This window comes from Xenopus laevis, chromosome 8L, assembly GCF_017654675.1.
Source record: "Xenopus laevis strain J_2021 chromosome 8L, Xenopus_laevis_v10.1, whole genome shotgun sequence".
NCBI classification, from domain to species: domain Eukaryota; kingdom Metazoa; phylum Chordata; class Amphibia; order Anura; family Pipidae; genus Xenopus; species Xenopus laevis.
Genome location: NC_054385.1, coordinates 1,305,394 through 1,438,188, shown reverse-complemented (window position 1 = coordinate 1,438,188; position 132,795 = coordinate 1,305,394). Strand labels below are relative to the sequence as shown.

At 44.4% G+C, this 132,795-nt stretch overlaps 4 protein-coding genes, 3 long non-coding RNA genes and 1 pseudogene across 14 annotated transcripts; 2 read left to right on the top strand and 6 right to left on the bottom strand.

Moving 5' to 3' along the window:
• Positions 1 to 13,908: 13,908 nt before the first annotated feature.
• glipr2.L (GLI pathogenesis-related 2 L homeolog) lies at positions 13,909 to 24,814 on the bottom strand. 5 transcript variants are annotated; one of them, XM_018229003.2, is made up of 14 exons: positions 24,659 to 24,769; positions 22,253 to 22,405; positions 20,006 to 20,224; positions 19,828 to 19,905; positions 19,433 to 19,714; positions 18,999 to 19,214; positions 18,722 to 18,799; positions 17,952 to 18,206; positions 17,629 to 17,844; positions 17,323 to 17,400; positions 16,999 to 17,232; positions 16,145 to 16,363; positions 15,509 to 15,586; positions 13,909 to 15,162 (listed from the first exon to the last, which is right to left on the bottom strand). In XM_018229003.2, exons 2-14 carry the CDS (start codon positions 22,284 to 22,286, stop codon positions 15,002 to 15,004), a joined length of 2,148 nt encoding a protein of 715 aa, XP_018084492.1. In that variant the 5' UTR covers positions 22,287 to 22,405; positions 24,659 to 24,769; the 3' UTR covers positions 13,909 to 15,001.
• An 18,207-nt stretch (positions 24,815 to 43,021) lies between these two features.
• On the top strand, positions 43,022 to 54,887 carry LOC121396849. Its single transcript, XR_005963182.1, has 4 exons — positions 43,022 to 43,542; positions 45,721 to 45,881; positions 51,833 to 51,906; positions 53,413 to 54,887. It is a non-coding gene; the product is annotated as an uncharacterized LOC121396849 (long non-coding RNA).
• Positions 54,888 to 60,744: 5,857 nt separating this feature from the next.
• On the bottom strand, positions 60,745 to 83,458 carry LOC121397050 (annotated as a pseudogene).
• LOC108706009 lies at positions 65,400 to 70,120 on the bottom strand. The gene is made up of 6 exons (XR_005963183.1): positions 69,985 to 70,120; positions 67,621 to 67,802; positions 66,384 to 66,422; positions 65,979 to 66,045; positions 65,664 to 65,833; positions 65,400 to 65,577 (listed from the first exon to the last, which is right to left on the bottom strand). It is a non-coding gene; the product is annotated as an uncharacterized LOC108706009 (long non-coding RNA).
• Positions 66,293 to 71,493, top strand: LOC121396848. Its single transcript, XR_005963181.1, has 3 exons — positions 66,293 to 67,028; positions 67,343 to 67,416; positions 70,019 to 71,493. It is a non-coding gene; the product is annotated as an uncharacterized LOC121396848 (long non-coding RNA).
• A 3,176-nt stretch (positions 83,459 to 86,634) lies between the features above and the next one.
• ier3.L (immediate early response 3 L homeolog) lies at positions 86,635 to 88,016 on the bottom strand. Its single transcript, XM_018230690.2, has one exon. The coding sequence runs from the start codon at positions 87,499 to 87,501 to the stop codon at positions 86,635 to 86,637; it is 867 nt and encodes a 288-aa protein (XP_018086179.2). The 5' UTR covers positions 87,502 to 88,016.
• Positions 88,017 to 98,959: 10,943 nt separating this feature from the next.
• tor4a.L (torsin family 4, member A L homeolog) lies at positions 98,960 to 115,645 on the bottom strand. Of its 4 annotated transcripts, none has more exons than XM_018229215.2 (3): positions 115,536 to 115,645; positions 107,033 to 107,136; positions 98,960 to 100,345 (listed from the first exon to the last, which is right to left on the bottom strand). In XM_018229215.2, exon 3 carries the CDS (start codon positions 100,288 to 100,290, stop codon positions 99,034 to 99,036), a length of 1,257 nt encoding a protein of 418 aa, XP_018084704.1. In that variant the 5' UTR covers positions 100,291 to 100,345; positions 107,033 to 107,136; positions 115,536 to 115,645; the 3' UTR covers positions 98,960 to 99,033.
• Positions 115,646 to 123,299: 7,654 nt separating this feature from the next.
• On the bottom strand, positions 123,300 to 128,098 carry LOC108698118 (cysteine-rich tail protein 1). Its single transcript, XM_018229374.2, has 2 exons — positions 127,947 to 128,098; positions 123,300 to 124,685 (listed from the first exon to the last, which is right to left on the bottom strand). Exon 2 carries the CDS (start codon positions 124,617 to 124,619, stop codon positions 124,194 to 124,196), a length of 426 nt encoding a protein of 141 aa, XP_018084863.1. The 5' UTR covers positions 124,620 to 124,685; positions 127,947 to 128,098; the 3' UTR covers positions 123,300 to 124,193.
• Positions 128,099 to 132,795: the final 4,697 nt, after the last annotated feature.

The window sequence follows — 132,795 nt, the reverse complement described above, 5'->3', positions numbered from 1 at the left end:
TTTTGGTGGGCATATCAGGGGAAGATCCTCTCATTTGGCGACCTTACTAAATGAACGGATCTTATCGTGTATAGCCAGCTTTAAGTAGTCTGAGTCATGCGTGCCCCATGTAAGGCCCCAAATTCCAAACTAAACCCTGGATTTGGTGCATGCTGGCATGTCCTGTCTTCACCCCCTTCTATGGCATTAGTGTGGCATTACTGTTTAGTGATGGGCACCATCTATTCTTGGGATAGTCTTCACTTCTCTGCACATTTTACTCATTCCATGGAGATTTTTGCATCGGGACTCGTTCCACTGAGACCCCATTTACAATCGCAAGTAGCCAAATATTAGGCTTGTACGGTGCCAAATGACTATTTTCCCATCAGAATAATCTTCCTTCTAAGTATTTTTTTCCCCCTAAGTAGTTCATTATTGAGCTTTGATAAAGTGATGCTGTTATATAGGGGGGTATTTATTAAAATTCCAAATTTTCTCATTATCTTAAAAATAAAAATTCAATGAACTCCCAACCACGATTTGGCTTAATTTTCTAAAAAAATCCAAACCAAAATTGGATGTGCGGGAAATCATGTGACTTTTTCGAATTGTGGCCAGAAAACCACACATTTTTCAGATTTTTGAACAAAAACCAGCAACAAAATGTCCGAAACCTACAAAGATCACAAGGCAAGAAACATCTTCCAATTGTAAAAGAGACATCTACCGTTGGAGTATTTTCGCATTTGGATTTTTAGCAGCATAATAAAGCTTGACAAATTCTAGGTTTCTTTTTTTACTTTTTTCCCTTAAAAACTCAACTGGAAAAATTTGAGGCGTAATAAATAGGCCCCTTCATGTTACAACTTTAAATACACTTATATGATGTTTGCCTTTTCCCGAAATGTAAGAGAGGTTTATGTAGTGAGCTGGAATAGGCTGGAGTTGAAATCCTAGGGGAATAATCAACTGACAGACGGACCACACACACAATCTAAGTGCTTCTTGATTTCCAGGCTTCCTCGCTCGTGTCAACATCTCTCTTCAGTGTGCTCTATGCTGAACCAATTTTTTGAGACCCGTCATCACAGCGGCACGGACTGCAACCCGCATAGGATCAGCTACCCGACCCACAACTGCCTTATCTGTAGAGGGTTGAGTTTTGGATAAAACTGTGTTGGGTCAAGTACCATTAAATATGGGTTATTGGGTGTGGGCCAACCCGGTTACATCTGCAGAGGTGTCCAGCTCTTTATGTTGTTTTTAAACGTTTTAAAAGTTGGGAGATGGTTACAGTGAGCAGGGTGTGTGTGTGTGTTAAGTAAAATCTACTTTAATAAGTTGTGTTCAGGTTGCCAGAGTTGTGTATTTGTTGGCAGGCAGGAGAACATATCTTCTGTACAACAAGAACGCCTAATATTGTGGTACCAGCTCCAGGACAGAACACTCTTTCTCCCCAACAAATAAATAGCCGCACGATAGCATTTTTATTTATTTTTTTCCTGTCTGAAGTGGAAACATTTGAACATTTTTGATTCATAAATAAGAAACGTGTGAGTTTCCTGTCTCCGACGGGCAGTGCGATAAACATCCATGAGCCGGAAAGGCCCCATTCTGCCAATGTCCAACTGCCGACGCACTTGCTGCTGGGATTCGGCACGGCCAACTCCAGTCTGTTGACTACACAATGGTGCTGAGGGGGGGAAAGAATACACTTCCTTCAATACACTTCGCTAACCACAATCATTAGTCTCTGGAGAACAAGAAAGGTTGCCAAGTGTTGACTGAAGGAAAATAATGTTTTTTTCAGGACCAAGTTTTTCTGGCCTGATTATTCTCAAGGAGAAGGATATGTGCTGTCCTGTTGTACAAGATGACCTTTTCCTATAAACAATGTTACAACAAAAGCAACTCAGGCGACATCCCATGAGCCACATTCAAATGTAAAAAGCTTAAAAAAAGTCCCTGGGGTGCCAAATAAAGGCTGTGATTGGCTATTGGTAGCCCCTATATGGCAGCTACAGGAGGCTCTGTTTGGCAGGACACCTGGTTTTTATACAACCAACACTTGCCTCCAAGCCTGGAATTCAAAAATAAGCTCCTGCTTTGAGGCCACTGGGAGCAACATCCAAGGGGTTGGGGAGGAACATGTTACTCACGAGGCACTGATTGAGGATCAATGACTTAGCGATTGACTGAGACCACCGTCTACACACAGGACATTTTTTAGGGACAGATTAGCCCTTCGGAGGGAAGGTCACACTGCATCAATCTATTACCCAAATGAGTTGATCCCCATTCGAACTCAATAAGGTTTACAACAAGGAATCCATCTATGCCTGCACTAAGGACGCTGGGAAACCAGAACGTTAAAAAGACAATTTATTACACTTCAACAATTCCAGGAAACTTTTGATAAACAGAGAAAACATCCAGTTGTTTGGAACCCCCATTTTGATTGATAAATATTCCCCATCATCATCGAGCTTTAGATCTGATGTCATAGGTAGAGCATAGGTGGGGGCCTATTTATTAAACCTAGAGTTTTTAGAGGAGATATATTATACCCCAAAGCTGCTAAAAAAATCCGAATTTAAAAATACTCCAGCTAAAACCAGTCGAGGTCAAGTAGAATCAATGGTAGATGTTTCTGAAGATGTTTCCTGACATTGTGAGCCACAATGGTTTTCGTACGATAATCCAATTCATTTGAGTTGTCGATTTGGTAGTCGAGATTACAGAGCAGCAATTGGAAAAAGTCACATGATTCGAATTGACGCACGATTTTGTTGCAACATTTTTTTCTAACCAGTGAATGAGAAAAATTCAAGTTTTAGTAAATACCCCCTAACGTCTAAGCCACAATCTCCTACCTCACAGTTAGTTGGCACAGAGGTCTTTCGACTAATTGTTTTGCTTGTCGCGTAGCAAGAGAGTGCGCACATGGACCATTTATGTTTCTTATGTGGCTGACTATTAGGGACGCACTGAATCCTAAATGCGCTACAATATTTACTCTTTCAACTTCTACGATTCATCGTTTCAACCGTGTCCTGTTACTTCATTGGAAAAGACTCTGAGCAATGGACAGAAAAAACATGGCGGCAGTCCTGTGCGCCCTTCTGGTTTATTAAACTGCTAATCAGAATATATATATATATATATATATATATATTTATACAGAATCTGTACTAGATTTGTGAAAACCCTGGTACATTTTGGAACTATTAAGTAATTGTCAAAAGCACAATAAATTCAGATAAAAGTCCCCCTTTGGCCGCCTCTGATAACCCAGACTTGCTCTGCTCGGCATATTCAGCTTGTTCTGTCCTTCAGTTTCCCTGAAAATAAGCACATCTACAGATCCCCTCATTCTGCCCAAATCCCAGATTTTTTTCTTTTATTCTTTCGACAAATCATGATAAAAAATAAAATAATTTAAAACACGCTTCTCTGAAAGGGGAGAGCATTGCATGTTTTTATGTTTCTGAAAACTAGAAAGTGTAAACATATACGTATAGGACTGCTTTCGGCATATGAAAAACGCCACAATGGGAGAGTGTTTTTTATTTCACGTTGATGCTTTTCAAAACTTGAAACATTTTTAGATTTATAGGACTTTATGAAAAATATTTCCTGGCACACGCATACAGATAGACAGATATATAAATATATGTAAGGCTATGGTAAAATGAGCTGCACCGTTACTCTCACTATGAGCTTTACCCCAGTAATTGCTCCGGGTGACACCTCTAATCCTCAGGGGGTGAGCCCTCGCAACGGCGTTGAGGCAGGGTTCAACACATTGTAATCAGAGGGGCACCAGTAGATCTTTGAACAAGAAATGAACTGATTTATTAAAACAGATCCACATGGGAAAATAAAGTAACGATACAGAGAATAGTCATAGAGCAGTCAGTACATACTCACAATAAAGACTATTGGCAGAATAATCCCTCCAGATGGGAATCAATCTAGTGCCTATCACTTGGCTCTGGTTCCCTGACTAGTCAACAATGCCCTTGGGATCTTATCCTTTGTAAGACCTCTAGGGGGAGACAAAGGCTCATCTAGGAAGTCCTGTCTCTCTCTCTCCTAGAGAAACTTGTAACTGGATCTAATCCCTTCTAATATGCCTAGGTGGAGCCAAGAGCTGCTCATATAGGAAGGCCTGGCTTTCTCTCCTTGAGAGACTTGTAACTGTATCTAGCTACCCCTTACTAGCCCTCCACAGGAGTCTCAGGGAGAGTCTCCTAAGAAGTACATGGCTTTCCCTTTTATAATCAGGCATACTGCCACCTAGTGGTCAAACCTGGGACAGCTAGGGGTCATGCTGCGACCTAGGAAGTGGGGAATTACCCCCCTTTGCTCCCAATCCTTAGTATAAATGGGGGTACGGAGACAGGTTATTATTTTCATCAGCCAGTTATATACTACTATACTACTCTTTTACATGGCAAGGAATGACATATGCCAAAACATTACACAACATCAAAGCCATTGTAAAAGAAATAACCACAGCAAAGGTGCAGTTGTCTTGTGATTTCACCTGCATTAGAATATCTAATATTGTAGTTCCTCGGGATAAGAACACAAGGCAGAGTCACCTAAATAACGTCACCTTCGTTACAGAGGCCATCGCATGGGAAACAATACTTTCACAGTCTTTTAATTTCTTCCACATGAGGCCTAGGGCATCAAAACAATATTTGTGGTCATTAAGGGAACCCCCTTCCTTTATTCGATGCTGGACAAACTATATTCATCATCATCATCAGCAGCAGCAGTCGGCTCCAGGAAAATCACTCGCGAACCAAAACAAAGCCAGACTCAACGAGCCAAAAACTATAATGACAATGGAGGCTGTATTAGTCACAGACATGGAATTCAAGAAGGGTGTTTAAATGTCCCAAAACTTCCTCACTTACAGGTATCAGTCCCCCTGTAACGTGTGTCAATAATTTGCAATGGAAGGGGCCTTTCTGACTTGCTACTGGAATAAGGCTTTGGAAAATAAACTGTGGTGACGGATACAAGGCAAACAAACAATGGAAATAAGAATGGAATGAATACAAATATGACAAAGGAATGGCAAGAATTCACTCTAGACCTGGGAGCCATATAAATGTGGTGGCCAAAATTCCGTTCCGTGGAATCATCCGTTCCTATTAAAAAAAATAATAATAATAATAGTTTTCAATCCCTATAAAAATTCCATTTCTGTTTGAAATGTGTCGATCTCTGCTCTGAGAATAATAAAACAATATCTGTATTTGAGCAGTGCCATAATTCCAGGTACAAAGTTCCCTACGTCATCGGAGGTGCCCAAATGCTGGGAGATGCTGGATACAACCTTTTTTTGGCAGATCCGGCAGACTTTGTATAGAAAGCAGATGATTTGTGGTTAGGGCTTTTCCCTCTGGTACCACTCGGGCTGCAGGTATAAATCTTTAAAATGTCATCATTTTTTGGATTGGGTTCAGTTTATGTTGTTGCAGGTTAGGATTAGGCAGAGGTTCTTTTTTGATCCATCGCCATCATTGGACTGGGGGGGCCTCGCCAGTAAGTACCATTTTAATTCTTCATACTCCTGGGATTTGGGCAGAGAGAAGGTCAGGAAGCGGCTGTGGGGAATGGGTCTTGGCTAGCCCACGCGGTAGAGTCCTGCACCGGGTCTGGTACCAGCGGAATACCCACAAAGTGGTCAGGTTTTGGGTAGGAAATCCCTAATTCCCTGACCATGTGGTTGCTGGGTTTGCTGGGTACCCAGCAAAGGTTAGGGGTCGGTGGGTCTGGGTCAGGTCCTTCCAATTGGACCTGTGCATAGGGTTGCCACCTTTTCTGGAAAAAAATACTGGCCTTCCTATATATTTCTCTTTTTCCCCCCTATTAATAGCATTGGGATCAACATACCAGCCAGGGGTAAAATACCAGCCAGGTGGCAACCCTACCTGTGCAGGACTCTACCACAGGGCTGGGGCCTACTGGGTTTTGTCCCGGTGTCCCACCAGCCCAGTTTGACCCTGCCTATAGGTACACTGTATGACTGTATGGGCCAAAATGTATCTGAATATAACACATAGTATATACATGTCTTAAATATCCTGACTCCATCCAGTTGGACTTAGGATGGCCAATGATGTTTAGTACGCGCATGTATCCAGATGATCCCGGCTGATATCTATCAACTACAGTTACCAGTTGGTTAATCTATGAAGCAGGTTTGAAAAATACTCTTTTTCCGACCATTATGGCTGTGGACTTGATGAATGGGAAGGAGACCATACCTTGTACTGTCTCTGTTACTGTATCCGTCTATTTGACCCAAAAGTTAGCCATATAATGACTTTTATCATAGTAGACTTATTTTAAGCACATTCATCAAAACTGGATCAAATTAAATAAAGAACATTTGGAACATTCTAGCAACAGTTCCCATATCTTATACTTTAGTCCTGACTACTGATATGGCTTCTGTTTTTATCAAGTACCCGACTGGGTTTCCTTCACAGAACTTCATTGCTAAACACAGAAAATGCCTTAGTTCTCTAATTGGATCAGAATGGCTATTTACTATGTATGTGAAGAAGAAGAAGAAGAAGAAGAAGAAGAAGAAGAAGAAGAAGAAGAAGAAGAAGAAGAAGAAGAGAAAAAGGGGCTTTAACAAGTGTGAAGTGATGTCATAAAAGATTTCAGGTCTATTCTGGCAACTGGGAACCTCTGGGTAGATCCGAGCAGCCAACCGGGCAGAGAGACATTTATGGGGGAATGGATCGCTTTAAAGCTTTAGGAAGGTGGAATGAGTGTGTTACTTTTGTGTAACAAATTCCCTGATGGGAGAAGAGCTGATAATACCCAGAACGACTGTGATAAAATTAAATTGTTGCTTAAGCAACTTCTCCCCATTCCAATATGTATAAGAAATACTTTGATTAACTGCTCACTACAGCTCTTAACCAGATAGCCGGGAATTGAGACAAATTTTGCTTCCAGTGAAGTGGATACACAATTGCACCATAGAACCTCAGAGGGATGAAGACTTCTTCTACAGGCCCTATCAAATAGGGATGCACCGAATCCAGGGTTCTGTTCCAGATTCGGCCAGGATTCGGCCTTTTTCAGCAGGATTCAGATTTGGCTGATCTGAATCCTAATTTGCATATCCAAATTAGGGACGGGGATGGAAACCGCGTGACTTTTTGGAAGTAAAAAATGGGTTCGGATTCGGTTCGGTATACGCCGAATCTTTCGCAAAGGATTCGGGGTTTCGGCCGAATCCAAAATAGTGGGACCGGTGCATCCCTAATATCAAATAAGGCTGCTCTCTTTCCCGTGCCCAGGCAGGAACCTCACTTTTGTGAATCTAGACTTCCGCAAGAACTTCCCCAAATACGGATCTAGAATTGTCTGTACTCCCTGCTGCTGAGCTGCTCCTTTTCCCAAAGTGGAGAAGGGCCGGAGCTTGGTCTATACTTTATCTAATTGCATCAATCCCTAAGGGCAATGTATAGCGGTAATGAGAGCTCTGGCCTCATGTTAAATTGAACATCTATACAATGTGACACACAGGGTTAAAAAACAAACCCTTTAATTATAGATAATTTCTCTTGAACTTCAGCCGATTCCGTAAAAAAGCAGGAAAGCTTCCAAGAAGAGGAGCAACTCCCTGTAACTGTTGTGACTTCACCTTTCATCACTGCCATATTTGCATTAACACTGCCCTCCCAGTAAGCGTCTTGTCACTGTTAGACCTACAGGACTGCTCCCACCTGCACAGAAACCGCCAGCCAATGGAGGCCCTACGTGTGAATCACAGTGACTCAATGGAGGAAACGATGGGGCGCCAAGAATCGAGCCGCCTCCTTTCTATGAATGTGTCTTCCCTAAAGCAGAATGTCGGCTGCCTGCAGGAGGGCCTCATCCCTGAGCTCCAGCTGAAGCAAACCCAACTGCTGCAGGAGATAGTGAGGCTGGAGACAAGCTACGGGGCCCTGCGGGAAACCTACATCCGGCTGAAAGGGAGTTACTACTTTATTCATTCAGTAACTGAGTGGCGCTTGTGTATAGTGAGGCGACACTTGGTGGCCTCCCATGTTTGAAGCTGCCTTGTGAGTGCCCAGAGCTGTGCCCAGAGCTGTGCCCAGAGCATTCCATGCTGCAGTGTGGGCTCTGTGTGACCTCAGCACGGCTTAAGCGCCACTTACTGGAACGTTCAGCAGTAGGAGAAGCTTCACACTGTAGCACTTTCATCTCAACCCCTTTTTTTGGCAACTGATTAAGGGTCTGTAAATCTTCCTGAAATTCAGAAGATTTCCAGGCAGTTGAGTGGCATGGGTTTAACCGCAGGGAGTTTACTGTACACATCTCCCTCTCCTTTCAAAGGGGGCGACATAGAAGTTCCTAAAAGATGGACTTTGCCCAAAATAACACCCACGGGGGGTTCCAATTCATCTCCTGTTCAGGGGCGGATATTTTACGCTTCAGCCCCTCACTTATTTCTCTTTGCACAGATATAAAAACGCGGACGTGCCCTGTAGTAAATCAGAAAAAGAATATTTACTGCCTATTTGTTGTGCAGTGTTTTGACATGTTGGAAATAAATTCCCAGCCACAGTTATACACAGAATTCCTGACTATAAAAAGGCCGCTTATAAATAAATCAGATTTCCACTGGTGTAAATTGTATCGGGGCTGATGGAGTCCGTTGAATGTTGAGATGCCCGTGTATACAGGGGGCAACATTATCACACACACACACACACACACACACACACACACACACACACACATATATATATATATATATATATATATATATATATATATATATATATATATATATATAGACACTGGAACACTACTTCAGCTTGGTGATACGTTTGCTTAAGATTAAACTAAAACTCATGTTGATTATTAGCCTCCCTGAAAACTGATATACTGTATATAAATATATATACACTTGGGTCCAGTGCTTTGATTCCCTGTACTTCCTGGGCTGCTCTCTTTCCCATGGTCAGATGTTGGAATTCATTTTATCCAGTTACAAAGCTCTTATTTTCTGTTCTCCTACTCCCGGGTTCCATTGCTTCCCCTGCTTAAAGGAGTGGTCTAAGTTAAGTTTAGTTTTTTTAATTATTTGCCTTCTTCTTCTGAATCTTTCCAGCTATCAAATGGGGGTCACTGACCCCATTTAAAAAAACAACTGCTCTGTAAGGCTACGAATGTATTGTTATTGTTACTTTTTATTCCTCATCTTTCTATTCAGGCCTCTCCTATTCATATTCCAGTCTCTTATTCAAATCAATGCATGGTTGCTAGGGGAATTTGGACCCTAGCAACCAGACTTCTGAAATTGTAATCTGGAGAGCTGCTGAATAAAAAGCTAAATAAGTCAAAAGCACAAATAATACCAATTGCAAATTTTCCCAGAATTTCAGTCTCTACATGATACTAATAGAAACAACTCCCTGTGTAAGTGAATACAAACTTATTCAGTAACAAAGCTTTGATTGTCTGCACTTAAGTGATGTGCTGGACACCCCAAAACCCGCTCGTTGGGACCAACTTTCACATGATGTTCTTGGCCGAACTTTAGCCTCCTCCCATCCTGCCCGCGACCTTCTACTGCTTCACTACCGCCTCCATGCTTGCCATTTTATATACCCCCGCCCTTTGCAGTGATGTCACAGCGGGGGTATATAAAGAGGGAAGCACACTAGGTAAGGGTCAGGTGCAGGTTCTTTCCAATCGGGTTACAGTCAGGTGCAGGTTCTGTCCAATCGGGTTACAGTATGAATTTTAGTCAACCCACACATCACTCCTGTACTTCCTGCTCCTGGGCTGTTCTCTTTCCCATGGTCAGACAGGAACCTCCCCCTGGGTAAGTGAATCCAATCTCCCCCAGTACTTACCCAGGTACAGAGCTCTGATTCTCTGTACTTCCTGCTCCTGGGCTGTTCTCTTTCCCATGGTCAGACAGGAACCCCCCCCCCCCTGGGTAAGTGAATCCAATCTCCCCCAGTACTTACCCAGGTACAGAGAGCTCTGATTCTCTGTACTTCCTGCTCCTGGGCTGTTCTCTTTCCCATGGTCAGACAGGAACCTCCTCCTGGGTAAGTGAATCCAATCTCCCCCAGTACTTACCCAGGTACAGAGCTCTGATTCTCTGTACTTCCTGCTCCTGGGCTGTTCTCTTTCCCATGGTCAGACAGGAACCTCCCCCTGGGTAAGTGAATCCAATCTCCCCCAGTACTTACCCAGGTACAGAGCTCTGATTCTCTGTACTTCCTGCTCCTGGGCTGCTCTCTTTCCCATGGTCAGACAGGAACCTCCCCCTGGGTAAGTGAATCCAATCTCCCACAGTACTTACCCAGGTACAGAGCTCTGATTCTCTGTACTTCCTGCTCCTGGGCTGCTCTCTTTCCCATGGTCAGACAGGAACCTCCCCTGGGTAAGTGAATCCAATCTCCCCCAGTACTTACCCAGGTACAGAGCTCTGATTCTCTGTACTTCCTGCTCCTGGGCTGTTCTCTTTCCCATGGTCAGACAGGAACCTCCCCCTGGGTAAGTGAATCCAATCTCCCACAGTACTTACCCAGGTACAGAGCTCTGATTCTCTGTATTTCCTGTTCCTGGGCTGTTCTCTTTCCCATGGTCAGACAGGGACCTCCCCCTGGGTAAGTGAATGTATATTTGGCATGACTTGTTAGTAGAGGTCAGTTAGATGTGTGGGGTGTATGTATGTAGTAGCAGGGTGAGATGAGTAGTAGTACAATGTAGTAGAGTACAATGCCAGGCTTGTGAGTAAAGACACATGTAGTTCTGTATAAAACACTGGTGGGGAGGGGGATTGATTTTTCCGTCTGACCCAGCGGCTCTTGGAATGTGACTTCAAATTGTCCTTATTTTTAGCTTGTGTGGCAGAATGTGATTTGTTGCTGGTAAATAAATACTGAGAGGACGGCCAGCTGGGCACGGCCTAGTTATGTGCCTGGGACCATGTTTTGCTCAAATCATCCTCCTCTTTTTTCTCATCTATTTCTCAGGGAAAGGAGAGTCTGTTGCTTCTGAGTCCAGCGAGAGGCTTTATGGCTTTATGTCTCAGTGCAGAATAATATGGGGGTTATAGTTGCCCAGTCTGGCAATAAGGCACCCCAGACTTTTCAGCAATGTATGCACCCCATTAGAATGATACAACCCAAGCGCAGCAGCCCAGTCCTGCTTTATGGCACTGATTCAAGGCACCCTGTAAGGAAGGGACAGCTAATAAGTGTTACTGGATTCCTACAGCTGTACCTCCTGAGGATGTGGGAGTTGTAGTTTATCAGCAGGTGGCATATTATTGATACAACATCCCCGCGGTACTATGGCTTGGGCTGTGGGGCAGATCTTTACCTTGGCTGTGCCTATTATACAAAGCACAAATTCCTTCATTAGGCAACGTTTTATTTTGGACTTTTACATCAGCTTTAAACCACTGAATGCACTGGGGTTAATGATTCATTAAACTTCCCGTCCCAGCAAGGCCTGGTAACCTGGTTTCTAAAAGGAGTGCGCACGGCAACCAAAATAATTCTTTCCAGGGCTGGGATTGGTGTGCGAGTATTTTTAGTTCATGAAGCAGAGTATTTATACCCCGGGACACTAGCAACTGACTTGTTTATGTTTGGGTGTGTATATGTGTGTATATATGTGTGTATGTATGTGTGTATAAATGTATATTGTGTGTATATATGTGTATTGTGTGTGTATGTGTATGTATATGTGTATTGTGTGTGTATGTGTATGTATATGTGTATATGTGTGTATATATGTGTGTTTATATACAAAATCAGATTTATTCAGGGCTCTACCAGTTGAGCAGATGGGCAGAATATGGGAATATATTGGAGGGGCAGAATAATAAGGGAATATATTGGAGGGGCAGAATAATAAGGGAATAATTGGAGGAGCAGAATAATAAGGGAATAATTGAAGGGGCAGAATAATAAGGGAATATATTGGATGGGCAGAATAATAAGGGAATAATTGTAGGGGCAGAATAATAAGTGAATAATTGGAGGGGCAGAATAATAAGGGAATATATTGGAGGGGCAGAATAATAAGGGAATAATTGGAGGGGCAGAATAATAAGGGAATATATTGGAGGGGCAGAATAATAAGGGAATATATTGGAGGGGCAGAATAATAAGGGAATAATTGAAGGGGCAGAATAATAAGGGAATATATTGGATGGGCAGAATAATAAGGGAATAATTGTAGGGGCAGAATAATAAGTGAATAATTGGAGGGGCAGAATAATAAGGGAATATATTGGAGGGGCAGAATAATAAGGGAATAATTGGAGGGGCAGAATAATAAGGGAATATATTGGATGGGCAGAATAATAAGGGAATAATTGTAGGGGCAGAATAATAAGTGAATAATTGGAGGGGCAATAATAATAAGGGAATAATTGGAAGGGCAGAATAATAAGGGGCAATGTGCAAGGCCGGTACATAGGAGCTGACTATTTACTTTGGGTCGTCCCTTGGAATTTTATTGCCTTAGGGGGGTGCACTCTACAGTCCGATACCTCACGTTACCATGGTGGCCTGGCACGCTGTAGGCTGCACTGACTTTTGTGCATCTGAGTAGGGACTGGACCTCCCCAGCCTCCAGGTTTATTGAGCATCCGGCGTGAGCTCACCAGCCAAACACTCCTAAAAATCTCCCATGACATCGATCCCCCCAGGAATGCTGTCGGAAGTGCAATCTTATACCCCCCCCCGTGCCTTTAACTATAAATTCCCAGCATGCCCGGAATGCCAAATAAGCAGTTGCCCTTTGTTCATGGGATATTTCATGGAGAAGCAGAGGACATTTTGGTTCCTATTGGCTGTAAAGGGTTCTCTTGGGTTGCAGTTGCATCAGGGCTTTATCTGAAATAGTAATAATAAATGTGCACTTTAATTGCCCCGGCACCATCTGAGCAGGGGAATGTTTTGCATGAGCGACTGTGTATATTGTATGAGGGTTATTCTGCCCAACTGATCTAGTTACCCGTCTATTCCAGGCTCCTCAACTGCAATGGAAACCTCTCCAGCACGTCACAGCCATGGACTCCTGGAACCCTATCCTTCTGACGTGCGGCTTGTCTAAATATGGCACCCTACTGGCATGGCAGGTATTTATATTTGGGCTGTAGGTGGGATAGGAGATGCTCCTGAAGGGCAAGCAAGGGCATCAGAGGCAACATACAGTGTCACACAGGGGCTCCTAGGGCCCATCAGAGAACCTGACATTGAGGGGCCCACTCTGTAGACAATGAAATTGGTGGGGTGGGAATAAGAAAGGGCTGCCGGGCACTGTCCTTGGCTGGGGACTCAGATATTCTCTGTTATCCCAACAGTCCACTTCCACCCTGAAATAATGGGGAGGGGAGCAAAACCTTGACCGCAGGCTTGGACTGGCAATCTGTGGGTTCTGGCAAATGCCAGAGGGGCTGCTATAAGGTGTCATAGAAAGTCAGTATTTAGTGGGCTGGTGGAGGCTGTTTGGGCCTCTATGTGGCCTGATTGGGCCTCTGTGTACCTGAAATGCCAGGGCCTATTCTAATTCTCAGTCCGGACCTGCTTGACCGTAATAAACTACCTGGCCCAACCTTCATAGTACTTTAAAGGGTATTGGGGCTGTGCCAGTTACAGTGAGGGGCATAATCAGCTAAGTTAAAAAAGAAGGACCTTAGGTCTGTAGGAACCAATGTGAGTGTCAGACGAAGTGAAGTATCAGCTCTTCACACCGGACCCATATCACATGGACCTGCTGCCCTCTAGGGGCAATATTCATTAGTGCACATGGTATTGCTCTGCTGGTGAGCCCAAAAAGAGGGCATTAACATTAACGTCACCAACCATTGAAATAATATACCAAATATCAGGGCAAAAGTAAGGGGAAAATGTGCTTTAATAGAAAATAAAATCTCTACAAGACAAGTCTATACCATTCAACAGTCGGAACTTTGGCGTGAGCTGAAGAATTTGTAGTATTAGTGGTTTTATTCCATTCAGCAGCAGTGCCCCCAAAATAAAACCACAGTACCTCATAAACAGGGCTACCGGGGTGCAGAGAAACCATAAAAAACACACACAATGGATACTGCCGTCAGTGGGAAGGTGCCGGAATAATTATATGAAGAATTTTCCCATTTCACTAGTACAATATGTGTTTGTCTTTACACCCAAAAACCCACCTGTCCTTAAAGTGAACCAAACAAGCAGGGGAACCAAATAATCTACCAGCGGTGGGTGTGGCCTGTAGAGATGTCAGAACAAACATGGCTGCTTCCAGTTATGGGGGATAAACTTATATACGAGCATAATTATTTATCACCTGGTGGAAGAGTGATTTTCTTTCATCTTTTGGAAACAATAAAGGGAATATAAACCCATTTTATAATGAGCTTCATGACTTGTAGGCAGGAGTTATTTATGAATGTTTGCTTGGGTTTACATGCCCTTTAATCTTTTTTTATATACACTGCCCTGGGTCCAAATGGGCTTGGGGCTGAATACAAGTGGACTGATATAAGTCCTTTATACGGTGGCATAACTATGGGAGGGCAGTGGGATATTGGTAGGGGAAAGGTGGGCAATGTAAGTCTGGCAGTTGGTACATTGTGAGGTGCTTGTTTAGTTCTGCCTCTGGTTCCTACTCCTGGGTAAGGATACCATGAGGGATACACCTAACCCAAACAACAGCCTATTAAAAGGGATACCCGCTCATGATAGCCCTTTAAACCAGATCATTGCACCATAACGGCAGATTTTTGTAGGAAATCAAAAGGGTCGAAGAGAAGGTGGCACTGGCCAGGCACCATACAAGGTTGAAGGAAACCTCTGTTATCTTATCCAATCTCAGATTCCCACTTGATCCTTGCATAGAATTCCAAGACAAAACAAAATAAACCATTCACATTCCCTGAGTCCAGCAAACTAGGAACATGTCTTGGGTAGAGGGTTCGTCATCCTGATTGGTGCCCTCACTTCTTCCTGGGCAGAACATTATCCTGGAAGTAGCTCTTGTTGGAGATGTTTCCTGCTGGGTCGTAAAAGCCCACGACAATGTACATTCCCCTGCTGTCCGTACTGAGGCCGAAGCCCACCTGCGAGGAAGACTTCCAGATCATCTGCGTGAAGTTCCCTAGAAGGAGACAATTAACATGAAGCTGAATTGTACGTCATTATTCTCAATGGTCTGCAAAATAATACAGGAAATAACAATAATTGACATGATTGAGCTGCAGTTAACATATTTGACCAGAAGAGGGATATCTACAATTTCTCCAAGGCTCAATACAGTGACATTAATGTTTGGAGTCTAGTTCCCTCTGCTGGCCTTCTTCCTAAACTGCAGCCTTACATGAGCAATCAGTATGGCAGCTCAATGGTATATTACCTTTACCTTTATGGAAATGGCAGCTAAATACGACTAATGAATTGGGGGCATATTAAAAAATGCACGCCTGTGTTTAAATTATCTCTCTCACCTGAACCACTCTGGAACCCAGGGGTGCTGAAACTGTATTTGGCATTTTCGTTGTACCAGGTCTCAGCCACTTCTTTCCCTGGGAGAGACAGAAATGAGACAGGTCTTTGTATCTGCAATTCAGTATTGTGTGTAAATGCATTATGGGTAGGGAGCAATCACCATAGCTACTAGCTGCAGTAAATAACTTGCAAAGAGACAACCCTGACCATCAAGGCCAAGTCCCTCCCCTTCTTAAAACTGGGAAAGAGAGCAGTCCAGGAGCAAGAAGTACAGACAGACTCCGTACCTGGGCAAGTACAGGCAAGAAATTGTATTCACTAACTCAGGAGGAGATTTCTGCATGACCATGGGAAAGAGAGCAGCCCAGGAGCAGGAAGTACTGAGGACCAAAGCATTATACCTGGTTGAGTACTAGAGCGAGACTGGATTCACATGAAAAAAGGAGAGTTTTCTCACGGACCATGGGAAAAACCACATCACAGGAAGCCCTGGGTATTAGAGCTCGGTGTCGGAGTTCTGGGGGAAGCTTGGCTCCACTTACCCAGGAGAAGTTCCTTCTTGACCACAGGAAAGAGAGCAGCACAGGAACAGGAAGTAAATAACAGAGCTCTGTTTATGGGTAAGTAGTTTATACCTGTTGGCAAGCTGGTGTCAGTGCCCCATTGGTACCACAGGTTTTGCCCATGCTGAGTGTCACTGTGCTGTAGGGCACGTTTCGGTACTAAGTGATCGGCCCACTTCTGGGCTTCCTGGGACAGGGCTGCGCTCAGTTTGAGGGCCCCGGAACCGTGGAGCTTACGGTACATATTGTGCTCACTGAGCAGATCCTTACGGAAAGCTTTCAGCTCCTTCTCTGTAAATATACAAAAGATAAATGAATTCCTTGTGCCTCTATGAACAGCGCCGCATTTATCCAGGGGCTTTGGCCACTTCCATGTACTCGTATAGAGTTGGGCTTAGAGGGCAGAATGGATCGGCCACCAATGGGACCAATGCTAATCTTGGAAATGAACTCTATCCAGCCTGTGGGACATTCCCTGCCGCTTCTGGGTGTTAAGAAGAAAGATTTGGGGCGCATTCCAGTGTGTACTCTCGGACAAAAGAATAGTGACTAATCACTTAATCATTTGCAGTTGGAAACTGCCTGACTCACAAGGCCCTGGAATTCCCTACGGAACGGCCTCTCTTTCTGTTTGGGATTCACCTTGGTAACAAGAATCTGTGCACGGATTACTTAGGCAAAGAGTGAAATGAATCCTCCTTTCGTAATATTTAGGGGCTAATTTCTCCCTTTGTTCTTACATTACTCATGGCCGACAGTATTTATTCTTTATCTAAGGAAACTCATGTTAAACAGGATGAAGCAGAAAACACAGCATACACACACTAAAGGGCATTTATAATAATAGGTCTTGTGGGGGTTCTCTGAGGGGGGAGGGCACAGTATGAGGCTTTATTTCCTCCTCTATTGGTACAAGCAGTGCCCACCTGGAATGGGGAGAACATCATTAGAACTTGTGTCCTTCACAAAGCCATCCTCATCAACGTCATCAGCCGTCACCTTTGAGCCTCGAGGGAGGACATTGCGGGAGTAGAACCCTGGGTTGGTGATATTCCCGCTTGGGTTATACCGGGCCACTACAATGATCATCCCCTTGCCACTGAAGGCTAGGCCAACTCCCACCTCCTTGGAGGCTTTCCACACCATCTGGGTGAAATGACCTGAAGGACAAGACAGAGAAACCATAGAGATATAAGGTTCCATGACTCAAGGAAAATGGAAGGCACCCATTGCTTAGGTACAGCACCCACCTGTGTCGGCCTGATATCCAGACTTGGAGAAGTTATAATTCTTTTCTTCTTTGTACCAGCTGTCGGCCACTTCTTGCCCTGGGTCAGAACAAAAGATAAATAATTAAAACACAACTTATCTTTTATAGAGACATAAAACAGACAGACTTATCCTTAGACCCTGTCGTTGGGCAAGGCCTCCAAACCTTCAGCCTGGAACCCCCATGCCACTGCTACAAGGGAGGGCAGCTCAAAGTTTAGCAACCACTGTTTTAGGCCCTAATTACACAGTACAGGACAAGCATTTAGGACAGATAAGCCTGGTACCAGTAGCAGTGATTGAGGGGCCTCCAGATTTAGCCCAGATGTTCTCTCCATGCGACGTGTCACTGGGCTTTAAAGTCTTCAGGGTGAGGAGATGCTCTGCCCACCTTTGGGCTTCCTGACTTATCTTGGAGCTGAGCTGAAGAGGTTTTGCCCCGTGGCGTGATCGATAAACGTTGTTTGCCTTCAGGAAATCAAGAGCAAACTCTCTGGCATCTGCTGGAAAAATGGAATGGGTAGATGAACATCACAAAAAACAACTAAATGTTGTGTATTTGACAGCCAAGTATTGGGGTAAATGTTATAGTTCTGCAATGGTCAATTACCTGTAGGTGATGAGGCCGAGTCTGTTCCACGTGTTCCTACATATGAGGTGTTGGAGGTACCTCTGTCCGTGGGGCTTGTTCCTGCATCAGATACAGGTGTACCCTTCGGCAGAATGTTCTTCTGAAAGTAGCCAGGGTTGGTAATGTTGCCAGCTGGACTGTACTGTGCAACTGCTATAACCATTCCTTTGCCATCCACAGCTTTGGCAATGCCAACCTCTCTGGAATCTTTCCAGACAACCTGTGTAAAGTGACCTGGAAGAGAAGCCAACGTGCTTCAGGCTGGTTGCACATAATCCAGTTTTGGGCTTCCTACACACTAGACCACTGGCCAAAGGAGTTATAAGAGGGTCATGAAGCTCATTGCAGTGGTTAAGCTTCTTGTGATGCTCCACCAGACCCACTGCTGATAAATTTCCATTAGTGACTCCACTCAATTGTGCAAATAACTTATGACAGTAACACCAAGTGACCCTAGCTGCTGAAGTCACTGGGAGGTTTCACCCCACTCCTAAAACAGGTGTCTCCAGTATGAATGGCTTCTAATAAAATGCAGCTTCTACAACTATTTCATGACCATTGCAGGAGGAGTTGTTGGTTTGGAGATCTTCCAGCAAGTTCAGTGGCAGAATAGTTATGGGAACAAGTTGAAACAGGCTAAATCCGAGCCCAAAATATTGGCGCTCCATCATATTTAATTACAGGATAAATGAATATTTCAAGAAGGCACTGAGGAAGGGAAGGGGAGAGTTCTAGCATGAACCACTCACCTGTGTTAGACTGGAAACCAGGCCGGCCAAAGTTGTAATCCTTTATCTCGTTGTACCACGTGTCCACTACCTCCGAGCCTGAGTCACACAAGTTGGACACAAGTTAGAAGAATCCTTAACTGTTCTACCCTACATAATCCCACCATTGTAGATTGTGGGAATCATGTAGAGAAGAATCCAAAACATATTCACACTAGACAGCCTCCTATAAACTCTACCTTTTATGTATCCATTTTTCCCCTTACATAACCCAATTGGGAAGGGCAGAAAAACCTACCAGAAGCATCCCTCATGCTGGAGTTCCATTTGTACCACAGGTTCTCCCCGTTGGTGGTGTTGCTGTGCTGCAGAGCATTGATAGAGAGCAGGTAGTCGGCCCATTTCCGGCTGGAGTCGCACAGCTCTCGGGACAGTTGGAGAGGGGGTGCTCCATGCTGACGTCGATACCTATTGTGCACGTCCAGAGCTTCCTGCTCAAAACTCCCAGCTCCTGCTGAACAAGTAAATACAGTTGTTGTTGTTTGGCCAAGGTTCTGACTATCACAAACACCAGGAACATCATCCCAGTTTGGAGAGCCAGAGCTTTGGTGACAATTTGATTCTTTAGGGCCGACCAGTATTAGAATGGTGGGCCAGTCCTCTCCTCTGGTGTCAAGCTGACAGCTTTGGACTTCTGCACTAGAGAAAAGACTTAAATGCCAACTCACTTACCCTGTTTGGTTAATCCTGGTCCCGGTTTCCAGTTGGTAGATATCTTTTCAGGTTCTCTGAAGCCTCTGAGTGGTTCTGTAACACCTCCTCCTCCTGAGCCACCAGACTTATCTATACCAGGAGAAGACCCAGCGGCCAGGACGTTCTTCTCAAAGTATCCAGAGTTGGTGATGTTCCCCGCTGGGCTGTACTGTCCCACCACGAAGAAAAGCCCATTGCCGTCTGTAGCCACCCCAACTCCAACCTCCTTAGACTCCTTCCACACAACCTGAGTGAAGTGCCCTAATAAGAAGGAACCAATTAAAAGAGAATTAATGGGTCCAAAAGGCTTTCCAGTAAACAGCTCATATCGGGTGTAAAATAAACACCAGGAAGTGGATCCACCAAGATATTACCTGTGTTACTGCGGAACCCGGGTCTGCTGAAGTCATAGTCCTCGATCTCATCGTACCATTTGTCTACAGGTTCGTGGCCTGATGGGAGATAAAAGTGGATTCACTTGGTGACTGGGGTGGTGGCAAATGTGTGGTATGGAGTTGTGCCACAGGGTAAGGGTGAAGGTGAATAACAGACCTGGTAGTTCCCTGGCGTTGGAGCTGTATTTATAGTAGAGGTTCTCCCCTGTGTCTCCCCCACTGTGTTTCAGGGTCTGGATGGACAGGAGGTGGTTGGCCCATTGCTGTGCAGATCGGCAGAGGTCCCGGCTGAGTTGTAGTGGGGGGGCCCCGTGCTTCCTTCTGTATGAGTTATGGGCAGCCACAAAATCCTGCTCAAACTCACTCTCCTCAGCACCTAAACAAGAAACAGGGGCCAACGTTAGCTCCCCTAAATGCAAGTCCCTCTCCCTGAAAGAGCCACTGGAATAATATACAGGGAGCAATGCTCTAGGACTCCTGACAAAGAGAGAAAGGGATATGCTCTGGGGGAAGCCATTCTCCTGCGCACACCACACTTCCTGTTACTGGTTATTCCCAGTGTAAATGTTTATACAGTAGAAATGACAGGCTATGAAATCACTTAACCCCACTGATTGGGCCTACACCCCACACTGATATTCCATACACGTCCCTTCAGCCAACCCACGTCATTCCATTCAGCACAGTCACACAATATCCCGATACTTGGGATCCCCTCCCCATCACATTCCATTAATTAATGTTCTTACACCAATGAGGCTGAGCGAGAGGTTTCTATCCAGGAGAATGGGTTACAAGAAAGTGGTTTTGTTTGCAGTGCTTGGCTCACTTATCTCTCTCTATAATTAAACCCTCATACAATATGGCAGCTCCCAATATACAGAAATAAATGAGGCTGTAGGTGGTATTCTGTGCTAATCTGTGAATGTGTGACCTCCCTAGTTTATTTATTAGCGACACTCCCAGGAAGCTCTTTATCTCGTGCTCTCTTTTATAAGATGAGTGGGAGTTGCAGGGAGTTGGTGCCAAAAGACAGATGAGATAATAAGAAATATAAGAAGCTGTTCCTGTTCTTTTCAGGACTCCCTGCAGGGGTTACCTCTCCCCATTGTGATGTCACATGCAACTAAATATTCATGCTGTCTGTCAGAGAGGAGCAAGCTGCACCCTATATACTAATGACTAAGCAAACTTGTAGCTGACATTGACATAGTGACACCCGCACACTGGGGCAACTTTGCTGAAACTTTCCCACGAAGCACAATTCCATTCCCTTATCAGCAAAGGACACTTCTCTCCTCAGTGCCCACAACATCCTCTCTACTCAGTGCCCACAGCATTCCCTCTTGCCCCACAGCATCCCCTCTTGCCCCACAGCATCCCCTCTACTCAGTGCCCACAGCATCCCCTCTTGCCCCACAGCATCCCCTCTTGCCCCACAGCATCCCCTCTTGCCCCACAGCATCCCCTCTTGCCCCACAGCATCCCCTCTTGCCCCACAGCATCCCCTCTTGCCCCACAGCATCCCCTCTTGCCCCACAGCATCCCCTCTTGCCCCACAGCATCCCCTCTTGCCCCACAGCATCCCCTCTTGCCCCACAGCATCCTCTCTTGCCCCACAGCATTCCCTCTTGCCCCACAGCATTCCCTCTTGCCCCACAGCATCCTCTCTTGCCCCACAGCATCCCCTCTTGCCCCACAGCATCCCCTCTTGCCCCACAGCAGGTTACAACATGTCCCTTATCTCCGGGTCACACACCCATCCCCTTCCCTAACCCAATAGAGGCCTGAGAGCACAGGCAGCACAGACAGTCTTGGTGAGGTCTCTATATGGGAATCATTCGGGATGGGGCTGTCACTTAAGATGAATGGGGGGGATGTTGGGAAAATATTTCCCTGATTACCCAATATACAACCCCTGCCAGACATGGGCTGTCCCACATTGACTTTCTGGCAGTGCAAATTAAAGGCAAAGTTCACTCACACATACTCAATGTATCACAATGTTCTTCCTTTCTGCTGCTCAATCGAGGGGCCCCTGTGCTGTATCACTGGTGTGTGTGTATATATCACAGTGGGAGCTGCCATATGCTTGCTCGGCTACACTGAAACATCATTGCTTACAGTAACATTACCCAGCAGCCCCAGCAGAGATGGCACAATGCTTGCACTGACTGAGAGTAATAACTTTTTCACTATACAACTCTGAAGGGGTGGGAGTTGCCCCCCAATATCTATAGTACAATGTCCTGCAGGCTACTGCCCCTCTGGGAATTTGCCCCTGTCTCTCTCCTCCTGGCTCATTGCCTAAAACTGAAGCTTCATCTCCTAATCTGGCTAGTGAGCTTGTAGCACAGGTTGAGGACCCCATGATCACTCTATAGCCCCCCAGTTTTAGACTTACCCTTTGCTGAACGGTGTGAGATGCAGCCTCCCATCCCTAGGGTCCCTCTTTATCCCGGGCGTGTGCCCCCCAGCCTGGCCTCCTCCTGCAGGCGCTGAGCAAGACAAGGGCTGAGTCACATTACTTGGCCCCGCTGCTGAGATGTGACAGGGGCTTGTTTGGAAAGAAGAAGAAGAAGAAAGTGATGTTCAGACCTCCAGGAGGAGGAGGAGGAGGAGGAGATCCAATGACTTAGCCCAGCCAGAGACTCTCATTCCCCCCAACAGCTGTTTGTTCTCTGCCCCCCACCCCTGTACATCTGTCCAACCCCTTTGTGCCCCAGGACACACGGACACTAACTGCCTCTCAGCTCCATGTAACCAGGGAAGCTAAACAAGTGCCCACTCCATGTAAGGAAGGTTGAAACTGCAGGAAAAAGAGCTTACAATCTACACTACAACATAAAGCTGTCACAGAGTGAAAGTGAAAGTTACACTAATAATGGAGGAGCTGAAGTCCTGCCCACACGCTGTAAATATATTGGCTCCCCTGTACCTCTCCCCTTCCTGCCCAATTAATAACATTAGCATCAATAGGCACCAGGCGAGTGCCCACATCAGCTTGTAATTTGGGCATAAGGCGGGTATTCTTGGCACAGCGAGGGAAATACTGCTCTATAGGCAGCGAGAGGCTGGAGATGGACAAAGTCTTCTTTACTCCAAGGTGCAGTGTAGCCGAGACACTCTCCTGTGCCACATTCCTTTTCATACTCATCCAAACATTTCATTTTAGGAACTACAAGTCCCAGCATCCCTTGCTAATCCCTTGTAAGGGGTTCAGTAGTTGTTTTCGGTGCCCTGGCAGGGGTTAATGCCCACACCATCTATAATCATATTTTTTCATTAGCTACAAGCCTCCAACGCACACACAAATACATATTGGCTACAGAACCTGATGTTACATATATAATACAAAGTATAGCAAGATAGAGACCTCTAGTGACCAAAAAAGGGGTAAAACGTTAAACTCAAATAATTCTCTATATTCATGCTATTTAAAAAAGTGTGTTTATTATATCATTAAAATATACAACAATAACCTCACATGGAGCCCAACGCTTTTCATGCTTACCCAGCACTAAATCTTAGCCAATCCCAGCCTCCTTCTGTCAAACTACAACTCCCAGCATCCCCTCACAGCCATACAGTGTGACACATGGAAGACATTCATTATATCTAACCCTAATGCTCAACAGGCACTGACTAGATTGCAAGCTTATTGAGCCAAGCTGAAGCCTTAGGGCTCTTACAGACGAGCGTTTTTACCTGCGCTGCCCTGCGTTCCGTTTTTCTGCGTTCAGCCGCAGGGGAGCGCAGGAATAGACGCATTACATTTTTTTCCCAATGGGGCTGTACTCACACAGGCGCCGAACGCAGGAAAAATGCAGCATGTTGCGTCTCAACCTGCGTTCGGCGCCTACACGCTCCTGTGTGAGTACAGCCCCATGGGAAAAAATGTAATGCGTCTATTCCTGCGCTCCCCTGCGGCTGAACGCAGAAAAACGGAACGCAGGGGAGCGCAGGTAAAAACGCTTGTCTGTAGGAGCCCTTAGGGCTTACATTCAGCCGTAACAACACGCATGCTGCATGGCTCGTTAGCGGTTGATTATGATGCAGCCTGCAAAGGTTTTATCTGAAACAAAACAACAATAACCATCATATAGAACACTGACTGGATGCAGAACTATGGCACACATATTGCTGCAGGTCCAATATTCCATTAACATATATGTACACTGCTTGGCAGCATAAGAACCAGTGCAGTCTGCAGCTAAATGAGTTGTTAATTAGCTATGCAAGTGATAGGGGAATTCAGGGAGCCTGCTGCTGACAATTACTCCTGAGGCACAACCTGAGAGCCAAGGGGACAGAGGATTTGGCTGTGAGACACCTACTAATGTCCAGGAGAAAGATATGGGGTTAACCCCTTGGCCAACAAGATCCAAGGAAACATAAAACATTCCTTAAGGTAAAGACTCCACATCTGGGCAACAAGCCTCCCCTTACCCTCATATAGCTGGAACTACCGTTTGTAGCAGGGGCTGCTGGGAGCTGTAGTCTCACAACTGTTATAGTTAAACTTGCACTAGTGATTTATTTATATAAATGTAAAAAAGCCTAAATATATTGGTGTTTAAAGGTGTCCAGAAGTGACTAGTTGGGCAGCTTGGCTCTGTAGGTGCAGTCAGTAGGGGATGCTGGGAGTTGTAGTCTAAAACAGGTGGCATACTGAAGGTAGGCTTTTAGTCTTTAGTCACCCCACTTTACTGATGTGCCTCAATGTTGTGATACCCGTATGTCCATGTTTGTGAATGGCTGCAGACTGCGCTGGTTTCTATGCAGGCCTGAATCTCAATTTAGCACTTACCTGAGTACACAGAGCCCTTCCCACAGCAGCCCCACCAGTGTTTTGCACTAGTGTTAGAAATCTGCACACGGTGCAAGTAGCAAAGCTCCATCTCTCAGCCTGATCCCAATACCAAAGGCTGCTCAGGGGAGGGATGTGGGAGGGGCTTTACTGTTTACTAGGGGCGGGGCCTAGGTGAGAATAATGTGGGCAGGGCTTGTGATACGGGGGGTTAGTTTACTAACAGTGTGCAAAAGTGTACAAGTGCAGTAACCCATAGCAACCAGTGAGACCTCCCTTTCTCAAAGCCCATCACAGTTCAGCAGAGGAATGTGGGTTCAAGGGTGTGGCTATTGTTGCTATGGGAATATTATAATGATTTTCTTTTATTTATATATATATAAAAGTAGCGCCAGCATACGCTGCAGCGATGTACAAAGATTATAGATCATTCCCATGAGATGGTTGTACTGGGGATTAGGCAGATTGGGCACCTAATTGTGGAATTTTCATTAGTTGATCTGCTCCTGGGCCTCCCGCTGGCTCTTCTTCTGGCAGGTAGCCCCGCCCACTCTAGAATGAGTGACAGCTTCATATTTACACCTATTGGGTCATGATCCTGCCTAGAAAGCAAAGTAAGATCCATCTTGTGTCCCAACAACGTAGTCAGAAGGGTTCTATGGTTTGTTACCCAAAAAATCATTTAAAATGTCAGTTCTGTTTATTGGAGTTAATTGGATGCTGGATAAATAGGCACATTGTCACACACTGGGACTCAAGCCCAGTCATAGGGACTTTAGATTGTAAGCTCACTGGGGCAGGGACTGATGGGAATGTTATTGGAACCTTAGATTGTAAGATCACTGGGGCAGGGACTGATGGGAATGTGATAGGGACCTTACATTCTAAGATCACTGGGGCAGGGACTGATTAGATTGTAAGCTCACTGGGGCAGGGACTGATGGGAATGTGATAGGGACCTTAGATTGTAAACTCACTGGGGCAGAGACTGATGGGAATGTTATTGGAACCTTAGATTGTAAACTCACTGGGGCAGGGACTGATGGGAATGTGATAGGGACCTTACATTCTAAGATCACTGGGGCAGGGACTGATTAGATTGTAAGATCACTGGGGCAGGGACTGATGGGAATGTGATAGGGACCTTAGATTGTAAGCTCACTGGGGCAGAGACTGATGGAAATGTGTTAAGGACCTTAGATTGTAAGATCACTGGGGCAGGGACTGATGGGAATGTGCTAGGGACCTTACATTCTAAGATCACTGGAGCAGGGACTGATGGGAATGTTATTGGAACCTTAGATTGTAAACTCACTGGGGCAGAGACTGATGGGAATGTGATAGGGACCTTAGATTGTAAGCTCACTGGGGTAGGGAATGGTGTATAATCAGTACATTGCTATGGAAAATGTCAGTGATATATAATGGAGATTCTTTAGAACTCTTGCCCTTGGTTCATTTCATTTTATAAATAACCAATTCCTGTTCAACCTGAATTGAACCCTGCAGTCCTTCCCTCTCCTTCCCTGGGTCATGTTGCTGCCCTCCTGCTGTATGTATGTGCAACACATGGCACTGACTGGCAGACTTCATCACCAGGTACAATTATTAATTATTATTAATCACTTCATCACCAGGTACAATTATTAATTATTATTAATCACTTCATCACCAGGTACAATTATTAATTATTATTAATCACTTCATCACCAGGTACAATTATTAATTATTATTAATCACTTCATCACCAGGTACAATTATTAATTATTATTAATCACTTCATCACCAGGTACAATTATTAATTATTATTAATCACTTCATCACCAGCTACAATTATTAATTATTATTAATCACTTCATCACCCAGGGGTTCCTGGCAGAGGTTATATCTAGTTTGGGTGCAGGACATTCTCTTTAAACTGTCCAGTTACATTCCCTGCTGGGCTCTACTGCCCCACCCTATAGTAAGTACCTTTGTTGTCTGTGGCCACCCCAACTCCCAGCTCCTTAGTCTTCCTCCAGAATTGCCCTGGGGCTACAGACGAGAAAGGGGTTAAATGTGGCTTCATTCTGTCTCTTGCCACCTTTTCTGGAAAAAAATACCGGCCTTCCTATATATTTATCTTTATTCCCTATTAATAACATTGGGATCACTGGCCTTCCTATATATTTATCTTTATTCCCTATTAATAACATTGGGATCACTGACCTTCCTATATATTTATCTTTATTCCCTATTAATAACATTGGGATCACTGACCTTCCTATATATTTATCTTTATTCCCTATTAATAACATTGGGATCACTGGCCTTCCTATATATTTATCTTTATTCCCTATTAATAACATTGGGATCACTGACCTTCCTATATATTTATCTTTATTCCCTATTAATAACATTGGGATCACTGACCTTCCTATATATTTATCTATATTCCCTATTAATAACATTTGATCCCACATATATATATACACACAAGAACTTTGGGGGAGTCGGCACTCTCGTCGCTAGGTTTAACTTGCCTGGGTGCAGTGTCCAAAATTTTTGAAATAATTATTCAGTAAAGAAGGTCCGCACTCTCAGGACTTAAAAATTAGATCATGTTTTATTAACAAAAGACTAACGTTTCGGCCTCTCCGAGGCCTTTCTCAAAGTAACAACAGACAATGAAAAATGCATTAAATACCCATGATGGGGGGGAAAAGTTCATTGGCTGACATGTCATCCTTGTCATCATCACAATGCATCCAATAGCATAACTCAAAATACATCAATACTAAACATTAATACTAAGAAATACAGATAATCATATCACTGTTTAAACACCCCTTGTTTAAGAGAGGAGGATACTTAAAAACAAACTTTGTAACCGTTGTTAATCTCACTCCCAACTATTTAAATGTATCAAAATACTAGGAAATACCGGTAATGTTACAAAGTAACAAATATGAGTCTCGGTAGAAGGTCTGGTTTCATATTGTATTGCAGCGTGATCAGTGCAGAGCTCTAAATAGGACCACATAATCAAATAGCTATTGTTGCTAAGTACATCCCCCATAGCAACCTAACCATTAATGTCATTATTGACCAAAAAATAATGTGTGGTTATATTAACCGGTGCATCACCCCACACGGGGTTACAGAGACATCCCAAGATAAACATATAAGATATGTGGGTAAAGAAACATATTTCCCTCAAACTATTAACCCCAAATGTGTCAGTTGCTTCCTGTTCCTATATCATGTCATAGAGTCATGTGTATACTGTATAACGAACTTAGCATCAAACAATGCCCAGTGTATATAAAATTATCAAAACAATGTTACAAAAAATTATTACAAAAAATGTCAAAAATGAAGAAAAAGAAAACAACATAAAAGACGAATAAATTTATTATTAAGTCCTTTGAAGAAAATCACCAAGTATTAGAGTCGTCATGGGTTAAAGCCATGAAACAAAACAATTGGCTGGAAGCATCGGGCTCGGGGGTAAGGGTTACTTAACCTCTAAGTTGCAATGCAGGACACTTTGTAACACTTCATGAAGGGCTTAAATAATCGCAATCCATCCTTCATCTTCCGATACTTTAGAGTGTAAATCACCCGCAATGCAGGGACCACACTATCCCCCTCCCACCCGTCTAAGGAGTTTGTCATGTAATACTGTTAGGGTGTGAGAGTAGGGTATGCGGTGTGGGAGCCCAACGATGCTAAAAGTGTGTTAGTAAAATCAGCTCACCAATACCCGCTGTGCCCAAACCTCCCAAGCTCCAGCACAAGGTAAAGTGGTGCCGTGATCAACTTGCCGAGGCCCGCCGGCTTAAAGTTTCCAGCCCTGTATGTCAGAGGCATCTCGGATTCCGGCACGTCATGGGGAGGGTAGCACTGTAGAAGATAAAGAAGCAGGGCTGACCGGCACTCAAACGGATCCACAAGACCAGAGATATTCCGTTAAAAGATAAATTTATTAGTAGAAAAATTAAAAATGATAGCTTCATCTCCATCCACCCTACGCGTTTCACACTCTTCAGGGTGCTTAGTCATGGGCTAGCACTGTATCAGCTCGCTGAGGCCCACCGGGTTGGAATTACTAAGCATCTGCGGTAAAGCCATAGCGGGTTCTGGCGTAATCATGCTCAGGGGGCCCCACAGATGCAGGTCTCTGGGGAGACATTCCCAACTGTGAGCTCCTTGTCTGCCGCACTTAGCCACTCTCCACAGTGAAGTCCCAATCGCTAGCCACAGAAAATCTCTGTTTGTTTGGGGGGGGAGCATTGTAAGGGCCTGCAACCATAATGTTGTCCTGCTCGTCAGCCGTAGTCATCAGCTTCAGCTGGATCAGCCTATCATCAGACCATTAACGACCAGCCAACGACGCATGTATGCACCGAACGCAGGTGAAATGCAACAGGCTGCGTCCCAACCTGCGTTTGGCGCTTACATGTGTGAGTACAGCCCCCTTCAAAATAATTGAGTGCGTCTACTCTACCCCTTCGGCTGAAAGAAAGCACAACGCAGGGGAGCGCAGATAAACGCCCGTCTGTAAGAACCCTTAAACATCATTTGAGAAAGCAGCACAAGGGTGAATCATTCCCCAGTGATCTGTAAAGGAGTTTAACAAGAGGAGCAACAAGGGAGCCACAGCTAAGGGTCCGGTAGCCTTTGTGTTTAGTAGTCTAATTTTCAAGATCTGCTGGCAGAATGTCACTAGCCCCTGTGCCTCCAAAACAATTTTCTTCCTTTACCCTTCCAGCTGACTGCCGCCCACTCTATCATAATTAGCGATGAGCACATTTTTTTTCTCCAGCCATGAATTCACGGCGAAATTACTTATATCGCCATCTGCAAATTTTTTTCGTGAAACTGTGACATAAATTCACAGCGTAAAAATTTGCCGGGAAAAAAACGTCGAAGAGACAAAAAGTTGCCATAAGAAAAAAACACCCATTGACTTTAATACATTGAGACATAACGGGGTCCTCGATCTAAATGGCCGTATTCTTCTGGTTGTGATCGGATCGCTGGGCCCTCTCAGAATGACAATGCTACTGACGCGCTCTCTTCTTCTCTCATAGGATGGTCACTTCCTACATCTGGTCTGTACTAAAACCCTAAATCTTTCTGCATCAGAAGCAATGGTGTAACTATAGCGGAAGCAGATCCCGTGGTTGCGGTGAGGGTAACACAGGTTACACTGGTAAAAAGGGGGGGACTACAGGGTCTGTTTCCTCTATAGGAGGAGTCCCTATGACCTCCAGATAGTTTTCTGGTGGGGGGGCTGTGCTCTATTATTATGCCCCTGTTCAGCAGTGATCCTTTTCCTCTTTCAGATCAGCAATTTAATTCTTTTTCTATTTCACATACTCCCCCTCTGCTAATCCTCAGCCAAAATTTCTGGATAGTAACATCTTAATGTGGGGGTGCCTCAGGGTTCTGTACTTGCTCCTCTGTTGTTCTCCTTGTACACTCTCTCTTTAGAAGACTTATATCTTCATTTGGCCTTAACTATCACCTGTAAGCCGATGACATCCAGATATATTTAGACACCCCTCACTAATCGCTGACATTCACACCCAGATAACAAACTACCTACTAGCTATCTCCACCTGTTTGAACCAACTCCACCTGAAGCTCAACTTGGCTAAAACTAAGCTCATGGGCATCCTATCCAAACCGAGCCTTTCTCTACATTTCACCATTTCTATTGATGGCACAACCTTTAAACCTGTTAATTCAGCACACTGCTTGGGGGTCATCTTTGACCAGTCCCTCTCCTTCTCTAATCATATTAATAATACTGCCAAAACCTGCCATTCCTTCCTTCATAATATAGCCAAGACACGGCCCATCTTTCACAAACAATAGCCAAAACATTAATCCATGCCCTTATTCTATCCCGTTTAGACTATTGCAATCTCCTCCTAACTGGTCTTCCTGACTCCCATCTCTCTCCCCTCCAATCAATTTTAAACTCTGCTATTATTATCTTCCTGCTCTCTCCTAAAAGGGGAACCTGTCCAATCACAACGAAAATCCTTAGCATGGCTGCCTGTTAAGCAAAGGGAAGCAAATAAACTCCTTCTACTGACATTCATATCCCTCACTCCTCTGCTCCTCACTACATTTCTTCTCTTGTCTCACTGTACATTCCTGGCTCCTATAGTGTTGAGTCTGCATTACCTTGTCCTCTCCACGCCCCCCCCCCAATAACTGGACACCAGAGAGCATGATTTAACACAAATTAATATATTGTAAAAGAACCATAACTTATTGTGTCAGTTTGTACTACACACAGTAAAAGAAGATAAAACAATGGCACATATCTGTATCCCCCAAGAAGCAGCACCCTAACCCCTAACCCCTGTCTCCTATCCAAGTCCTCATCAAAGTCTGTCCAACTCCCCAGGAGCCCAGGTCAACCCAAATGAGTTGCAAGTGAGGGGAATCCCCTGCCCAGCTCCTGTGTATGTACTTATGTCAAATACAAGAGAAAATTGTTTCATACTTACCATCATTTTATTGTCCTGGTCATCCCTACGGCAGCATAATAATTACCTTTGGGTATTTTCTCTCCCTGTTGGTCCATGCAAAAGAAAACAAACACACCCCATATGCATAAGTACCTCCTTCACCAGGCCCTCTGTGTCTTAGTTCTTAGCCGAAAAACATACAATTCATTAGGGTGGGTATGCTGCCATAGGGATGACCAGGAAAAGAAAATTACGGTAAGTATGAAACAATATTCTCTGTCATCCCTGGCAGCATAATAATTACCTTTGGGTAATACCAAAGCAATAGAGAGGCTGAAAGTACAGAATGGCCAAAATGAACATCTGAAGAAAACAAAAAATCCAATTTATGGTGTCTGATGAAGGTATTAGGAGATGCCCAAGTAGCTGCTCTGCAGATTAAGTCAGAAGGAACCAAGAAGCCGCCACACTCCAGGTTGAATTGTTGCCAAATTCTCTGATATGTAGATAAAGTACCTACTTTCCTGGCGAGTAGTGTTTCCACTAATAGCTCAGAGCAACCCTGCTGCTTCAGTCGTAGCTTCTCAACCTCCAGGCCGCTAGACTGAGGACCGCCAGATTCGGGTATAAAAGGGGCCCCTGAATCAATAAATCCTTCACAGCTGGAAGCTTCAGCGGTAACTGGATCGTCAAACGTCTCAACATAGGCCTGCGGGGCCAGTCTCACAGGATTGCTATAACATCCATCTGAGACAACAGGATCTTCTTCAGGACCCTGAAGATCATTGGGAAGGGTGGAAAAACATATGCCCAAAAATCAGGCCTGGACTGAGAGTCAAAATAGGCCCTGCCATTCTAAGTACACAGAAGCCCAAACAGCCCCCTACCAGCCCACTATATGGTAACTTTCTATGGAACCATACAGTAGCCCCTCTGGCATTTGCCAGAATCCACAGATTGCCAGTCTGGGCCTGCCAAAGGTTCCTCCAGGCCTGAGACAAAGCATCTACTGCCTTCACAGATGTTAAAGGCACCCTGGTAAAGAAGGTCTTGATTTTGGCATTGTGATCCGAAGCCATGAGATCTATCTGAGGCAGACCCCAGTGAGCTATAATCCAATGAAACACTCTGGGATTCAACTCCCACTCCGGTTTGTTTATGAATTCTCGACTCCGCATGTTGATTCACGATTCCCGGAATGTAGATACCTGTTATGTCGAGCAGGAAGGTGTGTGCCCAACTCATGATCGGAACAGTCTTCCTCAGAAGCCTGTCCCTCCTTGCTTCCTTATTTATGGAACTGCGGAGGAGTTGTCCGACCTTATCTTTACAGACTGACCCATCAGGAGTGGCTTGAGGGCAAATAATGCTTCTTTGACAGCTTTCAACTCCAGGACATTCGAGGGAAGATGAGACAGATTCCTGCTCCAAATACCTTGAGGAGCTGAAGAAATCCTGATGAGGCCTTCGTAAGAACTCCAAACGATAACCTCTGATGATGAGACTTTGGGTCTTTTTGTCGCTTCAGGACTTCAATTTAGTCTATTTTCGTGACTTCTGGTCTTTTCACTGCTTCGGATGTTCGGCTTCGGCTGTTTTCGTGTCTTCAGATCTTTTCGCCGCTTGGGGAAACGTGACATTGTGACTTCGGAAATGGCCGTACGGCTTCTGCGCTGTCGAGGGGGTCCGTCTCTTTTGAAAGTGCAGCACTGCACCCCCCCTTCAGGCCCGAGACCCCTGTACCCCCTTCCCCCCCTGATGGTGGCCCTCCTGCCAATGGAAGACCGGGAAACAGTTATTGTGTCTATAATCTCAATGGGTTACAAGAAGTGCGGCTAAAGTGCAAAAGATATGGCAGTTTCAACTGCTGTTTGCACATTGCACCTACAGCTCCATCATCTTATTTATCTGATTCCAAAGTGAATCTCAATAAAGAAACATCACCCTGTGAGTTGTTCATTTATAGAGAAATAAAGTCCATTTATACCCTACCCTTAGATATGAATCATCCTATTCACATAAATATACATATAGAGGATGTGAGACCAGCAGTCAATAAGTAAAATCATTAATCAGTGTTTTACTGGAAAAATATATGTTTAAGAAAGTGTGATTGTTTTGGGCTGTCATGATGTAAATCCTGGCTTTTGCTGTAGGAGCAGACCCAGTGCTTCCAGATTTACACGTCCAGATCAGAGTTTATGGAGGCCCCATTAAAGTCATCTCAGTTTTATTCCCTCTGCAGAGACAACCCAGCCTAAACAACACTTGCCTCTAACAATCATTTGCCTCTCACTTGTTCTTTTTTTTTTTTCAATTATGTCTTTATTGATTTTACATCATTAACAGACCATTTAAATCAACAGTTTTGGCATCAGTTGCGTATACACAATGTCACATTTCTACACATAATACATGAAGTAGTTACATTAATAATGCTTAAGAACTGTGTTGCCAACAATGGTAAAGATAGGGTGAAGGGAACTGGGTGGGGACATAGGGAGTATCAAAGGTTAAACCAAGGTAGCATGCATTCCCATGTCTAACTCACACTGTTGCATTAAAGTATACAATTTTTATATTCCTGTTCCCCCTTAAACAATACCCATGAGGCCCATTGAGCTGTATAAGCAGTTGCGTGTTTTGCTGTGAAAGCTGAACGTTCTTCAAAATTTTGTATCTCATCTACTTTCAATAGCCAGTCCTTGACTGAGGGCACTTGTGGTGATTTCCAATACAAAGGGATCAGTAGTTTGGCAGAGTTTAGTAGATGTGGAAGAGCTGAGTTGTGAAAGTGAGATCTATCTTCTTGCGACATATGAAATAAAAGTGAATAGGCAGGGTCATCAAGGTTTCTCCCATTAGCAATATGGGAGCAGAGATGGAGGACTGAATTCCAATACGGTACAATCGCGGGGCAGGCCCAAAAAATATGGAGTAGGGTGCCCTCTCCCCCCTTGCATCTCCAGCAGGTGCGTGTTGTGTTTGGGAACATTTTATGAAGCCTGGAGGGTGTGTGATACCACTTAGTCAAGATTTTGTAATTCAGTTCCTGGATCCTGCTGCATCGGGAACTTCTCATCACTGAGCATATTATATCTTTAGCTTCATCTTCCGTGAGGTTGATGTTTAAGTCCCTGCTCCATGCTTTAAAGAAAGGTAGATCAAGTAGGCCTCCAGGATCTAAAAGGTTCTTATATATACTTGAGAGAGTGTGCTTGGGTGGGTCTCGAACATTACATAAAGCTTCAAATCTGGTAAGAGTCCTGCCAAAGATACAGTCTCCCCCTTGTTTGTTATAAAAAGTTTTGAGTTGATTATACTGTAGGTGCATAAGGGGTGTGAAAGGACGTTGCTGCTCTAGCTTATCCTTAGTCACCAGTTTACATTTGTCTTGCAGGTGAATTATTTGCAGCTGATCATCTATAAGCCAAGACTTATACTGTTCCCTGCGAAGTGCTGGCAGGAACTCAGGGTTGTTCGTAATTGGAAGCAGTGGTGAGGGGTATGTAGTCAAACTTGTTCGTTTGAGGCTGTCCCAAATTTCCAAAGTGTTATTTAGCAAAGGATGTGCTTTAGTTAGTATCCTTCTATGAATTTTATTGATCCAAGGGAGATGCAGAAGGTGCGTAGAAGTGCCTTGCTGTTCCACCTCTATCCATAGCTTGTTATCTAAGTGATGTGACCAATCCAGTATCCTGTTGAGGATGGTCGCCTTGTAGTATTTGCGGAGGTCAGGTAATGCAGTTCCTCCCAACACTTTGGGTCTGGTCAGAATGCGCTTACTAAGCCTGGGTTGTTTATCTAGCCATACGAATTTGGTAATCGCCGCTTGAAATTTGTCTATCCAGCTATTAGAGTGTTTGAGTGGGAGCGCCTGAAACAAGTACAATACTCTTGGAAGCACATTCATCTTGACTATGTTCATTCTACCGAACCAAGAAAATGTATAAGATCTCCATCTCTTTAAATCCGACTCTAGTTTCTTAATAAGATGTGTGTTGTTGAGTTCCACCCAGGTATTGTAGTTTTTCGTTAATTTTATGCCCAGATAAGTTATTTCAGTAGACGCCCATTTGTATGGAAAGTTTTGAGAGAGACCTTGTATGCTTCGTGCCGGCAAAGAGACATTGAGCGCGTAGGATTTGTTATGATTTATCCTGAAGTTGCTGACAGTCCCATAATCGGACAACAGATTGTTCAAGTTTGGTATTGAGATGATGGGGTTAGTTATGAAGAACAACAGGTCGTCCGCATATGCTGCAGTTTTATGATGTCTACTTCCAATTTCAAGCCCCCAAATATCCGGATTGTTGCGCACAGCAATTAAAAATGGCTCCAGCGTCAAAATAAATAGGGTAGGGGAGAGAGGGCAACCTTGGCGAGTACCGTTCTTTATGGAGATAGGGTTAGAGAGTAAGTTATTCACTTTAACCTTAGCAGTAGGGTTAGTATATAAAGCATGTATCCATTTACATAGCCTAGGTCCAAAACCATATTTTTCTAAGCATTCAAACATGAACCTCCATTTAACCCTGTCAAACGCTTTTTCCGCGTCTGTTGACAGTAGAAGCATTTGTTTAGATCGGGTTTGGGCATGAAACAGTAAATTTATTAATCGGTTCGTGTTGTCTCTCGCCTCCCTATTTGGGACAAAGCCAACCTGTTCTGGATCTACCAACTGTTCAAGTATACGTTGTATTCGTTTCATAATGATTTTGGCCAGTAACTTTACATCATTGTTAATTAATGAAATGGGTCTGTAACTCCCCGGGTCAGTAGGGTCTTTGTTGGGTTTCAGCAAGAGAGTTATTTGGGCTTCCAGGGATTGGATCCGTTTTAATTTTAGGAATGTAATTTTTGGCAAGTTTTTGTTTCAAGGCGCTGGCCAATAACCGACTACATTTGTTGCCATGTTCGTAAAATTTGTGTTTAATTAATGTGTGTATTCGGTTAGCGTATGTATTAAGTCTAACATTTAGTTCCTGTCTAGCCTCAGCGAGTGCCTGCGCATTCTGCTGAACTGAGGACTGCTTGTGCAGTAGTTCTAGAGATTTAATTTTTGCCAGTAGCGTTTCTACAAGTTGTTTGTGAGATTTTTTTCCTTCTGGCCCCTATTTCTATCAGCGTACCTCTAATTACACACTTATGAGCCTCCCAACAAATGACCGGTGAGATCTCAGGTGTCGAGTTTTCTTTAAAATAGTTCTGTAGGTTAATACCCAATTCTTTGACCAACTCTGGGTCTTTCAAAAAGGTCTCGTTAAACCTCCAGGATTTGTTGCGATTGCTCAAATTTGGAAGGCAGATTCTAACAGAAATAGCGGAATGGTCGGAAAATGTTCGTACGTGAATTTGTGAGTCCTGAACCTCAGCCAATGCATGTTGTGAAAGAAACAAGTAGTCAATACGTGTATAAATGTTATGTCTAGCCGAGTAGAATGTGAAATCTTTGTCTTTAGTGTGTTGGGTACGCCAGACATCAACCAATAGTAATTTGTGCAATAATTTTCTAATTTTAGTACTTGTTGTGGGTGGGGAGCTAGACTTCCCTGATGAGCAGTCCAGATGTGGTTCTAATGGTACGTTAAGATCCCCCCCTAAAATAAGAACTCCTGACATAAACTGTTCCAGCTTTTGAGTTATTCTGGAGAATTCTTTACCTTGATCCGTGTTGGGTAAGTATACGTTAGCGAACGTGTACGTTTGCTGTCCTATTCTACCTCTAATAAACACATATCGGCCTTTGTCGTCACTTTTAGTAGCATCAAGTGCAAAATTCAAATTCCTAGAGATGAGTATTGCCACTCCTCTTGTTTTTGTGTCCTGAGGGGAACTAGTATATATGTCCGGAAAAAATGGATTGTTCCACCTGGGCATGTGCCCCTTCTTAAAATGCGTTTCCTGAATAAAGGCTATTTGCGTTTTGTGCCTCTTTAGCTCAGCGGAAAGAAGGATCCGCTTTTGTGGGGAGTTTAGTCCGTTAGCGTTTATCGAAATTATATTAAATGTGCTGTGTGCGTCTGACGACTTAGATGATGCCATGCTACCAGCAGGTATCACAACAAGAGTACCTGGGAATAAGTAAGGATAGGGGTAACAGTGAAAGTTCGGTTAGTAACCAAAATAACTATTTACACTCTTTATTCTACCTTCAATGAAAGGGGTGATTTACTCAGCTACCTACTGGGTTAAACTAACTCCAGGGTAGTATTGGTTGTAGATATGAGTATTAAGGAGGGAAAGTGGTGTGTGGTGGATGTTTCGAGTGAGAGCCCCGCCCCCGGGGCCCGGTCACCGCTCCTATGATGGGCCATCACGTCAAACCAGTAAAGGGCACTGCATCAGTTTAGTTTACTGTACCCCCCTCCTTATCTCTCCTCCTCTTCTCAATCCCTCCTCCTCCCACTCATCTTTCTTACTATAAAAACATGCATTTCAAAAATGATATAACAAACAAATTAAAACATCTGCAATACGACTATTCCTGACATGTCCGAGTTTTCAGCATCGTCCCAATGTGACTGAGAGACGAGATTACCCTAAACTTTCACAATCATATACAGTTATTGAATTAAATTTTTCCTTTTTTTTTTTTTTCTTTTCTCTCCCTCCTTTCTTTTCCCCTTTTCCTCTTCTTCCCTTTTTTCTCCTTTTTTTCTTCTTCTCTTTCCCCCTTTTGTCACACTATTTCTAACCCCCGGACAATCAAGAGCCACGGACATACCAGCATAGTCACCACATTACCAAAACATTTATCATTGTGCTGATAAGCATTGTTTACAAAGCATAAGGTGGGTCCTAATAAGAACAGGATGCTTATAAAACATAGCACTGATATGTTGTTGAGTGTCTATCCCAGCTCCTTTGTTCTCTTTTCCATTACTTGCCTTTTCTCTTGCCCCTTCTATTGCCCCTTTATTTGTACTGTTCCCATGTCCCCGTTGTACCTTTGCCATCAACGTTATAGCTACTGGTACCCAGTGTTCATATGAACCAAGCTCGCAAGTTAATGTCTAACCTTAGACAGTAACAGCATCAAATAAAACCCTGAACTTAGCGCCAAAGGTGCATATGACTATTCAATGAAAGGATAGCGATAGACTGATCAACAACATAGTTTCGTGCCCTCACACATCAATCAGTGTTTATGAACATGCAGCAAGATAGGTCGTTCAAAAGTATGATAAGAGCATCTGTCGTGTTCCAGCAAAGAAAGGTATTGTACAGTCTGACTCACAATGTCATCAAGCATCATAAATAGATCCATGCATGATAGTCAGCTAGTGGTACGCCATCAAACAGTCTCGTGCTCCATTGTGCCATGACGTAAAGAAGAAAAAAAAACAAAAAAAAAAACACCAGTATGGATAATCGAATACAATGCTGACTTAAACATATGTTGCATGATATTTAAAGACTCCAACAAATCTTGTAGTGCCTCTCAGCAGAGCATGCAACGACAAAAAAAAAAAAAAAAAGGGGAAGAATAATATTTGGGGGGGAGGGAGAAGGGTAAGCCACCCATCCAGAGGGCAGAGAGACAGTAGATGATGAACTGGACATGCCGTGATAGAGGTGTACACAGTTTAAATGTAGGCCCGTAGCTGTTAATAGTTAGTACAATGAGGCTATGGCGGCAAAAGTAATTATAAACATAGGGCCTGTATGGCCACTTAAACAGAAAAAAAAAATTACCCAACGGTTGTTGCTTCATGTGGTACAGGTTATCTTTCCAACGTCAGTGGGGGCTATCCCTGTTGAATATGATCATGTTGCGGATCTTTTGGCGAGGGCCCATACACATACCTCGCCCAGTCGGATAGGTCTGGAGGTGGAACACCTAGATTGCGAAAAAATTGTTCTCCATCGTCTGGTTCCTTCAAGGTGAAATTCTTACCGTTGTGGCGGGCTATCAAAGCAAATGGGAAACCCCACTTGTATTGATAATTACGCTCCCGTAGTTTGCCTGTAGTCTCCCGTAGCAGTCGTCTCTGCGTGATGGTAGACAGAGCTAGGTCTTGGTATAATTCTATGCTGTCCTCTTCAATTCGCAGGTTTTTGATCTCCCTTGCTTTGGATAAGATCTGCTCCTTGGTGGTGAATTTGTGGATACAGCATAGAATATCACGAGGTTTATCTGGCCTCCCTCCAGCTACTCTATGGAACCGGTCAATAGGGATGCCTTGATCTTTGTCCCGTCCCAATAAATTGTTGAATAGCTCCAGGAGTAGTTGCTTAGCTTCAGCAATTTGTATGTCCTCCGGTATACCTCTTATCCGGATATTGTTCCGCCTGCTGCGGTTCTCAGCATCTTCTAAGCCCCTCCGAAGCAGATATATTTGCCTAGCATGGATCGAAATGGCCGACTCATGTCTGGTAAGATTAGATTCTATCTCCGTTTGGCGCGTTTCAATTGTGTGAAGACGTGTTGCAAGCGTGGAGATTTCCGTTTTAATGATCTCAGTTTCAGTGCGCTGAGAAGTTTTGATACTTGCCAGGAGCTGAATAAGATCCTCTTTCGTAGGTAATGCGGCTATTATCTCCGGCAGCCCACCCGCTGCTATGGCCGTTTTCTGTGGTGACGCACCTTGCGATGAGGCCTCGCTGTCTTCCGCCATATTGGTCTCATGTACGGAGGTATCAGGCTGTTTCTCAAAGAAATCTGCTATTCCCTTCGCCTTTTTAGGCGCCGGGGTCTTCTGGCTGAGAGGAGTATTAGTTATTTTGGAAGATTTGCCCATATTCCCAATTTGTGGAGGCAGTTAAGCAGGGTTCACGGGTCCCGGTGCGAGGAGCTACAGGTATGTGCGTCTGTTCAGCCAGCCATTCAGCCACGCCCCCTCTCTCACTTGTTCTTTGAGATTCTTTATATTCACGGTTGAATGGGCTTTGAATCCAGTCTAAGCAGCATCTGTGATGAGTCTTTTCTCTTAAAAGTGCTGAACAAACATGAGAACCCATGATAAATTTACCAAAAACAAGGAAGGGTCCTGTGGGGCCAGTCGTCTCATGAGGAATCTCTACTGAATTGTAGAACCTGAGGGCTGGAGTTTGAATCCAGACTAAGTAGCATATTAGATGTGTGTTTTCTCTTTAAAGTGCTGAACACACTTCATAATCCATGATAAATTTACCAAAAACAAGATGGGATCCTGTGTGGCCTGGTGGCTCATGGGATAGCACAGCCTGTGGGCCAGAGTCTGAATCCTCTGACCAAGGTTCAAAAACAGTCAAAGCAGCATTAAAAATGTATCTTTTCTCTTTAAAGTGCTGAACAAACATCATAATCCATGATAAATTTACCAAAAACAGGTGGCTCGTGGGGTAGCCGTGCTGGGTAGCAGAACCTGTCGGCCTGAGTTCAAATCCCATCAGAGCGTGAGTTCGACTCCCATCTGTGACTCTGCGGATCACAGGCAGGTGGGAGAGGAGGGTGTGAGTTGAAATCCTGTCTGAGTGAGATCCCTGTGGGTGCCGCCCACACTGCCAGATGGGTAAGGAAAGCCAGAATAAACATGGTTGGGACATGCGTCCTTGCAGCTCTGGGGCCCCTGCTGGGCAGGGCAGTCTCAGGGTGGAGTCCAAACTCCAGTCGAGGCCCTATCTGCAAGGTGTTGTGTCTCTCTCTGTGTGTGTGGGGGTATCCTTCAAATATGTACAGGCAGCTTAACAGCTCCTGACCAAGCTCCACTGGGGCACCACCAGGGGTGTCCCAGTGGAGTGACAACAGCACCAAATGGTTATGAAGAAATAGAATGGGAAAAAAGTGGCACTTAGAATTTAAATACTATAGTTTCTGTATTAAATTATGCTAAGTGCCACTTTTTCCCCATTAAATTTCTATTTTTTTACGAATATATAGATCTGCCACAAATATAACTAAAACAAGATCTTGATCTCTTGATACAATCTCCCCATTCTTAGTAAATATATAGTTGTAAAACATCAAGACAGCGCTAAGCCCAGGGCTGTGATGGGAATTGAACTCACGACCCTTACAACGATAAACAAAGCACTTACCACTGCTTTATAGCATCAGTCATGTTTGAATTCAAATTCTTTATAAATATATAGATCTGCCACAAATATAACTAAAACAAGATCTTGATCGCTTGATACAATCTCCTCATTCTTAGTAAATATATGTAAAACGCTTTAAAGGGATCACTAAGCCCAGGGCAGTGGTAAGAATTGAACGCACGACGCTTACAGCAAAAATCTCACGTCTTACTCCTGCGCTATTGGGTCATTTAAGACTTAAGTACAATTCTTTACGAATATATAGATCTGCCGCAAATATAACTAAAACAAGATCTTTATCGCTTGATACAATCTCCTCATTCTTAGTAACTATATCGTTCTAAAACGCTTTAAAGGAAACACGTAGCCCAGGGCTGTGGTAAGAATTGAACTCACGACCCTTAAAGCGCAAATCTCACGTCTTACTCCTGCGCTATTGGGTCATTCAAGACTCATCATCAATTCTTTCTGAATATATAGATGTGCCAGAAATATAACTAACAGTAATTTTGTCCAACCTCACTGTGACGTCTGATCTTCATCGCTTGATACAATCTCCCCGTTGTTAGTAAATATATAGATCAAACACAGTGAGACTGCACTTTAAAGGAATCATTTACTGCAGGGCTTTGGCTGGATTTGAACTCAAAACCTTAGTGTTGCCAGACGACTAAACAATGACTGAGCTAAAGCATCACTTGATATAAACTTCCCATTCTCTGTAAATATATAATGTTCACACAGTGAGACAGAACTTTTAATAAGGAATCTATTCCCAAGCTCTTGTGGGTCAGTCTCTGTCCCAGTGTATAGAGAATGTGCATGAACTGTCTTTTAGTTCCTGTAAAGGGTTAAAGACATACGTCTGGTTTTGTGGATTTTTATTTATATTTCGCCATTTACCAGGCAGAATATTTCATTGTTTGTATTTAGAAAGTTGAGGTTTGAGTCTAGTAGACTTTGAAGCTTACTTTCTGCAACCTCCGGTTCTGTTGTAAAGAGCTGCACTCTGATTGGATCTTATGCTTTCCTGACAGACAGTAGAATTAGCCAATCAAGTCACAGATATAGGCGGGTTGGGGAGAGATTAGGAACAGAAGCAACTGCACAAATAACTCTTTCCCCATGAAAAGCAAATTGTGATTTGAATGTTTTTGCACTTTGTCATAGTTTTATTCTATTACATACTGGCAGTTAAAGTAAATATGTGAATATGTGAATATCTAATGGAGAACCCATATAATATGAGCTTATTTGGGTCCCACAGAACCACTAGAGGTATTTGGGGGGATCATTTTCATTCCAGAGGCGCATCCACTAAGTCTCACATTAGCTTTAGGTCAGTCTATGAATGGCCCATCTTTAGCCTCCCCAAACAAAAAATTCACCCCCTGCCTATGAGGACACGGCTCAGGTATCAAGAGATGTCACAGCACCATCCGTAGAATCAATTTAAAAAGTCTTTATTGGTTTACATGGCTGGAATGTCCAACAAGCAACAACGTTTAGGCCCAAACACGGCCCTTTCTCAAGCGACTGATCACTTTGAGGTCATATAGTTTTATACTATTTTATACAATGTCCATCTACAGGCCAAAGGGGAAGAATACAATCTAACAAAAATCAGTGGGGCACAAGGGGTACAGTCGTACCAGGCCTGTGCCTAAAGGAAGGCCCGACTGTGTTGCACTTTTCAAATTAGCCGGGCCCCCCTTGATAGCGCCAAAGTGATGCGCAAAGTCCTGAGCCGCCAAAGAAAGGGTTGCCACCTCCTGTCCCGTGGAACTCTGGGATGTAATGGGGGTGGGTCTGTGATGCAGCAGGGGAGGGTCCATGATATCAGGGGTGGAGCTATGATGTGGCAATCAGTGATTGGGAGCCTGAGATGAATAAAATACAGGAGGAAATTGCTGGTGTTAAAGGAACAATACACAGACCAAGTCCTATTTGAAATATCGCTGAATAATGTTCATTATTCAATGGAAAAGTTAAAAATGAATATTTTTTTTGTGATGAAAACTCAATAAATTTGAGTGAGACACAAGGGATTACGCCGCTGGTAAAGTGTGTGCCTGGAAAGAAAGGTCCCTGAGGCAGCAACGCATTTAGAAGTTTGAACTACCGGGACACCATAGACCATGTGATGCACAGAGAGAGAAGCGCCATGCTGGGAGGTCACAATGGAGCTCCAGCCATTTAGAGGACTTCCCACACAGCGGCATGGAGGAGCGCAATCAGCATCAGCTGGGGGTGGGGGAGAGAGAGGTCACACGGTAGATCCCGGCATCATAGGGGCATCGGCACAAGTGGAGTCACACAGCGGAGATCCCAAAGGAAGCCTATAGCTCAGCAGTGTTTCTGTCCCTAGAGCAGACACAGCTCCAACATAAGGTAAATGACACCGGGGAATACACCGATTATGTGGAGAGAACTGATGGGCCCCAATTTTTTAACTGGAAATTTTATTTTAATTCATAAGGAGGTTAAAATTTAATTTTCCATTTTGAAAAGTTCTAATGAAACTAAAGGTGGCCATAGACATAGACATCGCCAAACTAGCGGATAAGTCATGTATTAACAGGATTTTGTGGCAGATGGAACTGATGATGCGCCATCATTACTTGAAGGGATTGTTGTGCATCAAACAGGGAAATGGTGGAACAAAAGGTCTGACAAAAAGTGGACGTCACTAGTGATGAGGGTAAAGCTCTGCGGAGTTTGGAGAGTAATGTTGCCATAGTGATTATATAGGCTAATAAAGGGAGAGGTGTTGTTATATTAAATAGGTGGGATCATATCAATGAAGCCATAAGACAACTAAGTAATACTGAGCATTATGACAAGTTACAATCACACCCCCCCACTTGGTGTATTAAGAAACAGGTGGAAGGTGGATGATGTCATACTAACGAGGGAATGTAATTAAAAGTCGTAAGCGTTATATAAAATGGCACCTCTGGGAATGTTTAGCGCTGCTCGTAATGTAAATTCAGTCGCCAGCGATTATTACATATGCGCATTTTGGTTAAGCGAAGGTTTAGCGTTAACACCTGCTCTGGAGTTTCATTAAATATTCTGCCGCAAAAAAAGGTTTCGCGTTTGCGAAATTTTATTACATCCACTGGGAACGTTCTCAAAAACTATTTGTTCACAAACTTACAGATGAATTCACTGACGTCTTTAATCCATCAAAAACGACGCAAACGTCGTCGCTAACGTTCACACTCGTCTTTGTGCAACTTAAACATATTACATTCCCCCTTAAGCACCTTCGATTCAGGTATGGATCGGTTATCCAGAAACCCGCTATCCAGAAAGCTCAGAATTATGAAAAGGCTTTTTTTATCAAAATCATTAAATTTTAAAAACTGATTTCCTTTTTCTGTGTAATAATAAAACAGTCGCTTGTACTTGATCCCAACTAAGATATAATTAATCCTTATTGGAGGCAAAACCAGCCTATTGGCTTTATTTAATGTTTATATGATTTTCTAGTAGACTTAAGGTATGAAGATCCAAATTATAGTAAGATCCATTCAGGGTCGGACTGGAGCCTTGGGGGTCCACTGGGGCTGTAAAACGAAGGGCCCTCCTGGCAGTCCCTTTAAATGTCGCACAAATGTGCAGTAAATATCTGTTATTCTATCACTAAGAATAACAGAGATTTTCTCACAACAACACATCCACGTGTACCTGTTTTATATTTGTTACCCGAAATTCATAAAAGCCTCATTAACCCCCCTGGGTAGTCCCATTGTATCAGGTATGGGCTCTATTTTGCAGCCATTGTCACAATTAGTGGATACAAACCTCCAGATATTGTGACAAATATACAGGAATGTCTTAAGGATACGACAGATTTCCTATGTAGATGAAAGGAATTTACACATGTTGGATGTGAGTGGATATTATGTCCTATGATCCAGGGTTGGACCGGTCCAGATCACCCTAGCAACCATGCATTGATTTGAATAAGGGACTGGAATATAAGTAGGAGAGGCCTGAATAGAAAGATGAGGAATAAAAAGAAGCAATAACAATAAAATTGTGGCCTTACAGAGCATTTGTTTTTTAGAAGGGGTCAGTGACCCCAATATGAAAGTTGCAAAGAGCCAGGAGAAGATAAATAATTCAGACACTATTAAAAAAGAAAGTGAAGGGCAATTGAAAAGTTGCTTAGAATTAGCCATTCTATTACATACTGGCAGTTAACATAAAGGTGAAGCAGCCCTTTAAGGTGTGTGGGAAACAAAGTCATGTTGTATTTGAGTGACAATGTTCCAGTGAGGGAGATGAATATGTGAATATCTAATGGAGAACCCATATAATATGAGCTTATTTGGGTCCCACAGAACCACTAGAGGTAGTTGGGGGATCATTTTCATTCCAGAGGCGCATCCACTAAGTCTCACACACAAGCACATTAAAGGCTCTACCTAAGGGACAATTCATTAAAATAAGGAAAATTGCCTGTTAATTGCTGTAAAGCCCTGGCCTATTGAATAAATGGAGTAACTATGAGCAACTGTAAATGGAGACTAATGGGGATGTGATTTTTATTATTTCTAGGGTGAAATGGTGGTGTCCATACTCAATGAGATACGAGTGACCCCACGGTGCTTAGAGAAAGTGGTTCCAGCACTTCAGTCCATGGCTGATTATTCCTCCGATCTCTGCCAACTTCTGCCTTTAATGCTACAGATGGAGCCTGAGAAGCGCTGTACTGTAAAGTAAGTATCTGTATATATCTATTTCACCTGTGTATATACAAAGGCCAATAAGAATTCATTCTATTTCATTATTCCTTTTTCCCAACACCTCTCCTAATTAGTAATAGCCCAATTGGCTAGGATCAATACATGTGTATAAGTGAATGAGGCAAAGTTGAAATAGAATGTGAGAAGTTGTGCTAAACACAGCAGAGCTGATTCTACTTTATGTTTCTTTCATATGTCAGTGAGTTAGTGGAAGTGGCCTGTGTGAAGCAGTGCTTGGCTCCGGCTGCTTCACCTTTGTCTGCCCTCAAAAATCCCTTGTTGCCTGGCACAATCCATCAACTGGCGGAGGCTCCAATAGACTTTAGCTGACACTCCTGTCTGACCACATCTTAACACATATACAGGTATGGGATCTGTTATCCAGAAACCTGGTATCCAGGAACAGTCCCATAGACTCCATTTTATCTAATAATACACATTTTTCTGTGTAATAATAAAACTTGTACTTGATCCCAACTGAGATATGATAAATCCTTATTGGAAGCAAAACCAGCCTATTGGCTTTATTTAATGTTTATATGATTTTCTAGTAGACTTAAGGTATGAAGATCCAAATTACAGAAAGATCCGTTATCCAGAAAGACCCAGGTCCCAAACATTCTGGATAACAGGTCCCATACCTGTACTTCATATTGAACGAGACTCCCTGTGAAACAAAACCATAAGGAAAAAGAAAGTAGAGCAGATCCCCTTTGTTTCAACATTTGTCCCTAAGAGCAAGTGAATCCACTTATACATCACTACTGGCCCACAGTTCATAAAGATCCCACATTGGGAAAATACTGTAAGAACTGCCCTTACTTCTTATAAAAGGGCTGGAAATGTTGCTGATAAATTGGTGACGGATAGAGAAAGACACGCGGTTCTTACATAAAGTAGGTACATTTCCATGTCTAAACTGCTGTAATTCAATCATAAAGGGGGAGTATGTGACTCGTCCATTAAAAGGTAACAAAATATGTGTGAAACAATATGGCGCATGTAATACTGATTATGTGATATACGGCATTGCCCATGTGGGAAGATGTATGTGGGTCAAACCTCCAGGAAAGTGACAGTAAGGATCAATGAACATAAAAGATCTGTCACTAATTTAATACAAAGGAGGCCAAGACACAGACACCTGTGGGGAAATCTTTTTTTGAACACAAACATATCAGTGCAAGTGTCAGGTGGTTAGTATTGAAGAGGTTAAATTATTGAATAGGGGTAGTCAGGGCCACCATCAGGGGGTACAGTCGTACCAGGCCCGGGCCCCCCTTGACAGCACCAAATATAAAGCAGTCCATGAATGATATTCCAGGTTTGGTACTAGGGTTGCCACCTGGCCAGTAAAAATGATGGTTGATCCCAATATAATTAATAGGGGAAAAAATATATAGGAAGGCTGGTATTTTTTTCCAGAAACGGTGGCAACCCTATTTGGTACAGACCACATGGGGTTACAGTGATGGTTCTATGTGATCATGTGACTGGCGTCTCACCGGAATCCTCCGCGTTCTGGGAAAGCTCGGGCAGTTTGCGCAGAGGTCCAGAGGGAAGATCCGCTCAGAGGTGGGATTGGATTGGTGGATCTGAGTCAGGTGACAGTTGCTGATGGTGCAGCTGTAGAACGAGAGGAGGACGGTGGCATCTTCTTCCAAGATTCTCCTAGGGGAGGCACATAACTAGTTTTGGGATTAAAGTGATGTTTAACTTTGTCCAATTGAATCCCTTAATGCTGGTGCCCAGGTACTGGTCAAGGAAAGGAGAACCACAGGGAATATGATACTGCTGAAAATGAAAGGAAGGATTTACAGCTCATGGAAGTTGATCTGCAGGAACTGAACGTCCTCGGGTTGGAGGAGACCCACTGGGCACCAGGCGCTAGAGCCTTCTTCACGCTGCAGCCTGTAATGGATAGAAGGAATCAGCCAATCTCTTGCTGCCATACACCTGTGACTCCCAGCTGTAAGCCCACACCAGGGTGCTGGGAGTTACCTATGGAAGCTCTTTGGAAGACAAGCTGGTACCTTGAGTACTGGGGGCCGATAGATTTGTACCACTGGCTGGACCCTGTAATATCCTCATCCCGTATGGTGCGGTCGTGCATGCCCAACGCATAGTGGCACAAGGCTTTGGGAAGGAACATACAGCTCATTTAACTAATTTTACAGATCTGGGGCGTGTGCCAACAGACTGGCATATACAACTCACCAGGGATCACTGAACACTTGGCACACCCACTAAGAAGAGCCAATAGGACGAAGCAACGGAACATCTTGTGGATCTGATAGGTGCACAGACAATGGGTGGTCGCCCAATCAGGTCCAGAGCTGCTGCCCACACTCACCTACATCTCTATTGAGAATAACAACAGGATCATTAGTCCCGCCTACCCCTGGGTGTGAGCCACTGGCAACTGTGCCCATATACAGCCTGGCATCTGCCCAGTGATCATGCACCAAAGGCACCCACCCCTCTCCATTGCACGGCTCCCTATAGGTTTCCAGTGGTGGGGACCCCATTTAGCCCCAGAGACCCACTACACACTATGAGGCTACAGCAGATTATTTTTTCATGCTGCACTATGTATCTGTGCCAGCAGGTGGGACCCTGCTACTTTATATGGTGAGAATTAGACGCCACAGGATAGCATCTGGCCTACAGAGTTACAATCTAAATTTGGTGCATGAGACGTAGCACGTTTATGACTGTATATAACATGTACATCCAGCATTGGTCCAATTGCACTCTAATTGTCCCCACCCCCTGCCCAATATTAATATAAAGTCTACAGCTTCTGTGCTTGGTTGGACTTTTAATTCAGTAGACAAGGGATGCTGGGAGTTGTAGTTAAGTAAAAAAATAGAAACAATATGAAGAAGAGATTGTTTGTTATAATAGATTTAACAAGGGGTTAATATAGCCAACAAGGGGTTAATATAGATTGGGGGGTCCAGTGAAATAATTTCATCCCCCCCAAATTTGTGATTGGGAAACATGTTTATCATCTACTTTCGATTCTATCGAAGGTTCTGATTCCTAGAAATGTTTTGCAAGTGCCCCCTAATTCCAACCACATGTTCCTGCGCCCCCAGGGGATGTGTGTGCTCCAAGCCTGCACCAAACGGTTGCTAGCAACAGTGTTCCCTAGCAACAGCGGCCCCCCAACACAATTCTTTGGGCCTTTGGCACATTATGGAAAGCCTGTCATTTGCATGACAGATGTCTCTGTCAGAGGAAGGGTGCCGGGAGTAGCAACCTTTATATCCAGGGGGCATGGGAACTTTTTCTAATGTACAGGCGGTCCATAGTCTCAGCCATAGCTCCTTGTACTTGGCAGAGGAACTAGCACTTTAATCAGAGGCAAGATTTCCCAGGAGGAGGTAAATAATTATTAATGTCATTAATATCTCCTCCTATTAATGTGATGAGCTGTCTGACATTAATGAGCCACTACACTGTAACCATTGGTATGACTGGGAAACTTCATTTCTTACCCAACCCTAATATTTAAGGCAGTAAATATTGAGGGAATTTGTGGTTCAGGTAGGTGAGACAATAGGCCACAGCACAGATTAAGTTCATAAATGGAATCTGACACCACCTTTATAAATGTTCAATGCAGTTTGGCTGACTTTTATTAGGAACAAAATTATCCAATTTATCACACTCTTTACATAAGAATTTGCAGTCCCAGTTCAACACCCACATTGGGGTACACAGTGACACATTCCTTGCCCCCCACTACTGTAATATATGGATGTTTGCGTATGGCAGTGAAAAAAGAAATTCCATACAAATGACAAAGTACTGGGGATAGGGGGCAGCCTTCTCTAGTTCCATTGCTTATGTCTAGTGGTACTGAGAGAACACCTTTCACCCAAACCTGGGCTGATGGAACATTATATAATGACATTCGTTTTGCTTGAAAATTGGTGGGGATTGCAATGTTAAGTAGAGTTGCAGCTAAAAAGTCCCAATCTATGTGATCAAATGCCTTCTCCACATGCGTATGCTCCTTCGTTTCCCGTCCCATTACAAATCCGACCTGGTCTCTGTGAATACAATGAGGTAACAAGGGTTTTGTGAATAAAAGACTGTGCTTGCTTAGTTTTCAAGCTCTTGGTGAACATCTTCCCTGATTTATTACCATATTCAAAGTATTGTTGTTTCAATGGGGATAAGTATGAGTATTTGATCAGTGTATTAAGTGTGTGTAACTGTAATCTCTCCCACCTTAAGTAGGTGATATTGGGTTGATTCGATCACTATGTCTGGAATGCAGGTGGTCTGTTGACTGTCCTCGATCCTATGGAAATTTTTAAACCTGCCTGATCAACATCTGATCAATTCTTCGCCAGATATCGTCAGTGGAGGCCCATCAGAAGACCCCATACATTGGCCAATAAGCTTTAAGTCCTGTGTATGGCCACCTTATGTCAGTGATTCCATATACTGCACAGGCAGAGAGCAGGGAACTGGATAATCACAACTTTATGTCTGAGAAGAACTGAGTCGTTGGATTCCTATTTCCCAGCAACTGAATAGGAGGGAGAAAAATGAGAGTGAGTAGCAGGCAGATAATGGCAGATGTTATGAAGAATGCAGAGGAGGGATCAGACTTACCTGCGGTGCCAGATGTTATAGTATTGGCCACTTTCCTGCTCATCCCTGGCAGCATAATAATAATCTCTGAGTTTACCCAAAAGTTATTATTATGCTGCCATAGGAATGACCAGGAAAGGGGAAAATCATATCATACTTACCTAGATTTTCTTTTCCTGATCCTTCACATGACAGTGGGCACCGTTGGGACCTTCCCAAGCAGAACATCTATATTTAGGGAGGGAATAACAAGAGGTTAAGCCCCGTACAGGCTACTGCCCCTGAATATACTCACCTCTCTTGAAGTATTTTAGGGTTCAGCACTAAATGAAGGAAATGAAGGAGTAAACTTACAGTTTGAGGCGCAGAACTGGATAAAATAACTTTCAACTGCTGCAAGATAAATTCATACATTTTAAAGTTACAGGTAATATAAGAAGAGAAAATTGTGAGCAGACTAGAAGATAATGCATTAGACAGAGTAACCATATAGACTGTCACATATAGTAACCTAAACACCAGGGAGTGACTGGATTCCTGTCTCGTGAGCTCTTCTGCCTATAAAATCTCTTTGGCTTTGTGCCCGGCCCTTGGCTAATCGGATACCGCCATGACTTATTGCCTGAGAATCCAACAACTGCCACCGGGGCCACAAGAGAGTCCTAACAAATAATCAGGGAATGGAGCCCAAACACAAGGGCTGGACTTAGACTGGCCCGGGTCACAAACAGATAACAGGATCAGAATTGTGAGGCAACTGAAGGAACAAGCCGGGGTTTAAACCAGGAATGTCCCAGGGGACAAGAACAGGAGCCAAAGGAACCCCAGTTAGAGGAACAGAGCACCTGGGACTAAGTACACTTGACTTATAACAGGCAGTGAGTCGGTGCAGTGCAGGGAGTTATAGAGCCAATCTAATGGCTAATACTGAGCACCTGTGGCCACATAGAACACCAGGTTCCCTGTTCAACTCCCCGCAGGATGCCCCCCAGACACAAGGTAGGTCTCCACTCAGTACCCTCATGTATTGATGTCATTTATAAGCAGCACATTTATAGCTAGAACTACATGCAACATAGTGATGCCAAAGCAACACTAATATACAATGAGTGTATGTAATATAGACACTAAGTATACTAAGTACCAACTGTAATAATATAGCAAGATTGTGCATTCTAATTCTATCATTAACTTAACATAGTGAATAGGGACACATGAAACCCCCTGTACTGCAGCACCCACTATTAATACTGAGTATCTGTGTCACTTTACCAATTCACACTGATTTTTTGGTGGTTGTAACTGGGACTTAGGGGGTAATTACAGAAGAAGCCGACCCCTCAGCTGCAGGAGAACCAGCGACCCCTCCCCAGTGAGGAACCAACAAGTGAGCAATTTTAATGAATATATATATTAGTAAATGTCATTTGCAGTGGGACCTGGTAACACCTGTCCAATACCTGTATCTCAGTTTGGTTATTTAAGATTGACAGTCGGTGAAGCCAAAACACACAGCAGGCTGAAAAGGAATAGTAAACTGTCATTGTATTAGGAGCTTTTCACTGAAAGGAACATTATTCAGATCATTTACCTGATTCATCATATAACTGCAAGCTGAAATGGCTGGACAACATGTTGTTTCTTCAAGTCTGTGCCCTTATACAGCACAAGAGTTCTGTTCCCCACGAATTACCAGGCTGGCAATTATACTTCTGATTGGTCCTTGCTCGTCCTACCTAGTGGGAGGGGGGATTTAACCCATAATGTGCTGATCTATAGGACGTGAAGGGAAGTAATTAAAGGGGTGGTTCACCTTTAGGTTAACTTTTAAAGAATAGCTAATTCTTAGCAACTTTTCAATTGGTCTTTTTTTTTCAAATTTTTTAATTATTTGCCTTCTTCTGACTCTTTACAGCTTTCAAACAGGGGTCACTGACCCCATCTAAAAAACAAATGCTCTGTAAGGCTACACTTGTATTGTTATTGCTATATGCGGATTTTAAATACGTTTTCCAGCCAATCCTGTTTCTGCTTCCTCGACTTGACTGAAGTAGAGCAGGAACTATCCCTCTATTGCCCCCAATGGCTCTAACATGTATGACTGGAGCAGCAGCAGGTCAGTAAGGGAACAAGGTTGTTTTTTGGTGGAAATAGAGCAAATGGGAGAGAAGTGACAGGGTGGGACAGAGTAGAGAAGAACAATAAAAAAGCAATGTTAACAGAAGTGATATTCTGAGACAATTTGCTATTGGTTTTCATTTTTTTTTATTTGTGGTTTTTCAGTTATTTAGCTTTTTACTCAGCAGATCTTCAGCAATTTTAGCAATCTGGTTGCTAGGGTCCAAATTCCCCTAGCAACTATGTTGAATAAAAGACTGGAATATAAATAGGAGAGGCCTGAAGAGAAAGACGATTAATAGTAGCCTTACAGAGCATTTGTTTTTAGATGGGGTCAGTGACCCCCATTTGAAAGCTGGAAAGATTTGAAGGCAAATAATTTGAAAACTATAAAAAATAAATAAAGACCAAATGAAAAGTTGCTTAGATTTGGCCATTCTATAACATGCTAAAAGTTAACTTAAAGGTGAACCAGCCTTTGAGTGTTTTAAGTCAGCTTTCTTTAGCCCCCCAAACAAAAAAATCCCCCTCGCCCATGGTTATTGATATTTTTTATAACTCATCTCTCTATACAGGCCCTTTCCAATTCATATTCCAGTATCTTATTCAAATCAGTGCATGGTTGCTATGGGAATCTGGACCCTAGCAACCAGATGGCTGAAATTGCAAACTGAAGAGCTGCTGAATAAAACACTAAATAAGTCAAAATGAACAAAAGTCTCCCGACTCAGCGCCACTTACTGAAATTCTCTCGTTTTGTCTCTTCTCTCCACAGAACATTCTCCTGGAAGGATTTGGACTTGTGTTTTAGCCGACTCCAATTGGGAGCGATTTTCCTGGGTCTCCTACAACAGAGCCGTGGAGTTGGCAGTGGATGGAGCACGTGGTTGTGTGTGAATGGCAGCTTGACTCTGTGTGTGTCAGTTGAATAAGGTTCTTCCACCCAAAATGGCAGCTTCCTTCTGTGCAATCATTGATCAATATTTGTCTGGTGTTGGCATCCAGGGAGATGGGCCTCACACTTAACCTTGTATATGCTGGACACGGGAACGTTCAGGTCTCTGCACAAGGACCTGTAGCTTTGAGATGCTCCTCATTCATTACATACACTTTCTCCCACACAAAGCTGCAGGAATGGGGCACAATTTTAACATATTATCCAGATCCAGACCAGCCTCTATGGAGGCCCCATTAAACCACATCTCAGTTTTATTAACTCTGCAGTGACAATTCTCTCTGCTCATGGCTCTCCATAGCCTGTAAGGGAGCAATCATTTCCAGGTTATAAAAATTCCCAACTGTGTCACGTAGAGCTGGGCTTTTCCCAACTGTTGTGCCTCCTGGAGAAACCCAAGCTGAAGGCTGGAGAAGCCTCTTGTTTTCTCTAACAAATGGGCAGTGTTAGTGAGCAGCTCAGAGACTCCATGGTTGGCAGTGTTTGCCTCTTCCTCTATGTGTTTGCTATGGAGTGTCGGGTCAATACCATATAAATAAGGGAGAGGGAGTTGTTGATGTGACGTGGTGGCCTAGTGGATAATGCATTTGGCATAGATTGTTGTGATCTTGAGTTTGAATTCAGCCTTAGTTGTGTTTGAAATATGTTGTTTGTCTTTAAAGTGCTGAATAAACATGTTGATGATGTTGATACAAAAGACAATGCTCATCTGTTGGGTGGCACAGTGACTCCTGTGGAGCAGAAAATGTGGGACCGGCCTGAGGAATTGGGTTTTTATCCAGGTGTAGCAGTGAGTGAGAAGTGTCTTTTCCCTTTAAAGTGCTGAACAAACAGGATAATCCATGATAAATTTACCAAAAACAAAGTTGTATCTTGTGTGGCAAGGTGGCTCATGGTGTAGCACTCCTGTGTAGTAGAGTCTGTGGGTCGGAATTTGAATCCTTTGGCAGGGGACTAGGGTTCGAATCCAGTAGTGATTCTCTTTAAATTGCTGAACAAACATGATAATCCATGATAAATTTACCAAAAACACAATAGAATCTTGTGCGGACAGGTGGCTCGTGGAGTAGCACTGCTGGGTAGCAGAACCTGTCGGCCTGAGTTCAAATCCCATCTGTGACTGTGCGGATCGCAGGCAGGTGGGAGAGGGCGTGAGTTCAAATCCCGTCTGTGACTGTGTGGGGCGCAGCCAGATGGGTGAAGTAGGCCGGAGCAAACATGGTTGGGGGCTGTGGGCCACTCCACAAGTGAAAAAGCAGGGGTTATAGAAAAAGTTGTTGTGAAAATTACAATTTTGATTGGCTAAAAATTATATTCCCCTTCGGCCAATTTATTTGGAATTCGAAGCTCAGCCATCTTTCTTGATACCCAGACTCCTCCCACCTTTGCACATCTTGTCTTACCTGCAACGCCCACTGCTGCCATGTTGGTGTCTTACCTGGAACCCAGACTGAGGCCATCTTGACGTGTCTTACCTGGACTGCGGCCATCTTGACGTGTCTTACCTGGACTGCAGCCATCTTGACGTGTCTTATCAGGATCTCGGCCATCTTGATTTGTCTTACCTGGTATCTGGCCATGTCTCAACTCAGACTGTGACCATCTTGACGACACTTACCTGGTATCTGGACTGTGACCATCTTGAGGACACTTCTTTGGAACTTGGAATGCAGCCAACTTGAGGACATTTACCTGGAACACAGTTTTTAGACATTTTGAGGGCACTTACCTGGAACACAGTACTTACATGGATCTTGGAATTCAGACGTCTTCAGGAATTGAACTCAGAATCGTTGCGTTGGAAGGTGCGCACATATCCCCTGCGCCATCACATCGCTTGCTTCAATTTAATAATTTTTGGTAAATATATAGTTTAAACAGGTTGAGACAGACCTTTAAATTAAACTTTTAGCCACAGACTTTAGAAGGAATCGAACTCAGAGCCACTGCGTTGGAAGGTGCACACATATCCACTGCACCATTCCATCACTTACTTCAAAATCCCAATTTTTGGTAAATATATAGTTTAAACAAGTTGAGACAGAACTTTAAAATGATGATTTAGTCTCGTGCTTTAGCGGGAATTGAACTCAGAACCATTGCATTGGAAGGCAAACAAATTTCCACTGAGCCATTGTATCCGCTGTTATATATGTGCTTATTTTTAGTAAATATATAGTCAAAACAAGTTGTGATAGAACTTTAAAGGAACATTTAGCAAAGAGCTTTGACAGGAATTGAACTCAGAACTCTCACATTATAAGACGCTGATAATTTCACTGAGCTATTTCATCACATGATACAAACATACCCAATCTTAGTAAATATATAGTTATAAAACATTGAAACTGCACTTGAAAGAGTTTACTTAGCCCAGAGCTGCGGTAAGAATTGAACTCATGACCCACAGTGCAAAAAACACATAACTTACCGCTGCGCTATTGGGTTAATCAAGATTCAACTGTAATTCTTTATAAATATATAGATGTGCCACAAATAGAACTAAAACAACATATTGATGGTTTTATACCCAGTCTTACTAAATATATCGTTCTAAAACGTTGAGACAGCGATTTAAAGGGATCACTTAGCCCAGAGCTGTGGTAAGAATTGAACTCACGACCCTTACAGCAATAAAATGGCTAACTTACCACTGCGCTATTGGGTCAGTCAAGATGCTGCTGCAATTCCTTATAAATATATAGATCTGCCACAAATATAACTAAAACAAGATCTTGTTTTATTGATACAATCTCCCCATTCTTAGTAAATATATAGATCAAACACAGTGAGACTGCACTTAGCCCAGTGTTTTGGTGGGAATTGAACTCACGACCCTTACAACGAAAAACAAATAAAGAACCTCTGCGCTAGTGGGTCACTCAAGGTTTTGCAGCAATTCTTTATAAATATATAGATCTGCCACAAATATAACTAAATAAATCCTAAAAATTTGTCCCACCTCAATGTGATCTCTGATCTTGATCACTTTGTAGAACCTGCCCATTCTTAGTAAATATATAGTTGTAAAACATCGAGACTGCACTAAGCCCAGGGCTGTGGTGGGAATTGAACTCACGACCCTTACAATGAAAAACAAATAAATTACCGTTGCACTATTGGGTCGTTTGAGATTTGATTGCCATTCATTATAAATATATAGATGTGCCACAAATATTACTAACACTGATTTTGTCCCACCTCAATGTGATCTCTGATCTTGATCACTTTGTAGAAGCTGCCAATGCTTAGTAAATATATAGTTGTAAAACATTGAGACTTTAAAGGAATCACTTTGTCTAGTGGTTGGAATTAAAGTCAAAACCTTAGGATTATGAGGACAAACAACAACCACTGGGCTACGACATCACTTGATAGAAACGTCTCATTCTTAAGATCACTTATCGTAGTGTCTTGACTGGAATTGCACTTGTAACCTTCAGATATTTCCTACACTATTTGGTGTGTGCGGTGGGAGACAAGTGGAGCAATATCTGGAGAAGACTTGGACATCAGTCGGCTCGTCGATCCGATTGGCTGGAAAATTCTGATCGGGCTCCTTTAAGGCAACTGAACATGGGCCATTGTTAGTGCTGAATCATCAGATACAGGTAGAATTGTATTGTATATTTATTAAGAATGGGGAGTTTGTATCAATTGATGACGACTGCCGACGACAAATCACCCGAAAATGCCTCTCCATTGGAATTAATTAAAATGGCTGCACTTGATCCCAACTAAGATATAATTAATCCTTATTGGAAGCTTTATTTCATGTTTATTTGATTTTCTAGTAGACTTAAAGAACCAAATGACAGAACTGAAGATCCAAATTACAGAAAGATCTGTTATCTGAGCTTGAGCATTCTGGATAACAGGTCCCATAGCTGTAATAATAAAACTGTCACTTGTACTTGATCCCAACTAAGATATAATTAATTCTTATTGGAGGCAAAACCAGCCTATTGGCTTTATTTCATGTTTATTTGATTTTCTAGTAGACTTAAAGTATGAAGATTCAAATTACGGAAAGATCCATTATCTGGAAAAACCCCATTCCTGAGCATTCTGGATAACAGGTCCCATAGCTGTAATAATAAAACACTTGTATTTGATCCCAACTAAGATATAATTAATCCTTATTGGAAGCAAAACCAGTCTATTGGCTTTATTTAACGTTTACATGATTTTCTAGTAGACTTAAGGTATGAAGATCCAAATTACGTTATCTGGAAAACCACCGCTCCCGAGCATTCTGGATAACAGTTCCCATACCTGTAATAATAAAACACTTGTATTTGATCCCAACTAAGATATAATTAATCCTTATTGGAAGCAAAACTAGCCTTATGGCTTTATTTAATGATGACATGATTTTCTAGTAGACTTAAGGTATGAAGATCCAAATTACAGAAAGATCCATTATCCAGAAACCAACAGGTCCCAAGTATTCTGGATAACAGGTCCCATACCTGTAATAATAAAACAGTCGCTTGTACTTGATCCCAACTAAGATATAATTAATCCTTATTGGAAGCAAAACCAGCCTATTGGCTTTATTTAATGTTTACATGATTTTCTATTAGACTTAAAGAACCAAATGCCAGAACTGAAGATCCAAATTACAGAAAGATCCCTTATCTGGAAAACCCCAGGTCCTGAGCATTCTGGATAACAGGTCCCATAGCTGTACTTGTATGGCACACACAGACAGAGTATGGAACAGACAGGTAGGGAAGAATAGGCACAGGTAGATCAGGGTAGGAGACTTATCAGGGTCACTGTAAGATGAGCAGCACATATAGTAGTACTAAGTACAGTGACACCACTACTTCTTGTACAGTCTGTGTGAGGTGGATCAGTGCAGGGGGATTAGAGGAGTGAACAATGGAGGGTTATTAATATCATTTACCCCGTCAGCACAGAATTGTGGGTGATGCTCTGGCCCCCCACACCCCCAAAGCAATAAGACCCCCACCTCCCCAAAGCAATGAGGCCCCCACACCCCCAAAGCAATGAGACCCCCCACACCCCCTAAGCAATGAGACAAGGAGACACATTTGCAAAGTTTTGGCTCATGTTTATTTGGCAATACAGGATTCCCATTGCACTTCAGTCCATTGTGGCTACAGGTAAGTACCAGATCCGGTCTCTGCACTGACAGTTGTACAGTTGTACCCCCCCCCCCACACTAATGGGTCCAAAGAACATTATTTCGGGGACCCGTGGGTGACATTCATCCGATACAAATCATCCAGTGTGGGACAAATAAACACCTCAATAACTTTCTTTATATCATTAAAGAGCATGAGTGGCACCATCTCTTGGCAAGATCCCGGCCCAGCCTGGCTATGCCCACACGTGGTACAGGTCTGTGTCTATTGATCCCCCTGCTACTGCCTGATTAACCCCTTTACTCCTGAGGGTCGGGTGGGTGCACGTGCCCTTTCTTACCCTCCCACCCACAACTAAGACTGAGGCGAAAGAGAAAGCAATGATTTAGCTTGGGGTGGGTGCCCCTCCATTACACAGACATTGGCCTCCTATTAATAACGGCTGCTTGGTCCTGTGTCTTATTGGGGAGTGGAATTTGGGCCAGGGGGGCGCAGGGTGAATCCGGGAGATGATTCATCATTTATTGATATAGTGCCTACAAGTTACACAGTGCTTTACATTAGATACAAATGGAACAGTCAGTAAATAACAAACAAGGGTTACAGAGAACAATAGGTACAATAGGATTAGAGGCCCTACACGTGAGACTTTACAAACTAAAGATTAGGATACAATTGAGACATTAGGAAACAATTTTGTGATTATGATACAGTAATGATTGAATAATTAAGGTGAATAAGCTTCTTTAAACAGGCGGATCTTTAAGGAGCATTGGAACGTTTGGAAAGAAGGAGAAAGTCTGAGAGCTGGAGGCAGAGAGTTCTAGAGAAAAGCAGAAGCCAGAGAGAAGTCTTGTAGGTGAGAATGGGCAGAAGTGATGAGAGGAGAGAGAAGATCAGAAGCAGAGCAAAGGTTAGAGAAGGAGAGTATTTGGAGATAAGAGATGAAATATTGGGAGGGACTTTACTGTTAAGGGCCTTGAATGAGTTTGAATTTGATTCTAGAGGAGATTGGGAGCCAGTGAAGAGACAAACATATGGGAGCAGCTGATGTTGAGCGGTGAGATAGATGAATGAGTCTAGCAGCCACATATAGATCAGATTGGAGTTGAGAAAGGCGACTTGTTGGAATACCTGCGAGGAGTAGGTTGCAGTAATCAAGGCGGGAGATGATAAGTGGGCAATGTTGTGCAGCTGAATACGACAAGGTTTTGCCAGTGTTTGAATGTGCGGTTTCAGGTGTGACATCCAGGAGGAGACAGCAGAGAGACACTCTGTAACTTGGGAAAGGACACAAGGAGAGAGGTCAGGAAAATACCCGGTGGGCCCCGACCTTCAAGGGGCCCCGCCGGGCCAGACCCCCAATCGTAATAGTTAAAAAAAACGTAGCCGGCGCGATGCGCTGTCTGCACATTCTCGTCGGCAAGGGTGCCGTCTGCGCATGCGCGCCGGCATGGGACAACGCCAAAGGGGAGCGCGGCGCTGGTGCAGCAGCAAGGGGAGGCAGGGGCCCTGCAGCAAGGGGAGGCGGGGGCTGGGGGGCCCTGGACAGCAGTCCCGGTGGGCCCCAGGCCCCCCAGTCCGACCCTGGCAGAGAGACAGTCTGTAACTTGGGAAAAGACAGAAGGAGAGAGGTCAGGAGTAGACAAGTAGCTCAAGTTGGGTGTCGTTAGCATAAAGGTGATACTGAAGTCCAATGACTGAACATGAAGTAGTGTAGAGTGAGAACTGCAGAGGGTCTAGAACAGAGCCTTGAGGAACTCCGACAGAGAGAGGGAACGTAGTAGAAGTAGAGTTAGAGAAGGCAACTTTAAAGGAACGGTCAGACATAAGATGTAAACCGTGAAAGAACAGTGAATACCAGCTGAGTATAGAATGTCTAGGAGGAGCGAGTGATCAACTGTGTCCAAGGCTGCAGAGAGATCTAGAAGGATGAGTATGGAATAGGGACCTTTAGACTTTACCAGTAGAAGATCATTGGTTACTTTGGTGAGTGCAGTTTAAGTTGAGTGTGGAGAAGGGAGTTGTGAGTGAGATGCTGGATCAGGCGTTTGTACAAAAGCATTGGTGCCATTACTTACAATTGTGCAGAATGTGTGTAATGGCACTGGGAGTCCCCACTCACACACCTGCCACTCACACTCACATCTAGACAGTCTGCCCTATCAAGCTCCCCCTTCCAGTCCTCAGTCCCAGCTCTGATCTCCCCAGTGGAGATGTGCAACTCTGCCTCCTGCAGAACCAACGAGTCTGAGGGCCCAGAGATGCTGCTGTGGCCCCTGGAAATCCCCCGGCACTGCAGCAGAACAATGTCTCTTGGTCCATCTAGAAAACTAAAGGTTGTGTCCAGTACAACTCCAGATGAGTGGGAGGCTCCGGCACGCTGGCCCCGTACTGGTTGGGCTACTAGTCCTTAGTGCCCCGTCACAAGCCAAAGTCTGCGCCTGTTGCGCATTTACGCGGCACAATCCAACTGCTCCATCAGGAAATGGTGAATCATCTCAAAGGCTCAAACATTTCATCATCAGATCAAAGACTGGACCGGGGCACAAGGGAATCTGGGAACAGTAAATCTGGAAAGGAATGGAGAGCTGATCAGTAGGTGCTGCCATACTGCTTCTTCCAAGAACAAGGACTCCCTGCCCACTAACTGTACTTTACTGCCTGCTCCTACCTGTCTGCCCTGGTCCCGGGAAGAACTCGCCCGTGTTCTGGATCAGCTGCTCGTCGGAAAGGACACTGTACGGCTCCTCCTTGCACAGGCTGAGCATCTCCCACAGGGTCACACCAAAGACCCACGTATCACTGGCGGTGGTGGTAAACTTCCCCTAGGGCAGAGAATTGGGGGTTAGACCCACACTAATACTTATGCCAAGGAAGAATGAGCAAGCAGTTTTCAGCCAGTGAGTGTGAGTAAGTGACTTACCAGCAGGTGTGAGTGAGTGATGTACCAGTAGGTGTGAGTGAGTGTAAGTGACTTACCAGCAGGTGTGAGTGAATGTGAGTAAGTGATTTACCAGCAGGTGTGAGTGAGTGTGAGTAAGTGACTTACCAGCAGGTGTGAGTAAGTGACTAGTGTGAGTAAGTGACTTACCAGAAGGTGTGAGTGAGTGTGAGTAAGTGACTTACCAGCAGGTGTGAGTAAGTGACTAGTGTGAGTAAGTGACTTACCAGCAGGTGTGAGTGTGAGTAAGTGACTTACCAGCAGGTGTGAGTGTGAGTAAGTGACTTACCAGCAGGTGTGAGTGTGAGTAAGTGACTTACCAGCAGGATACTCTCACAAGACATCCATTGAATGGGGAGCACGGCCGCCCTTGGATTTGGTAATAGTCGCCGCTGTACAAGTTCCGTCTCATCCCAAAATCGGCAACTTTGACGGTGTAGCTGTTGCCCACGAGGCACGAAGTTTAGCGACGCCAGATATTTCATCCCCCGGAGATCTGCGTGTCCATGTACAGGGGGTTCTGCCGGCTGTCGGGGGGTAAGGAAGGGGGACATTGGGGTGTAAAGGAAGGGGGACAATGGGGGGGATTCCCTGTACCCCAGGAATCTCTCACCTGACAGACGGGATGTTGTTGGCTTTGGAGAACTGACTGCGGATCTCTCTCTGGGACAGGAACTGCTTGAGATCCCCATTCTCCATATATTCTGTGATCATACAGAGGGGGCCGTCCTGCACGCAGACCCCCATGATAATGAGATGATCTTTATCTCTTTCAGAAAGTCCTTCCTAAGGAATTCATACCCAGCTCACGTGGGGGCCAGCCGGGGGTACCCCAGTAACGGGGGTCTATTAGGCACTTACCTGCTGTTTTAGTGACGTCGCCTCTCAGCATCTTCACGGCCACCATATTGGGCTGATCACTGAATTCAATGGGCGACATCTCCAGGAATTCCTCTAATCCTTCAGCTTCACACAGATGAACCTGCAGGGGATGAGATGCCATTTAAACTCCCAGAATCCTTCAGTGAAACAGCCGCCAGACTGAGGGGCTGCACTGTAAGAGTCCGCACTAACTGCCCCTCGCCCAGGTTCTCCTTGAGTCAGAGCTGGTTGTGGGGGAATTGGCCCAGGCTGATGTCTTTCTTAGTGAGGGAATCCATAGTGACCGCACCGCATACTTGTTCTTGCCCCCCACTCCCTGCAGGTTGACAATATCTGTCTCTGTGTAGTGGGGGACGCTGTTCTGAAAGCCCTGGTGTGGGGTGCATTTGGTCAGATTGGGATCTGCGTAGTCTCCACTGCAGGCTGCAATGAAGGAAAACTGTCAGACATCACTAAACTTTCACTCCATACATTTTATTATCCATACAGATGAGAGGGAGCTGCCATACAATGGATAGAAGGAATCAGCCAATCTCTTGCTGCCATACACCTGTGACTCCCAGCTGTAAGCCCACACCAGGGTGCTGGGAGTTACCTATGGAAGCTCATTGGAAGACAAGCTGGTACCTTGAGTACTGGGGGCCGATAGATTTGTACCACTGGCTGGACCCTGTAATATCCTCATCCCGTATGGTGCGGTCGTGCATGCCCAACGCATAGCGGCACGAGACTTTGGGAAGGAACATACGGCTCATTTAACTAATTTTACAGATCTGGGGCATGTGCCAACAGACTGACATATACAACTCACCAGTGATCACTTGACACGCCCACTAAGAAGAGCCAATGGGAAGAAGCAATGGAACATCTTGTGGATCTGATAATTGCACAGACTCTGGGTGGTCGCCCAATCAGGTCCAGAGCTGCTGCCCACACTCACCTACATCTCTATTGAGAATAACAACAGGATCATTAGTCCCGCCTACCCCTGGGTGTGAGCCACTTGCAACTGTGCCCCATATACAGCCTGGCATCTGCCCAGTGATCATGCACCAATGGCACCCACCCCTCTCCATTGCACGGCTCCCTATAGGTTTCCAGTGGTGGGGACCCCATTTAGCCCGAGACCCACTACACACTATGAGGCTACAGCAGATTATTATTTCTTGCTTCACTATGTATCTGTGCCAGCAGGTAGTGAACTGCTACTTGTGAAAATTAGACGCCCAAGGGATTGCCTCTGGCCTACAGAGCTTACAATCTAAATTTGGTGCATGAGACGCAGCAAGTTTATGACTGTATCTAACATACTGTATCCAGCATTGGTCCAATTGCACTCTAATAGTCCCCACCCTTATAAAGCCTACAGCTTCTGTGCTTGGTTGGACTTCTAATTCAGTAGACAGGGGATGCTGGGAGTTGTAGTTAAGTAAAAAATAGAAACAATATGAAGAAGAGATTGTTTGTTGGAATAGATTTTACCAGGGGTTAATAGCCAACAAGGGATTAATATAAATGGGGGGTCCATTGAAATAATCGCACCCCCCCAACCTGTGATTAGGAAACGTTTGTCTTCATCTTGTGATTCTATTGAAGGTTCTGATTCCTAGAAATGTGTTGCAAGTGCCCCCTAATTCCAACCACATGTTCCTGCACCCCCAGGGAATGTGTGCGCTCCAAGCCTGCACCAAATGACTGCTAGCAACAGTGTCCCCTAGCAACAGTGTCCTCTAGCAACAGTGGCCCCTAGCAACAGTGGCCCCTAGCAACAGTGGCCTCTAGCAACAGTGTCCCCTAGCAACAGTGGCCTCTAGCAACAGTGTCCCCTAGCAACAGTGGCCCCCCCAGTGCAATGCTTTAGGCCCTACACACTGATGGCGTATTATTGAAAGCCTTTGTTCGCCCCATTATTATCATTCACATGAGAGTTGTATCTGCCGGGAGTAGCAACCATTATATTCCGGGGGCAAGGGAGCTTTTTCTAGGGATTTCTACCAATTCCACTTATTTAATATACAAGCGGTCCATAGTCTCAGTCATAGCTCCTTGTACTTGGCAGAGGAACTGGCGCTTTAATCAGAGGGAAACTGACGCAGGAGGAGGTAAATAATTATTAATATCATTAATATCTCCTCCTATTAATGTGATGAGCTGTCCAACATTAATGAGCCTCTACACTGTAACCATTGGTATGACTGGGAAACTTTTTATACCTTCATCCAGTTAAACATGTGTGAGAGGTGAAAGGTGAATAAATAGCAACAGGTAATGAATCCTTGGGAATGTTACTGATGTGCGTGTATTGTGGGTATAAAGGGGGTATAAGGCACCCCATAATGAAGTGAAAGCCATTAGAAAATAAACAGAATATAAAGTATATAAAGAATATAAAGTAAGTGGATAAAGGGGGAGCAGCGGTGATGAATAGGAGAGATTATTTAGCAGAACATTATAAAGCAGTGGATCAGTGTGAGAGATAAAGAAACTGCTGGATAGTCTGATGAGAGAAGCAAAAGATAATGAGCTAATTAATAACAAAACTACTGATTTCTTATAGTTACAACATCTTATTACACTGGGGATTTACCAAAAAATACACAAATCAATTCCCCCGGCAAAGCAATTGTGGCAGGTAGAGGTTCAGTGTTTGAGACCAATGACCTATAGTAGGGATACAAACGTATTGGGTAGATTGTCAGCTCTTGGGCCAACTGCAGATGACATAATTTTATCACACAAAGTCTATATGCCTCAATCCTGCAAGAAGAAGGGACGTGGGTGTGTGGGGGAATTTGTGGTTCAGGTAGGTGAGACCATAGGCCACGGCACAGATTAAGTTCACAAATGGAGTCTGACACCACATTATAAATGTTCAATGCAGCTTGGCTGACTTTTATTAGGAACAAAATCATCCAATTCATCTTCTCTTTACATAAGAATTAGCAGTCCCAGTCCAACACCCACATTGGGATACACAGTAACACTGGTTAATCACAACTTTATGTCTGAGAAGAACTGAGTCGTTGGATTTCTATTTCCCAGCAACTGAATAGGAGGGAGAAAAATGAGAGTGAGTAGCCGGCAGATAATGGCAGATGTTATGAAGAATGCAGAGGAGGGATCAGACTTACCTGCGGTGCCAGATGTTATAGTATTGGCCACTTTCCCCTCCAGTAGCTCCTTCTCCCCTCGGTATCTCACAGGAATCCAAGTGATTTCAGTCTCCACTTAGAGACCAACCGTCGGGAAGCAGCCTGAGCATGGAGTGGGACTCCCAGAACCATACGAGTTGAGGAAACATCTGAAATGGATCAGGTTTGTATGGATCATTCTCTGGATATCTGTGTTTGCTGCTCATCCCTGGCAGCATAATAATAATCTCTGAGTTTACCCAAATGTTATTATTATGGGATGACCAGGAAAGGGGAAAATCATATCATACTTACGGAGATTTTCTTTTCCTGATCCTTCACATGACAGTGGGCACCGTTGGGACCTTCCCAAGCAGAACATCTATATTTAGGGAGGGAATAACAAGAGGTTAAGCCCCGTACAGGCTACTGCCCCTACTAATCAGAGCCGCTACCTCGGAGCAATAACAACTTTATTTTTGTGGCCAAGGTAAAATGCAAGCACAGCCGCTATACTGCAATGAAAGAACAGCAGAAGTTCCTTAAATAAAGACCATGTTGCAATTTCAGAGTGAAAAGTAGAATCCAATTAACGAGGAACTACATAATTGTCCTGATAATGATATTGACCTAAATATCGATAACCACTGAATATACTCACCTCTCTTGAAGTATTTTAGGGTTCAGCACTAAATGAAGGAAATGAAGGAGTAAACTTACAGTTTGAGGCGCAGAACTGGATAAAATAACTTTCAACTGCTGCAAGATAAATTCATACATTTTAAAGTTACAGGTAATATAAGAAGAGAAAATTGTGAGCAGACTAGAAGATAATGCGTTAGACAGAGTAACCATATAGACTGTCACATATAGTAACCTAAACACCGGGGAGTGACTGGATTCCTGTCTCGTGAGCTCTTCTGCCTATAAAATCTCTTTGGCTTTGTGCCCGGCCCTTGGCTAATCGGATACCGCCAGGACTTATTGCCTGAGAATCCAACAACTGCCACCGGGGCCACAAGAGAGTCCTAACAAATAATCAGGGAATGGAGCCCAAACACAAGGGCTGGACTTAGACTGGCCCGGGTCACAAACAGATAACAGGATCAGAATTGTGAGGCAACTGAAGGAACAAGCCGGGGTTTAAACCAGGAATGTCCCAGGGGACAAGAACAGGAGCCAAAGGAACCCCAGTTAGAGGAACAGAGCACCTGGGACTAAGTACACTTGACTTATAACAGGCAGTGAGTCGGTGCAGTGCAGGGAGTTATAGAGCCAATCTAATGGCTAATACTGAGCACCTGTGGCCACATAGAACACCAGGTTCCCTGTTCAACTCCCCGCAGGATGCCCCCCAGACACAAGGTAGGTCTCCACTCAGTACCCTCATGTATTGATGTCATTTATAAGCAGCACATTTATAGCTAGAACTACATGCAACATAGTGATGACAAAGCAACAATAATATACAATGAGTGTATGTAATATAGACACTAAGTATACTAAGTACCAACTGTAATAATATAGCAAGATTGTGCATTCTAATTCTATCATTAACTTAACATAGTGAATAGGGACACATGAAACCCCCTGTACTGCGGCACCCACTATTAATACTGAGTATCTGTGTCACTTTACCAATTCACACTGATTTTTTGGTGGTTGTAACCGGGACTTAGGGGGTAATTACAGAAGAAGCCGACCCCTCAGCTGCAGGAGAACCAGCGACCCCTCCCCAGTGAGGAACCAACAAGTGAGCAATTTTAATGAATATATATATTAGTAAATGTCATTTGCAGTGGGACCTGGTAACACCTGTCCAATACCCGTATCTCAGTTTGGTTATTTAAGATTGACAGTCGGTGAAGCCAAAACACACAGCAGGCTGAAAAGGAATAGTAAACTGTCATTGTATTAGGAGCTTTTCACTGAAAGGAACATTATTCAGATCATTTACCTGATTCATCATATAACTGCAAGCTGAAATGGCTGGACAACATGTTGTTTCTTCAAGTCTGTGCCCTTATACAGCACAAGAGTTCTGTTCCCCACGAATTACCAGGCTGGCAATTATACTTCTGATTGGTCCTTGCTCGTCCTACCTAGTGGGAGGGGGGATTTAACCCGTAATGTGCTGATCTATAGGACGTGAAGGGAAAGCAATTAAAGGGGTGGTTCACCTTTACATTAACTTTTAAAGAATAGCTAATTCTGAGCAACTTTTCAATTGGTCTTGATTTTTTCATTTTTCAAATTTTTTAATTATTTGCCTTCTTCTGACTCTTTACAGCTTTCAAACAGGGGTCACTGACCCCATCTAAAAAACAAATGCTCTGTAAGGCTACACTTGTATTGTTATTGCTATATGCGGATTTTAAATACGTTTTCCAGCCAATCCTGTTTCTGCTTCCTCGACTTGACTGAAGTAGAGCAGTAACTATCCCTCTATTGCCCCCAATGGCTCTAACATGTATGACTGGAGCAGCAGCAGGTCAGTAAGGGAACAAGGTTGTTTTTTGGTGGAAATAGAGCAAATGGGAGAGAAGTGACAGGGTGGGACAGAGTAGAGAAGAACAATAAAAAAGCAATGTTAACAGAAGTGATATTCTGAGACAATTTGCTATTGGTTTTCATGTTGTATTATTTGTGGTTTTTCAGTTATTTAGCTTTTTACTCAGCAGATCTTCAGCAATTTAAGCAATCTGGTTGCTAGGGTCCAAAGTCCCCTAGCAACTATGTTTAATAAAAGACTGGAATATAAATAGGAGAGGCCTGAAGAGAAAAGACTATTAATAGTAGCCTTACAGAGCATTTGTTTTTAGATGGGGTCAGTGACCCCCATTTGAAAGCTGGAAAGAGTTGAAGGCAAATAATTTGAAAACTATAAAAAATAAATAATGAAGACAAAATGAAAAGTTGCTTAGATTTGGCCATTCTATAACATGCTAAAAGTTAACTTAAAGGTGAACCAGCCTTTGAGTGTTTTAAGTCAGCTTGTGAGTGCAGCTTCCTTTAGCCCCCCAAACAAATCCCCCTCACCCCTGGTTATTGCTACTTTTTATAACTCATCTCTCTATACAGGCCCTTTCCAATTCATATTCCAGTATCTTATTCAAATCAATGCATGGTTGCTCAGGGAATCTGGACCCTAGCAACCAGATGGCTGAAATTGCAAATTGGAGAGCTGTTTAATAAAAAACATAATAAATCAAAGTGAAAACCAATTGCAAATTGTCTCACAATATCCCTCTCTACATCATACTAACAGTTAATAGGGAACAAGCCCTTTAAGCTGAACAAGCTTCTTTTTGTAAAAGGAACCTGGTCCCAAAAGAAAAAGAAGAGAACTGAGCTGATTCTCCAACTCTCCGCACTCCTATAAGACACAGTTTGTTATTCATTCCTTGCCACAGATAAGCTCCAATGTGACCAGCTGGAGGGCAATTAGCTGCACAAGCCTCTCGTATGAGGAGTTCTCCTTTAATAGAATAGTACCACTATCTTGCAAGCCACCAAGCATAGATGCTTCTCCATGATAGTGCATTTATATTTCTCAACACTTTGCTTCTAGAACCTTCCAGTCACACAATGTGCTCAATAACATAATGGAGAGTAATTAACTGCACACAGGCTTCTGCTTTCTCCCCTTAAGGGATGATTGTGGCAACTACTTACCTGAACTGAGCAGCACTGAAAACTGCTGAATTTAGCAACTCTGATATTTGCTGGAACTCCCCCACTTCTCCTCCCAGTATCACTAGCAGGGGAGTCAAATCCACCAATGAGTGTGGGACATCCAGCCCATAGGAGTCAGATAGCTTCCAGGTAACAGTCCAAATGCCATTATCCAACAGAGTGCACAGTGACCAGAGCCCTCCTATTCATTACGTTTTCTCCCAAAGTGCAAACGTCCACTGCGCATGTGCCCAATGGCTTTGTGGCTTATTGCCATGTGAGCCAACGGATTCCCATGGTCTGGATCAGACCCTCAAAGGAGGCACATAGGTAGCCATACCCGGTCCTTGAGCTTCAGCAGGTAGAGGCCAGAGACCCTGCTGGTAGTTGGGGTGAGCTCACGTGACCCGAAATGAGGATGGAAGGGCCGGGAGCCTAAATGTATTGATTGTCATAGCCTGCCCCCCTAAAATAACAATGTATTGAGCCACAGTGTCCGTAAATAGCACTGGCCCCTCATCCCCGGCACAGGAAAAGCCAAACACAAGAGAATGCTAATAATCATGGTCTTTGTAGAGGAGATGGGCTCCACTTGTCCTGAATAACCGTCAGGAGATCAAAAGTCTCCCAACTCAGCGCCACTTACTGAAATTCTCTCGTTTTGTCTCTTCTCTCCACAGAACATTCTCCTGGAAGGATTTGGACTTGTGTTTTAGCCGACTCCAATTGGGAGAGATTTTCCTGGGTCTCCTACAACAGAGCCGTGGAGTTGGCAGTGGATGGAGCACGTGGTTGTGTGTGAATGGCAGCTTGACTCTGTGTGTGCCAGTTGAATAAGGTTCTTCCATCCAAAATGGCAGCTTCCTTCTGTGCAATCATTGATCAATATTTGTCTGGTGTTGGCATCCAGGGAGATGGGCCTCACACTTAACCTTGTATATGCTGGACACGGGAACGTTCAGGTCTCTGCACAAGGACCTGTAGCTTTGAGATGCTCCTCATTCATTACATACACTTTCTCCCACACAAAGCTGCAGGAATGGGGCACAATTTTACCATATTATCCAGATCCAGACCAGCCTCTATGGAGGCCCCATTAAACCACATCTCAGTTTTATTAACTCCGCAGTGACAATTCTCTCTGCTCATGGCTCTCCATAGCCTGTAAGGGAGCAATCATTTCCAGGTTATAAAAATTCCCAACTGTGTCACGTAGAGCTGGGCTTTTCCCAACTGTTGTGCCTCCTGGAGAAACCCAAGCTGAAGGCTGGAGAAGCCTCTTGTTTTCTCTAACAAATGGGCAGTGTTAGTGAGCAGCTCAGAGACTCCATGGTTGGCAGTGTTTGCCTCTTCCTCTATGTGTTTGCTATGGAGTGTCGGGTCAATACCATATAAATAAGGGAGAGGGAGTTGTTGATGTGACGTGGTGGCCTAGTGGATAATGCATTTGGCATAGATTGTTGTGATCTTGAGTTTGAATTCAGCCTTAGTTGTGTTTGAAATATGTTGTTTGTCTTTAAAGTGCTGAATAAACATGTTGATGATGTTGATACAAAAGACAATGCTCATCTGTTGGGTGGCACAGTGACTCCTGTGGAGCAGAAAATGTGGGACCGGCCTGAGGAATTGGGTTTTTATCCAGGTGTAGCAGTGAGTGAGAAGTGTCTTTTCCCTTTAAAGTGCTGAACAAACAGGATAATCCATGATAAATTTACCAAAAACAATGTTGTATCTTGTGTGGCAAGGTGGCTCATGGTGTAGCAGTCCTGTGTAGTAGAGTCTGTGGGTCGGAATTTGAATCCTTTGGCAGGGGACTAGGGTTCGAATCCAGTAGTGATTCTCTTTAAATTGCTGAACAAACAGGATAATCAATGATAAATTTACCAAAAACACAATGGAATCTTGTGCGGACAGGTGGCTCGTGGAGTAGCACTGCTGGGTAGCAGAACCTGTCGGCCTGAGTTCAAATCCCATCTGTGACTGTGCGGATCGCAGGCAGGTGGGAGAGGGCGTGAGTTCAAATCCCGTCTGTGACTGTGTGGGGCGCAGCCAGATGGGTGAAGTAGGCCGGAGCAAACATGGTTGGGGGCTGTGGGCCACTCCACAAGTGAAAAAGCAGGGGTTATAGAAAAAGTTGTTGTGAAAATTACAATTTTGATTGGCTAAAAATTATATTCCCCTTCGGCCAATTTATTTGGAATTCGAAGCTCAGCCATCTTTCTTGATACCCAGACTCCTCCCACCTTTGCACATCTTGTCTTACCTGCAACGCCCACTGCTGCCATGTTGGTGTCTTACCTGGAACCCAGACTGCGGCCATCTTGACGTGTCTTACCTGGACTGCGGCCATCTTGATGTGTCTTACCTGGATCTCGGCCATCTTGACGACACTTACCTGGTATCTGGACACTCCTCATCTAGACTGTGACCATCTTGATGACACTTACCTGGTATCTGGACACTTCTCATCTGGACTGTGACCATCTTGAGGACACTTCTTTGGAACTTGGAATGCAGCCAACTTCAGGACATTTACCTGGAACACAGTTTTTAGACATTTTGAGGGCACTTACCTGGAACACAGTACTTACATGGATCTTGGAATTCAGACATCTTCAGGAATTGAACTCTGAATCGTTGCGTTGGAAGGTGCACACATATCCTCTGCGCCATCACATCGCTTGCTTCAATCTAACAATTTTTGGTAAATATATATTTAAACAGGTTGAGACAGACCTTTAAATTAAACTTTTAGCCCCAGACTTTAGAAGGAATTGAACTCAGAGCCACTGCGTTGGAAGGTGCACACATATCCACTGTGCCATTCCATCACTTGCTTCAAGCTCCTAATTTTTGGTAAATATATAGTTTAAACAAGTTGAGACAGAACTTTAAAATGATGATTTAGTCTCGTGCTTTAGCGGGAATTGAACTCAGAACCATTGCATTGGAAGACAAACAAATTTCCACTGAGCCATTGTATCCACTGTTATATATGTGCTTATTTTTAGTAAATATATAGTCAAAACAAGTTGTGATAGAACTTTAAAGGAACATTTAGCAAAGAGCTTTGACAGGAATTGAACTCAGAACTCTCGCATTATAAGACGCTGATAATTTCACTGAGCTATTTCATCACATGATATAAATGACCCCAATCTTAGTAAATATATAGTTATAAAACATTGAAACTGCACTTGAAAGAGTTTACTTAGCCCAGAGCTGTGGTAAGAATTGAACTCACGACCCACAGAGCAAAAAACACATCACTTACCGCTGCGCTATTGGGTTAATCAAGATTCAACTGTAATTCTTTATAAATATATAGATGTGCCACAAATAGAACTAAAACAACATATTGATGGTTTTATACCCAGTCTTACTAAATATATCGTTCTAAAACGTTGAGACAGCACTTTAAAGGGATCAATTAGCCCAGGGCTGTGGTAAGAATTGAACTCACGACCCTTACAGCAAAAAAACGCCTAACTTACCGTTGCGCTATTGGGTCAGTCGAGATTCTGCTGCAATTCTTTATGAATATATAGATCTGCCACAAATATAACTAAAACAAGATCTTGATCTCTTGATACAATCTCCTCATTCTTAGTAAATATATAGATCAAACACAGTGAGACTGCACTTAGCCCAGTGTTTTGGTGGGAATTGAACTCACGACCCTTAGAACGAAAAACAAATAAAGAACCTCTGTGCTAATGGGTCATTCAAGGTTTCACAGCAATTCTTTATAAATATATAGATCTGCCACAAATATAACTAAATAAATCCTAAAAATTTGTCCCACCTCAATGTGATCTCTGATCTTGATCACTTTGTAGAATCTCCCCATTCTTAGTAAATATATAGTTGTAAAACATTGAGACTGCACTTAGTCCAGGGCTGTGGTGGGAATTGAACTCACGACCCTTACAATGAAAAACAAATAAATTACCGTTGCACTATTGGGTCGTTTGAGATTTGATTGCCATTCATTATAATTATATAGATGTGCCACAAATATTACTAACACTGATTTTGTCCCACCTCAATGTGATCTCTGATCTTGATCACTTTGTAGAAGCTGCCAATGCTTAGTAAATATATAGTTGTAAAACATTGAGACTTTAAAGGAATCACTTTGTCTAGTGGTTGGAATTAAAGTCAAAACCTTAGGATTACGAGGACAAACAACAACCACTGGGCTACGACATCACTTGATAGAAACGTCTCATTCTTAAGATCACTTATCGTAGTGTCTTGACTGGAATTGCACTTGTAACCTTCAGATATTTCCTACACTATTTGGTGTGTGCGGTGGGAGACAAGTGGAGCAATATCTGGAGAAGACTTGGACATCAGTCGGCTCGTCGATCCGATTGGCTGGAAAATTCTGATCGGGCTCCTTTGAAGGCAACTGAACATGGGCCATTGTTAGTGCTGAATCATCAGATACAGGTAGAATTGTATTGTATATTTATTAAGAATGGTGAGTTTGTATCAAGTGATGACGACTGCCGACGACAAATCACCCGAAAATGCCTCTCCATTGGAATTAATTGAAATGGCTGCACTTGATCCCAACTAAGATATAATTAATCCTTATTGGAAGCTTTATTTCATGTTTATATGATTTTCTAGTAGACTTAAAGAACCAAATGACAAAACTGAAGATCCAAATTACAGAAAGATCTGTTATCTGAGCTTGAGCATTCTGGATAACAGGTCCCATACCTGTAATAATAAAACTGTCACTTGTACTTGATCCCAACTAAGATATAATTAATCCTTATTGGAAGCAAAACCAGCCTATTGGCTTTATTTAATGTTTATATGATTTTCTAGTAGACTTAAAGTATGAAGATCCAAATTACGGAAAGATCCATTATCTGGAAAACCCCTGTTCCTGAGCATTCTGGATAACAGGTCCCATAGCTGTAATAATAAAACACTTGTATTTGATCCCAACTAAGATATAATTAATCCTTATTGGAAGCAAAACCAGCCTATTGGGTTTATTTAATGTTTATATGATTTTCTAGTAGACTTAAAGTATGAAGATCCAAATTACGGAAAGATCCATTATCTGGAAAACCCCTGTTCCTGAGCATTCTGGATAACAGGTCCCATAGCTGTAATAATAAAACACTTGTATTTGATCCCAACTAAGATATAATTAATCCTTATTGGAAGCAAAACCAGCCTATTGGGTTTATTTAATGTTTATATGATTTTCTAGTAGACTTAAAGTATGAAGATCCAAATTACGGAAAGATCCATTATCTGGAAAACCCCTGTTCCTGAGCATTCTGGATAACAGGTCCCATAGCTGTAATAATAAAACACTTGTATTTGATCCCAACTAAGATATAATTAATCCTTATTGGAAGCAAAACCAGCCTATTGGGTTTATTTAATGTTTATATGATTTTCTAGTAGACTTAAAGTATGAAGATCCAAATTACGGAAAGATCCATTATCTGGAAAACCCCTGTTCCTGAGCATTCTGGATAACAGGTCCCATAGCTGTAATAATAAAACACTTGTATTTGATCCCAACTAAGATATAATTAATCCTTATTGGAAGCAAAACCAGCCTATTGGGTTTATTTAATGTTTATATGATTTTCTAGTAGACTTAAAGTATGAAGATCCAAATTACGGAAAGATCCATTATCTGGAAAACCCCTGTTCCTGAGCATTCTGGATAACAGGTCCCATAGCTGTAATAATAAAACACTTGTATTTGATCCCAACTAAGATATAATTAATCCTTATTGGAAGCAAAACCAGCCTATTGGCTTTATTTAATGTTTACATGATTTTCTAGTAGACTTGAGATATGAAGATCCAAATTACGTTATCTGGAAAACCCCCGCTCCCGAGCATTCTGGATAACAGATCCCATATCTGTAATAATAAACCAGTATCTAGGACTTCATCCCAACTAAGATATAATTAATCCTTATTGGAAGCAAAACCAGCCTATTGGCTTTATTTAATGTTTATGTGATTTTCTAGTAGACTTAAGGTATGAAGATCCAAATTACAGAAAGATCCATTATCCAGAAACCAACAGGTCCCAAGTATTCTGGATAACAGGTCCCGTACTTGTAATAATAAAACAGTAGCTTGTACTTGATCCCAACTAAGATATAATTAATCCTTATTGGAAGCATAACCAGCCTATTGGCTTTATTTCATGTTTATATGATTTTCTAGTAGACTTAAAGAACCAAATGCCAGAAGTGAAGATCCAAATTACAGAAAGATCCCTTATCTGGAAAACCCCAGGTCCTGAGCATTCTGGATCACAGGTCCCATAGCTGTACTTGTATGGCACACACAGACAGAGTATGGAACAGACAGGTAGGGAAGAATAGGCACAGGTAGATCAGGGTAGGAGACTTATCAGGGTCACTGTAAGATGAGCAGCACATATAGTAGTACTAAGTACAGTGACACCACTACTTCTTGTACAGTCTGTGTGAGGTGGATCATTGCAGGGGGATTAGAGGAGTGAACAATGGAGGATTATTAATATCATTTACCCCGTCAGCACAGAATTGTGGGTGATGATCTGGCCCCCCCACACCCCTAAAGCAATGAGACCCCTACACCCTCAAAGCAATGAGACTCCCACACCCCAAAGCAATGAGACCCCCCACACCCCCAAAGCAATGAGACCCCCCACACCCCCAAAGCAATGAGACCCCCACACCCCCAAAGCAATGAAACCCCCCACACCCCCAAAGCAATGAGACCCCCACACCCCCAAAGCAATGAGACCCCCACACCCCCAAAGCAATGAAACCCCCCACACCCCCAAAGCAATGAGTCCCCCCACACCCCCAAAGCAATGAGACCCCCACACCCCCAAAGCAATGAGACAAGGAGACACATTTGCAAAGTTGCGGCTCATGTTTATTTGGCAATACAGGATTCCCATTGCACTTCAGTCCATTGTGGCTACAGGTAAGTACCAGATCCGGTCTCTGCACTGACAGTTGTACAGTTGTACCCCCCCCCCCCACGCTAATGGGTCCAAAGAACATTATTTAGGGGACCTTTCACAACTCCAGGCAGAGAGTTCTAGAGAAAAGCAGAAGCCAGAGAGAAGTCTTGTAGGTGAGAATGGGCAGAAGTGATGAGAGGAGAGAGAAGATCAGAAGCAGAGCAAAGGTTGAGAGAAGGAGAGTATTTAGAGATAAGAGATGAAATATTGGGAGGGACTTTACTGTTAAGGGCCTTGAATGAGTTTGAATTTGATTCTAGAGGAGATTGGGAGCCAGTGAAGAGACAAACATATGGGAGCAGCTGATGTTGAGCGGTGAGATAGATGAATGAGTCTAGCGGCCACATTTAGATCAGATTGGAGTTGAGAAAGGCGACTTGTTGGAATACCTGCGAGGAGTAGGTTGCAGTAATCAAGGCGGGAGATGATAAGTGGGCAATGTTGTGCAGCTGAATACGACAAGATTTTGCCAGTGTTTGAATGTGCGGTTTCAGGTGTGACATCCAGGAGGAGACAGCAGAGAGACAGTCTGTAACTTGGGAAAAGACAGAAGGAGAGAGGTCAGGAGTAGACAAGTAGCTCAAGTTGGGTGTCGTTAGCATAAAGGTGATACTGAAGTCCAATGACTGAACATGAAGTAGTGTAGAGTGAGAACTGCAGAGGGTCTAGAACAGAGCCTTGAGGAACTCCGACAGAGAGAGGGAACGTAGTAGAAGTAGAGTTAGAGAAGGCAACTTTAAAGGAACGGTCAGACATAAGATGTAAACCGTGAAAGAACAGTGAATACCAGCTGAGTATAGAATGTCTAGGAGGAGCGGGTGATCAACTGTGTCCAAGGCTGCAGAGAGATCTAGAAGGATGAGTATGGAATAGGGACCTTTAGACTTTACCAGTAGAAGATCATTGGTTACTTTGGTGAGTGCAGTTTAAGTTGAGTGTGGAGAAGGGAGTTGTGAGTGAGATGCTGGATCAGGCGTTTGTACAAAAGCATTGGTGCCATTACTTACAATTGTGCAGAATGTGTGTAATGGCACTGGGAGTCCCCACTCACACACCTGCCACTCACACTCACATCTAGACAGTCTGCCCTATCAAGCTCCCCCTTCCAGTCCTCAGTCCCAGCTCTGATCTCCCCAGTGGAGATGTGCAACTCTGCCTCCTGCAGAACCAACGAGTCTGAGGGCCCAGAGATGCGGCTGTGGCCCCTGGAAATCCCCCGGCACTGCAGCAGAACAATGTCTCTTGGTCCATCTAGAAAACTAAAGGTTGTGTCCAGTACAACTCCAGATGAGTGGGAGGCTCCGGCACGCTGGCCCCGTACTGGTTGGGCTACTAGTCCTTAGTGCCCCGTCACAAGCCAAAGTCTGCGCCTGTTGCTCATTTACGCGGCACAATCCAACTGCTCCATCAGGAAATGGTGAATCATCTCAAAGGCTCAAACATTTCATCATCAGATCAAAGACTGGACCGGGAACAGGGGAATCTGGGAACAGTAAATCTGGAACGGAATGGAGAGCTGTTCAGTAGGTGCTGCCATACTGCTTCTTCCAAGAACAAGGACTCCCTGCCCACTAACTGTACTGTGCCCCCTGCTCCTACCTGTCTGCCCTGGTCCTGGGAAGAAATTGCCCGTGTTCTCGATTACCTGCTCGTCGGAAAGGACCCGGTATGACTTACCTTCAGGTGTGATGTGAATTAGTGACTTACCAGCAGGTGTGAGTGTGAGTAAGTGATTTACCAGCACGTGTATTTGTGAGTAAATGACTTACCTACAGGTGTGAGTGTGAGTAAGTGACTTACCAGAAGGTGTGAGTGAGTGTGAGTAAGTGACTTACCAGCAGGTGTGAGTGTGAGTAAGTGACTTACCAGCAGGTGTGAGTGAGTGTGAGTAAGTGACTTACCAGCAGGTGTGAGTGTGAGTAAGTGACTTACCAGCAGGTGTGAGTGTGAGTAAGTGACTTACCAGCAGGTGTGAGTGAGTGTGAGTAAGTGACTTACCAGCAGGTGTGAGTGAGTGTGAGTAAGTGACTTACCAGCAGGTGTGAGTGAGTGTGAGTAAGTGACTTACCAGCAGGTGTGAGTGTGAGTAAGTGACTTACCAGCAGGTGTGAGTGTGAGTAAGTGACTTACCAGCAGGATACTCTCACAAGACATCCATTGAATGGGGAGCACGGCCGCCCTTGGATTTGGTAATAGTCGCCGCTGTACAAGTTCTGTCTCATCCCAAAATCGGCAATATTGACGGTGTAGCTGTTGCCCACGAGGCACGAAGTTTATCAATGCCAGATATTTCATCCCCCGGAGATCTGCGTGTCCATGTACAGGAGGTTCTGCCGGCTGTCGGGGGGTAAGGAAGGGGGACATTGGGGTGTAAAGGAAGGGGGACATTGGGGTGTAAAGGAAGGGGGACATTGGGGTGTAAAGGAAGGGGTACAATGGGGGGGATTCCCTGTACCCCAGGAATCTCTCACCTGACAGACAGTATGTTGTTGGCTTTGGAGAACTGACTGCGGATCTCTCTCTGGGACAGGAACTGCTTGAGATCCCCATTCTCCATATATTCTGTGATCATACAGAGGGGGCCGTCCTGCACGCAGACCCCCATGATAATGGGGTGTTTGAGGAGAGAAGTGACGCTGTTCTGAAAGCCCTGGTGTGAGGTGGATTTGGTCAGATCGGGATCTGCGTAGTCTCCGCTGCAGGCTGCAATGAAGGAAAACTGTCAGACATCATTAAACTTTCACTCCATACATTTTATTATCCATACAGATGAGAGGGAGCTGCCATACTGATTCCCTTAATATAAAGGAGTGCCTGAAAGATATTCCAGGTTTGGTACAAACCACATGGGGTTACAGTAATGGTTCTATGTGATCATGTGACTGGCGTCTCACCGGAATCCTCCGCGTTCTGGGAAAGCTCGGGCAGTTTGCGCAGAGGTCCAGAGGGAAGATCCGCTCAGAGGTGGGATTGGATTGGTGGATCTGAGTCAGGTGACAGTTGCTGATGGTGCAGCTGTAGAACGAGAGGAGGACGGTGGCATCTACTTCCAAGATTCTCCTGGGGGAGGCACATAACTAGTTTTGGGATTAAAGTGATGTTTAGCTTTGTCCAATTTAATCCCTTAATGCTGGTGCCCACCAGGTCTGGACTGAGAGTCAAAATAGACCCTGGCATTTCAGGTACACAGAGGCCCAATCAGCTCCCACCAGCCCACTAAATACTGACTTTCTATGGGACCTTATAGCAGCCCCTCTGGCATTTGCCACAACCCACAGATTGCCAGTCGGGGACTAGTGCCCAGCAGCCCAGGTACTGGTCAAGGAAAGGCTCTGGGCCTGGGAATCCTGCCTGCAGTTTCCAACAAGCACCACTAGGGGGAGAAGCACAGGCAATATAATACTGCAGTAAATGAAAGGAAGGATTTGCAGCTGAATAGGAACAAGGTACCTTTAAATGGCACATACCTGTTCTTCCTGGCAATGCCGGACCTTGCCCACTTATCCAGGCTGTTGGTTCTGGAACAGACCCATTTTGAAGAGTGTGGACTCAGCGTGTAGTGACCCCCACGTATAACCTTCTCCAGCCTCTTCTGTATAAACTGCTTCCACTGGATCAGCACCAGGACAAGTAGGAGAATAATTGGCACCAGGCAGCCAATCAGAACCAACGTTCTTGACTCGTGGGGATTTACCACCGGTCGACTGATAGGGAAAGGGAAAGTGGCTTCTGGGGAAGGAAAGGAGAGAAGTTTCAGCTGCCGGGATCAATTTCCCAGAACCCCCTGCTGATGAGACTGAATCGGGTCCCACTAATTCTTCAAGGCTTTTCTTCCATTTAAACTGGCTAGTAGCCCTAAGAGACGTTGTGTGGTGGCCACTTCTGTGGGCCCAGTGTCGTTATTGGTGGCTTCTTATAGTTCCCCAGTTTCCTTTCCATAGTGTTCTGCCTCCGTGGCTTGTGCCAGAGCAGAGGTGGCTGAGAGGTGCCAAGAGTTGCCACAGCAATGGCCATATCTGAATGGGAAGAAATGAAGCAGAACAGCACATTGGTCTCATCAGGATATTGGGCTGAACTACATAGTGACCAGCATGTGACCAGCATGTGACCAGCAGGGGCAGTTACAGGGGCAGTTACAGGGGCAGTTACAGGGGCAGTTACAGGGGGCAGTTACAGGGGGCAGTTACAGGGGGGAGTTACAGGGGGGAGTTACAGGGGCAGTTACAGGGGGGAGTTACAGGGGCAGTTACAGGGGCAGTTACAGGGGCAGTTACAGGGGGCAGTTACAGGGGGCAGTTACAGGGGGCAGTTACAGGGGCAGTTACAGGGGGGAGTTACAGGGGCAGTTACAGGGGCAGTTACAGGGGCAGTTACAGGGGCAGTTACAGGGGGCAGTTACAGGGGGCAGTTACAGGGGGAGTCTCAGGGGGAGTCTCAGGGCACAGTGGGGAAGGAAGGGGGTCTGGGCACTTACCTGACTCAAAGGAAACCTCACTGAACACCATCCAGGTGTCGGCAAAGTAGAATGGGCACAAGATGGCGCTACCCACGCGCTGGTGTAGGGGATGGTTACAAATCTGGCGCTGGGGTTCTTGTCATCCACCACCATCAGCACCAACACGGGCTCCACCTCCCAGTCGGCCACAATCCTGGGCTTCAACAGACAGAAAGAGTCCATTACCTTTATCAGATGAAAAAACCCATTACAGTGGGGTCAGCACCAAGCCCAATACCCCCACCCCAAACCTGGTATAAAACAGATTGGCACCAGCAGCAAATATGCTCCCTGCAGTACAGATATCCAGTTTTCTCTCCTCCTGTTCCTCGGGGGCCAGGCTAAATTGCAGCTCCTCCCCTCACCTGCTCCAGCCAATGAGAACCTAGTCAGCCATAGAGGTTCCTGTCTGACCATGGGAAAGAGAACAGCCCAGGAGCAGGAAGTACAGAGAATCAGAGCTCTGTACCTGGGTAAGTACTGGGGGAGATTGGATTCACTTACCCAGGGGGAGGTTCCTGTCTGACCATGGGAAAGAGAGCAGCCCAGGAGCAGGAAGTACAGAGAATCAGAGCTCTGTACCTGGGTAAGTACTGGGGGAGATTGGATTCACTTACCCAGGGGGAGGTTCCTGTCTGACCATGGGAAAGAGAACAGCCCAGGAGCAGGAAGTACAGAGAATCAGAGCTCTCTACCTGGGTAAGTACTGGGGGAGATTGGATTCACTTACCCAGGGGGAGGTTCCTGTCTGACCATGGGAAAGAGAACAGCCCAGGAGCAGGAAGTACAGAGAATCAGAGGTAAGTACTGGAGGAGAATGGATTGACTTACAGCTCACATGCAGACAGACACATAATCAGCAGAGGTATCAGAACATTGACTAATGAAGTTTCACAGATAAAGATAATTAGAACATACAGAGTGTAGCTCTAAACATTAAATTGTTCTTTAGAGAATGTATTGAATTAATTGCAGGAAGGTTCCTTTATTATATAAACTCCCATTAGCAGGAGTGGCATCTCTAATTGGCATCTATACAGTGGTGTGAAAAACTATTTGCCCCCTTCCTGATTTCTTATTCTCTTGCATGTTTGTCACACAAAATGTTTCTGATCATCAAACACATTTAACTATTAGTCAAAGATAACACAAGTAAACACAAAATGCAGTTTTTAAATGAGGGTTTTTATTATTTAGGGAGAAAAGAAATCCAAACCTGTGTGAAAAAGTAATTGCCCCCTGAACCTAATAACTGGTTGGGCCACCCTTAGCAGCAATAACTGCAATCAAGCGTTTGCGATAACTTGCAACGAGTCTTTTACAGCGCTCTGGAGGAATTTTGGCCCACTCATCTTTGCAGAATTGTTGTAATTCAGCTTTATTTGAGGGTTTTCTAGCATGAACCGCCTTTTTAAGGTCATGCCACAACATCTCAATAGGATTCACGTCAGGACTTTGACTAGGCCACTCCAAAGTCTTCATTTTGTTTTTCTTCAGCCATTCAGAGGTGGATTTGCTGGTGTGTTTTGGGTCATTGTCCTGCTGCAGCACCCAAGATCGCTTCAGCTTGAGTTGACGAACAGATGGCCGGACATTCTCCTTCAGGATTTTTTGGTAGACAGTAGAATTCATGGTTCCATCTATCACAGCAAGTCTTCCAGGTCCTGAAGCAGCAAAACAAGCCCAGACCATCACACTACCACCACCATATTTTACTGTTGGTATGATGTTCTTTTTCTGAAATGCTGTGTTACTTTTACGCCAGATGTAACGGGACGCGCACCTTCCAAAAAGTTCAACTTTTGTCTCGTCGGTCCACAAGGTATTTTCCCAAAAGTCTTGGCAATCATTGAGATGTTTTTTAGCAAAATTGAGACGAGCCTTAATGTTCTTTTTGCTTAAAAGTGGTTTGCGCCTTGGAAATGTGCCATGCAGGCTGTTTTTGCCCAGTCTCTTTCTTATGGTGGAGTCGTGAACACTGACCTTAATTGAGGCAAGTGAGGCCTGCAGTTCTTTAGATGTTGTCCTGGGGTCTTTTGTGGCCTCTCGGATGAGTTGTCTCTGTGCTCTTGGGGTCATTTTGGTCGGCCGGCCACTCCTGGGAAGGTTCACCACTGTTCCATGTTTTTGCCATTTGTGGATAATGGCTCTCACTGTGGTTCGCTGGAGTCCCAAAGCTTTAGAAATGGCTTTATAACCTTTGAAATTGAACTCAGGTGTGATAAACCACAGTTACGTTATTTTTTAACAAGGGGGGCAATCACTTTTTCACACAGGCCCATGTAGATTTGGAGTTTTTTTTCTCCCTTAATAACGTAAACCTTCATTTAAAAACTGCATTTTGTGTTCAATTATGTTATCTTTGACTAATAGTTAACGGTTTTTGATGAGCAGAAACATTTAAGTGTGACAAACATGCAATTCTAAACGTCCAATTCTAAATGTGAATATTGAGACTAAAATAATAATAAACCCCTGTGCCAACCTGAGTTGCTGAGAATGACCCTCCTCACATTCACTTACACACTCAATTCCTGCCATTCCCCACAGATTCTTATCAGTACAACTGCCACTTACCTGTACTCCCACAAGGCTCCTCCCTAAATCAGTCATGTGACAGCACTGCAGCCTGGAGAGACCTCAGCAGGATTAAAGTAGAAGAGAGGAAATGCCCATTGGCTGGAAATCAGATGTCATGTGGCAGGAAGGAACCAATCAGCTTTGTCCGTGGCACAGTATAAATTATAAGGGGCTCTACTATACAAACAGCTGCTTCTGTCCCCAAACTTCACCCTGTTAGTAGAAGTCAGTGCAGCCACATTATATATAATATTATATGTGATCTATAGTAGAAAATAATAGTCAAGGTCTAGTGGAAAGGAACAAGCAAGTAAAGGGCCACACACGGCTCATAGAAGTTGGCAGCTCATTGGCCCCTGTCCATTATTGGGCAGATAATTCAGTCTGATTTCCCATTCAGTGAGGATCAGAATGTTTATAGGCCCCTCTGTATGATCTCATTAGTGGCCCCAGGGCTAGTGATTGGACCAGCTCAATTGGCCCAGCAACTACGCCGCTAAATTCATTGGGTGATTAACTCCTGTTGAACATAGTGTATGCAATCTACTGTCCCTAAAGGGGTCGTTGACCTTTAAATTAACCATTAGTATGATGTAAAGAGGGATATTCTGAGACAATTTGCCATTGGTTTTCATTTTTTATTATTTGTGGTTTTCGACTTATTTAGCTTTAGCTTTATATTCAGCAGCTCTCCAGTTTGCATTTTCAGCCATCTGGTTGCTAGGGTCCAAATTCCCCTAGCAACCATGCACTGATTTGAATAAGAGACTGGAATATGAATAAGAGAGACCTGAATAGAAAGATGAGGAATAAAAAGTAACAATAACAATACATGTGTACCTTTTTTTTTTAGATGGGGTCAGTGACCCCCATTTGAAAGCTGAAAAGAAAGTAAATAATTTAAAAAAACTATTAAAAAAGAAAAAGACCAATTGAAAGTTACCTTATAATTAGTCATTCTATAACATACTAAAAGTTAATTTTTTTGTATTCATACATTATATCTTATTATAGGCCCAGAATATTCCCTTTTCGTAGTTTACTCCAGGGATGCACCGAATCGACTATTTTGATTTCCGCCGAACTCCCAAATCCTTTGCGAAAGATTCGGCTGAATACCGAATCCAGAATCCTAATTTGCATATGCAAATTAGGGGCGGGAAGTTGGAAAACCTTTTTTACTTCCTTGTTTGCTGACAAAAAGGCACATGATTTCTCTCCGCTCACTTGATTTGTAAATGTAAATCTGGATTTGGTTCGGCAGAAGGATTCGGCCGAATCTGAATCCTGCTGAAAAAGGCTGAATCCCAAACTAAACGGAGTTTTTTTTTATTAAAGAAAACCACAACCAAACTCCCATGCCCGATATGACTTGATTTATTAAAACTTTCAGGATCAGGAAAAAAAACTGATAAATCCGAGTGAAACCATAAATTGTCTGAATTTTTCACACGAATTGCTCCATTTTTTCGCCATATCAGACCGGTCGAGGTCCTGTATAAGTGAATGGGAGAGGCACCGATCTCAATTTGAAGTTATCATGGTTTGTGTTGGGTTTAGCCTGAAAACCCCCCAAAAAAATGGAGGTTTTTGGACTAAACCCAGCGCAGACCATGATAACTTCGAATTGAGATCGGTGCCTCTCCCATTCACTTATACAGGACCTCGACCGGTCTGAGATTTGGCCTTTTTGCAGCATTGGGGTCTAATAAATCTTTTTTTTTTTCATGAAAAATTTGAGTTTTTGCCCCAAAAATTCCAACCAGGTTTAGTAAGTGACCCCCTATGTTCCGCTCTGCTCTCATATCTCATAGTCCCGACTCCTTCCAGCTCTGCACAATGTCACTGCTTAGTTTGTGGTTAATGAAGATTTGCTTCTGACTTTTCTTGTGTAACAACCGGATGCTCATTTCCTGCGGGGAAACAACACTTCCTACATGGGAACATCAGTGACACCGGAATATTCACAGGCAGAGTGCGGCACAAACGGGAATATACAGTGTAACAATGGATTTTATTATATACACACTAATGTATTAGTATAAATTGGTAGAGTATTTCAGGCAAACGGGATCTTCTCTCCCCCAGAACATTCCTTCTCTGTATATTTGTATTTATACATATGGGAGGAGGAGGTGCCATATTGATTCCCTTAGACAGTACAGTATGAGGGTATAGCTTATTGTGTGCCCAGAACATTCCTTCTCTGTATATTTGTATTTATACATATGGGAGGAGGAGGTGCCATATAGATTCCCTTAGACAGTACAGTATGAGGGTATAGCTTATTGTGTGCCCAGAACATTCCTTCTCTGTATATTTGTATTTATACATATGGGAGGAGGAGGAGGTGCCATATTGATTCCCTTAGACAGTACAGTATGAGGGTATAGCTTATTGTGTGCCCAGAACATTCCTTCTCTGTATATTTGTATTTATACATATGGGAGGAGGAGGTGCCATATTGATTCCCTTAGACAGTACAGTATGAGGGTATAGCTTATTGTGTGCCCAGAACATTCCTTCTCTGTATATTTGTATTTATACATAGTGTTTCCATTAGACAGTATATTGTATCCTATTTGTAGGTGGAGCCTTATATAAAATACGTTGTAAGTGTAATTGTACCAGTACATGGCTGATAAAAGAAGGAGATTCATGTAACTATCAGGATTATTCAATGTAAATGTTACTTGTGGCAGCCCATTGTGTAACCCAAAGCCCATTGTACAAAACAGATACAGAAGTTTCATTGAAATCATTTATTGACTCGCCCAGCATGTGACAATGCTATAAATATCTGATATAAATAGTATAATAAATAGTGATAATGGACAATACAATAATTAAATAGAGGAAAATAATAAAAGTGCAGTAAATGTAAATGTCGGTGTCAATACAGATAAAAAGTAACGGAGAAAGTGTCAGTGTTATTAGTGTCAGTGTCATTAGTCTCAGCATTGTCTGCTCATCAAGTCTGAATATTCAGCAGGGGATCCTCATAGAGTGGTATGAAGTATATCAGAGCATGAGATGTAAAGTGCAGAGACCGTTTATTCACATATTACTGCAAAGTATCACTTCCAGCTTATTACATTGTGTCTCTCCCCTCAATAGCCCAAGTCACCTTTCCTCCAGGCTCCCTGGGCTTAGTCTTTCAGGTGAAGCTCAGTCCAACTCTATGTGCGCCGGTGTCGGATCAGACCTGTTCAGCGCTGGGTCCTCAGCAGAATCAGAGGGAGGTCGCAGGTCAGTAAAGGGATGTCCTGGGTCTGGTTGTGGAAAACTTGCTGAATTGCGTGTGCTGCTGGGAGTTGTAGGCTGTCCACAGGCCAGGCTGCTGGGAGTTGTAGGCTGTTCTCAGGCCAGGCTGCTGGGAGTTGTAGGCTGTTCTCAGGCCAGGCTGCTGGGAGTTGTAGGCTATTCTCAGGCCAGGCTGCTGGGAGTTGTAGGCTGTTCTCAGGCCAGGCTGCTGGGAGTTGTAGGCTGTCTTCAGACCAGGCTGCTGGGAGTTGTAGGCTGTTCTCAGGCCAGGCTGCTGGGAGTTGTAGGCTGTTCTCAGGCCAGGCTGCTGGGAGTTGTAGGCTGTTCTCAGGCCAGGCTGCTGGGAGTTGTAGGCTGTCCTCAGGCCAGGCTGCTGGGAGTTGTAGGCTGTCCTCAGGCCAGGCTGCTGGGAGTTGCAGGTTCTTCTCCAGCATTTCATGTTGGGGCATTGGCCAAGGTTGGGGTCGGTGCTGGACAGCCGGCAGGGTAGTGAGCTGTGGCTCCTGGGAGCAGACCTGCAGCAGCAGCAGAACACACAGTGCGTAGAGGCAGCGCAGGGGCGGGTCAGTGTCAGGAGGAGGGAGGAGCCTGCGGATCTTGGTGGGGTGAGGGTAAAGCACCTTGCGGGGTCTCCTGCCTCTGCCCCCAGTTGGGTTTCTTCGGGGGGCGCCTATTGGCCTCACAGAGTTCACTTCAAAGGTGAAGATTTCAGGGAGAGTATTGCGGGTCGGGCAGCCCAGGGGTCGGGAGCCAGTGTTGATGCTGTGCAGGATTGGCTGCTGGGGAGATTGTTTGCTGGGTGTCAGACACATGACTGGAGCTGCTGTTGCTGTTGTTGTTGTTGCTGTTGCTGCAGTCAGAGGCCTCTGGTTCCCTTCTCTGTACTGGGGACTGAGCTGCCTGCACTGCCTTATATACTGTCCTGTATAAGTAGCACCGCCCAGCGGGGGGCGGAGCCCAACTGTGAAAGAGGAAAGAGTTGAATGTAAATTGCATAGGAGACACAGGGTGGTACTAAATATACTGGATATATAATGGATTAACTCATTGACAATTACTGCAATCTCAGCTCAGAGAAAAGACACCGGGAATTAGCCAATTACAGTCTTTAATTATAAACGACAGACCCCCAGCCCCAGGGTCCCACACAAAGTGAAATCGAATAGAAACGACAAATCCACAGTGTGACGTGTCCTAAATCCAAATCTCTGACCCCGAATTGTCTGCACCCCAGACTGAGCGTCACCCTAATTCTTTATCCCACAATCATCTGCCCTTTAATCACAGCCGCGTCAGACTCCCCAAAGGGTAAATCAATCGCCGCTCATTATCTCTCCGCACTAGACATTAGTCACGGGCCAATAAATTCGCTAGCCATGGATTTGCGACTAATTTCCACGTTTCGCCACCCACGAATGTTTTTGCAAAACAGCCGGCGAAAAATGGACGCGCATCAAAATTATTTTGACGACTGATGCATTTCGCCCATCGCTGCCAGAGATTTGTTGTGGAAAAGTAGTAAATAAAGCAAAGTAAATATGGGAAAAGAAAGACCCACCAAAAGAATAAGAATGTCTATTATATACTGACTATACTGTACAAAGCCACATGTATAACAGTAATAGCCCAGGCATCAATGTGGCCCCCAGAGCATGTGCAGTAAATACAATAGGGAGCTACTGGGGCATCTCTCAGATATTCACTGCAAGAGAGCTTGGGTTTGTTGGGGTTGAGTTCCCCTTTAATATCAACACTAGACTTGCAGAGACAGCTCTTCAGGCTGGTTTGTCTGTTTAAACCTTATTTGTGGTGGAAAAAGATCAAATAAAGCAGAGCAACTGTTTAAAATCCCCTCGGCTTAACAAACACTGCTCCTTTAAGCTCCTTTAAGCTCCTTTTTAGCAGAATTGTGCTGGAAATGGTGTAAATACAGAAGAGCGATGGAAACATTTGCGTTCATTAAAGTGTCATTAGAAGAACACACAGGTGGCTTCCCACTCTTGGGATTTGGCTCATTAGTCACACAGTAAATATAAATGGCAGTTGTTTTTAGCCAATCAGAATAGGACGAGGGAGAAATGTGTTGCTTAGATGAAATAAACAGAACAATAGTCCAGTAGCCACGTGACTCATGGTTGTGCTGCTTGCACCTCACTAGCCTCACACCAATCACAGGAGCCGCAGCCATTGGCTAATCCCTTTAGTAATGGGGAGTCAGCCAAGCGCCACGTTGTTTTCGTGCTCAAAGAAACAATCGGACAAAGGCAAATGCGTAAGTTATTCAGGTTGTTCCTCATGAACTAAAGCGAGTGCCTCCCAAATAGTCCCACACCAACATGTCTGAGAGCTGAGAATGGGCCTCAAGTGGCGCGAGTGTGTTATTGTCGCAGTCCTTTGTACAACACAACAGCATTGCGTCCCCACCGTGCCACTACCTGAGAACTATGCCCTAGCCTTACTCTCACTAGCCAACCCCAGCGGCTTCTTAACTGGCACAGAAAGACTAATCTAAAGGGCTCGTTAATGGGAAAAGTTTTGGGTCAGGTAACCAGCCGTGAGTCAGGTTAGAGCCCCCCATACTTGGGCCAATAAAAGCTGCAGACAGACCGACGTCGGCAACTTATTCACCCGTGTGTGGCGCCATCCGACGGGCATCCTCGATCTATATTTGACCAAAAGTTGGCCAGATGGCGATTGGGCAGGTTCAAAAATCCTGTCGGATTGAGGCCGCATTCTTTCGGTCCTGCGGTCCCACTGCCTGTATTGCCACATTCTGGATCGTTGGGCCCTAGGGCCCATAATCGAATAAAGCCCAATATTGTCCATCTCAATGTGGGCATATCAGGGAGAGATCCGTTTGTTTGGTGACATTGTGTATGGGCCACCTTTACTCATGAGCAATGCAGAATGTGGCCAACGCAAGATATACAGAAGGGGCCCAGCTCAGTGGGTCTGTACGACTTCAGCTGGCCATGCTCATACAGATTATTATTCTGCCCTGCAACTAACCATTCTGATTAATATAAAGTAGTAAAGGTGGCCATACACAGGCACATAAAGCTGCCAATATCAGTCCTTTAAGGTGGCCATACACGGGCCGACAGAGTCGGCAGCTTATTGGCCCGTGTATGGGGCTCCCTGACTGGCTCCCGATCGGATGGGACTAAAAATCCCGTCGTATCACGGCGACATCTATTCGTTGATGCGGCCCCTCGATCCAACCGCCCGTTACAATTTGTTATGATCCGATCGTTGGGCCCACGATCGGATCAGCCCGATATTGCGCACCTCATATCTGGGAGAGATCTGCTCATTTGGCGACATCACCAAACGAGCGGATCTCTCCGTGTATGGCCTCCATTACTCCTGGAGTTGAAATAAATAAAGGATGACATGGCTATTCTGAGAGAGTAAAGGTGGCCATACACAGAGAGATCCGCTCGTTTGGTGATGTTGCCAAATGAGCAGATCTCTCCCTGATATTCCCACCTTGACCCTAGGGCCCAACGATCGGATCCTTACAGCGGCTTTACGGGCGTTCAGATCGTGGGACCACATCAACGAACAGATGCGGCCGCAATCCGACTGGATTTTTAGTCCCATCCGATAAAGATCTGGCCGAAAATCTGCCAGATCTCGATTGGATGGGACTAAAAAGCCCGTCGGGGGGCCCCATACACGGGCCAATAAGCTGCCGACTCGGTCTGTCTGCAGGTTTTATTGGCCCCTGTATGGCCACCTTTAAAGTGGCCATAGACTACAAGATCCGCTCGTTTGGCGACATCGCCAAACGAGCGGATCTTTCCCCGATATGCCACTAAACTGCGTGGCTATATCGGGGGTAATTCGAACGTTCGGCCGTATGGCCGAACGATCGAATTACGATGTGACAAGCGGCTCCGATGGGTCGGTCGGGTAAAAATCCAACCTTCCCGATCGATATCGTGGCCAGATATCGGTCGGGAAGACCCGTCGGAAGCCCCCATACACGGGCAGATAAGCTGTCAAATCGGTCCAAACGACCGATATCGGCAGTTTTATCTGCCCGTGTATGGCCACCATTAGAGTTGTTTTTTTATCCCAACGATGAAACAACGACTGTAATGAGCAAAGCTGCTCTCCTTGGGCTTTTCTCTTGCAAAGTTGGATTTAGGGATTTTACACACGGGCGGTTTTTCCTGCGCTCTCCTGCATTGCGATTTCTTCTATTCAACCGCAGGGGAGCACAGGAGTAGTTTGTACTCACACAGACGCAGGTGGGAAGAGGCATGTCGCATTGTTGAGTTTCCTCGTGAGTGTTAAAACTCCAGGCCTCTGCTCCCGGGAATGTGTTGGAAAGTCCATGAGATTGGGGAAATAACAGGAAGTTTCACTTCCTCGTGTCACTCGCATTAATAACCAAGTTCATTATCATATAGTCGTTATTATATGCGTCACAGTCCTGTGCACATGAAGAAGGAGGCAAATCATTCAAAAACTATATAAAAGAAACAATGAAGACCAATTGAAAAGTTGCTTAGCATTAACCATTCTATAACATACAAACGGTTAACTTAAAGGTGAAGCACCCCTTTAAAGGGGAAATATAGTGCTGTCTATCTAAACAGTGCCAAGGCTTATCACCAGCTAAAATGAAAGCACACGTGACTTTGGATGCATTGCAGTCTGCAGCGGGCACACCTACTGATTGCTGAGCATTGATGCAGCATGCAGATCTTTTATTGCACAATTCACTGCATATCCACGTGTTTAGCTGCGAGGAGCCGTGAGAAACGGCAGAATTGTTGTTGGAAAGTCTCTATATTTATCAGTCAGACACTGGGGTATTTTTACTGTCTGGATATAAAACAGTCACTTGTGCATTTTATTTCCCCATTGAGACTAAAGCAGAGAATAAGCCGGGGGATCACCATGCGAGACCTTCTGCGATGGAAAGTTGTGGGTCGAGGGGCCTGGGGATCCCCGTGTGACTGCCTGAAATACACCGTGACACCTGTATAAACAAAATAGTTTCCTAGGGGCCCCATTGTGAGACGCCGCTCATACGAGACACGAAGTGACAGCGAGAACTGACGGTGCATTTCAGAGAAAGGATTATTTGATCCTTTGTGGTTCTGCCTTGCACTGAAATGGGTTTAAATGTTAAGCTTGTTGTTCACTTGCCGTTAGCCTTTAGCCACAACCCACATCGATGTCATATTTAATCACATTTCATTATGGCATCATTATGACATCATCAGAGTCAGTTGCAGGGATTCCTGCTTGATACATCGTATAGGGCACTTATATAATTGTATATAATTATACACCAAAGCCATGAATGTCCTGTGAATTATATCCTTATAAACGGCGAGTAGTGATGTCACCAGTTATAAACGGTGAGTAGTGATGTCATCAGTTATAAACGGTGAGTAGTGATGTCATCAGTTATAAACGGTGAGTAGTGATGTCATCAGTTATAAATGGTGAGTAGTGATGTCATCAGTTATAAACGGTGAGTAGTGATGTCATCAGTTATAAACGGTGAGTAGTGATGTCATCAGTTATAAACGGTGAGTAGTGATGTCATCAGTTATAAACGGTGAGTTCTGATGTCATCAGTTATAAACGGTGAGTTCTGATGTCATCAGTTATAAACGGTGAGTTCTGATGTCATTTCTGTCACATGACTCACTGAAACTTGTGTATTATAATAAATAAAGTACCCCCAGTTGCAAAATATGAGGATATTAGAAGTCACCTTAAAGTTACCTTCGGCCTGTGCTTTTATATGGTCATGAACCTCCTCTGTAACTTATAATATCCTTATATTTTACAATAGGGGGTACTTTATTGACTATATATCTCCAGATCTATTGTGCATAGAAACCTGCTCTCTTGTACTTCTGTGGCTTTGCCTCCAGATAAACTCACAACCAGAAACCAGAAACCAGTCTCCTAGACCCTCCGTGTGCAACTAACGGTCTCACTATCACGTCTTCTTAAACTATAACTCCCCACACCAACAAGTGAAACGCTAAGGATGATGGGTAAGTAACCCCTTGCTGCCAAGGTGACTTTTATTCAGAAGCCAAAGCCCCCTGGTCCCTTCAAAGGGGACAGATTAGGGGATGTTTGACCGTAACAACCGAAGTGCTGAAATTACAAACTAAAGAGCTGCTGAATAAAAGGCTAAATCACTTAAAAAACACAAATAATTAAAAAACGAAAACCAATTTTAAATTGACTCAGAATATTAGGGTCGTATTCTACTGTTACATTTTATTACTTATCCCAGACCTTTCCTATACCAGTCTCTCATTCATACCACTGCCTGGTTGCTAAGGAATATGTGCCCATAGCAACCAGATAACTGCTGAACAAAATATCTCTGTATCCAACTACAAGTGAATTTAAACGTTTCCTGATTAATCACATATATATTTCTTTTTTTAGAGCCCAGAATATTTCCACGCACATTAAATGATTTCCCCCATCTGGTTCTGCTTTACGTCATTTATCTCCTTTCCTGGAAGTGAAAAGAATCAGTAAACGACGGCACTTCTGGGTCAGTTCCCTATTTCTGGCCAATTCAGCATCTCGTGGGTTTATTTCTCAAGCAGCTCATTTGTGGATTCACATCATTTCCTTGTTACCCAAATGCCAGAAAGCAAAGAATGGGGTGAGGCAGGTTGTGCCCTGATGAGCGACTACATTATTATTATTGTTATTATATTATTATTATTGTTTTTATATTATTATTATTATATTATTATTATATTATTATTATTACATTATAATTATATTATTATTATTATATTATTATCATTTTATTATTGATTATCATTATTTTTATTATTGTTATTATTATATTATTATTTATTATTATTATTGATTATTATAATTGTTATTATATTATTATTGATTATCATTATTATTGTTATTATATTATTATTGATTATCATTATTATTATTATTGTTATTAATATTATTATTATTATATTATCATTATTATTGTTATTAATATTATTATTATTATATTATCATTATTATTATCATTATTATTATTATACACCCCAAGCTGGCAGAATGCCGGGGAATTCCCTGAGGTCACCCAACTGCTGCTGAACTACTGCCTTGTTTCCCCTCATGACATCAGAGTGTAAGCTCTTGTGAGCCACTAGATCAGTGCAGATACACCGGCACCTTCTTTTCAGCAGTTGTTTGTCAGTGAGGGATCAGCAGCGCCAGGTTATTATGTTATTATAGATCTCATATCTCATATCTCATCCCTGCAGGGTCAGTTCATACATTTCTGTCTGTTTCAATTCTTGGCACTGCTGGTTCTGACTTCAGAGGATTAACAGACCTGACTTGTGCTACATTGTTCCAAGAGTCAGACGTAGAGAAAGAAACCTATAGACACAATAGCAATGACATTTGGGAAGTTGTTTGGCAGTGAATGTTTTAGGGGACCCCCCCCCCGTCTTTATTATTAATGTCAGAGACTGTCCAGAATACAGTGATTTTTTGAATATTGATATATTATGAATATTATGTTAACCCCCTCACGAGGCAGCAGGATTTGCAAATAAAATAAGGACCAATTAAATATTTTATATACATTTCTAAGACACACTGGGGGTCATTTATCAACACCGGTCAAATTAGCCCATGGGCAGTAACCCTTAGCAGCCAATCAGATTGCTGCAGTCATTCATTGACTTTATAAAGCTAATCACTGATTGGTTGCTATGGGTAACTGCCCGTGGGTAAATTTGCCCAGTGTTGATAAATGAGCCCCAGATAAGTGTCTCTGAGGCCGGGGGCACACGGGGAGATTTGTCGCCAAGTGTAAATTATTTGCTACTGTGGACAAAAATGTGAATAAACAGAAGAATGACTTACACAGCCCTTCAGTTTTCCAAAGTCATCTCACAAGGAAACTTCAGCCGACTATATGAGCACATTAAACCAGTATAAGTAAAAGTCCCACCGACCCTGTTACTCTCACCCCCATAAACGCTCCTTCTCCACTTGTACCAGCCGTCGTCCATAGAAGTTCTTTCCCTCAGACTCTCAATCCAAGATGGCGACTGTCAGGCTCTGGGCTTGTGTTCCACAGTGGAATGCAAAGCACAAAGCTGCAGATATCATGGAGAAACACTAAATATATTTACTGCAGACATGAAGATTACTGCACAATAAAATCATTTTCACCTGTTCAGGCAGTAATAACAACATATAATAATAACAACATATAATAATAACAACATATAATATAACAACATATAGTAAAACCATTCCCAGCATGCAAGTGTAACTACTCCTCCTCCTCCTCCCATGACATCATGGCACATGTTAACCCTAAACTGTCCACATAACACATGGATAAACCCAAAGTATTATAGACCACTTTTAAGCAACTTTTCAATTGGTCTTCATTATTTATTTAGTTTTCATAGTTTTTTAAATTATTTTTTAATTATTTCCACTTAACTATCTGACTCTTTCCAGCTTTCAAATGGGGGTCACTGACCCCATCTAAAAAAGCAAAGGCTCTGTATGGGCTCTTGCATGCAATTATTTTTTGCTGCACTCCCCTGCGGCTGAACGGAAAAAAGTGAAATGTGGTGGAGCGCAGCAAAAAAAGCCCACGTGTAAAAGCCCTAAGGCTACAAATATATTGTTATTGCTACTTTTTATTACTCATCTTTCTATTCAGGCCTCTCCTATTCATATTTCAGTCTCTTATTCACATCAGTGCATGGTTGCTAGGGAATTTGGACCCTAGCAACCATATTGCTGAAATTGGAGAGCTGCTGAATAAAAAGCTAAATAAGTCAAAAACCACAAATAATAAAAAATAAAAACCAATTGCAAATTGTCTCAGAATATCCCTCTCTACACCATACTAACGGTTCATTTAAAGGGGAACAACCCCATTAAGAGAAATGTAGTTGAACTACCCCAATGCACTGATAACCTCAGTTCAAGAGTGCACTGCCGTTACAATCACTTGTGGATATAAACTGATTATAGATTCTGTTGAGACACCTTCTTGTGTTAGTAACGTAAATAAATACAACAGAGGTTTGTTGGGTTTCAGAGCCACGGCATGAGCCCAGATGCAGCCACACACAGACTGGATTTCTGCACTATAATTTAACTGCCACTTTTCTCCGTGTCTGCACTTGGGCCTATGAAGTGGCTGTGGCCGGGTACAGGTACATCAGAGAACACAGAGACGGGTTCTTGGCCTGCGGATAAAGGGCTGGGGTGGCAGTACATTTAATCAGGATATTCAGTGCAAAAGGAGAAGCTGCTACTGCTATATAGTTTCAGCAGTCAGAACCAGCAGTGCAGAGAACAATAAGGGTCAGACAGATACTGCCCTCAATGGCATTTCAGATGTGGAATATTCATATATATATATATATATTTATTATGGGTGGGTATTGCCTGTATAAATCAGGCTGCCTGTGCCAGACACAAGTGGGATTCCAGGGAAGACTGTGGGTCCTGTTACTAAAAGCTCCTCTTTATTTACTGATTCTCTATCGCATTCTTTTTGCTGTTCTTATACAGACATCCAAGTCACCCTGTGTCATTCCAATTATCACAGACATTGTGTGTGTCCAGGTAAGTGCCAGACACCTTGTCATGATTCTGCTTCCAATAGAGAAACCATTGTGGTTTGATGATGTATTGGCTGGTGTGTATGACATCACAGGAGATATATATATATATATTTATAGCTGAGGGACACACTCACTCATTCCTCATGCCTTAAACATACAACACAGTAACCATGGCAACTGGGAAAATATCATCTGATCCTTTGCCTTCATAAAGCGACTGGGGATTTCCTATAGTGATGTCATGAGCCAGTGAAACTCCCACTCAGTACTGATCATCCATTGTTGGAAAGAATATGAGGTGCCGGCAGTGTGGGCAGGAGCCATTCATTCCAACGTAGAATAGAATTATCCTTTCTCATTGCATGTGCTACTCATGGTGGAGCAACAATTACTAATCTCTTGTCGTTACTTCCCCTTTATAATTGCGGCTGTTTATGAACAGGAAATGGTTATTTCCTCCATGTTTTCTAGATGAACGTGGAAATTGTGTTCTGGGGTAAGAACCAGAAGTGGAATCACTAGTTTCACTATGACCCGCGTTGCACTTATTCCTGGTCACATACAGAATTATAGTGGTCGTACATGTAGAGATCGCAAGCTCTTTCCCCAATGTGGGCACCTTGAGGTGACGCTATAGCTTATAGGGATAATATGATCAGATCACAACATTGAGCATACGGGTGGGCGGATTAAGGATCTCGATCCAACAGGATTTTTAACCCTGCCTGATCATCTTTTGGGCAGATATTGATTGGGGAAGCTCATCGGAGGGCCCCATACACTGGCCAATAAGCTGCTGAGAATTTGTTGGCAGCCAATATCTGCTCATGTTTGGGGCCTTTATCGCTCCCTCCTGCTACAAACCAGCAAGTGACAGTTGGGTGGGACGTTGAGCCGAAGTAGGGAACAGCCCCTCGTGGATATGGCATTGAGGTCAGACTTGCTTACAGGACTCTAAGCTGCTGTCGATCCATTATGTACAATGGGTTTCCAGAGGTTGTGTAGTTTGTCTGTATAATGAATCAGACCCTTTATAATAAAAACAAATTCTCTGTGTCTCTTCGGGAAAGGCAACTGCCATGTTTGTGTGTTATTTATAGTCCATCCAATAGGGGGAGCCATTGTTACCCATTCAGTAACTCTCTGTCTTATAAACGTCATGGACTGATTATTTCATGATACACCATGTTGTTTCCATGTATTAAAGGAGAAGGAAAGCCCCACCCTGTGTATTTAACCGAATGCCTCCCACCCAGACCTCGTTGGTACCTGCCCTGAATGATCTGGGTGCCCCTGTACCGGCTCTGGAACTGCCCAGATTGGGTTTGTAACCAGATCGATCAGCCTCCAGCCCCGCACTTCCCAGTATGAGGGGGGTGCCCACTGCCCAGGGCTGGAATTAGGGGTAAGCAGAAGAGGCAAATGTGCTGGGGGCACAACGGGGAGTTGGCACATTTAAAGGGAGAGATGGAGAAGGGAGCGTTGGCCTTGGGAGCTAATTACTAATATTGCACCAGTGATACCTGTGTCTGAACCAGAGATGTAAAGAATAAATGACATTTTATACGGGTCACTCCCATCATACCCGACAGTCTCACAAATATCAGACAAATGTGCAAATGTTTTTCTTGGGGCGTGTTGGTTATACCGCCGGCTTTACTCAATCCCCTTGCTAAATGCGTGGGCCGCCGCAGTATATTTCTATCGGCATTGTGTAATGCAGGGCTAGAATTGATGCAACCCGGCTTGTCTTTGTGTATATATATATATATATATAGAATTCATCTAATGACAGCACTCACAGTATAATCAAATAAACAAAAAGGATAAACTAAAGCAGGTTTATTAATCACCCTACTTTAGTTTATCCTTTTTGTTTATTTGATTATACTTTGAGTGCTGTCATTAGATGAATTCTATATATATATATATCTATATATACACATACAAAGACAGACTGGCACCCATGCACTGATCCTACTTTTGCTGTGCATTCCATTGGGGACTATTATATATATATATATATATATATATAAGTTCATCGGCATAATAATTCAAATAATGAATTGCCGGGTGCTGTCCCAAATCTCAATAACAGTCTATGAAAGCACTGACGGCCACGATCCTCAAGCATATACAGCAGAAGATCTTTATTGGTGCATGGAGTATCAACGAGTTTCCAGGGACCAGGTTACAGTTATACATATGGATCTTTCTATTCTTAATAGTTGATGCCTGTCCCAGCATTACCCGGCATGTGGGGTCCTCAGTGGTCCTTCCTTGCTGGGCCTAAGGCCTGGCAAATATTGAGGGGTGCTCTAAGATCCCAGAGACACTATTAATTGGACCTGTGGGTGTCTGTTTGGGCATCTGTGTACTTTAAATGCCAGGGCCTATTATAGATCTCCGTCAAGACCTGGTGGGCCTGTAGGTGGGGACATAAGTGCCGTAACCCCCTTTAGTGGAGAGGTTGTTGGCTCAGAACTTGTGAGCACCATAGCTTGTAGCATTTATCTGGTTATTTGTGAGCACTCAGGAGTGCAGAGGCTTAAAGGGAAACCTCACATACCCATTAAGAACTTGTATAAAGTGTTGCACCCCAAAATCTTTTCCACTTTGTGGTAGGTCTACAGGAATGACACAAATTCAATCAAAGTGGAATATAACTTTATTATTTACAAGTATAACTAGGGCAGAACATGTTTGGTTTTGCCTGTATAACATTCATGTATACGGCTGTAGAAGATTGACCTTGGCCACAACCTGTTTGCACCCCGAGATGGAGAACTCCTGGTTTCCCTTAATGTAGTACCGGAGCTGCCCCGCTAGGCTCTCGATGTTACTATGGTCTGGATAAAAGCCTTCCCGTAGCAGTTCATCTAAGAAACAATCCAAAATGTGTCTTTTCTCCAAGAGGGTAAAAGGAACAATCTCAGCAACGTCCCAGAGCGAGTGATGTTTCCGGAGGGAGCTGAGCACAATCTGGTGGAGTTCCTGGGGAAGGTTGAAGAAGTCGTTGGAAACATTCTGCAGAACAAACTTGGTGATCTCGTGGCCCCCGATATTGCTGATAAGGATATACACGACGTTCAGATACTCGTTACTTTGATTGAGTTGGAAGTAACTGTGCAACACGTCCAATAGTGCCACGGGCATGGCCTCTACCTCATCGAATAAAAACACAGGGATCTTCTCCTCAATCTCAGCCCTGGAGATCATCTGGGATATCATAGCAGACACCTCCGCTTGGCACTGTATGACATCACTCTCATTGGGGCAGTTGTGATTGGTGTAATATTGAAGAACAAAATCGTTATCCACAACCGAACGGAAATGTTTGGCCAACAATCGGCCTGTGTGGCTCTTGCCGACCCCACTGGGCCCGTTAAATGAAAGAACTAAAGGCTTGTTGTGATAATGTGTGGCTAGATAATCCTTCAAGTGGTCCATTAATTTCTCAATGGCTCTTGTTTGCCCAAACACCTCCCTCTGCAAAGTCTTTTCCAGTCCATCTAAATCATATTTCTGAAGGTTATCGTCCAAGTTCTCGATGGCGTTGAAGATCTGAAAGCAAACGATCCCTACGAAGAGTAGAAGACAACGCTTGGCCTTGCTCTTCTGCTCAACGGGGAGACACTTTCTAACGTTGCCGGGGTACAGAACGTGCCTCGACTTGTTGCGATTCCTTTTGCGGATTTGGCTAGTCAATGCCAGTTTCTCCAACGTGGGCGTGTCAAAATTAAAATACTGCTGTTTTTCATAGGTGGACGACTTAAATAAGGAGGCCCTGTCCATGGAAATCTGACGGCGTAAAGACGCCTTGGCGCTGTCCAAAGAACGTTCTCCGGTCAGGTCCACCTGGAGACGGCTCTTTTTCATCGTCCGGATCTTTCTGCGAATTCGTATGACCGCCCGAACGGGGGAGGATACCAAGGAGATCCCATGGGGGGGCACAGGGGCTTGTGATTCACTTTCTTCCATTGCAATGGCGTCAGGAAACCATCAGAAGTTACTTATGGCTGAGACGCAGAATCCTCTGAAAAACAGAAATTTCATGTAAAAATAATACCGTTATTTCATTAAAATGGTTTCTTCCCCTTTAAGACTGTACTAAGAGCAATGGAACTGCAGGGGGTGTATATAAATATACAATTGCATCGTATGGGAGTGGGACTCGACACAACTGCTGACCCCTCTCATAGACACAGTGAGATCCTCGTTCTATGGGGAACAGGGGTTAGTTAATAGAAACACAGGAAGGAAGGAAGGAAGGAAGGAAGGAAGGACGGAGGGAAGGAGGGAGGGAGGAAAGAAGGAGGAAGGAGGAAGGAAGGAAGGAAGGAAGGAAGGAAGGAGGGAGGGAGGGAGGAAAGAAGGAGGAAGGAGGAAGGAAGGAAGGAAGGAAGGAGGGAGGGAGGGAAGGAAAGAAGGAGGAAGGAAAGAAGGAGGAAGGAAGGAAGGAAGGAAGGAAGGAAGGAAGGGAGGGAGGGAGGGAGGGAGGGAGGGAAGGAAGGAAGGAAGGAAGGAGGAAGGAAGGAAGGAAGGAAGGAAGGAAGGAAGGAAGGAAGGAAGGAAGGAAAGAGGGAGGGAGGGAAGGAAGGAAAGACAGAAGGAAGTGGGGAAGGAAGGAGCCCTCCGTGCTTCATTCACTAACTATGCTCCCTACTATATTTTATGGCCACCCTGAGAAAAGTGGGGAGAGTATTTCACTTTACCTTGGAAGTGCAAAGCATTATGGCAGCTCTCAAAATGATGGCTAAAAAATATGCCGAGCGATATGAGATCATTGCCCCTTTAAGATATAAAGAAATGTATCTCTTATACACCTGCCTGGGATAAGATAAGAAAGGAGTGGATTTTGGCTGCAGTTGCTAACAGGTGGCTGACCCTAGCAACTGCCAAGTGCTTTAAATGGAAGTAATATAATAAGTGAGGTTGAAAGTAAATATATATATATATATAAAACCGGCCTGTTAGTCTGGCAAATGAATGCAAAGGAAAAATAATAAAGATGCAGCTGAATAATAAAACAGCAGAGTGAATACACGGGGTCACTGACCATAGTGACCATAGAAGGCCAGTCCTTCACAAGCCCATGTAATAAATACGCCCAACTGCAGAGCTGCTACTTACAGTCTATAGTTCTAGTCAATATACGTCATGTGAGGAGAGTTATTTACACGTGGGATATAATACTTAACGTTCAGTGTGAGAGGTGCAAATGTTGCCCTTCTGATTGGTACAGTGGGACTGAGTATCACAGCGTATAATAATAATCTCATATCAGAAGGTGGAACCTGGGCTTTAAGTATTTGCTTTCTACCCCCTGTAACAGGTGACTATTGGCAGATACACAATCTGCTCATCTGCTCAGACCTGCGCTGTGCGGCTGCTCCATGTAACCACTACTCTGTCCATACAAGTGCCAAAGGGGAGGCCATATAGGGACTAATGTAAGTGACTCATCCAGACGACTGAGAGAGAAATATAAAGGGAAAGCTAAAGAATTGTGCCATTTCTATGCCTATAAATATAGAGAATAGATTGGGCTCCCAGTGGAGGGATAATTCCTACCTGTGACTCTCGGCTCTTTCCAGCCCAACTCTGACCAATGATACGACTTCTCTTGTCTGTCTGTCTGTGCGTCTGTCTGTCTGGTCTTTACGTGCTGAAAGGAAACAGTGTGTCCCCTCCCCTTGTCCCTCTTCCTTTTTATTTGCACTTCACTTCTGCTATTTCTCTCTCTCTTTTTTGCATCAGGCTCAGTTTACAGCTCATCAGAATAACCGTCACCCAATACATGTGTGTGTTGTATCATGTACAGTAGCGTGTGTTGTATCATGTACAGTAGCGTGTGTTATATCATGTACAGTAGCGTGTGTTGTATCATGTACAGTAGCGTGTGTTGTATCATGTACAGTAGCGTGTGTTGTATCATGTACAGTAGCGTGTGTTGTATCATGTACAGTAGCGTGTGTTGTATCATGTACAGTAGCGTGTGTTATATCATGTACAGTAGCGTGTGTTATATCATGTACAGTAGCGTGTGTTATATCATGTACAGTAGCGTGTGTTGTATCATGTACAGTAGCGTGTGTTATATCATGTACAGTAGCGTGTGTTATATCATGTTCAGTAGCGTGTGTTGTATCATGTACAGTAGCGTGTGTTATATCATGTACAGTAGCGTGTGTTGTATCATGTACAGTAGCATGTGTTATATCATGTACAGTAGCGTGTGTTGTATCATGTACAGTAGCGTGTGTTATATCATGTACAGTAGCGTGTGTTATATCATGTACAGTAGCGTGTGTTGTATCATGTACAGTAGCGTGTGTTATATCATGTACAGTAGCGTGTGTTATATCATGTACAGTAGCGTGTGTTGTATCATGTACAGTAGCGTGTGTTATATCATGTACAGTAGCGTGTGTTGTATCATGTCCAGTAGCGTGTGTTGTATCATGTACAGTAGCGTGTGTTATATCATGTACAGTAGCGTGTGTTGTATCATGTACAGTAGCGTGTGTTGTATCATGTACAGTAGCGTGTGTTGTATCATGTACATAAGGAAAGAGCAGCAAGTATATTTATATTAATTGGTTGTGACAAATCACATGTGAATTGGGACATGTCAGCTGACTTGTACCCGCAGTTTGTGCCAGTGTATGTGGCTAGTATTACAGTGAGATGGGCACGAGTATCCTGGGCCAGCTGGGCTCCATTCTGTGTCTCTCACTAAACAGGTTTGTGAGTCACAAAGTACAAGTCATCAGGTTTCAGGTTGTCACTTTGTGTAACTGGATCACATTGGGCCTGGAGCAGATCTCGCAGTAAAGCAACTCTCTGCCCTTATGTTTTGCCTCCAGCACCTCCTTTACCATAAAGCAAAGTCTCCCGCTCTCTGCCCTTATGTTTTGCCTCCAGCACCTCCTTTACCATAAAGCAAAGTCTCCCACTCTCTGCCCTTATGTTTTGCCTCCAGCACCTCATTTACCATAAAGCAAAGTCTCCCACTCTCTGCCCTTATGTTTTGCCTCCAGCACCTCCTTTACCATAAAGCAAAGTCTCCCGCTCTCTGCCCTTATGTTTTGCCTCCAGCACCTCCTTTACCATAAAGCAAAGTCTCCCGCTCTCTGCCCTTATGTTTTGCGCTCCAGCACCCATTTACCATAAGCAAAGTCTCCCACTCTCTTGCCCTTACTGTTTTGCCTCCAGCACCTCTTTACCATAAGCAAGTCTCCCGCTCCTCTGCCGCTGTATGTTTTGCCTCCAGCACCTCCCTTTACCCATAAAGCAAAGTCTCCCCGTCTTCTGCCCTTTATGTTTTTGCCTCCAGCACCTCATTTACCATAAAGCAAAGTCTCCCGCTCTCTGCCCTTATGTTTTGCCTCCACACCTCCTTTACCATAAAGCAAAAGTCTCCCCGCTCTCTGCCCTTATGTTTCCTCCAGCACCTCATTTACCATAAAGCAAACTTCTCCCGCCTCTCTGCCTTAGTTTGCCTCCAGCACCTCCTTTACCAATAGCAAACTCTCCCACTCTCTGCCCTTATGTTTTGCCTCCAGCACCTCCTTTACCAAAGCAAATCTCCCGCATCTCTGCCCTTAGTTTTGCCTCCAGCACCTTCATTTACCATAAAGCAAAGTCTCCCGCTCTCTGCCCTTATGTTTTGCCTCCAGCACCTCATTTACCATAAAGCAAAGTCTCCCGCTCTCTGCCCTTATGTTTTGCCTCCAGCACCTCATTTACCATAAAGCAAAGTCTCCCACTCTCTGCCCTTATGTTTTGCCTCCAGCACCTCCTTTACCATAAAGCAAAGTCTCCCGCTCTCTGCCCTTATGTTTTGCCTTTAGTCGCAGGGAGTTGTGGCTCCGTAGTTGTAACATTTGGCTGAAGCTGTAAATCTGAATTGGGGAAGAGACAATGAAAGTGAATCTATTGGAGCCTTTAACCCACTCACACTTGTGTCACATGTCAGGGGGTCCCGTTATTCTGTTAAATAACTGCATTAAACATGGTGATTCCTGGGGATCCTTCACAGAGGGGTGCACAGCCCAGGGAAGCTATTGGGGTGTTACTGGCACACGTCCAACTCCTTTGCTGACACTGGGAGGAGAGCAGCCCCAGACCAGGAAGCAGTAACACTCTAATCTCTGAATATCAGTGAATTCAAAGGTTCTTTACAAAGAACAGATATTCATCCCCATTTCAAAGGTGGCCTTGTTACAAGCCAGTGTATTCATTAGCCAAACAGGCTTATTTTATATGTTTAAATAATAAAAGTGATGGCTGACATCTCTCACTATCTCTCACTATCTCTATCATCTCTCGCTATCATCTCTCACTATCTCTATCATCTCTCACTATCTCTATCATCTCTCACCATCTCTATCATCTCTCACTATCATCTCTCACTATCATCTCTCACTATCTCTATCATCTCTCACCATCTCTATCATCTCTCACTATCTCTATCATCTCTCACTATCTCTGTCATCTCTCACTATCATCTCTCACTATCATCTCTCACTATCTCTATCATCTCTCACTATCTCTATCATCTCTCACTATCTCTATCATCTCTCACTATCATCTCTCACTATCATCTCTCACTATCTCTATCATCTCTCGCTATCATCTCTCACTATCATCTCTCACTATCTCTATCATCTCTCACTATCTCTATCATCTCTATCACTATCTCTATCATCTCTATCACTATCATCTCTCACTATCATCTCTCACTATCATCTCTCACTATCTCTATCATCTCTATCACTACTATCTCTATCATCTCTATCACTATCATCTCTCACTATCCCTAAGTGTGACACTTTGGCTTCCTGTTTCTTTACATTTCATAATCACATATTTTTATAAGGCCCCAATGTCAAGGCCTCTCTCTCTATATTTATACCCCCTAGACTAGACCCTATAAACACGTCTCTCTCTGTCCCTTCTCAGTGTGCGGGAGTTGCCATATTGACTAACATTGCACATCTGAGAGACAATATGGAGCACTTACTTAGGCCCCACTTCACTCTCTCTGTTTCTAGGGGTCGGCTGAGAGTCTGCTCATTGCCTGGATGTTTGTGTCTGACTGAAGGTGCTTAGAGGAGAAGATGGGAGGTTTAAAGGGCAAGTATATGACACATTTGCCGGCTCATTCGCAATGATTTGTGCCTGCGCTCCCTTCTAAAACCCAATTGATTTGGTGGGTCAAGTAGAATTAGTTGCAAGGGGCTTTAATACCCTTATGGGACCCAGGGAAGCCCTCGTACAGGAACAGCAGAACTATAGCCCAGCGAGTATTACATGCAGCTTATATCTCTCAGCTTAAGGTTTATATATATATATATATACTGTATATACGGGGGGAGACTGACCCTGAGGGGGATTCCATGGTCACTTGATGAAGCTCAGCTCATGTCCATACAATACAGTGATGGATATTCCTGGACACAATTTGTTTTTCCTAATGACTTCCCCTTTGTCTGCTCATATTGCCCGTGGCATGTTGTGGGCAGGTTCATGTCACCACACCAGGCTCTGGGTTACTGCAGATTTCTTCTTCTCTAATGCTCTCATTGGCTGCCTCTGAGGGTTCAGTGCCCTGATTGGCTGCACATTGGCCTGTGAGTGTTTTAACACTGTGATTACAGGTCAATTTAAACTTGTAAAGACTTGTGCATATTCCAGTGCTCTGATTGGCTACAGGTCGAGCAGGAATGTCTCTGGTACAAGCTTTGCTGCACTGTAGTAAAAAATGCATATTTCTCAGTGACTGCAATTCAACCAAATGCATTTACTGCGCTGCTGCGCCGACGTGTGACTCGTACGGTCACTTTACTGAAAGGGTTAATATTGGAAGAAATGTGAAAGAACTGAGTGTAATGATATGAACTGAAATATTCCACCTGGCAGGGAAATTCAGCCGACAAATATCTCTCTGATCCTCTGTCTGACTTGGGAGCCCCCCCTCTGAGGAGTTTACACTTGCCCCCCAGCACCTCCCTGTAGTGACATTATCACACTCTACACACACACACACTCTACACACACTCTACACACACACACACTCTACACACACATACACACACACACACACTCTACACACACACACACATACACACACACACACTCTACACACACACACACACACTCTACACACACATACACACACACACACACACACTCTACACACACACACACTCTACACACACACACTCTACACACACACATACATACACTCTACACACACATACACACACACACACACTCTACACACACACACTCTACACACACACACACACACTCTACACACAAACACACACACACACACATATCTGATAGCTGCACTTTATTCACTTTCATTTCCTAAATTCACAACTGTATCTACATTCATGTATAACACTGCCCCCCTGCACTACACTATATACACACAATAGTGAAACACAAGCAGGTAGTTGTATTGCCCCCCCCCTTACACTAATATTCACAATAGTGAAACACACACACTGCCAATTGTATTGCCCCCCTTACACTAATATATATATGTGTGTAAAACACAAGCAGACAGTTGTATTGCCCCCCCTACACTAGGACATACAGTTGTATTAAGTGTCAGCTGAAATGTTGTACAAGTAAGTGAAGGCGGCTGTGGGTGGGGGGGTCTGGGGGTCCCAGCAGGGGGTTGGGGGGGATTATGGAGGTGACTCACCAGGAGGTGCTGCTGTGGATCCTCAAGGTGTTTCTGGGTGCTAATTCCATGGGTCCCGGGCTGGAGAGGCGGGTGCTGCTGTGCAGGTCTGTCCCTGGGGGCTGCTGGGAAATCAGAAGAAAACTCTAAGTACATCACCTCCCCCTTGTACAATAATGAAGTCCTGTCACACACTCAGCCCCAGCCCCCAAAAGAATGTGAGTCTGAAAGTGCAGGAAAGAGAGATTTAATGGTGCAATGCACACGCCCCCCCCATACCTGTCTGTCACTTCCCTATACCTGTGTGTGTGTGTGTCACAGTGTGTGTGTATATAAATGTATATATAAATGTGTGTGTGTATCACAGTGTGTGTGTGTGTATATAAATGTGTATATAAATGTGTGTGTGTATCACAGTGTGTGAGTGTGTGTATATAAATGTGTATATAAATGTGTGTGTGTATCACAGTGTGTGAGTGTGTGTATATAAATGTGTATATAAATGTGTGTGTGTATCACAGTGTGTGAGTGTGTTATATAAATGTATGTGTGTGTATCACAGTGTGTGTGTGTGTGTGTATATAAATGTGTATATAAATTGTGTGTGTGTGTGTTGTGTGTGATATAAATGTGTATATAAATGTGTGATGTATCACAGTGTGTGTGTGTGTGTGTATATAAATGTGTATATAAATGTGTGTGTGTATCACAGTGTGTGTGTGTGTGTGTATATAAATGTGTATATAAATGTGTGTGTGTATCACAGTGTGTGTGTGTGTGTGTATATAAATGTGTATATAAATGTGTGTGTGTATCACAGTGTGAGTGTGTGTATATAAATGTGTGTATAAATGTGTGTATCACAGTGGGACCACCCTAGTGAAGTTCCCCAGAGACAAGGAGTGACACTTGAATAACTCACACACAGGCTGTAGCCTCAGCAAGTTATCAGCACAAGTACAGGGAAGGGGTCCCTATAATGTGTAAATAAATAGTAATAATAATAATACACTGTCCATAACTACACAATGTCCCACCTCTGCTCCCTTCTTATTGCACCTTTGTGTCTCCTACTGAAATGAACATTAACACTGAGAGGCTGTAGGACGAGGGAGATCAGGGGGGCTCTGTGCCCCCCATCTATTGGCCAATATTATTCCATAAACTGACGTGGGTCCAGGGAGATCAGAATTAAATCAGATATTTCAGATCAGATATTTCCACTTTACATTCAAGTCTCCTAAATGATTTGTGTTAGAAGTGAGTCCATATTATTCATTGGAGCACAATACATAACTAGTGTATCAGACCTATGTATATATTTATTATATACAAACCACTGTCTCTATAATGCCGTGGCCTCACTTTACTTTCTTCTCACCCTGAGTCTCACTCAGTCCTTACTTTATTCCACTGCTGCAAATCATGGGGAGCAGTATTTCTACAGTGCAAAGCTGCTATTGGGAGGACTTTGTGTCTGTGAATATAGTGAATTATCTGAGGTGCAGGTTGGGCGGGAGGTTAAGAGTTAAGAGCACGTAACATAAACTCACGTCAGTCGGGGGGGGGGGGGAGAGAAAGGTCGGGGGTTCATATAAACACCATTCCCTGGCCAAAAAAGACACAGCGTTTCCTCAATCAAGGGGGGCCACATTGGGGATCAGCTGAGAAGATACATGTCCATCCCCCTCCCTCTATTCCTCTTATAAAGGTCCAGTAAAGGGTATAAAGGTCAGACCTGTAGACTAGAATGGCTACTAGCCTAGGAAGTCCTCTTATAAAGGTCCAGTTAAGGCTATAAAGGTCAGACCTGTAGACTAGAATGGCTACTAGCCTAGGAAGTCCTCTTATAAAGGTCCAGTTAAGGCTGTAAAGGTCAGACCTGTAGACTAGAATGGCTACTAGCCTAGGAAGTCCTCTTATAAAGGTCCACTTGCTGGTGCCGTGATATAGGCCTCTGATTGACTAATATTGAAGAGCCCAATAACAGCCTGGTGGCCCTCTGGCCTCTTGGTGTCTCTAATGATTCAGCCTGGTTCCATTTCTCCACTTCTTGTTCCCAAGCATTCTTCAACCCTCCATCGATATTGGCTCCCACCTTCTCCCATCACAGGCACCCATCTGTCATATGGACATTACAGGTTTCTCAACCTTGAATATGGAAAGTCAACTGGTCTTTCTTTCTGAAATGTCCTCTTCATTGATTCCTTGGGTTGGTCTCTCCTGGTGGGTTCAGCAATTTTCAGTCCAGGAACCAGTGGCAGTTGGTGGGTCATTACAGAAGCGGGTGTTCCAGATGGTCTTTGTTTATCCAGTTTTAATCTATTGCAGAACAATAGTGAGCTCAGAATGTGCATCAATATTGTCCCATAGCGGTTGGCTTGACCGAGCTCTTGGTGGGACCAGTGATAATGACTACGTCTCTCATAGTCACGGTGGACGTCAAGTTTGATTCTTCTTTCATCTTATTGGGCAGCTGGAGATCAATAGACTTGGCCTATGGGCCTGAGGGCTCTTTGTATACGAGTGTGGCCCAAAGTCATCTGGATTTGCTCTTGTTACTATTGGTTTCATATCAGAGTTCATAAGTCACATTGTCCAATCAGAACTTTAGGTACAGTGGCCCCACCATAGGGAATATGATATTTAAGCTGTAGTTGATACCTGTTCTGAGTTCTATACAAATTATTAGATGGTGGCACCAAAGCTGAGTCTTATGGAGAACATGATGGCGATGAAATAAGGGGGTGCCACATTGGGGATGAGCTGAGAATCTACATGTCCATCCCCCCAGTATTCCACCATCGTGGCTTTGGGCAGGTGAGCTGACGTGGAGACAAGTTGTTCAGTGTGTTATTAGTGTCACACCCCATGTTGTTCATTGTTCTTGCTCAGCCTTTGTGCCGCCGGGCAAGTTAAAAGGCCAGACACGCCGGTTCCCCGGGCCATTAACTCATTAAAGTTGTTTTTGTCTGAAGCAGAATAAGGAGCCCAGGTTTATATTCAGTGGGACTATTATATTATGGGACTCGATCATGTGACACCCGTAGTGAGTTCCACTATTTACTGAATCACATTGATAAATAAACTGGACGAGGCTGATTCACAGTCTGGAAAGTCACACTCAGGCCTCACATGAGTCAATATTTAGCCACAGATTAAAGGCCACACTAACAAAGGCAACACACATGGGAAACACTTCATTGTGGCCACTATGCTACTGAGGGGGGCACAACCCCTTAATAAAAACCAACTTTGGGCAGTAATTCTATAGAACAGTCACTGGGCCCAGAATATAAACACAAGAATTCCTTGGAACACCAGCGACCCCCTTTATATTCATGTTTATTTCCCCTTTTCATACACATCTGTCTGTAGATCAGAAACCACACCCCTCAAAATACAAATCTCTGACCCCTAATGCTCTTCAGAGTGATCCCTGCAGCAGCTCCACAGATAAGTCACATGAGGTGCAGCAGTTTGGGCAGATTGGAGCGACGCGAGGAGACGCCACTTCTATTGTTTGCTTAAAGCTATAGCGACACGGATTAGCAGAGGGGCCCTCCCCTGGATATTAGTTTGGGGCAGGTCACTAGAGTCAGTATTGTCTTTGGTCTCCTGGTAAATATTCCTTTAATGGAAACCAGTGACACCCAGTAGATTATCACTTATGTATTATAAGAGATAACGTACCCCCTACTTTAAATGATAAGGATATTAGAAGTCACTGAGGGGTTGTTCTGTGACCATATAAAGACACAAGGCTGCAGGCTGAGTTATACAGGGAACTCTGAGTATCACTCATGTATTATAAGGGATAATGTACCCCCTACTGTAAATGATAAGGATATTAGAAGTCACTGAGGGTTGTTTCTGTGAACCATATAAAGGTACAAGGCTGCAGGCTGAGTTATACAGGGAACTCTGAGTATCACTCATGTATTATAAGGGATAATGTACCCCCTACTGTAAATGATAAGGTATTAGAAGTCACTGAGGGTTGTTCTGTGACCATATAAAGACACAAGGCTGCAGGCTGAGTTATACAGGGAACTCTGAGTATCACTTATGTATTATAAGGGATAATGTACCCCCTACTGTAAATGATAAGGATATTAGAAGTCACTGAGGGGTTGTTCTGTGACCATATAAAGGTACAAGGCTGCAGGCTGAGTTATACAGGGAACTCTGAGTATCACTCATGTATTATAAGGGATAATGTACCCCCTACTGTAAATGATAAGGATATTAGAAGTCACTGAGGGGTTGTGCTGTGACCATATAAAGACACAAGGCTGCAGGCTGAGTTATACAGGGAACTCTGAGTATCACTCATGTATTATAAGGGATAATGTACCCTCTACTGTAAATGATAAGGATATTAGAAGTCACTGAGGGGTTGTTCTGTGACCATATAAAGGCACAAGGCTGCAGGCTGAGTTATACAGGGAACTCTGAGTATCACTCATGTATTATAAGGGATAATGTACCCCCTACTGTAAATGATAAGGATATTAGAAGTCACTGAGGGGTTGTTCTGTGACCATATAAAGACACAAGGCTGCAGGCTGAGTTATACAGGGAACTCTGAGTATCACTCATGTATTATTAGGGATAATATACCCCCTACTGTAAATGATAAGGATATTAGAAGTTATAAAGAAGTTGATTAAACTCAAAGGCCCATGTATAGTGTAGGTATCTGGGGGGCAGTGTCAGGCTTTGCTCAGGTTTTGGTTTCCTCCGCAGCCGAGTGATAGTGAATAAGAATAAGAAGCTCGTGCAATTGCTGAATTTCCAAGTAAAAAAGTGAAATTCTAACCATTTCGGGGAATTCCCATAACAAAGTCCGTTCTGTATCTGATCCGAGGTCCCAGCGCTGGTGCCGAATATCAATTAGTGACGTTACACACAGAACAGGGTGCTGGGAGTTGGCCGAGTGCAGCACTTAACCCTTTATAAGTGTTTGGATAGAGAATAATGGAATGTGCAGATACTTAACTTAGATTGTAAGCTCTTTGGGGCAGTGTGTATATTTGTATTTATTTGTCTGATGAATATAAATGTGCAGCTCTGTATAAATGAACAATATTTAGTCTCATGGCTGTAGAGCAGTGGCGCCCCCCAGTGGATGGGACTTTCTCACAGTTGCCCATTGGTGCTATTGCCACTCTCTCTCTATAGCAGCAGCACAAGTCTGGGGCCGAGTACTGGATACAGGGGGTTGGGATGGAATAAAGGGGTCCCTAGGGGGGCAATTACATATGCGTCAGCCGACCCCCAGCACTTTATTCAGGATTTGGAATAAGGACAAGGAATTTCTGTTATTTTTATATAAACAATTTGCTTCGTCCCTTGTATAAAGGCTCAGAGTTCCCTCCCCTCCTGAGGAACCTACAGGCTTTACAGTGATCCTGGGGGGGGGGGCCCGGCCGCACGTAGGAAAGTGACAGGGGTCAGACATGAGCGGGGGGGGGGGGCTACTCGTGTGTCTCTAGTACAGACTCTTAGTCACAAAGTCCAAGTGGAATGAGCCCCCCAGTGACGCACAATGGGCCCCCCTCATGTCACTCACCTGTGAGTGTGGCCAACGTGCAAATAAAATGTCAGCCTTTCACCACTGCTGCACTCACACTCACTGCTGCACTCACACACTAACACTCACTCACTGCTGCACTCACACTCACCCCTGCACTCACACTCACTGCTGCACTCACACTCACTCACTGCTGCACTCACACTCACTGCTGCACTCACCCACGGGTGCACTCACATGCACTCACTGCTGCACTCACACTCACTCACTCACTGCACTCACTGCTGCACTCACACTCACTGCTGCACTCACCCACTGCTGCACTCACACTCACTGCTGCACTCACACTCACTCACTGCTGCACTCACACTCACTGCTGCACTCACCCACGGGTGCACTCACATGCACTCACTGCTGCACTCACACTCACTCACTCACTGCACTCACTGCTGCACTCACACTCACTGCTGCACTCACCCACTGCTGCACACACACTCACTGCTGCACTCATTGCACTCACTCACTGCTGCACTCACACTCACTCACTGCTGCACTCAAACTCACTCACTGCTGCACTCACACACACTCACTGCTGCACTCATATGCACTCACTGCTGCACTCACATGCACTCACTGCTGCACTCACACTCACTCACTGCTGCACTCACACTCACTCACTGCTGCACTCACACTCACTGCTGCACTCACACTCACTCACTGCTGCACTCACACTCACTGCTGCACTCACACTCACTCACTGCTGCACTCTGGTCTATCATGAGTCACTGAGGGTCTGTAAAGTGGAAACACAACATCCCCCCCCCACTGGGCTTCCTGCCAGACACACACACACCTAGTGGCAATTCAGTTGGTTGTGCCATGGAAGGGAATTGGGTTGGTTCCACCACAGGGAATCACTGGGCGCAGAGGAGGATTGTACTTCCCCAGTCTGATCCGTACCCCACTGTAACCTGCAATGGGCGCCCCAAATCCACCCAACCAGCGGTTTCCATATGTTTCAGGTCAAGCTCCACATCGGTATTGAGTATTACATTGTTGCATTAGTTTGGGAAGTGAATAAGAAGCTGTTCCGCCATGTTTCTTCTCCTTCATCTCAACTTCTGCTCCCGGTTCCTCCATATAAATCGGTGCCGGGCGGGTTGGATGGTCACTGACAGTTTTGGACTCGAGGGGCTTCTGTAAGATGATATTAACAGTCAATATTTAGTGGACCGGGGGCTGTTTGGGATTCTGTGTACCGGAAATGCCAGGGCCTATTTGAACTTCCAGTCCAGACCTGGAACTGAATTTGCACTGGGCCATATGGTTAGTGGCCAGAGAGCAGCGGCTTTTCCCAGGGATCCCTGTGGTCTTGGTAATTCCTTGTAGAGACTTTCCATCCTTCTTGGTCATGTTCCTACACAGTCTGGAGTATTGCCTGTCTGTTCCACTTCAATAGCTGATTGGTTGCTTCAAGCTTATTATTCGGAGCTTATTGGCTAATGGGATGGTCCCGGGCAGGTAAATAAAGGGAGGGCGGGAGCACATGAGCCTGAAAGGTTCCCCATGAACAATTTAGTCCCATATGTTCCCTGTATGAGACCAACTACAGTTCTATCATGTGCACCTGAGTAGCCCTGGCAGCCAATGTCAGAGCCAGCTTTAGATTGTAAGCTCTTGCACTTCCACTTCATGGCCTTGTGAGTGTTACTAAATGCTCAGTGTCGCTGTATGAATAAATGATGATGGAGCAGAGCTGGGGGGACGTGTTGTATGTGACGAGTGTGTAATTGGGACGAGTGTGCAACTACATGCCAGTGCGCATGAGAGTGTGTGCGAGCGAGTATGTGTGAGTGAGTGTGTGAGTAAGTGTGTGAGTGTGCGAATGTGTGAGTGTAAGTGAGTGTGTGTGATTGAGTGTGCGAGTGAGTGTGCAACCACATGCAAGTGTGTGAGTGTGTGTGAGTGTATGTATGAGTGAGTGTGTGTAAGTGTGTGAGTGAGTGTGTGTGAGTGTATGTATGAGTGTGTGTGAGTGTATACGTGAGTGTGAGTGAGTGTATGTATGAGTGAGTGTGAGTGAGTGTGTGAGTGTATGTATGAGTGTGTGTGTGAGAGTGTGCAAGTGTGTGAGTGAGTGTGAGTGAGTGTGTGAGTTAGTGTGAGTGAGTGTTTGTGAGTGAGTGTGTAAGTGAGAGTGTGAGTGAGTGTGTAAGTGGTGTGAGTGAGTGTGTAAGTGTGAGTGAGTGTGTGAGTGTGCAAGTGTGAGTGAGTGTGAGAGTGTGAGTAGACAACAGCTTTTCCACTTTTATACGATTGTTGTTATTGTTGCTGGGACACCCCCAGTCTAGTTGGGACATTTCCAGACAATGGGAATTCTTGGCAGGAGCAACTCACCCCCTTCCCAGTCTCACTGGTCCCAAGACTGGAAAATTCAGGATTCAGCTGATCATTTCATAAGGATTTTATTAAGGGAAGAGGGACGGGCCCTGCGTCAGGGGCTGCTGGGAAATATGGAGGTGCAACAAACACCCCTGTCTGATGGGAATGATGTGATCTCTGTACAGCGCTGGGGAATATGTCAGCTCCATATCATAAAGATCTACATACGTCATTTATTTGGCTCAGAAACTCTCTGCTTTTATAGGAGCCTTTGTGCCCAATTCCTAATTGTCCTAAACTGCCAGAAGCATATGTTGTGTCTGTACTAATGAAGCACCTCCTGTCCCACCCTGATACCCCGATACCCTGATACCCCGATACCCTGATACCCCGATACCCCTCCTACGGCCACTATCAGACCTGGACTGGGAATCAGAATAGGCCCTGACATTTCACATACACACAGGCCAAATATATATATATAGTGTCTGACTTACAGCAGCCCCATTAGCCACATATTGCCAGTCTCAGCCTGGCTACTACCCCCACCCAGACTTGCAGCAAATACAAAGAATCTGAGCTGGAGGGGAAATTGTATTCACTTACCCAGGGAACTTCCTGTCTGACCATGGGAAGGAGAGCAGCCCAGGTGTAGTAATTACAGAGAACCAGAGCTTTGTACTGGGGGAGGAGACTGGATTCACTTCAAGGGGAGGGGTTGTTCTGTGACCATATAAAGGCACAAGGCTGCAGGCTGAGTTATACAGGGAACTCTGAGTATCACTCATGTATTATAAGGGATAATGTACCCCCTACTGTAAATGATAAGGATATTAGAAGTCACTGAGGGGTTGTTCTGTGACCATATAAAGGCACAAGGCTGCAGGCTGAGTTATACAGGGAACTCTGAGTATCACTCATGTATTATAAGGGATAATGTACCCCCTACTGTAAATGATAAGGATATTAGAAGTCACTGAGGGGTTGTTCTGTGACCATAGAAAGGGCACAAGGCTGCAGGCTGAGTTATACAGGGAACTCTGAGTATCACTCATGTATTATAAGGGATAATGTACCCCCTACTGTAAATGATAAGGATATTAGAAGTCACTGAGGGGTTGTTCTGTGACCATATAAAGGCACAAGGCTGCAGGCTGAGTTATACAGGGAACTCTGAGTATCACTCATGTATTATAAGGATAATGTACCCCCTACTGTAAATGATAAGGATATTAGAAGTCACTGAGGGGTTGTTCTGTGACCATATAAAGGCACAAGGATGCAGGCTGAGTTATACAGGGAACTCTGAGTATCACTCATGTATTATAAGGGATAATGTACCCCCTACTGTAAATGATAAGGATATTAGAAGTCACTGAGGGTTGTTCTGTGACCATATAAAGGCACAAGGCTGCAGGCTGAGTTATACAGGGAACTCTGAGTATCACTCATGTATTATAAGGGATAATGTACCCCCTACTGTAAATGATAAGGATATTAGAAGTCACTGAGGGGTTGTTCTGTGACCATATAAAGGCACAAGGCTGCAGGCTGAGTTATACAGGGAACTCTGAGTATCACTCATGTATTATAAGGGATAATGTACCCCCTACTGTAAATGATAAGGATATTAGAAGTCACTGAGGGGTTGTTCTGTGACCATATAAAGGCACAAGGCTGGGTGCATAATGTAGGATAGGTGAGGGTGTGGCTGCTGTACAGATATTGCACCTTTTAGCAGGAATGTTATTGTGCATATAGTCTGTGTGTGTTACCTGTTTGTGGCCACTGGAGGGCAGTGCTGTCCAACATAAAACCTGTAGCAATAACGCCCATAAGAGTCACTTTAAAGCAGGTTGTTGACCTTTGAATTAATTGTTAGTATGATGTAGAGAGGAATATTCTGAGACAATTTGCAATTGGTTTAATTTTATATTATTTTTGGTTTTAGCGTTGTTTAGCTTTTTATTCAGCAGCTCTTCAGTTTGCAGTTTTAGCCACCTGGTTGCTAGGGTCCAAATTCCCCTAGCAACCATGCACTGATGTGAATAAGAGACTGGAATATAAATAGGAGAGGCCTGAATAGAAAGATGAGGAATAAAAAGTAACAATAACAATACATTTGTAGCCTTACTGAGCATTTGTTTTTATAGATGGAGTCAGTGACCCCATTTGAAAGCTGGAAAGAGTCAGAAGAAGAAGACAAATAATTAAAAAAAATGAAATAAAGAATGAAGGCCGATTTGAAAAGTTGCTTAGAAGTAGCCATTCTATAACATACTAAAAGTTAACTTAAATGTGAACCTCCCTTTAAGCAAACAGCTAAAGGCTTTATCCAAATTCACAGAACTGATCCCTGGATCATTGTGTTTCCCACTTCTGCACTAACCCCTGAGACATGAACAGTTGCAGTTCAGCTGTAAGGATTTACATTGCGATATTTCCATATTCCTGCTCTCTAATATACACAGTCATGTGATCAGAGGCTGCTGGGAGTTGGAGTACAGGAAGTCACAATAAACAGCAGATTTGGGCATTAGCTGTATCAGGTCAAGTGATGGGGTTATCCAAACATGTGCTTCTGGGCTGCTCTCTTTCCTGTGGTCTCCCCCAGTTCTTACCCAGGTACAGAGCTCTGATTCTCTGTACTTCCTGCTCCTGGGCTGTTCTCTTTCCCATGGTCAGACAGGAACCTCCCCCTGGGTAAGTGAATCCAATCTCCCCCAGTTCTTACCCAGGTACAGAGCTCTGATTCTCTGTACTTCCTGCTCCTGGGCTGTTCTCTTTCCCATGGTCAGACAGGAACATCCCCCTGGGTAAGTGAATCTCCCCCCAGTATTTACCCAGGTACAGAGCTCTGATTCTCTGTACTTCCTGCTCCTGGGCTGTTCTCTTTCCCATGGTCAGACAGGAACCTCCCCCTGGGTAAGTGAATCCAATCTCCCCCAGTACTTACCCAGGTACAGAGCTCTGATTCTCTGTACTTCCTGCTCCTGAGCTGTTCTCTTTCCCATGGTCAGACAGGAACCTCCCCCTGGGTAAGTGAATCCAATCTCCCCCAGTTCTTACCCAGGTACAGAGCTCTGATTCTCTGTACTTCCAGCTCCTGGGCTGCTCTCTTTCCCATGGTCAGACAGGAACCTCCCCCTGGGTAAGTGAATCCAATCTCCCCCAGTTCTTACCCAGGTACAGAGCTCTGATTCTCTGTACTTCCTGCTCCTGGGCTGTTCTCTTTCCCATGGTCAGACAGGAACATCCCCCTGGGTAAGTGAATCTCCCCCCAGTATTTACCCAGGTACAGAACTCTGATTCTCTGTACTTCCTGCTCCTGGGCTGTTCTCTTTCCCATGGTCAGACAGGAACCTCCCCCTGGGTAAGTGAATCCAATCTCCCCCAGTACTTACCCAGGTACAGAGCTCTGATTCTCCATACTTCCTGCTCCTGGGCTGTTCTCTTTCCCATGGTCAGACAGGAACCTCCCCCTGGGTAAGTGAATCCAATCTCCCCCAGTACTTACCCAGGTACAGAGCTCTGATTCTCTCTACTTCCGGCTCCTGGGCTGTTCTCTTTCCCATGGTCAGACAGAAACCTCCCCCTGGGTAAGTGAATCCAATCTCCCCCCAGTGCTTAACCAGGTACAGAGCTCTGATTCTCTGTACTTCCTGCTCCTGGGCTGTTCTCTTTCCCATGGTCAGACAGGAACCTCCCCCTGGGTAAGTGAATCCAATCTCCCCCAGTACTTACCCAGGTACAGAGCTCTGATTCTCTGTACTTCCAGCTCCTGGGCTGCTCTCTTTCCCATGGTCAGACAGGAACATCCCCCTGGGTAAGTGAATCTCCCCCCAGTATTTACCCAGGTACAGAACTCTGATTCTCTGTACTTCCTGCTCCTGGGCTGTTCTCTTTCCCATGGTCAGACAGGAACCTCCCCCTGGGTAAGTGAATCCAATCTCCCCCAGTACTTACCCAGGTACAGAGCTCTGATTCTCTGTACTTCCTGCTCCTGGGCTGTTCTCTTTCCCATGGTCAGACAGGAACCTCCCCCTGGGTAAGTGAATCCAATCTCCCCCAGTTCTTACCCAGGTACAGAGCTCTGATTCTCTGTACTTCCTGCTCCTGGGCTGTTCTCTTTCCCATGGTCAGACAGGAACATCCCCCTGGGTAAGTGAATCTCCCCCCAGTATTTACCCAGGTACAGAACTCTGATTCTCTGTACTTCCTGCTCCTGGGCTGTTCTCTTTCCCATGGTCAGACAGGAACCTCCCCCTGGGTAAGTGAATCCAATCTCCCCCAGTACTTACCCAGGTACAGAGCTCTGATTCTCTGTACTTCCTGCTCCTGGGCTGTTCTCTTTCCCATGGTCAGACAGGAACCTCCCCCTGGGTAAGTGAATCCAATCTCCCCCAGTACTTACCCAGGTACAGAGCTCTGATTCTCTGTACTTCCTGCTCCTGGGCTGTTCTCTTTCCCATGGTCAGACAGGAACCTCCCCCTGGGTAAGTGAATCCAATCTCCCCCAGTACTTACCCAGGTACAGAGCTCTGATTCTCTGTACTTCCTGCTCCTGGGCTGTTCTCTTTCCCATGGTCAGACAGGAACCTCCCCCTGGGTAAGTGAATCCAATCTCCCCCAGTACTTACCCAGGTACAGAGCTCTGATTCTCTGTACTTCCTGCTCCTGGGCTGTTCTCTTTCCCATGGTCAGACAGGAACCTCCCCCTGGGTAAGTGAATCCAATCTCCCCCAGTTCTTACCCAGGTACAGAGCTCTGATTCTCTGTACTTCCTGCTCCTGGGCTGTTCTCTTTCCCATGGTCAGACAGGAACATCCCCCTGGGTAAGTGAATCTCCCCCCAGTATTTACCCAGGTACAGAACTCTGATTCTCTGTACTTCCTGCTCCTGGGCTGTTCTCTTTCCCATGGTCAGACAGGAACCTCCCCCTGGGTAAGTGAATCCAATCTCCCCCAGTACTTACCCAGGTACAGAGCTCTGATTCTCTGTACTTCCTGCTCCTGGGCTGCTCTCTTTCCCATGGTCAGACAGGAACCTCCCCCTGGGTAAGTGAATCCAATCTCCCCCAGTACTTACCCAGGTACAGAGCTCTGATTCTCTGTACTTCCTGCTCCTGGGCTGTTCTCTTTCCCATGGTCAGACAGGAACCTCCCCCTGGGTAAGTGAATCCAATCTCCCCCAGTACTTACCCAGGTACAGAGCTCTGATTCTCTGTACTTCCTGCTCCTGGGCTGTTCTCTTTCCCATGGTCAGACAGGAACCTCCCCCTGGGTAAGTGAATCCAATCTCCCCCAGTACTTACCCAGGTACAGAGCTCTGATTCTCTGTACTTCCTGCTCCTGGGCTGTTCTCTTTCCCATGGTCAGACAGGAACCTCCCCCTGGGTAAGTGAATCCAATCTCCCCCAGTTCTTACCCAGGTACAGAGCTCTGATTCTCTGTACTTCCTGCTCCTGGGCTGTTCTCTTTCCCATGGTCAGACAGGAACATCCCCCTGGGTAAGTGAATCTCCCCCCAGTATTTACCCAGGTACAGAACTCTGATTCTCTGTACTTCCTGCTCCTGGGCTGTTCTCTTTCCCATGGTCAGACAGGAACCTCCCCCTGGGTAAGTGAATCCAATCTCCCCCAGTACTTACCCAGGTACAGAGCTCTGATTCTCTGTACTTCCTGCTCCTGGGCTGCTCTCTTTCCCATGGTCAGACAGGAACCTCCCCCTGGGTAAGTGAATCCAATCTCCCCCAGTACTTACCCAGGTACAGAGCTCTGATTCTCTGTACTTCCTGCTCCTGGGCTGCTCTCTTTCCCATGGTCAGGCAGGGAGGATGGTCTCTTATTCTTTTCTCCTTTCAGATTGCAAGCTCTTTGCTTCCTGTATTGGTCAGTGGGTGTGGTCTCTGTATGTTAGATGGGGGGCTATTGAGTTGTACAGGACTGATAAAGCTGTGGCCACTAGAGGGAGCTCTGGGCACATGACACCCCTATATTCTGCTTCCTCCAGTCTCAATGAATCAGTGGAGAGAACCCTGACCGTCTGGGGGTTCATCCTGACTACAGTCCATGTATTTTGAATTGGTTGCCCCCAAAATGATTCCACTGATTGGGGAGGGGGGTCCTCACCCTCACAGTTTCCTATTCCCATGATTCAGTGGTGTTTGTTTTCCCATCACATAAGAACTTGAGCCTAACGAGTTGTGCATATTAATTAGCAATGGTCAAGCCCAGCCAGGCACATCCCTCCCTCCATTACTTTATTGTAGTTATAACAAATCAAGGTTTGTATGTAGAATCCCTGACATGGGGCAACAAGGAGGATATGCCTTTAAATAGTGTCTGGTGCATGGCATTGCCTCCCAGCAGAGGTGGTAGTCACGTTTGTGTGGTGTAATACTGATGGGCCTGACTCTACTCCTTGTCAACCTGTTGGGCCTGATTCCTTTGTTATGATTGGCTCCCAGATACGTAGTGAGTTACGTGTCCCCCGCCGACACCCCATGGGAGAATTTGCACCTTCCCCGTCCCAATCTGTCAACTCCATCTCTGTATGTGGCACAATAATCACCCACAGGGGCCTGTTAAAGGGCAAGTAGCATGTAGCTTTATTATCTATATATTTATATGCAGCTTTATTATGTGGAAACAGAGATATCAGCATCAGCCAATAGGGAGGAACCAGACTGGGCCCCCTTAGCTCATAACAAGGTTACAGATATATAGAAACATTGGGGTGTCACCCTGCTATAGTTCCAGAGGTACCCAGGGTACAAATAAACACTCACCCCAAATCTCCCCCTAACTGACCTTCAGACTGGGCCCCCTTAGCTCATAACAAGGTTACAGATATATAGAAACATTGGGGTGTCACCCTGCTATAGTTCCAGGGGTACCCAGGGTACAAATAAGCACTCACCCCAAATCTCCCCCTAACTGACCTTCAGACTGGGCCCCCTTAGCTCATAACAAGGTTACAGATATATAGAAACATTGGGGTGTCACCCTGCTACAGTTCCAGGGGTACCCAGGGTACAAATAAACACTCACCCCAAATCTCCCCCTAACTGACCTTCAGACTGGACCCCCTTAGCTCATAACAAGGTTACAGATATATAGAAACATTGGGGTGTCACCCTGCTATAGTTCCAGGGGTACCCAGGGTACAAATAAGCACTCACCCCAAATCTCCCCCTAACTGACCTTCAGACTGGGTCCCCTTAGCTCATAACAAGGTTACAGATATATAGAAACATTGGGGTGTCACCCTGCTATAGTTCCAGGTGGTATTAAATAAGTGGGGTTACAGTAAGATGGTCACTAATATTGGGGGGCCTGTGTGTAGTTGAAGTATCAGGGCCAGTATTTGGGGGGTCGGGGTGCTGGGGAGTAAATAACAGTGAGACTGATCCAGGTGTATTTGAGCAGCAGTTGATGTTGGTTTTGGCTTTTGCCCTGGGGGTAACTATATATAAATATTTATCTGCCCCCCTATTACACACACAGTAGAACTCCCAGCATCCCCAGCAAGACAAGGAATAATAAGGCTTTTGTGCCAGTTTTCCTATAATGCCCCCGGGGCAGTTGTACTTACCCATCAGCCTTCTCGCCCAGAACCCCCACCCTGTCTCCTGGACACATTGATCTGCTCAATTCCCACCATGTCTCCCGGGGACTGGGATATAAAAAAAAAGGGGGTATATGAGATTTACCCTGGGGTAATAGTTTGCTGCCCATGGGGTAGGTAGAAATATCCGCAGGCAGAACAAGGGAGCTGACACTCTACTTAACCCTGATGTCTGGAAGGGCCCAGTGCAGAGGAATGTTCCATATGAGAAGCTTCTCATTCTCCCGTCTGTACAAAGCCACATTCAGCTTCCACTTGCCCAAACAATAGCCCCATTGTCGGCCCCTCCTGCCCCTGATTGGCACTTGTTTGCTCCTTATTGCTCTGCCTGCCCGTCCCATTGGAAGGTAAATAGCTGCACTCAATAGATCTCTTGTGGCCTGAGCCGTGGGAACATACCTGCCACTTCCCTGGCCCCTGCCCACTCACCTGAGAACTGCCACCACCTATAGCATTACCTGCTGCTTCTCTTACTGTGGCCCCTGCCCACTCACCTGAGAACTGCCACCACCTGTACAATTACCTGCTGCTTCCCATTATAGGGAGAGGGGCAACTGAGGGTGTGGGCAACCCTCTCCAGCTTTAATGCTGCCCATACCAGCCTGTGATTCAGCTGGATTTGCCAATACCTGTACTTGGGGCAGTTGATAATTACGTCCTGTTGAACTACAACTCCCAGCAGCCATTGCTCAACTGACAGGAACAGTAGGAAGAGAGAGAGAGAGAACAAGAAGTGTCTGTGTCAGTTTAGGAGCCTTTAATTCAATCATTTAATTTCTTATATAAAAAATAGCAGTGATCTTGTGCAGCATTCCTCGGACCTGGTCTCTGTGTAAGCCCCGCCCAATTGGGGGCACATCAGTTTAAAGGGTAACTACACTTGAAGACGAAAGCTCCTCCCCACCGACAGCCCTTATTTCCTATAGCCAATCCATGTATGGGGGGAGGGAGCCCTATAATTAGCATGTTGTAAATGGAATCAATCTGATCAGTGTTGCAGTTGGTCCTCATTTTAAACTTTCTTTGCCTCCTGGTTCTTCCACTTTGCAATGTAGATTTAAACGTCTCCCCAGTTGATGGGCTGGGCACCCCAAATACAATCAGGGGCTTTATTATTTCTCTTTCCCTATTCATTTCCCAGTCGGACATCTGCCTGGTTGCTAAGGCCAGGTGGTCCCTAGTAACCATTCAAATGCCAAACTGCCAGTTAAAATTTGAAATATTCCTGGCACTACAAAGAACACAAAATCATAGACCAACTGCAAATTGCTAACATGTGATTGAAGCATGAGCTTTGTGGCATGGACCCCCAGGGACCACCCCCCACTGCACCACAAATGTGGGGTTTTATAATTAGGAGTAAATTGCAATCTGTGGATAAATACAAATGAATGATACATTACAATAATAATCCCAGGGCAGCCTTGGCACTGTGCTTTGCTGGTTGCTAGAGTCCCGCTGCTTGGCAACAACACGTGAGTCTGTCTGTCCGTGGAAAAGAGGAGTGTGGATTGGATTTGGCAACACAAGTCGCCCAAGATGAGCAAGCGGAGAGTTTGTGGGAGCCAGACACCCCCAAAAAGAATCATTCCATGGGGCTGAAGCCAGCGGGCAGTTCTTTCTCTGGAACTTCAGATTAGGAGACGACGCAGCAACTCTTGCGACAGCAGCCGCAGCATTTGCAGCAGGGGTAACAGCAGCATGGCTCCTCCTCCTGCGACACTGTCGCACCCACCTTGTTCCTCTTGTCCAGGTCGATGTCGTACATCCCGGGTGGGTGGCCGCCGTTCTGGGGTGGGTCGGCGTATGGATTGTGGGGTCGTCTCCATGACTCCTGGGTGCGCACTTTATTGGCCTCCCTCGGGGCAGGAGTTGTTACGTCGCTGCTGTACCTGTCTTGCGCCGAGTACGAGGGGTAACTTGGCACCGCCGTGGGGTTGGCAATAACGAGCCCATCCAGGTCCTCCTCTCCCAGGGTGCGGCGCACAAAACTGCTCTTCAGCTGGGCCCGCGGGATGGTGACGCTCGCGTACGGGTTCTGCACATTCGCTCCTTTATCCATCGCCCCCGCGGAACTGTGCAATGATGCTGCTTAAAGGCCAACTAATCCTCTGCGCAAATTGCCCACCTGCAAGAAAGAAAACTCAGTATCAACATCTCAACAGCCCCATTTATACCCCCCATTTACACAACATGGGCCCCTGCAGGGTCACAACATATATATACCTCCTGGGTCCCCTGCTGCTCCCTCTGTAGTTCCCCCCCTGATCATGCCCTCCCCTTCAGCCAATGAAAACATGACTGACCCCTAATTACCTGCCCAAACAAGTCTCTATTATCCCTTTCTAATACAAATACCCACATAGTTACCCCTAAACAATGGGAAGGGGGGTCTCAAACTCCATAAAGTACAACCCGACCAGTCGCTTTTCAGATCCCCCAATAACGTCATCTGCTGAAAGCCTGGGCTCTGGCATAAACAGGGGGCACCGGAGACTGGGTCGCTAAATGCTTTTGTGGGTTCTGCTCCGTTCAGCAGCCCCTGCGCTTGTCTCAGCAGTGAAACTAGGGGGGTATCTACAGACCCTGCAGTTGCAAACGAGCCCAGGACTGTAGGAGGGCCACTAAGGCCCTAATTAATCCATTTCATCTTGGCAGAATAGGTCAACTCACCAATGTTTACGGACCCTATAATGAATTTGGTGTGGGGCCCACTAACATCAGTTAAACCACTGAGTGAAGCCCTTTAGCTGCCCTGCAGGAGGCATAACTACATGTTACTGGGACCCACAGCAAACTAGTTTTCAGGCCCCAAAATGTCTAGAGGTTGACCTGTTCCACCAGTATTTAATGAAATTGTACGTGAATAAGAGCCTTATGTGGCCCCTATACTTCTGGGCCCCCCTGCAGCCGCAGGATCTGCTTCCTCTGTAGTTTTGCCCGTGTGCCCTGGTCAGTAGATCAGCGCAGGGGCAATAAATGAACACAAGAGGCAGAATGGTGCATGTTGGTATCACTAATACCCTCCTGGGTGCCACTACCAATCAGAGCATGGGATCATTGGCACAAGACCAGCCTGTAGCCAATCAGAGCATAAGATCATTGACACAAGACCAGCCTGTAGCCAATCAGAGCATGAGATCTTTGGCTAGGGCTAATCTGTAGCCAATCAGAGCATGTCATCATTGGCTAGGGTTAATCTATAGCCAATCAGAGCATGAGATCATTGGCACAAGACCAGCCTGTAGCCAATCAGAGCATGAGATCATTGGCTAGGACTAATCTGTAGCCAATCATCAATCAGATCAATAGAAACAAGACCAGTAATGGTGTCAAGTCTCCTGTTTTTATGAGACAGATTCCCATATTCCATTTACCCAGAATTCCTGTCACCAGGGGACACAATTAGCTCAGCGGTGATTAATGATTAAACAGGAAAGATCTTTGGTCGCTGCTCTGAGATAAATGCGTCAGGCCAATCACGTCTGCCATACACACACCAATATTATCAAAGGGAACATTTACGATATTTGGTGGGTGGGAGACCAATGCAGAAAGCTGTTATATCGGTCGGCTCATCGATGGGGGTCAGGCCGAAAATTTTGAAGGCACCCGAACATGGGCCATCTATTGTTTCTCCCTGTATTTCTGATGATGATTCAGTTCCACACGTGTCTATTGAAATGAACGATCTTTTCCAGGAAACATTGTAATTGTAATGTATATACGGCTGCATTGTCCAGCTGAGGATTATGGGAGCTGTAGTACCAACAAGGCTGGCCATTTATTGGGCGGTGGCTCCTATATGACAGCAGCCCTGTCTCCTCTCAGACAATAAAGGGGAAATTCCAAACCTTCCACTTATTTTCTATAGAACAGATGAGACCTCTCTGCAGCTTACAACTTTTCATACTGCTGGGTTGCTATGATTAGCTACCCCTGGCAACCAGCATTATTCGGAGGATGCAATTTGTGTTCTAGCTCTTTGCTAGGGCCAGTGGGGCCCTCATCAGCTGACAGATTCAATACCAGTCAGACAGGTGGCACAGCCTGCTTCATAAACCACAGAGAATAAAAAATAAAGACCAAGTGCAAATTGTTTCCAGGTATCACAGTAAATAAATCATGAATAAACTCTGGTGCAAATCTGCTGCTGACCTGGACACAAATCGCTGTGCTCGCTAGTAGTTGCTAATTAGTTGTGCTGTAGTTATTAGTTCATTCGTTTATCTCAAGGAATTTCACTAAATCGATGCCGCCGCCTCCCCTGTACAGCAACTCCCGGCCTCTCGAGGGATCCTGGGAGTTGTTCTATAAGAGCCACACACCTATGTATGAGGGTTAGGTTGGAGCATCCGCTGATCTATTGTTTCTCATATGAATAGTTTGTGAGTCAGGCCCCGGCAGTACAATGGGGGCCACAGTGACGGAGCAGGCGGCTGGGAGTCTTTAGTTACCGGACAGACAGGCCGAGCCGGACGGACTCCTTTCTGAGCAGGACTAAATTTAGCCTGGGACTTTTTCTACTCACACAAAACTCCCTAAACCCCCGGAGCAGTTTCCTCTAGATCCGCTCGGCCGGATTTCTATGTTTGAGTCTAGAGCGGAGGTGGGTAACGGAAGGCCCTCCAGCTGTCAGGGGGTCGCTGGGAGTTGCAGGTCAGCATCATATGAAGGGGCCCTGTGTATGTAATTCCAACCCACTGTACCTGTAATGCGACTCCCAAGCACCATGGAAAGGAGTCACTTCCCTGCCGGAGGGAGTCAACTCACCTGCACAGGTAAACAGCTCGTGTCGGCCCTTACTCAGCGCTAAAGAATGTGACGCGGACATAGAAGCACCTCTGCGTCACCTGATCAGTCACCTGATCTATTATACACAACTATAAGCCCCTGTCAGTGTATGGGGGTCCTCACCTCTCTACCCACTGCCACTGATACTAAATAATAATAATAATGATAATAATACTAATAATAAGTAAAAATAATAATACTAATAATGATTGTCAGTAATCAGCTGGGCCTCGTCCATTATACACAACTGTAAGCCCCCGTGTCTAGAGGTCCTCACCTCTCTACCCACCACCACTGATACTAAATAATTATACTAATAATAATAATACTATTACTACTAATAATGATTGGCAGTAATGAGCAGGGCCCGGCTATAGCCAGTCATTAGATGAGAGTCAGATTAGAAATAATGCACGAATGAGTTGTAGGGCCCTTGGGGGCAGAGTCAGTATTAAAGGGGCACTGACTAAATGTGCCATGGATTGTGCCCAACTGTATGAGCCAGTGAATGACGGGAGGGCCCCAGTAAGGGGCAGCTGATTGGCTGGCACAGAGTACAGGGTGGTAGAGACAAGTGGGAATAAGAGTGTGGTACCTGTGTCAGGTGCATTCCAGGTTCAGGCTGAGCCCCCCAGCAGGTGCCAATGTCAAGGGGTGGAGGTGTCGCTCTCGTTGCTGCCGCAGAGTAGAATGAAGGGCAGACTCACCTGCTGAGGCTTTTCTATAGCAGGGGGAGGGGAGCAGGGAGTATCAGACTGGGCGTGATTTAGTAACTCCCTGCCACGGGCTCATTCCCTCTCATTCTTATGCAAATCACCAACACATATTTGGCATTGCTGTGCCACCCGGAGGCCTCATACAAACACAGCAGGTGGGCAACCCGGGAATTCTGCCAAAGACTACAAGTCCCAGCAGCCACCTGGCAGAGCCTGATTTAAAGGGAAAGTGTTACATGTAGCCTGGCCCCACTCCTATACCCCTCTAGTGTGGTCTCCCTGCACCCATGGGCCCCAAGCACTGCGGCTGGACTGGCACTGCCGATAGGTGCCCCTGTGTTATTGATTGGCTACTTGATGCCTATGAAATACATGGGGTGCCATGCTGCAGGCTGTGCTGGATTCTACAAAGTAATGCAGTTATTCATGAAACAGAAGCATTTTTTCTTGAGTAAGTGATTGTGGCCCTGGGAGCATGTGCCCCGCCAGTGTAGTCTGCAGCATGTATCAACAATAACTGCTAATGAATGTACTACAACTCCCAGCACTCTCGTGCCCGAGCCCTGTGATAGGAGGAGAAAATTCTGCCAGTCAAGCTTTGGCGTTGGCCCTGGGGCCTGTGTAGGCTGCTAAGACCCTGGAGCTGGGCATTCAGACTGGCGCTCTATTTAGCAATGAAGTTCCACACTGCACAGAACCCATTACAGCCTGCAGCAGGATAGTGACTAGTCTCTGTGGGCTGTGGTTAGTCTCAGGTTGGGTTGGGCTGTGATCAGTGTTTGTGGAGTGCTGATTTGCCCTTTAATAGTCACAAACACAACCTGAATGGTCACATTGTGAGGTTTTATGGGGGGGGGTGTTGTTTCTAACAACAACAACACAGCAGCCATGTCTTGCTTTATGGCAGGGATCCCAGATACTCATTTGGGCTGTAGGATCAATGACCCTTTATACGAGAGTGGGAGAGATAAGGTGCCTGGGAGTCACATTCCCTGGACTTCAGCCCCAGTGATACTCTCAGCCCTAATCATATCTGACTCATAACCAGGGGGATCTGCTGCTGTTCTACAGGGATGGGTTCTTGCTGGGAGTTGTAGTTCAGCAGGAACTTCATAGATGACATTGTTCTGGCTATAGAGTTAAAATCAGAAATATTGTCAGTGGGCAGAACTCAACTGTGTGCGTGGGAGATAAACAGCTCGTTCTGTGGTTAAGTTCCCCTTTAAGTCCCTCACAGCAGTAAAGCAGCGGGGCAGATAGAATTAAGAGCCGGGGGGGCATCCGATACAGCCAGCAGCAGGAAACTAGACAGGTACATACAGGGTGTCTTTTCCCAGTCTCAGATACTCTATAACTGGTCTCCCTAGCGCCCCCCATCTGTGGGAAATGGTACTACTGGCTGGTCTGTTACAGTAATACTAAATACTACCTTCCTAGTCTCTACAGACAGTTCTTGCTCAGAGGCTTTAGTTCCCCTTTAAATTACCTGGCGCCATTGATTAAAGCTTAGTCTGCCACAGTTTACACTGTACTGCAGGGGGGCCCAATAGGTACATCAGACAATGTCAACAAACAGCGAGTCTATTTCATGCACATATTTATTATTATTATTATTATTATTATATAAGATATAGTTGTTTGTTAAATATAACAATATACATGTTCTCACAATAAGTATAATATATATAAGTAATAGTTTCCATGGAACAGAAAGCTAACAATGATTTTATGGATGTACAACATTACCAAAAGGAGACCTCCCATTAGTATGGACACTCCTGATGTACTGAGAGTTAGGATTCTGTTCAACTTCCCCTTTAAACGGAGCTGTTGTGCAAGAAAAGCAGCCTTTTGTTATATAACAGTGAATAGTGGTGAAGGAATGTTGCTGGGTTTCATGCCATGGGGGGGGGGGTTCTGTGTCGCTGCCCTTACGGAGCCTCAGACCTTCTCTAGCTCTGTTGCTAGGTTCTGAGTGCCTAGTTACCAGCCAGCGCTGGAAGAGGAATCGCCATAATGATGAGCTTGCAGAATGAGTGAGGTTACTTCCCCTTTAAACATCTGCAAAGAAATATAAATGAAGCCAAAGCCAAGTCCCTTGTTACATGGAGCTGGTACATGGGTGTCACGTGAAATGGGGAGTCAATAAACATCACGCTCTGCCCAAGGGCAATAGGACACTGGATAAGGACTCAGTACTCATATACACCTTATATACCTATATACACCTTATATACACCTTATATACCTATATACACCTTATATACCTATATACACCTTATATACACCTTATATACCTATATACACCTTATACCTATATACACCTTATATACCTAATCTACCTCATATACCTTATATACACCTTATATACCTATATACACCTTATATACCTATATACACCTTATATACCTTATATACACCTTATATACCTATATACACCTTATATACCTATATATATATACCTATATACACCTTATATACCTATATACACCTTATATACCTATATACACCTTATATACCTTATATACCTCATATACCTTATATACCTATATACACCTTATATACCTCATATACCTCATATACCTATATACAACTTATATACCTATATATACCTTATATACCTCATATACCTTATATACCTATATACACCTTATATACCTATATATACCTTATATACCTTATATACCTATATACACCTTATATACCTCATATACCTTATCTGCCACGCTGCTTTATAATGTCACCCCCAGGCTGGAATGTGCCAGGACAGAGCAGATAGTGGCCCAGGTGCATTGCATGCTGGGATAGATCTGTTAGATAGTGCCAAGGTTTTAAGATAAGAAGAAGCTGATGCACGGGACAGATAACCCCCAATATGATCCCCAGGCTGAACCTGGAGCCACCAAACACTCCCTCTTGGAATATATATATGTATGTATGTATGAATGGGGGAATCTATAGAGTGCTGCACACGTCACTTCCTGCTCAGTCTGTAATATCTGTGTATAAGCACAAAGTGTGAGTAATTGGCACACACCACGTGTCACACCTTCCTGAGTGATATCACAATGGGCACCCCCCATACAGGCTGCTCTGGTATCAAGTGACGCCACAATGTAATCCCTGCAAGTACAGTAACAGTGGGCATAGAGGTGCCAGGCACTCCTGAGAGTCTCTCCAGTCTGTGATCAGTTGGGCCGTCTCACAGTAGCAGGAGACAGGCAAGGGGAAGCTGTCAGAACTGACAGATAGGGGCGCTACAGCTGGCAGTGAGACAGGAAGCAGGGTGGCATTTAGCCCCCGGGATGATATTTCTCCTGTTTCCCGCGCTCACACGGATACACTAATAAGTGTTTATGACACACGCACACAATTGCTGCTTTCAGGTTTAATATAAAGGTAATATTATTAAATAGCAACAAGTGTTATACAGGGGGAGTGCCACATCTCCCAAACAAGAGGAATCTTATTGGCTGCCTTTTAATTGCGTTCAACAATAAGTAGTTATGTGCTGCCTGTGCTCTCACTCCTCTTCTCCCTAATTATGCTATGGGGGGGACCCGTCAATATTGGGGCAACAAGTAGATGTAATACAAGAGAGAGCAGACTGAGCAGCATTTGGGGGCCAAAAAAAGGCCCCTAACAATATTGTTAGCAGCAGGAACCTGGGAATATAACTATATATTATAACATGCAACTATATCTCACTGCAGGACAAATGTACTCACACGTGCACCCACGTGCTCCCCACAAAATAAACCCAGTGATTCAACAGCTGCACCTTCCTCTCTCACCACAGCAATGGGCACATGGCCTTTATTTACACTGACGTCTGTTCTGGGGTATTATACATGGAATTGGCCCTGTATTTATCTGCTGTGTGTTCTGGGGGTATTATACATGGAATTGGTACTGTATTTATCTGCTGTGTGTTCTGGGGTATTATACATGGAATTGGTCCTGTATTTATCTGCTGTGTGTTCTGGGGTATTATACATGGAATTGGCACTGTATTTATCTGCTGTGTGTTCTGGGGTATTATACATGGAATTGGCACTGTATTTATCTGCTGTGTGTTCTGGGTATTATACATGGAATTGGCACTGTATTTATCTGCTGTGTGTTCTGGGGTATTATACATGGAATTGGCCCTGTATTTATCTGCTGTGTGTTCTGGGTATTATACATGGAATTGGCTCTGTATTTATCTGCTGTGTGTTCTGGGGTATTATACATGGAATTGGCACTGTATTTATCTGCTGTGTGTTCTGGGGTATTATACATGGAATTGGTCCTGTATTTATCTGCTGTGTGTTCTGGGGGTATTATACATGGAATTGGCCCTGTATTTATCCTGCTGTGTGTTCTGGGGTATTATACATGGAATTGGCACTGTATTTATCTGCTGTGTGTTCTGGGGTATTATACATGGAATTGGCACTGTATTTATCTGCTGTGTGTTCTGGGGGTATTATACATGGAATTGGCTCTGTATTTATCTGCTGTGTGTTCTGGGTATTATACATGGAATTGGTCCTGTATTTATCTGCTGTGTGTTCTGGGGTATTATACATGGAATTGGCACTGTATTTATCTGCTGTGTGTTCTGGGGTATTATACATGGAATTGGTACTGTATTTATCTGCTGTATGTTCTGGGGTATTATACATGGAATTGGCACTGTATTTATCTGCTGTGTGTTCTGGGGTATTATACATGGAATTGGTA

What these genes read in the sequence shown, in the direction of transcription:
- glipr2.L (XM_018229000.2), bottom strand. Translation starts at nt 24,749, where the DNA reads ATGGAGCTTTGCTACTTGCACCGTGTGCAGATTTCTAACACTAGTGCA. An exon ending in TGGTTTCCAGTCTAACACAG is followed by an intron (nt 18,207 to 18,721) that starts GTGAGTGGTTCA and finishes CTTCTCTTCCAG; the next exon opens with GTCACTTTACACAGGTTGTC. An exon ending in TGGATATCAGGCCGACACAG is followed by an intron (nt 17,233 to 17,322) that starts GTGGGTGCTGTA and finishes CTTGTCCTTCAG; the next exon opens with GTCATTTCACCCAGATGGTG.
- ier3.L (XM_018230690.2), bottom strand. Translation starts at nt 87,501, where the DNA reads ATGTGTCTGACACCCAGCAAACAATCTCCCCAGCAGCCAATCCTGCAC.
- tor4a.L (XM_018229215.2), bottom strand. Translation starts at nt 100,290, where the DNA reads ATGGAAGAAAGTGAATCACAAGCCCCTGTGCCCCCCCATGGGATCTCC.
- LOC108698118 (XM_018229374.2), bottom strand. Translation starts at nt 124,619, where the DNA reads ATGGATAAAGGAGCGAATGTGCAGAACCCGTACGCGAGCGTCACCATC.